Below are 144,179 nucleotides of genomic sequence, written 5' to 3' on the forward strand. Positions count from 1 at the left end.
CAGCCTCTTGAGTAACTGGGATGACAGGCACATGACACCATGCCTGGCTAATTTTTTAAAATTATTTTTAGTGATGAGGTCTCACCATGTTGCCCAGGCTGGCCTTGAACTCCATGACTCAAGCAATTCTCCCGCCTCGGCCTCCCAAGGTGCTGCGATTACAAGTGTGAGCCACTGTGCCTGGCCTCATGAAATGTTTTCTTGGAATGGTTGTTCTGCTATGGCAACCACCCTCCAAATGCCTTCAGATGTTGCAGAGGGCAGTAGGCATATTGCTCACAAATTTCCTCTGCATTCCACTTTAAAATAGTATTTATAGAATTAGTCAATTCTATTCCATCCTATCCTCCCTGGTCCTCCACAACATTTATTGTATCACCAGGTTTTGAGTCCCATTTTGATACACTGTTAGCATTTCAACATTTCAGTATAGTCCCATACCCATGTAAATGCCCAAGGGAGAAAGAAAACAGTGGTATCCAGGGAGATTTTTATCCTTTGAAGGAAGGACACCACTGTCTTAATTGAAATTAAGATCTGAAAGTATATTTGATTTAATTCACGTTCTACTTCTTATAATATGGGTAGTAATCTTTCCAGTGTTAATTTCTTTGGCTTTTGAAACTTCATGTGTCTATAGTATACCATCCCATGATCCCACTGGCAGTTAGTACAAATAATACTGTGATCTGATTCCCCATTGGTAGGCCTGCTGTTTTAATAGAGTCTATAACCAGGAACAGTATTCTGGAAAAACAACATAATGGTATGTTGTAACAGCTTAGACTTTGGCTACTCAAAATGTGGTCAGAGATTAGAGAAATGCAAATCAAACCCACAATGAGATACCATGTCATGCCAATCAGAATGATTATTATTAAAAAGTCAAAAAATAAACAACAGATGCTGGCAAGGTAGTGGAGAAAAAGGAATGCTTTTACACTATCGGTGGGAATGTAAATTAGTTAAACCATTGTGGAAGACAGTGTGGTGATTCCTCAAAGATCTAGAGGCAGAAATACCATTTGACCTAGAGATCCCATTACTAGGTATACACCCAAAGGAATATAAATCATTCTATTATAAAGACACGTGCATGTGTTATGTTCATTTCCGCACTATTCACAAAAGCAAAGACATGGAATCAACCTAAATGCCCATCATTGATAGACTGGATCTTACAAAGTATGATCAGAGAATCAGGAACATTTACATAACTTGGGAGCTTCTTAATTATGCAGACTCTCAGGCTCCACCCCAGACTTGATGAATAAAAATCTACGCTTTTATTTATTTTTGAGACAGAGTCTCACTCTGTCACCCAGGCTGGAGTGCAGTGGTGCCGTCTTGGCTCACTGCAGCCTCCGTCTCCCGGGTTCAAGCGATTCTCCCACCTCAGCCTCCCAAAGTAGCTGAGATTACAGGCCTGCACCACCACATCCAGCTAAATTTTTGTATTTTTAGTAGAGACGGGGTTTCACCATATTGACCAGGCTGGTCTCAAACTCCTATGCTGAAGTGATCTGCCTGACTTGGCCTCCCAAAGTGCTGGGAGTATAGGCATGAGCCACCGTGCCCAACCAGAATCTACATTCCTAACAAGTACTCTAGGTGAAGGATTTACACTCAAATTTGAGCAGCAATGGCCTACAGCTCTCTGCAGTTTACTTCAGCTGTGGACCTTATCATTGAGTATGGAAACTATAAAATTCTTATTAAATAGCTACCCTAGATAAGACCTTTATAGGCCCCTCTGCTGGCGAGCTCCTATGTAGTTTTCTTACCAAATTCTGCCTGTTTACATCTCTCTGATATAGTCCTTAAGTGTGACTTCTTTTGCTCGTAGTTGAAGTGATTTGCCACAACAGTATCTATGCAATCTCATTTCATAAACATGCCATCACTAGTGCTGTTTGTAAGTATTTGAGTTTCGTTCCATTTAAGGCACATTTCATGGCACCATTGTGGTTGGATGGGGCTATGCAACTAGTTCTGGTCAATATGTTTTCACTGCAGATGATGATGTTTTAAGCTTCTGAGATGCAAGATTTTATTTGTTATTGTAACATAATCTAGGCCATCCTTATTAACACATCATCCATCCTTGGTACTATTTCAAAACTATAATAGATAAAATGATGTTATAGCATCTACTTCAGGTTAAGTTGTACTCATCTGTATTTGGCCATGCCAAATTGGCATCATTATTTTCTATGCTTCCTATCCTTTATTTTTCAGGTATCCATCTATATGTGACACATGAATTTGAGTGAGATATGACAATGAGTCCAATTTTTGCCTGAACCAATTCCTAAAACTCCCAAATTTTCAGTTCTGACCACTTAGCTATAATATTAGCTATATTCCATAAATAGATAAGGATCCAGGATTCCTCATGGCACTCTCAATGGCACTCTCTATTGCTGTTTAATCTATGTCTACTTCAGCCTACTGGAGGGAATGAGTAGTTCTCTAATATCACATGGATATGTACAAATGAGGATACCTGTGGAATCCTTACTGTGCACTAAGGTAGCAAACACTCTGCGAAACTTAGTTACCATTTATATAATTTTGAATATTCCATTTCTATTTCCTGACAAAGTATTAGGCTCACTTATCTGTGAGAAGGAGGTGCTGATCATCCTCAGTTCATAATAGGCAGCTCAGGTCATTGTGTGATAGGGAAGTTGGCATTATATTGACCCATGCTGCATGCGTGTGTGTGCAGTTTGCCTAGAGATGATTCAAAAGATGGTAGAGGTTTTACAAATCATTTGGCTCTCTGGGTCATGGGGTCCATGAAGGGCTGCTTACTCTGCATCCTATCTTTTAATCCAAAATCTTGATTTAAAAGTACCTCAGATCAGGCATGGTGGCTCACACCTATAATCCCAGCACTCTAGGAGGCTGAGGCGGGTGGATCACCTGAGGTCAGGAGTTTGAAATCAGTCTGGCCAATCCGGTGAAACCACGTCTCTACTAAAAATACAAAAATTAGCCAGGCATGATGGCAGGCACCTGTAGTCCCAGCTACTCGGGAGGCTGAGACAGGAGAATTGCTTGAACCCAGGAGGCAGAGGTTGCAGTGAGCTGAGATCCCACCACCGCACTTCAGCCTGGGAAATAGAGCAAGACTCTGTCTAAATAAATAAATAAATAGAAGTATCTCAACTCCAAGTCCCTAGTCTTTCAGTTTATGTACTGTTATGTACTTATGTTTATGCATTTATTTTCCAGCTTGTGCACTAGTCTGCATACAACTCACCAAATTCCCAAAGTCAAGATATGTTCTCTCCAAGACTGCTGAGCTCCTTCAAGATTGAGATGTTATGGAAACAGTTTCCAGTTTAACATTCTGGAAGATAATTAGAAAAAAGTCTATTGCTGTCATCCCTTGGGGTCCCAGTATGGTCACTCACATGGCCAGACCCTGAGTTTTTTTGGGGATAACAGTTTAATCCCTTTCTTTTTTTGTTGAGGTATTAGAGGATAAAGAAAAGTTGCTAGCTTCCTTTATTAAACTCTATTAATATTAAATATTGTCAGTGGAATGGATAAAAGTAAATACCCGGCCAGGCATGATGGCTCCTTTCTATAATCCTAGCACTTTGGGAGGCTGAGGCAGGTGGCTCACTTGAGGTCAGGAGTTCAAGACCAGCCTGGCCAATATGGTGAAACCTCATCTCTACTAAAAATACAAAAATTATCCGGGCGTGGTGGCATGCACCTGTAATCCCAGCTGCTCAGGAGGCTGAGGCAGGAGAATCACTTGAACCCAGGAGGCGGAGGTTGCAGTGAGCGTAGATCACGCCACTGCGCCTCAGCCTGGGCAACAGAGTGCCCAAAGTAAATATTCTTAGGTTGATACCACCATTGCAAGTCCCAGTAAATAAATCTCTGACAAATAGTAGATGAATCCACATGTTCCAGGTGTAGCAGAGTAAAGATGCCAATATTGTGACTACTTAATTCAGTTGGTAGATTTTTATCGAGAAGTCTTGATATTCCATCTAATTTATGATTTATGAGATGATCATAAATAACTGGAGGATTCAAAAGAGATAGATTGGAACTCTAATGGTGATCCCTAATTATCTTCTTTATTTTTTAACTTCTTTTGGAGATATAGTATTGTTACTCCTTGATAACACTGGTGGAGAGAAGGAGAAAAAGGGATCTCACTTACTATGCCTAATCCTAAGGCTTGACTCGCAATTATGCACTCCGTGCAGTGGGGTGGATGTAACCATCATTTTTGTCCATGTGCCTCCTCTGGAGTTCATAGATCTAACAGTTGTTAGAGGGTCCCTAGAATCTGACTGTGTTCTTTCATTATGTCCCAGTCATGCTGTTATTCCCAACATTTATTGTCACAGCTTGGGATATAAGCCCCAGTCTGATCTAATTTCTTCCCAGCAGATAGCTCATACCGTATCTTTCCTAGAGTGCTTTACCAAATCTCTCACCCAGTTCTTACTTCCTGAAAGACCTGCTGGTTCAGGCATACAGGGATAGCCACCTACACAGCAAAACAAACACCTACTTATTAGAACTTATGAAACAAAGGCTAGAATCAAATATAAACACCCTGATCCTTGCCCCAGAGTCTTGTTGAGCATATGTTCAGGCTTTAAAGAGATGAAAATAATCCTTTCTGTAGCAGGCACCCTCTCTCTGGTTTACATACATACTGAGAATGAATTATAGGGGCATCAATCTGTGGTGTCTTATCTGAGGCTCACCCAACCAAAACATCCTTTTCCCATAGCAATACACTGTATCAGTTTCTTTCCACCAAGGGGTTGCTGTGCAGTTTTCCACTAGGGCTCCTACCAGGTTTCATAAAAGTGATATTTAGAAGAAAAGTCATTATATCTGCAATTAGACTAAATTTTGCCTTGTCTTCCTTCAAGGAATGTACCAACTGCAGTCATTATACACATAGATTAAGTAAGCATGTGATTTATAGGCGCAATTCAATTTTTCTCCATTTCTTTAAACTATTAGAATATCTTTTTATTTAAACCTAACGAAATAGTTGTTTCTACAACCTTGAGAATTTGGGAGTCTAGGTCCAATATTTTGAGAATCTTTGAAATCTTTCTAGGATTTCAATCACAGCCTGGCAATATTACCTCTAGTAGACAATTCTTTCAACATGCTTCATGGTTATGATTCCTTCTCTCCTACTCAGTCCCACCCTGCCATGGTCTGCTTTTATAGTGCCATGGTTTTTGTGTTAGTCTATTTTTGTTGCTGTAAAGGAATACCTGAGGCTGGAAAATTTATGAGGAAAAGAGGGCTATTTGGCTCATGATTCTACAGGCTGTATAATCATAGCTCCATCATTTGCTTCTAGTGAAGGTCTCAGGAGGCTGCTGGTCATGATGGAAGGCAAGAGGAGCCACTGTCTCACACAGCGATAGATGGAGCAAGACTGAGAGGAGGAAATTCCAGGCTCATTTAAATAACCAGCTTTTGAACTCAGAGTGAGAACTCACTCATTACCACTAGGACCACACCAAGACACTCATGAGGGACCTGCCCCCATGACCCTAACACCTCCCACCAGGCCCCATCTCCAACATTGGGGATCAGATTTCAACATGAGATTTAAACAGGACAAAACATCCAAACCATATCAGCTTTCAATGGATTATTTTATTTTTGTTAAATCATTTTTTGTTTTCATCTACATACTACTGTATTTGTTGGTAATGTATCTGTCTTGCTTTTAGATTCCGTTTTCTTAGGCTATGTCTCATTGAGAATAGGACATGGTGAGAGGCTTTGAGATCTGTCTATACCACTTCTTTCCGTTCTCTTTAAACCTTTGGTGGTCTGAGGAGGGGCTTCTTTGATCGTCAGATTTTTTTTTTCCTGAATAGTGGTGAAGAGAACATTGCTTTGTAACCTAAATCCTGGAAAGCCCCTCCTAATCTCAGTATTAACAATGTTGGCATGCATCACCTATTATTTTGTCAACATTACTGAACTTACAAAATCTGTGTGCTTGCTGTCTTTAGTGATGCAATCTTCATAAAGTTTTGCAAAAAGGTAGAGTAGTAGTCGCTAAATAAAACTTAAAATCTCTCTAGTGTATGAATTATATTTCTATGTATGCTTGAGTGTAATCTGCATTTCCTGTTTCTACTTATAGGGTACAAACTTCTGAAGACAAAGTCTATGCATTTTCTCTCATATTGTTGTACCAAGCATATCATGAGTGGGCAAAGAATATTGTTGTTTATCATAATAAAAGGATTCATAATCTTTGAAACATATATTTTTATTTTTCTTTAACCTAGAAAGTGCAGAAGATAGACGTTTGTATGTTGCAAGATTTTTTCTTTTTTTTTTTGACGGAGTTTCACTCTTGTTGTCCAGGCTGGAGTGCAGTGGTGCGATCTTGGCTCACTGCAACCTCTGCCTCCCAGGTTCAAGTGATTCTCCTGCTTCAGCCTCCCAAGTAGCTGGGATTACAGGCACATGCCAACACGCTTGGCTACTTTTTTGTATTTTTAGTAGAGACAGGATTTCACCATGTTGGTCAGGCTGGCCTCGAACTCCTGACCTCAGGTGATCCACCCACCTTGGCCTCCCAAAGTGCTGGGATCACAGGTGTGAGCCACTGTGCCTGGCCTGTATGTTTCAAAATTTTGAAAGGAAAAATGGAAAACCGTATTTTATTTTCACTAATTTAGATTACAAGAAGGAGGTATTAGGGTTGATGTAGCAACCTTTTGATGGAGATTTGTTAGCTCAAAGGGTATCTGAGAGTTTCAAGTTCCAACCATTCATGATCACCGAATGGGCTAATGCACTTAAAAAATCAGTCTGCATGGCAGGGTGTGGTGGCTCACGCCTGTAATCCCAGCACTTTAGCAGACCAGGGTGGTGGATCACCCGAGGTCAGGAGTTCGAAACCAGCCTGACCAACATGGCGAAACCCCGTCTCTACTAAAAAAAACAAAATTAGCTGGGCGTGGTGGCACATGCCTGTAATCCCAGCTACTAGGGAGGCTGAGGCAGGAGAGTCGCCTGAACCTGGGAAGCGGAGGTTGCAGTGAGCTGAGATCATGCCATTGTACTCCAGCTTGGACAAAAAGAGCAAAACTCCATCTCAAAAAAAAAAAAAAGAAAAAAAACCCGTCTGCCATCATCAATAAACAAAATTGTGTTGGATATTCTTAAATATTTAACTACCAGATTATGACAAAACTGTACATATTGTAAATTGATCCTGAATCTCTATAAAAATGGCATTTGTGAAATTCCACAAATGTTAGATACTATAAGTTTAAAGAGCTGTGGACTAATAAATAGTTCTGTCTATTTCAAAATATTTAAGCCTTCCCTCTTAGTCCTGAACTAGCTAAGGAGCTGCACTTCCAAAATGCATTTAAAAAAGAAAATTTAATCAGGGGCATATAAACAATATTATAATAGGTAATAGTATCTACCCAACTAATCAGCATAATTTGAATTTAATGAAGGATTACTGTCATGCATTTATTACCCTTACAGGTCAATGAAATTTAGTTTAGTTCAATTTTTTTTTTTTTTTAAGATAGATTCTCACTCTATCACCCAGGCTGGAGTGCAGTGGCAGGATCACAGGTCACTACATCCTTGACCTCTTGGGCTCAAGTGATCCTCTCACCTCAGCCTCTCGAGTGGCTGGGGCTACAAGTGTGCACTACCACACCCGGCTAATTTTTGTAGTTTTTGTAGAAATGGGTTTTTGCCATGTTGTCCAGGCTGGTCCTGAGCTCCTGGGCTCAAATGATCCTCCTCTCTCAGCCCTCCAAAGTGCTAGGATTATAAACAGTGAGTGCCCAGCCAGGCGTGAGCACCCAGCCAGTTTTGACTTTTGTTGGACATAATTTTTAAGCCTTTGTCAGAAGTGGCACTGATGTAGGACTTTACAGCCTTTTGAGAGTTATTTCCTTTATAGTCAAAAGGATACAGAAATAAAAGTTAGATTACAAAATTTAGATTTAAAACATGTTCTTAAAGGTTATTTGTATCATAACTTTTAAAAAATCATGTTTCTTAGTTTTTTTTTAAAAATAGAATTTTTAAAAACATTTAGCAATATTAAAAAAATTTTGCATTATCAATCTCTGTTCTTTGTCGATTTTTAGGAAAAATATATATTGCATTATTTTTCATTGTGCTATTTGGTGTTTCTCAAAGAGTGACTATGTTGTGCATTAGAATTATCTGAACTGTGAAAAATGTGGACTCACAGGTCATATTCTCATATCAAATGCTAATTTGATCCCTGGGGTTTGGATCCAAGCATCTACATTTTTAACAAACATTGTAGATGATTTTTCTTCCTAAGGTCTGGGAACCACTGGTATAAGCGATTTTTAGCTCTTCAGACAGACATAAGATTTTGAATGCTAATTAAAATTGCTGCTAATTTGTGAATAATTTCTAATTGAACCCCAGGGAATCTAAAGAGATGAAAAATTCATTGTGAAAAACACAAATAACAGTACAAAATAAATTTTTAATTGACCTTCTAGAATCACTAATAATTGCATTGTAGAAAACCTTTTAAAGCTGAAATTTAAAAAATATTGTTTTTAAAAATTACCAAGATAGCTACTATAAAATAGGATTACATGCCATGAACTGAACTATATCTCCCAAAAATTTGTATATTGAAACCCTAACCCTCAATGTGATGGTATTTGCAGGTGAAGCCTTTGGGAGGTGATTAGGTTTAGATGAAGTCATGAAGATTGAGCCCTCAGATGGAATTAGTGCCCTTATAAGACATCTGAGAGCTTGTGCTCTCTCTGTTCTGTCTCTCTCTCTCTGTCTGCCACATGAGGACACAATGAGAAAGCCACAATCCGACAGCCAAGAAGGGGGCCCTCACCACAGCCTGGCCACGGCAGCCTCCTGATCTTGGACTTGCAGCCTCCAGAACTGTGAGAAAATTAATTTCTGTTATTTAAGTCACCCGGTTTATGGTACTTTCTCAAACTAAGACACCATAGAAATGTAAGTTTTAAAAATATCAATAAATTTAGTTTTATTAATTCCTGTCCCTGCACATGTAACAGAATGTTCTGTTACAAAGTTAAAAACAAATTAGAATCTTCCTAATTCAGCATGTTCTAAGAAATACTATTTGACAATAATCAATAAATTTGCAAAACATGTCAAATCACATAGAGATAGCCTTTCTCAGATAGGTTGTTGGAAAATGGTTGCATCAACTGAATTTTTCATGTTTTACTTCAGATTTTCAATTTTAAGTTTATAGATGTATTTGATTAAAATAAAGGCTATCATGAATAGGTTATTAATAAAGGTTATAAAGTTCTGTGCCTATGATGTGTTATCAATGGTGTGTTCAGCTTTACTAGTTAATGCTGCTGTTGTATTTGATGCGACTTCAGTGACCTTTTTTGTTATTGTTATGTAAAATTTAGCAAAATCTTTCTTTGCATGAAATCTTCTTGATTAATTACTGCCATATGGAATCACCTTTCTTTTTTTTTTTTTTTTTAGACAGAGTCTCACTTTGTTGCCCAGGCTGAAGTGCAGTGGTGCCATCTTGGCTCACCACAACCTCTGCTTCTCGAGTTTAAGAGATTCTCCTGCCTCAGCCTCTGGAGTAGCTGGGACTATAGGCGGGCACCATCATGCCCGGCTAATTTTAATGTTTGTATTTTTAGTAGAGATGGGGTTTTACCATGTTGGCCAGGCTGGTCTCGAACCCCTGACCTCAAATGATCTGCCAGCCTCGGCCTCCCAAAGTGCTGGGATTACAGACGTAAGCCACTGCTACTGGTCTCATTCACCTAATCTTTATTGTCTACTATATTCAAAGTGTTCAGTGTGATACCAAGTCATTTAAAATTTAGTCTGGATTCTCAAGAGTTTGTAATATAATGAGGAAAAAATTCCCAACTTTCTTTTACTCATATCTCCGTGATGTCATTTGCCACCAACGGTTTGGAATATCACTGAAGTCCAAAGGCCTGTGGCTACCCAATATTCCAAATACAATATAATTTGGTTCAAATAAGATACTAAGAACTTTGGTCAAACACAGGAGATCTGGAATCTAACGGCATGTCTTTGGCAATTCACAACTTCTCTCTCTACGCGTTTCTCTATGTAGAAAGCAAAGGCCTTAGAAAGGACTCATGAAAACCAACCCTAACACTCCACGATGCCTTTTCCTGTACTCCGAATCTAAAAGGATGAGCTATGAAGTAAAACGTTGCACTTGGTCCAAGTCATTGAAGTATTTGCAAACGATGCTAGAGCTCGAAAAGAGCAAGATAGCAGAAACCGTCCAGAGAAAGTAAGTAACCGACTGCAGAAGCTCTGCAAACTGAGCAGTCAACCAACTTCACGGCTCAAAAACGTTTGGCCGCTGGGCGTTGTGACTTTCTGCCCAGATAAAAGTCTTTTTTCTTTTATTTCCTTTTTTTCTCCCTGCTTTGCCGCGAGATTACCATTCCTCGGGTCAGCTCGCGAACGCCAGGGAGGCGAGTGTGAAACACACGCGCCGACACCCCTCCTCCTCCTCGTGCGCTCCTCCTTCCTACAGAAAAATGTGTTTCTAGGCAACGGCGGGCGGCGGCGTCACTTCCTGCCATTTAAACTCAGGTCCCCACCCCTCGCAGCCCCTTCTCCTCGTTTCTACCCCCTCCCCCCACGGTCGTGGGCCTCATTCACGCTTCCCCGGGCTTGGGGAGGGGGCGGAGGCCCGGCGTGACAAGCGGCCCAGACTCCCGTGGGCGCCGCACACCTGTTGTTTGCAGCAGCCAGCGACCCGTACTGCCGCTCTCGACCGGCCAGGAAGCGGCCGCAGCGGAGCCGACCCGGCAGGTGGCCGCGGGCGGGGTCGGCGAGCGAAAGTGCGCGGGGGCCCGACCACCGAGGGGCCCGGACGCGATGGCGGCGGCAGAGCCCGCGAGCTCTGGCCAGCAGGCGCCGCCAGGGCAGGGGCAGGGCCAGCGGCCGCAGCCGCAGTCTCCGCAGGCGCAAGCCCCTCAGCCGCCGCCGCTGCAGCTTGGGGGCGCCGGGAGCGGCAGCAGCAGGCACGAGAAGAGCCTGGGGCTGCTCACTACCAAGTTCGTGTCGCTGCTGCAGGAGGCCAAGGACGGCGTTCTGGATCTCAAAGCGGTGAGCTCGGGAGGCGGGGACGGGGGCGGACTTCGGAACCCGTGGGTCCCGGGGAAGCCCAGCCCCTTGCCGCGTGGGTCTAGCGGCGTGGTGTAGACGCGCCTAGCGGGGACCCAGGACCGGACAGTCCGAGGACCATGTGGCCAGCGCCCAGGTCCTGGACGCCGGGATGGGGGAGGGACGAGGGACCAGGATGGCCCCGAGCGGACGCGTAACCAATAGGGCCCGGCGTGGCGCCGGGCCCTCGACAAAGAGCCCAGGACCTCGAGCGCGCCCGCGTGGCTTCTGTCTCCGGGCGCAGGGACCTGAGGGCAACCCTGTGTCTGTTGCTCGGCGTCCACCTGTGGCAGAGGCTCACGGGGTAACGGGCGCTTTGCCCGGAGACACCGTGGATATCGATTTTGCTGTTAAGAATGGATGGTTTTAATAGGCGATTCCAGTTGGAACCATGTTCCTGTAGTTTAAATAAAAAGGAGGAAAAACAAAACCCAGTCTGCCATCTCTACCAGATGAAAGGAAAAAAAAAAAAAAGACTACTTCTTTCCACGCCCCTCCCCGATAAAATAGTATTGTCTTCCTTATGCACTTCTTTCATCACCCTGTTAGGAGCGGTATTTGATTTGTGACTTCATGTGGCATGTGGCATGGGTTTCTAAAAATGAGATCTGCTGTCACACAAAAAGGGCATATTTTACAACTTTCACCCAAAGAGGTGGAAGTGCTCAGTAAACTTTCTCCCTGCGTCGTCCTTTACTGCGTTCAGATTTTTCAAACAGGAGCAGGCATCAAAAGCTGTTCTGTCATACAGAATGACTTAACCGATCTAGGAAGGATTTGGAAGAATTCAACAGCGCTCAGGATAAAGAGAATGTGGTCACTCTGTGCGCCAAGTTTAAGAACCAAAGTTTTAGAAACAAACAAAAAGTACTAACCGGTCAGTAATCACTGCAAATCCCCTTTGACTCCCTAAATGTGGCCTTACTTGGAGGATTGGGACCAGCACCCAGGGGAGTGCCTGGACCACCTTACCTGGCTAGAGAGTGTCACTGCATCCTCCAGGCTCTGCATAAAGCAGTGGCAGCTCCCTGAATGTAAGGGCCAAGACTTGCAGGGGCCAACTCTTTTGCTAGAGGCCCTCCTCCAGTGTAGCCCAAGGGGAAGTAGATCTTTCAGTCCCCTCTCCGTTCCCTGGATATAGTTGGTGTTCAGTCAGTGATTGTTGAACTGAATTATCTAAATTGTTCAACTTCATACAAGTGAGGCATGCTGCACATAATTTGCATTTTGGTAAGTAATTTCTACTATTTTCTTTTTGAAATGTTATTCCTGGAATTTTTTTTCCCACCTCTAGAAATTCCTCGTTCTCTTTTTTCCACCACAGCCCCTTTTTCCTTTCTCTCCCTGAAAGTGATGTATGGCATGGGTAGTATTTAAACTGTAGTGAATTAAAATGGATTCTGTTTAAAGAATTTCACAGGAAGTCATGACGTTATCAGAGAAAGCCAGGAATGTTACAAAGTACAGGTTGCAAACTGCTGTTCAAAATCTAGAAATTCAGTTGTAGCCTGTGATTTTATTGTAAGAAAATCAGGGAAGTTTGGAGTTTTCCGGATGAAACTGAACTCTGATGACCAGATTTTGAGGTCTTCTCCCTCAGCTTGCCTCAGGATATGGTGTAACTTTGCCCTTTCTTGACTTGAAATTCTTTAGCTTCCTCCTGTTTCATCTGTGGCCATATAATTGACCTACAGAAGTCACAGAGGCAGTGAGTGGGATATAAAGTATGATATTTCATAACAATAATTGCTTTATTCATTCTGGAACTCTCTTAAAAATTCGAAGGTTTCTACAATAACACTATGTCTCATATTAATGACTTTATACTCCTAGAAAAGAGTTTGAGTGTCATTAGTTTTTGTATATATGTATGAAAAACATACATTTTATGTATTTTACATCTTTTTCATTTATTTATATATACTTATATATGTAAAAATCTTACACTGAAATCTTTCTAATGATATTTCTTATTGTACACCATAGTAAAAGATCGTTAAGAGGTTTTTTTTTTTGGAGATGAAGCCTCACTCTGTCGCCCAGGCTGGAGTGCAGTGGTGTGATCCCTGCTCACTGCAGCTTTTGCCTCCTGGGTTCAAGCAGTTCTCCTGCCTCAGCCTCCCAAATAGCTGGGATTACAGGTGCCCACCACCATTCCCGGCTCATTTTTGTATTTTTAATAGAGATGGGGTTTCACTATGTTGGCCAGGCTGGTCTCGAACTCCCAACCTCAAATGATCCGCCCGCCTTAGCCTCTCAAAGTGCTGAGCCACCATACCCGGCCCATTAAGACATGTTTGATAATACATATTAAAGATGGACTCACACTGACAATTATAAATTTCCTCTAATTTGAAATGATAAAGACACATTTTCTTTTTCTTGTATTCTTACTTTGGTAAGACATGTTTGATAATACATATTAAAGATGGACTCACACTGACAATTATAAATTTCCTCTAATTTGAAATGATAAAGACATATTTTCTTTTTCTTGTATTCTTACTTTGGTGGGGGCATATATCAGCATAATTTTTTTGAAACTTTTAAGTTATACACTTGACTTTTTAAAAGCAGTTGAAGGAACTATGTATATATATGGTTTTTTGGTTGGTTTTGTTTGTTTGTTTTGAGACAGGGTCTCATTCTGTCGCCCATGCCAGAGTGCGGTGGTACAATCTCAGATCAATGCAACCTCCACTTCCTGGGCTCAAGCGATTCTTCTGCCTCAGCCTCCCAAGTAGCTGGCACTACAGGTGTACACCATTATGCCTGGCTAATTTTTGTATTTTTAGTAGAGACAGGGTTTTGCCATGTTGTCCAGGCTGGTCTCGAACTCCTGAGCTCAAATGTATTCGCCTACCTTGGTCTCCCAAAGTGCTGGGATTACAGGCATGAGCCACCTCACCCAGCTTTGAAGAAACAGTTTTTGAATATCCCAAATAATAAAAAAAGTATATCAGACTTCAAGTAAAATATTCAAATATTTTGGATATCATAAAGTAGCCTAGACCACATAGATGCTATTTCTTTTCTGTCTTATACTGCTGGAGAATAAGAATGTAAGGTTGTATATTAGTGACACATTTCTTCTTAATAGTATAATTAATTGAAAACATGGCTTGGCCAGGCGTGGTGGCTCACACCTGTAATCACAGCACTTTGAGAGGCTGAGGCGGGCGGATCACCTGAGGTCAGGCGTTCAAGGCCAGCCTGCCCACCATGGCGACACCCCTCTCTACTAGAAATACAAAAAAATTAGCCAGGTGTGGTGGTGGGTGCCTATAATCCCAGCTACTTGGGAGGCTGAGGCAGGAGAATTGCTTGAACCCAAGAGGCGGAGGTTGCAGTGAGCCGAGATCGCACCACTGCACTCCATCCTGGGCGACAAGCAAAACTGTGTCTCAAAAAAAAAAAAACATGGCTCAACACAGAAAATCAATTTTAATAAAGCTGTTATAGTGTAACTTAACAATTAGGAAGCAAAAGAAAGAAATTGAAAGTGATTTGAGGAAAGTTTATTCATTATCTCCGCAGCTTCACCCACACCATATAGTCTCATTTACAATAGTGGAGGTGGGATAGTTATTATTTCTTTATTCCAGTGAGATAAGAAATTATATCATGGTTATTTCAAGCTATGTGGTTTGCCAGTTCATGCTATTAATAGCTAATATATATCAAGAACTTACTATATGCAAAACATTTTACATGCCCTTAGCTAATGTTATCCTCTTAACAACAGTGAACATTTTGGCAGAATAGCCCCATTTCACAGCGTAAGAAACTTCTAGTTAAGTAGGCCAAGATAGGTTAGATAACTTGCCTGGAGTTATACAGTAGAAAGTGAGAGCTAAGATTCAAAACTAGACCATTTATTGTTATTCTCTGTTATACCATCTTTCAGTCATCTTCAAAAATAAATGTATGTAGGTAGGTTTCCATTTGTGTAAGGGCATGGAAAAATGCATGATTATTCTTATTCCTCTGCCCATTGTGGAAAAGAGGGAGGTACTGTGCTCCTGAAAATGAGGGTATTGGTGGCAAATTCTGTTATTGCATAAATTAAGCTAGGATTCCACTTGTTCACAGTTAAGAATTTGAATAACTGTTAAGATAGTCATGACTATGTATCTGTATGTTGTTTTGAAAATTCCTATTAAATGTAAGTTATAACTAAATTTGTACATCTTATTTGCCAGTTTGGTGTCACCTTGAGCTTTTTTATGCATGATGAAGATTGTTTATCTCCTTTATTATAATTCTTTAACTTACAAATTACCTGAATGATACCTGAGTTAATGTGATAAAGTATGGTGCGTCTTATCTGACAGGTCCCTGATGCATACCCGTTTATGATAGCCTGAGTTACATACATCCTGGGATAAATAAATAATTTAAGACCCTAGTTTGGCCGGGCACGGTGGCTCATGCCTGTAATCCCAGCACTTTGGGAGGCTGAGGCGGGCGGATCATGAGGTCAGGAGATCGAGACCGTCCTGGCTAACACGATGAAACCCCGTCTCTACTAAAAATACAAAAAAACATTAGCCGGGCATGGTGGCGGGCGCCTGTAATCCCAGCTACTCAGAAGTCTGAGGCAAGAGAATGGCATGAACCCGGGAGGCGAAGCTTGCAGTGAGCCAAGATCGCGCCTCTGCACTCCAGCCTGGGTGACAGAGCGAGACTCTCTCTCAAACAACAACAACAACAACAACAACAACAAAAGATCCTAGTTTATAATACCGGGCAAACATTTTAAGGTAGAATTAGCCTAAGGAGAGATATGTGGGTACTACAGCCACAACTTTAGTGTGTGCTTACAGATTCTCAGGACCCTTCAACTCCTGGGTGTATACCCAAAGAATTGAAAGCAGGGCCTCAAGAAGGTGTGTATACACCTGTGTTCATAACAGCAGCATTCATAATAGCCAAAATGTGGATGGAATCCCAATGTCCATCAATAGATGAGTAGCTTAACAAAAGATGGTATATATACAATGGAATATTCTTCAGCCTTAGAAAGGAAGAAAATGCTGACATATGCTGCAACATAATGAACTTTGAGGACATCACGCTAGGTGAAATCAGTCACAAAAAAAGATAAATACTGTGTGATTCCACTTATGTGAGGTACCTAGAGTAGTCAAATTCATAGAGGCAGAATGTAGAAGGGTGGTTACCAGGGGTTGAGGGAAGACAGAATGGAATTTGTTGCTTAATGGATGTTAGAGGCTGAAATGTGTCCCCCAAAATTCATATGTTGAAGACTTTACCTCCATACTTAACAATGTGATTGTATTTGGAGATAGGGCGTTTGAAGATAATTAAGCTAAAATTAAGCTGTGACCTGATCTAATCTGACTGGGGGCCTTATGAGAAAGGGGAAATTTGGATATACAAAGAGACGCCACGGACGCTCCCACCCAGAGGAAAGACCATGTGAGGACACAGCAGGAAGGTGATCATCTGTAAGCCAAGGAGCAAGGCCTCTGAAGAAACCAAGTGGGCCAATGAATGCCTTGATCTTGGACTTCTAGCTTCCAGAATTGTGAGAAAATAAATTTCTGTTGTTTAAGCCACCCAGCCTGTGGCACTTTGTTTTGGCAGCTCTAGCAAACAAATACAATGTGTATAGTTTCACGTTTGCAGGATGAAGTGTTCTGATGATTGGTTGCACAATACTGAGAATGTACTTAATACTACTGAACTGTACACTTAAAATGATTAAGATGATAAATTTGATGTTTTATGTATTTTGCCACAAACTATCAACAAGGGGATACCACTGCATATTTATTAGAATGGTGAAAAATCCAAAAGACTGACAACACTAAAAGCTAGCAAGGATGTGGAGCAACAGCAGCTCTCATTCATTGATGATGAAGATGCAAAATGGTATAGCTATTTGGGAATAAAACTTGGCAGTTTCTTAGAAAACTAAACATACTCTTACCATACAATCCAGTAATTGTGTTCCATGGTATTACCCAAAAGAGTTGAAAACTCATGACTACACAGAAACCTACACGTGGATATTCATAGCAGCTTAATTCATAATTGCTGAAACTTGGGAAGCAACCAAGATACTCTTCAGCAGGTAAAAGTATAAATGTTGTACATCCAGACAATATAGTATTATTCATGAAAAGATATGGAAGAACTTTAAATGCATATTACTAAGTGAAGGAAGCCAATCTGAAAAGACTGTGAACTCTATGATTCCAACTATATGACATTCAGAAAAAGGCAAAACTAAGGAGACAGTAAAATATCAGTGGTTGCCAGAGGCTAGAAGGTAGGGGGAATGAATAGATGGAGCACAGACTGTGTTTAGGGTAGTGAATCTATTCTGAATGGTACCATAATGATGAATACATGTCATTATGCATTTGTCAAAACTCATAGTGTAAAACAGCAAGAGTTAACCCTAATGTGAACTATGGATTTTGGATGATAATCATGTGTAGGTTCATCAACTATAAGAAATGTACTACTCTGGTGCAGGACATTGATAATGGGGGAGGTTGTGCATGAGCAGGGACGGGGGCATATAGGAGCTTTCTCTACATTTTGGTCAATTTTGATGTGAATTTAAAACTGCTTAAAAATACAAAGCCTTTGTTACCTGTAGAAATAGAACTAAAATAAAATATGAAGCCTATTAAAATACATAGATAAAGATACATCTATTCCAGGGTCTAATCATTAAACATCTATCAAATGCAAGGCATTTGGCTAAATGGAAGAAATAATTCTCAGGAGACAAAAGCTATATCATAGTGAAAAATATGATACTATTACTAAATGACTGGCACTATGCCAGGTACTTTCCTTGTGTTCATTTAATCCTCATAGCAAAAGTATAAAGGAGATACTACATCTCCATTTTCTGATTAGAAAATCAAGTCATAAAGAAGTTAAATGGCGTACCTGATATCCACAGTAAGTGAAATATAAACTCCAATAATCTAATGCCAGAATTGATGCCATGAATCAACATGCTAAGCAAATGGTATACCTACCTCTGAAGTTTTTGTTTGTTTGTTTGTTTTTTTATGAAATGGAGTCTTGCTCTGTCACCCAGGCTGGAGTGCAGTGGTGCCATCTCAGCTCTCTGCAACTTCCACCTCCTGGGTTCAAGCAATTCTCCCACCTCAGCCTCCTGAGTAGCTGGGATTACAGGCTCATGCCACCACACCTAGCTAATTTTTGTATTTTTTTTTTTTTTTTAGTACAGATGGGGTTTCACCATATTGGCCAGGCTGGTCTCAAACTCCCAACCTCAAATGATCCACCCACCTCAGCTTCCCAAAGTACTGGGATTACAGGTGTGAGCCACTGCTCCTGGCCCTGCAGTTTTGGCATGATTTGAAAAAACAACTTTAATAGATAAAAGAAGAAAGGGAGTCAGCCATCTCATTTTTCTAGTTCTGGACAAGATAAATTGACTTAAAACTTAAGACACCAGGTCTGAGTTTTTGGTCCTTATCCTGGCACTTCCCATCAGTAAACATGGCCACAAAATGTTTGGATGAGATACCTATCAATGTGCTTACACATATATTTGACTGGGTATGTATATTGTATTATGCCATTTCTTTAGTATGATAAATATTGGTATTTTAAAAAATATTTCTTTAGTTTTTCTGTTTGTATTTTTTAAATTGATAGATAAAATTGTATATGTTTATCATACTGTATGATGTGTTGTATATATACATTGGAGAATAACTAAATCTAGCTAATTAATATATGCATTGCCTCACATAGTTACGATTTTTGTGGTGAGAACACTTAACATCCAGCATTTTTTTTTGTTTTATTTTTTACTTTTTGGGAAGAGTGATTAAAAAACTTTATTACAGAAAATCAGTGCATCCAGCGTCCCCAGATACATTTGTGACAAGAACAGACACACACAGGAGACACAGACAGTAGTCACTACATCGTAGCCTTGTTCTTTCCAAAGGATAAAACATCAAGAATGGGGTGAGGTGGTTAGAGGGAGCAGGTACTATCCTTTTAAATGAAAAAAAAAAAAAAAAAAAAAAGGTTGACATCTTAAGAGCACATATGGTGGACCCAGAAATCAAACTAAGCCTAAGCATTAGGTAACATCATGCCACTTACAGCATCTCCGAGAAACTAGGGCATTACTCCATTAGAGGAGCAATCTTGTGGCAGTATGAAAATGTTGAGTAGTGGTCTTGCTGCACCAGCTAATGGACCAAGTGGCCTCAACTTGACAGCCTCTTTAAAACTCGGTGTTTGCCTAATCAAAGATCATTTGACAAAACTGCTTCCCCACTTCTGCTTAGCTACTTTGGAAGCACAAAAGTTACCCCTTTCCATACTTTGCCCTTCCCTGGTTGGTACGTCTAGTTACGAGATAGACAGGTACCACTTAACAAATCACTCCCTTTTGACTACAGGTTGTTTCTCTTCCATATTTGATGAGGCTAACATCCCGCATTTTTCTTAGCACAGTATAGGCTGGTGCAAAAGTAATTGTGGTTTTTGCAATTTAATCACAAAAACCACAATTACTTTTGCACTAACCTAGTACAATATGTTATGAGCTACACTCACCGTATTTTACAATAGATTGCTTGAACTTCTTTCTAATTGAAATTTGTATCCTTTGACCAATACCTCCCCAACCACTCCTCCCTGCCCCACACCAGGCCCAGGTAACCATCATGCTACTCTCTACTTCTATGAGATCAACATTTTTACATTCCACATTTGGGTGAGATCATGTGGTGTTTCTCTTTCTGCGCCTGATTTATTTTGTTTAACATAATGTTCTTTAGGTTTATCCATGTTGTTGCAAATGACAGAATTTTCAGATTTTTTTTAAAGGGCTTAATAGTATTCTATTGTGTATACAGGCATACCTTGGAGATACAGTGGGTTCAGTTCCAAGCCCCCACAATAAGATGAATATTGCAATAAAATGAGTCCCACAGATGTTTTTGTTTCCCAGTGCATAGGAAAGTTACATTTACACTATACTTTATTAAGTATGCAGTAGCATGTCTTAAAAAGAAGTGTACAGACCTTAATTAGAAAATCCTATATTGTTTAAAAATGTTAATGATCATCTGAGCCTGCATTAAGTCATAATCGTTTTGATGGTAGAGATCTTGCCTCAATGTTGATGGCTGCTGACTAATCGGGGTATGGTGGCTGGAGGTTGGGGTAGCTGTGGCAATTTTTTAAAAGAAGACAAAAATGAAGTTTGCAACATCAATTGACTCTTCCTTTCACAAAAGATTTCTCTGTAGCATGTGATGCTGTTTGATGGCATTTTACCCACATTAGAACTTCTTTCAAAATTGGAGTCAGCCCTCTCATACCTTCTTGTGCTTTATCAACTAAACTTGTGAAATATTTAAAATCCTCTGTTGTCATTTCAGCGGTGTTCACAGCATCTTCACTAGGAGTAAATCCATCTCAAGAAACCACTTCCTTTGCCCATCCATCATAGGCAGGTATTCATCTATTAAAGTTTCATCATAAGATTGCAGCAATTCAGTCACATCTTCAGGCTTCACTTCTAAATCTAGTTCTATTGCCTTTTTTTTTTTTTAACTGAGTCTTTAGTTTCTTCCTCCACTGAAGTCCTGAACACCTCAAAGTCATTCATGAGGGTTGCAATCAGCTTCTTCCAAACTTCTATTAATACGGATATTTTTGCCTCCTCTCATGAATTGTGGATGTTCATAATGGTATCTAGAATGGTGAATCCTTTCCAGAAAGCTATACTTTGTCCAGATCCATCAGAGGAATCAATATCTGTGGCAGCTATAGGTTTACAAAATGTGTTTCAAAAGAAAACTTGAAAATCAGAGTTACTCCTTCATTCATGGGCTGGAGAATGGAGGTTGTATTAGCAGTCATGAAAACAACATTAATCTCTTTGTTCATCTCCATCAGACCTCTTGGGTGATCAGGTGCATTGTCAAAGAGCAGAAATATTTTGAAAGGAATCTTGTTTTCTGAGTAGGTCTTAACAGCAGGCTGAAAATATTTAGTAAACCATGTTGTAAACAGATGTACTGTCATCCAGGATTTGTTGTTCCATTTATAGAGCACAGGCAGAGGAGATTTAATATCAATCTTAAGGGCCCCAGGACTTTTGGAATGCTAAATGAACATTGGCTTCAACTTAAAGTCACCAACTGCATTCAACCCTAACAAGAGAGTTGGCGTGTCCTTTGGAGCTTTGAAGCCATGCGTTGACTTCTGTAGCTATTAAAGTCCTATATGCCATCATCTTCCAATACAAGGCTTTTTTGTCTACATTGAAAATCTGTGGTTTAGTCTAGCCACTTCATCAGTTATCTTAGCTAGATCTTCTAGGTAACTTGCTACAGCTTCTGCATCAGCACTTGTTTCACTACATTAGCACTTGTGGTTTGCACATTTATGTTATGGAAATGGCTTCCTTAAACTTCATGAACAAACCTAGCTTCCAACTTCTCTTCTTCAGCTTTCTCATCTCTCTCAACCTTCATAGAATTGAAGAGAGTTAGAGTCTTCCTCTGGATTAGGCTTTGGCTTACAGGAATGTAGTGGCTAGTTTTATCTTCTATTCAGACCACTCAAACTTTCTCCATATCAGCAATAAGCCTTTTTCACGTTCTTATCATTATTGTGTTCACCTGGAGTAGCACTTTTAAGTTCGCTCAAGTACTTTTCCTTTGCATCTACAACTTGGTTAAGTGTTTACCTCAGTAGGTCTCGCTTTCAGCTTGTCTTGGATTCTGACATGGCTTCTTCACTAAACTTAATCATATCTAGCTTTTGATTTAAAATGGAAGACATATGACTCTTCCTTTTACTTGGACACTTAGAGGCCATTATAGGGTTATTAACTGGCTTAATTTCAATATTGTTTTGTCTGAGGTAATAGGGAGACCCATGGAGACAGACAGAGACAGGAGAATGGCCGGGAGTGGAGCAGTCAGAAGATATACAACATTTGTTGAATTAGTTCATAATCTTATATGGGTGCAGTTTCTGGTGCCCCAGAACAGTTACAATAGTAACATCAAAGATCACTAATCACAGATTCCAATAACAGATATAATAATAATGAAAAAGTTTGAAATATTATAAGAATTACCAAAATGTGATACTGAGACATGAAGTGAGCACATGCTGTTGGAAAAATGGTGCCAATAAACTTGCCTGATGCAGGGTTGCCACAAAACTCCAATTGGTAGAAAACACAGTATCTGTTAGCACAAAAAATAGTAGTGCAATGAAAGGAGGTATGTCTGCATATACCACATTTTCTTTCTCCATTCATTCACTGATGGATATTTTAAGTTGATTCCATATCTTGGCTACTCTGAATAATGCTGCAGTGAACACAGGAGTGCAGCTATCTCCTTGAAATACTGATTTCATTTTCCTTGGATATATATTCAGCAGTGGGATTGCTGGGTCATACGGTAGTTCTAATTTTAGTTTTTTTAAGAACCTCCATACTGTTTTTATAATGGCTCTGCTTATTTCCATTCCCATCTCCAATATGCAAGGGCTCCATTTTCTCCACATCCTTGTCAATACTGTTATCTTTTGTCTTTGATTATAGCCATTCTAACAGGTATGAGGTGATATCTCATTGTGGTTTTAATTTTCATTTCCCTAATTATTAGTGATATTAAGCATTTTTTCCATATACACATTGGCTTCTTTTGAGAAATGTGTAAAAAAAGTTCATAAACTCATAAAACAAATTCTTTCAACCTACAAAAAGACAAGCACACAATAATAGTGGCAGACTTCAACACCCCACTAGCAGTGTTAGATCACTGAAGAAGAAAAATTGAGGAGGAGAGGCTCCTCCCTAACTCATTCTATGAAACCAGCATCATCCTGATACCAAAATCTGGCAGAGACACAATGAAAAAAGAAAATTTCAGGCCAGTATCCCTGATGAACATAGATGCAAAAATTTTTAACAAAATACTAGCAAACCAAATCCAAAAGGACACCAAAAAGCTAATACACCATGATCAAGTAGGCTCTATTCCTAGGATGCGAGGTGGGTTCAACATATGCAAATCAGTAAATGTGATTCATCACATAAACAGATTTAAAAGCGAAAACTATGTGATCATCTCAATAGATACAGGAAAAAACTTTCCAGAAAATACAACATCTCCTTATGATAAAAACAACAACAACAACAAAAAACAGGTTAGGTGTCAAAGGAACATGCCTCAAAATAATAAGAACCATCTATGACAGACTCACAGCCAACATCATACTGAATGGGCAAAAGCTGGAACCATTCCCCTTGAGAGCCAGAACAAGACAATGATGCCCACTGTCACCCCTCCTTTTTAATATAGTAGTAGAAGTTCTAGCCAGAGAAATCAGGCAAGGGAAAGAAATACAGGGCATCCAAAAAGGAAAATAAGTCAAAGTATTTCTCTTTGCTGATGATATGATTCTATACCTAGAAAGCCCTAAGACTCTGCCAAAAGGCTCCTAACACTGATAAATGACTTCAGTAAAAGTTTCAGGATTCAATAATCAATGCAAAAAAAAATTAGTAGCATTTCTGAACACCAGTAACATTCAAGCTGAGACTCAAGAACACAATCCCGTTTACAATCAGCACAAAAAAATTCGATTACCTAGGAATACAGCTAATCAATAATGTGAAAGATCTCTTACAAGGATAACTAGAAAACACTGCTGAGAGACATCAGAAATGACAAAAGTGAATGGAAAAACATTCCATGCTCATAGACTGGAACAATCAGTATCTTTAAAATAGGTGTGCTACCTAAGGCAATTTACAGATTCAATGCTATTCTTACCAAACTACCAATGTCACAGAATTACCAACAACTACTCTAAGATTTATATGGAACCAAAAAGCCCAAATAGCAATCCTAAGCAAAAAGAACAAGGCTGAAAGCATCACATTACCTGACTTCAAACTACACTATAAGGCTACAGCAATCAAAACAGCATGGTACTGGTACAAAAACAGACACATAGACCAATGGAACAGAATAGAGAACCCAGAAATAAATCTGTACACCTACAACCATCTGATTTTTAACAAAGCCAACCAAAAAAAGCAATTGGGAAAGGATTCCCTATTTAATAAATAGTGCTGGAATAACTGACTAGCCGTATGCTAAATAATGAAACTGGACCCCTACCTTTCACCATGTAAAACAATTAAGATGGATAAAAGACTTAAATGTAAGATGTCAAACTATAAAAATTCTAGAAGAGGCCGGGTGCAGTGGCTCACGCCTGTAATCCCAGCACTTTGGGAGGCCGAGGCAGGCGGATCACGAGGTCAGGAGATCGAGACCATCCTGGCTAACACGGTGAAACCCTGTCTCTACTAGAAAAATACAAACAAAATTAGCCGGGCATGGTGGCAGGCACCTGTAGTCCCAGCTACTCGGGAGGCTGATGCAGGAGAATGGCGTGAACCCTGGAGGTAGAGCTTGCAGTGAGCCGAGATTGCGCCACTGCATACCAGCCTGGGCAACAGAGCGAGACTCTGTCTCAAAAAATATATATATATATTTCTAGAAGAAAACCTAGGAAATCCCCTTCTCAACACTGGTCTTGGCAAAGAATTTTTAGCTAAGTCCCCAAAAGCAATAGCAACACAAACAAAAATTGACAAGTGGGACCTAATTAAACTAAAGAGCTTCTGCACAGCAAAAGAAGCCATCAGCCTACAGAGTAAACAGACAACCTGCAGAATGGGAGAAAATATTTGCAAACTATGCATCTGACAAGGTGAGATCTATAAGGAATCTATAACGAACTGTATAAAGAATCTATAAGGAACTTAAATAAATCAGCAAGCATAAAACAACCCCATTAAAAAATGGGCAAAGGCGGGAGGCAGAGGTTGCAGTGAGCTGAAACTGCGCCACTGCACCCCAGCCTGGGCAACAGGGCGAGACCGTGTCTTTAAAAAAAATAAAAATAAAAAGGCAGCAAAGGATATTAACAGACACTTCTCAAAAGAAGATACACAAGTGGCCAACAAACATGAAAAAATGCTTATGATCACTAATCAGAGAGATGCAAGTCAAAACCATAGTGAGATACTGTCTCACACTAGTTAGAATGGCTATTATAAAGCCAGATAATAACACACACTGGCAAGACTGTGGAGAAAACGTAACGCTTATACTCTGTTGGTGGGAATGTAAATTAATTCAGCCACAGTGGAAGGCAGTTTGGAGATTTCTCAAGGAACTAAGAATTGAACTACCATTCGATCCAGCAATTCCATTACTGGATATATATCCAAAAGAAAACAAATCATTCTACCAAAAAGACACATGCACTCACAAGTTCATTGCAGCTCTTTTCACAGTAGCATAGACATGGAACCAACGTAGGTGCCCATCAAGGGTGGATTGGATAAAGAAAGTGTGGTACGTATATGGCATGGAATACTACATTAGCCATAAAAAGAATGAAACTATGTTCTTTGTAACAACATGGATGCAGCTAGAGGCCATAATCTTAACTAAATTAATGCAGGAACAGAAAACCAAATATGGCATGTTTTCACTTATAAATGTGAGCTAAACGTTGAGTACAGATGGACATAAAGATGGGGCCAATAGATACTGTATACTACTAGAGAGGAGAGGCAGGCAGGGGAGTATGGATTGAAAAGTCACCAATTGGTTATTGTGCTCACTGCATGGTTGACAGGATCTGTACCCCAAACCTCAGCATCATGTAGTATACCAGTGTAACAAACCTGCACATGTATCCCCTCTGTCTAAAGTAAAGGTTGAAATTCAAAACAAACAAACACAGAAAACAACTCAGTTTTGTTGATCTATATTTCTAGCTTCTATTTAATTTATTCCTGCCCTGATCATTATTATTTTCTTTTTTCTCTTAACTTTGAGCTTAGTTTGTTCTTGTCTTTCTAGTTCCTTGAAGTATGTTAGGTTATTTGAGATATTTTTTAACGTAGACATTTGTTGCTATGAAATTCCCTTAGTTTTCTCTAACAGTCCAAGTATTTTTTTTAATCCTGTTAGAACTGCTTTCGCTATATTCCATAGCTTTTGTTATGTTGTTTCCATTTTCATTTGTTAAGATACATTAGGTTATTTGATATATTTTTTGATGTAGACATTTGTTGCTATAAAATTCTCTCTTAGAATCCTCCCTAACTAATTTTATGACGCCAGCATCATCCTGATACCAAAACCTGGCAGAAACACAACAAAAGAGGAAAATTTCAGGCCCATATCCCTGATGAACATTGATGCAAAAATCCTCAATAAAATACTGCAAACCAAATCCAGCAGCACATCAAAAACCTTATCCACCACGATCAAGTTGGCTTCATCCCTGGGATGCAAGGCTGGTTCAACATACGCAAATCAATAAAAGAGATCCATCACATAAACAGAACCAATGACAAAAACCACATGATTATCTCAATAGATGCAGAAAAGGCCTTCAACAAAGTTCAACAGTCCTTCATGCTAAAAACTCTCAATAAACTGTAGGTATCAATGGAACGTATCTCAAAATAATAAGGGCAATTTATGACAAACCCACAGCCAATATTATACTGAATGGGCAAAAACTGGAAGCATTCCCTTTGAAAACTGGCAGAAGACAAGGATGCTGCCTCTCATCACTCCTGTTCAACATAGAATTGGAAGTTCTGGCTAGGGCAATCAGGCAAGAGAAAGCAATAAATGGTATTCAGATAGGAAGAGAGGAAGTCAAATGGTCTCTGTTTGCAGATGACATGATTATATATTTAGAAAACCCCATCATCTCAGCCCAAAATCTTCTTAAGCTGAGAAGCAACTTCAGCAGTCTCAGGATACAAAATCAATGTGCAAAAATCACAAGCATTCCTATACACCAATAACAGACAAACAGAGCACCAAATCATAAGTGAACTCCCATTCACAGTTGCTACTAAGAGAATAAAATACCTCAGAACACAACTTACAAGGGATGGGAAGGACCCCTTCAAGGAGAACTACAAACCACTGCTTAAGGAAATAAGAGAGGACACAAACAAATGGAAAAAACATTCCATGTTCATGGATAGGAAGAATCAGTATTGTAAAAATAGCCATACTGCCCAAGGTAATTTATAGATTGAATGCTATCTCCATCAAGCTACCAATGACTTTCTTCACAGAATTGGAAAAAAACTACTTTAAACTTCATATGGAACCAAAAAAGAGCCCACATAGCCAAGACAATCCTAAGCAAAAAGAACAAAGCTGGAGGCATCATGCTACCTGACTTCAAACTATACTATGGCTACAGTAACCAAAACAGCATGGTACTGGTACCAAAACGGATATATAGACAAATGGAACAGAACAGGGGCCTCAGAAATAACACCACACATCTACAACCATCTGATCTTTGACAAACCTGACACAAGCAATGGGGAAGATTCTCTATTTAATAAATGATGTTGGGAAAACTGGCTAGCCATACGCAGAAAACTAAAACTGGATCCCTTCCTTACACCTTATACAAAAATTAACTCAAGATGGATTAAAGACTTAAACATAAGATCTAAAACCAGAAAAATCCTAGAAGAAAACCTAGGCAATACCATTCAGGACATACGCATGAACAAAGATTTCGTGACTAAAACACCAAAAGCAATGGCAACAAAAGCCAAAATTGACAAATGAGATCTAACTAAAGAGCTTCTGCACAGCAAAAGAAACTGTCATCAGAGTGTACAAGCAGCCTACAGAATGGGAGAAAATTTTTGCAATCTATCCATCTGACAAAGGGCTAATACCCAGAATCTACAAAGAACTTAAACAAATTTACAAGAAAAAAAAATCCTATCAAAAAGTGCATAAAGGATATGAACAGACACTTCTCAAAAGAAGACATTTATGCAGCCAACAAACATATGAAAAAATGCTCATCATCGCTGGTCATTAGAGAAATGAAAATCAAAACCACAATGAGATACCATCTCACGCCAGTTACAATGGTGAACATTAAAAAGTCAGGAAACAACAGATGCTGGAGAGGATGCGGAGAAATAGGAATGCTTTTACACTGTTGGTGGGAGTGTAAATGAGTTCAACCACTGTGGAAGACAGTGTGGCGATTCCTCAAGGATCTAGAACTAGAAATACTGTTTGACCCAGCGATCCCATTACTGGGTATATACCCAAAGGAGTATAAATCATTCTACGATAAAGACACATGCACACGTATGTTTATTGCAGCACTATTCACAATAGCAAAGACTTGGAACCAACCCAAATGCTCATCAATGATAGACTGGATTAAGAAATGTGGCACATACACACCATGGAATGCTACACAGCCATAAAAAAGGATGAGTTGATGTCCTTTGCAGGGATGTGGATAAAGCTGGAAACCATCATTCTCAGCAAATTATCACAAGAACAGAAAACCAAACACAGCATGTTCTTACTCACGAGTGGGAGCTGAACAAGGAGAACACATGGACACAGGGAGGGGAACATTACACACTGGGGCCTGTTGGGGGATGGGGGGCTAGGGGAGGGATAGCATTAAGAGAAATACGTAATGTAGGTGCAGGTTGTTGGTTGCAGCACACCACCATGGCACGTGTATACCTATGTAACAAAACTGCACGTTCTTTACCCCAGAACTTAAAGTATATATGTATATATAAAACATTCCCTCTTAGTTTTCTCTGACAATCCAAGCATTAAAAAAAAAAAAAAAAAAAAAAAATCCCTGTTAGAACTGCTTTTGCTGTATTCCATAGATTTTGTTACATTGTTTCCATTTTCATTTGTTATTTTTCAATTTCCCTTTATATTTTTTCATTGACTCATTAGTTAAGAGCATGTTGTTTTTAAATTTCCATATATTTGTGAATATTCTGTAGTTTCTCTTGTTAATGATTGTGGTCAGAAAAGATACTTGTAATTATCTCAGTCTTTTAGAATTTGTTATGATTGGTTTTTTGGCCTCATATATAATCTAACCTGGAGAATGTTCCATGTGCAGTTGAGAAGAATGTGTATTCTACTACTGTTGGATGGATGTTAGGTTCATTTGATCTAGAGTATAGTTTAAGTTTGATATTTTCTTATTGACTTTCTCTTTGATCTTTCCATTATTGGAAGTGGGCTGTTGAAATCCCCTACTATTATTACTGTTTATTTCTCCATTCAGATTGATGCTTTCTTTATATATTTAGGTGCTGCAATATTGGGTTCACACATATTTACAATTGTTATATCTCCTGTTGCTGAATTGACCCTTTTATTATTAGATAGTGACCTTTGTATCTTTTTATAGTTTTTGACTTAAAATCTATTTAATCTGATATATGTATAGCCACACCTGCTTTCTTTTGGTTTCTATTTGCATGGAGTATATTTTTCCATTCCTTCATTTTCAGTCTGTGTCCTTACAGGTGTAACAAGCCTCTTATAGGCAGCATAAAGTTGAGTCTTTCTTTAAAAATCCATTTAACTACTTTGCCTTTTTATTGGAGAACTTAACACTTACATTCAAGGTTATCATTTATAGGTGAGGAGTTAATACTTTCATTTTGTTGTTTTATAGTTGTTTTGTAGACATTTTCTTCCTTTACCTCTATCTTCTTTTGTGGCTAAATTATGTTGTTGTCTAGTGGTATATTTTGATTCCTTGCCTTTTTATGTATCTGCTATAGGTTTTTGCTTTGTTGTTACCATGAGGCTTACAAAAAAATATCTTACGATGGGGTATTTTAAGCTGATAACAACTCTGATCACAAAAAAACAAAAACAAACACAAACTTAACAACAAAAAAGCCTCTACGCTCTTATTCCAGTCCCCTCCTCACATTTAGAATATTTGATGTCACAAGTGTTATCTTTTTATATTGTCTATTGCTTAACAAATTATTGCGGCTATTATGATTTCTAATAATTTTGTCTTTTAACTTTTATACAAAATCCAGAATACTTTAATTCTGTGATGATGCTGCATAAATTGTTTATATCTTTAGTCAGTGTACTTACTTTTAACAGTGAGTTTTAGACTTTGAGATTGTTTTGTGTTACTCCTTAGCATCCTTTTTTTTTTTTTTTTTTTTGAGCTTGAAGACCTCCCTTTACCATTTCTTATAAAACAGTTCTGGTAGTCATTAATTCCCTCTTCTGTTTTTCTGGAACAGGCTTTATCTCTTCTTCATTTCTGAAGGACTGCTTTGTTGGGTTTGGTATTCTTGGCTGGCACGGTTTCTTTCAGCACTTTGAGCACTGAGACAGGCCAGAAGCTTGGGGCAGATGTGGCCAGCATAGGAGTGGTACACATCTGAAGCCAAAGTTCACTGAGATATCCCTGGTGTTGTGAGATGTCCAGAGCCCTGGACTGCTGACATCAGCCTGGCATTGGTGCAGCCCAGAGATTGAGTTTGCCATGAAAGCCTGAAGCTATGTGATCCTGCTTGGCACCAGGCTGGGTCTAGAGCTTCAGTCCATGGGTACTAGCCTGGAACATGGGGTTGTGGTGGTCTCACCAGTGTTGGGTTTTACTTTGGCAGTCCTAGCATTGGAGCTAAAGGGATGGTGTTTCTCTTCTTGCCATGCTTCCTAGGGTTGAGGGAGGGATGACGGGGTAATATAAAACTTCCCTTCTTACCCTCTTCAATGTGACTTTTCTTAATATTGTGCTGCATCCAGATAGTATAATCTCTCACATGGCTTATTTAGCTCTTGTGAAGGTATGTTATAGCATGGATACTTGTTCAAATTGATGTTTCTGCTGGGGAAAGTTGCTGAAGAGTCCTACTCTGCCATCTTGCTCCATCTCTTCCTAAATAAATCATTGTTTTAATTTTGCCGGTGAAGACTGACTGTTCTCAATTAAGAGTCCATAAGTTTCTTTTACATATTAATATTTTTGTGAAAGTGAGGATATATTTCCTGATGTTCCTTTTCCAACCTTAAATACAATTACTGAAGTAACATAGAAATAGTAGAAAGCTTGGGAAAAGGTTAATATAGTCTAGAGTAAAACTTGCCCAGTATACAACCACTCACAGAGAACTACTGTCAACAATTTTTAGTATTTCCCATTTCTTACATCTTTTTATAGCTGAGATCAAATGTTTATTTTTCCTATTTATTAATATTATTATTTTTGAGGCAGAGTCTCTCTCTGTCACCCAGGCTGGAATGCAGTGATGAGATCTCGACTCACTGCAACCTCCACCACCCGGGCTCAAGCGATTCTCCTGCCTCAGCCACCCAAGTAGCTGGAATTACAGGCGTGCACCACCACACCTGGGTAATTTTTGTATTTGGGTAGAGACAGGGTTTCGTCATGTTGGCCAGGCTGGTTTTGAAGTCATGGCCCCAAGTGATCCGCCCACCTCAGTCTCTGAAAGTGCTGGGATTATAAGGCATGAGCCACTGCACTCAACCTGTTTTTCCAAATTATAAGCATGATTTATAATGTCTTCATAATTTTGATCTGTCATATTACCCAGAATTAGCCATTCTTATTAGTAGGTGTATACGTTTTTATGTTTTTTTCTATTTCATACAATAAATGTGTTCACAAATATGTGCCCCATTGTTCTTTATTTTAGTAGTTTCCAGATTATAGTTATCAGAAAAAGAGAAATGGGCAGTTCCACACTTTCACACTGTGAGAGGTGTTTGGAAGCACCTACCTGAGCCTTGAGGATTGGTGATACAAAAGCCATAAAAGGCTTCAGGGAGTAGCTGGGAACTGACCTAGGAATTCCGATGTCATCAATATATATCAAATTTAAGAATGTAAGGTTATATTACACCTCTACTTAGAACAACATTCAGACACCTACAAGATCCTGCCTAGTCTGGCCCTCCTTCCTCTCTCACCTGGTCTATGCACTCCCTCTTAGATGACTCCAGTCTCACTGACTGTTTCAGCACTCTCACATGCCTTCTCCCACCTCAGGCCTGCTGCACAGGTGTTTCCTGCTGTCTGAAATGGACTTCTGCACATGTGTAAACACACATGCACACACACCACCACCACTGTACTACACATATACAAACACACAACTGGCCACTTCTCTAAACCGTCTGATGTTTTTTTTTTTTTTTTCCCCCTTCTTTTAGATGTTTTTGTAGGCAGAACAGTGGTCCCTCGAAGATGTTCATGTCCTAATTCCCAGGACCTGTGAATATGTTCAGTTACATAGGAAAGGGGGACTAAGGTCAAAGTTGCTAATCAGCTGATTTTAAGATGGGGAGATTATTCTTTCTTTTTTTTTTCTTTTTTCTTTTTTTTTTTTTTGAGACGGAGTTGCCCAGGCTGAAGTGCAGTGGCATGATCTCGGCTCACTGCAACCTCCACCTCCTGGGTTCAAGCAATTCTCCTGTCTCAGCCTCCCAAGTAGCTGGGACTAAAGGTGCCCGCCACCATGCCTGGCTGATTTTTGTATTTTCAGTAGATACAGAGTTTTACCGTATTGGTCAGGCCGGTCTCGAACTCCTGACCTCAAGTGATCCTCCCACCTCGGCCTTCTAAAGTGCTGGGATTACAGGCGTGAGCCACCACGCCCGGCCAAGATGGGGAGATTTTTCCTGGAATATATGGCTGGGCCTGTTGTAATCAGAAAGTTCTTAAAAGTGGAAGAAGAGAGTGAGAACCAAAGAGGTAGAAGCTTGAAAATGACCTTTCTGCTGTTGGAAGACAGGGTCATGAGCCAGGAAGTGTGATAGCCTCTAGAAGCTGGAAAGGCAAAGAAATGGATTCTTCCTTAAAGCATCTAGGAGCACAGCCTTATCAATATTTTGATTTTAGATCAGTGAGATCCATTTTGGACTTCTGATTTATAGAACTATAAGATAATAAATTTGTGCTACTATTCAACCATAAAAAAAGAAGGAAATCCTGTCAGTTTTTGACATCATGGATGAACCTGGAGGATATTTTGCTAAGCATATAAGCCAGGCACAGAAAGACACATAATCTCACTTATATATAGAATCTAAAATAGTCAAATTCATAGAATCTAAGAATGGGATGGTGGTTACCACGAGCTTGGGGAGATGTTAGTCAAAGCATACAAAATTTCAGTTAGACAAGAATAAATTTGAGAGATCTAATGCGCATCATTGTGACTATCGTTAAAAACAATGTATTGCATTCTTGAAAATTGCTGAGAATAGAATTTGAGTGTTCTCACCACAAAAAAAAATGATCAGTATGTGAGATAATGCATGTTAACTGGCTTGATTTAGCCATTCTACAATGTATACATATTTCAAAACAACATTTTGTAAATTATAAATATATACAATTTTTAATTGCCAATTTTATTTTAAAAATTTGCATTGTCTTCAACAACTACATTTCTGGTCATTTGTGACAGTTAGCAATGGAAACTAAGGGAATACAGTGCATACAGATGCTTGTCCTGACTCTTTCCTTAATCTGAAGTGACTAAAGTAGATTCCTGCTTATTCTCCTTCTCAGCAACCTGGGTTTTTGCCTTACTATCCTTTATCACAATATGGAATTACTTATTCCTTTGTTTGCCCATGTTTCGCTGTATGCCAGGGACTGTCTTCTGTGTTACCAATGCTGACCCAATCAGTCCATTATAAGCTTTCAACAAATAGCTGTTAGTTTTTAGTTAAGTGAGAGGACATTCCTAGTCAGCAAGACAGTATATGACAGAATCAAGAGGCAGAGAAAGATGTGGGTACATTTGAGAGGCTATAAATCAGGTGACGGTTGCCTGAAGAGAATATTGGATTGCCGGCAGATTTACAGACCTAAACTAGGTTAGAGGCAGGGAGAATAAGAAATGGAGAGATTCTGGTGACTTCACGTTGTGGAAGTGACAGAACCTGGTGCTGAGTCTATGGGAATAGGAAAGTAGAAATGACAGAACCTGGTGCTGAGTCTATGGGGATAGGAAAAATTATCAATGACTGCCATATTGCTGGCTTGGTCAACGGAGTAGATAGTAGTGATTTTCACTCAGAAGTTATCAAAATGGTGAAAGAATTGAGAGGAATGGTAAATTCAATTCTGGACATGAATAAGATGCCTGTGGAACATCCTAGAGTAGGTCTCTGGCAGCCTATCGGAATTACAGATTTGGAACCCAAGGTAAAGTTGAGGGCTTCCTGTCTGACTTGGATATGGTTGATTTATGAAGTTTATGTAAGGAAAATGGTGTTTAGCAGAAAGAGGAACAAGAATGGAAATCTGAAACACTAGTAGTTCAGTAACAGAGGGCAGAAGAAATGGAAAATAAGATAAGAGAAAAGCCTGAGGGTATGGTAACACCAAGACCAGGGAATGATGTTTTAGGGATGAGGGAGTAGCCAGCCAGTGTCGAGTGCTACAGATGGTGCAATAGGACTTCACAGTGTCCACTGATTTTAGTAACAGAGGTAATTAATGTTCCAGAAAACATTTTGGGCTTTTAGACAGTTTATACTAAAGAATTACTGGAGCAGAGCATAATAACCGTTTTTAAGTCCTTTACTTAATGTTGTCAAATTACAAAAAGATGAAATTAGTTTTCAGTCCGATAGCAGCATATGATTGTGACCAGCCATCTCACAGCATCAGAAGTAGCATGGTATCTCTGAGTTTATGTCCTGACTTTATAATATTTAGTGCCTTTGGGCAAGTTACTCAGCCTTGGTTTCCTCATTTGCAAAAATGGGACAATAATATTACCTATCTCATGTGGTTATGATTAAAGAGGTTATCAGAATGAGTTTTTACTTTTAAAGTACTTAAACAGCATCTAGCACATAGTAAATGCTACCTTGAAGTGTTTGTTGGATAAATGATGGATATGTAGATGAATACATAAAATAAATGTTGGGTATTCTAATTTTCTCATATTTTGCAAATTTGAAAAGTAATGAATAGTACTTTTTTTCAGTCAACTTTATATATATAATTTACAGACATTAAAATGCTCCTGGCTGGGCGCAGTGGCTCACGCCTGTAATCCCAGCACTTTGGGAGGCCAAGCGGGCAGATCACTTGAAGTCAGGAGTTCGAGACCAGCCTGGCCAACATGGTAAAACCCCATCTCTACTAAAAATTAAAAAATTAGCTGGGCCTGGTGGTAGGTGCCTGTAATCCAGCTACTCGGGAGGCTTAGGCAGGAGAACTGCTTGGACCCAGGTGGCAAAGGTTGCAGTGAGTGGAGATCATGCCACTGCACTCCAGCCTGGGCAACAGAGAGAGACTCCATCTCAATCAATCAATAAAATGCTCCTATTTTAAGCGAACAGTTAAATGAGTTTTGATAAATACTTGTACCTGAATGACCATCACCTCAACCAGATGTGGAACATTCCCATCACCCCAAACAGTTCCCTTTTGTCTCCTCCCAGTCAGTCCTCAACTTCATCCTCAATCCCAAACAACCATTGCTCTGCTTTCTTTCCTGTGAATTAGAATACTCTTTTCTAGAGTTACATGTCAGTGAAATCGTACCATATGTACTCTGTGCTTAGCTTCTTTCACTTGGCATGTTTTTGGGATTCATTCACGTAGCATGTACCACTGGTTCATTCCTTCCACTCCCCGAGTGGTATTTTGTTTTACAGAGGTACCACATTTTGCTTATGAATACATTTACTCTACTAAATGTATAGTTTTGACTGTTATGAATACTGCTATGAATTCATGTATAAGCCTTCGTATACACTTTTATTGTTTTAATGTATATTCCTTTATTATTCCTTTATTAACTCATTGAAAGTCTGAAAACGTTTTCAAGAATACTAACTTTTTTTTTGTTTTTGTGAGTTCTGTATTTTGTCCATGTTTTATTTTGTGGTTTTTATATTTTCTTTTATATGTTTTAATTATTGAGATAGTCAAATCTTTTTTATTAATTCTATATATGTAACATAAGTTCCCATGAAGGAAATTTTTGACATTTTGCTGTATACGCATGTATGTTTGTGTATGTGTGTGCACAGTAATTTGGGGGGTTTTAATCAGTTTTGAGAATGGGCTGTTGGCAGTTATGAAGACAGCTAACATGAAAGTTGGGGTAAACTCAAATCATAGTTCATCTTCAATATAATTTCTTCAGGATTTTTTAGATTATTTAAAAATCCATGTACATTCTAGTAGATTCTGTCTAGTACATTTTTCTTGAATATGACAAGTCTAGGTTCCTGACACCATTTGTTATCCTTTAGGCAATGAGATTTTGTATATAACTTAGTTTTCTGATTAGCTTAGGTTTATCCCTGTTTTTTGTTTGTTTGTTTGTTTTTCTTTTCTTTTTGAGACAGAATCTCTGTCACCCAGGCTGGAGTGCAGTGGTGCGATCTCGCCTCACTGCAACCTCTGCTGCCCAGGTTCAAGCGATTTTCCTGCCTCAGCCTCCCAAGTAGCTGGGATTACAAACGCCTGCCATCGCACCTGGCTAATTTTTGTAGTTTTAGTAGAGACAGAGTTTCACCATCTTGGCTGGTCTTCAACTCCAGACCTCGCGATCCACCCGCCTCGGCCTCCCAAAGTGCTGGGATTACAGTCATGAGCCACCGTGCCTGACTCTCTTTGTTTTTTTTGTTTTTTTTTTAAATTTTTAAAATTTTTGTAGAATTTAATACCATGCCCGGCTATGCCAGACATTCTTCTGTTTCAAATATTATACTCATTTAATCCTCACAGCAATAATATCTTCATAGTTACCTTACAGATGAAGAATTTGAGGCTAAGTAGCTTGCCCAGGGCCATACAGTTAATAAGTGGGGTCAACCTCAGAGCCCATGTTCCTAAGCTTTATGCTGTGTTGCTGACAGGATAAGGTTAAATATGGAGGCCAGGCACGGTGGCTCACGTCTGTAATCCCAGCACTTTGGGAGGCCGAGGCAGGTGGATTATGAGGTCAGGAGTTCGAGACCAGCCTGGCCAACATAGTGAAACCCCGTCTGTACTAAAAATACAAAAATTAGCCAGGTATGGTGGCATGCGCCTGTAGTCCCAGCTATTCGGGAGGCTGAGGCAGGAGAATTGCTTTCACCCAGGAGGCGGAGGTTGCAGTGAGCCGAGATTGTGCCACTGCACTCCAGCTTGAACAACAGAGCAAGACTCTGTCTCAAAAACAACAACAACAACAACAAAAAAAAAAGGAGGGGCAAATCTCAGTAGTAGAATAGCAGATTCACACTTAATCTTTCTCCTATTTTAGGAAGTTAATACTTAAGAGAATTATTATTTATTTGTTCTTTTTTTCCTTTTTGAGACAGGGTCTCACAACCCAGGCTAGAGTGCAGTGGTGCAGTCATGGCTCACTGCAGCCTCAACCTCCTGGGTTCCAGTGATCCTCCGACTTTAGCCTCCCAAATAGCTGGGACTGCAGGCATGTACGAACTTGTCTGGCTAATTAAAAAAATTTTTTTGTAGAGACAGGGAGCTCCTCCCTCTGTTACCTAGGCTGGTCTCGAACTACTGGGCTCAAGCAGTCTTCACATCTCAGCCTCCCAAAGTGCTAGGATTACAGGCATGAGCCACTGCATCAGCCAAGAGAATTTTCAAAGTATGCAATTGAAAACGTAGGCAAGCAATCTCTAGATCTGAATAATTTATAGATTTCTGAGGTTCAGCAATATTTTACTAGTTAAATAGGCACTTTATCAAATATCTTGTTTTCATTTGAGTCATCTTCAATGATTTCTATTGGTAAGACAGACAATAGAAATGAATTTCCTTTTTTAAAAGTTTATGCAAAGTTTATTAAAAATTTTTTTAAAAAGATTTAAAGCTTATGCATTTCAGAAATATCAAGTACAGTAGCAGTTAGTTTGGAGTGACAAGACGACCCCTGAAGATTTTTTAAGGAGAGATTTCCTTATGGTAGGGTAGTGACTGGGAATTGAAACATGCAGCTTCTGGAGGGAGTGCTTTGCATCTTTATTTATTCTTTTATATTTAATTTCCTTATTGATTTGGTAGCCCCTACAGACCCATTGAAAACACATAGTGGCCTCCTCCAGGAACTATTTCCTGTTTGCTCCCACCTTAAGTAATCTCTCATTTTTCTATCTCTTATAACATTTTGTCTACTTTAGGTACTATTTCATTTTTTAAACCTCATTCTGTAAGGTGTTGGTCACAGTCCCAGAGCTTTAGACATGTATGCAATTTTTTGTTACTGTTTATTATTTTTCAGTAAGTGGAAATTAAGATCTTTCTGTTTTTTCAGGCCATTTAATACACTTTATATGAAACTTCCTGTAGACAGTTGTTATTTGAATTGCTTCTTCATTGCAGTTATATAACTTGGAAACTTTTGCCTGTGCACCAAATTTATTTAAAGTCATTTGAAATTATATAGGTCCATTTGAAAATGTTTTACCAAAAATGTATTTATGAATATGCAGTTAATGCCAAATTCCACCTTGATCATTCATTAGCTTTGTGAATCTGTTTCCAGTATAACAGGGAGAACACCAAAGCTGCCATCAGCATTAAATTAGATAATGTCTCTGTAAGATTCTGTTACACAATTATCCTGTTACTGGCTTATGAAAGGTTCCTCTTAATTGTGGATTGAAATCAAACATTCTGCATTAACATCTAAAGATATAAGTTATCTTTAACAGTGTTTAAAATTAGGTAATAATTAGTCCAAACCTCATCATGGAATAGATCAACATAAAGTACCATGTGGCTGAGTTGAAAGCAAGTTCTTTCAGTTTTTATTTTAATACTCATTAAAATACTCTACAGGCAGTTTTGGAGCATCACTTGGGGTCTTTCTCATCTTATTTTCAAGTGGAACTGACTGGTTTTATATAGTACTTCTGTTGTATATTTTCTATTTTGGGATTCTGGCCTGCTTCATTGTAGTGTTAGTTTCTGAATCACAGTAGCTAAACTATTGAGTGTACATGTATTGACTCTTATGATTTTGGAAGACAGCAAATAAAGTACCTGCTTTGCGGTGGAGAGCCTGAAAGACAGGGTGTTTCCTATTATTGTTTTGATATTAGCCTTTTTAATACAACATCGTGGTCCATCAGAAGAACAACCCTGAGCCAATGAGCCTCAGCTAACCCTAATGCAAATAAAGCTACCATATAATGTCTCTCCCTATCCAGAGTTAACACCCAGTCCTAGTGGACTCATTTGTTCAAATGAAGGGATGTAGCCTCATGATTATTAAAGCTGTTTTTAGCACTTATGGACTACCTGTCTCAGCTTTCCTGGTTCGTCTTGAGCAACTCTTAGAAGCATTGCAAGCTTTAATTTTATTCCACCTATAGACATTGCTTTGTTCACTTTTGGTTATATTTTTAGAACAGGATTTAATATTTGGAGGGGAGATCTAATTCTTTCAGAGGAATATTTTTGTTTGTTTTTCTGTAAACCGAGTTAATGTGATACAATTAGATGCTTCCTTTATGGCTGTATAGGTAAAATCATATGAGAGTAAATGTAGCCTTTTAAAGTAAATGTGATTAAGACATGCATATACGTATTCAACAGTTACAGTGGCAAGCATGGGATGGGAATGGTGACTTGCTTTGCTCTCCACCTACCCCTTGTCTGCACCCAGACAGCTGTCCAGGCTGGAGGAAAATGGAAAATAATGCTGATAGGTCTCATTTTAAATTCATGATCGCCAACTACAAAGGGGCCAGTAGTGCTGTCCAACATTCCTTCCATGCTACCTATTGTCTTGCTTTTTTATATGAGTATTTCGCACTTTCTCCTCTCCTCTCAACCATGAATAGCTCCTTTCCTTTCTCCCCCATCCCAATGCTGATGAGAGAATAAACATCAATCAGAAGGAAATGTCTAACCTTTCTCCCTACCTGGTCTACTAATGTACCTATATCTGTACCCAGGTACTCTGCTGGACTTCGGTTATTAATATACCCTGTTATTATCTAAGGTCAGTCCTCACTTATTGAATTCATATCCTGCCTTGCCTACTTATGGCCATCTCTAGCAGCTGTCCCTTCTCTCTTCTGTATTGTTAATGATTCCTCTTCCTTCTTTACCAGATCATTCATATCAGCACACTCACATGTTGAAATAGCTCCCATCTTTAAAAGGAAAAAAAAAACTTCCTGGAGACCCCATAGTTCCCTAAAAATAATGCCCCATTTCTCCTTTCCTCTTGGCAGCAGAACTCTTCAAGAGTTGTCTACTCTAGCTTTCTTTCCATTCTTTCTTGAAATTTCTCCATTAAGACTTTCAGCCCCACCTCTCTGCCAAAACAGCTCTGATCAAGGTCACCCGTGATCTTTCCAAAGGCAAATCACTGATCAGTTCTAACTTGCTCTGATAGCAGTACTTGACATGGTCACACTTTCTTACACTTTCTTTCCTTGGATTCCGAGACCCCACACTTTCTGATTTTCTTCTGATTTCAGTGGCAGGTTGCTCCCTCATTTCCTAGACCTTACATTTCCCGAGAGTTGGTTCTTAACCTTCCCTTCTATGCTCACCTCCTATATCAAACTAGTGTATTCCCTCTTGTGGTATAAAATGTCTATTTGCTGAAGACTACTGAATTTATATTTCTAGCTTGGATCTCTCCCCTAAGCCACACACTCTCATGTCCAGTGTTCTCCTTGATTTCTCCTCATGGACGTCAGAAGGTCCAAGGCCAGTTTCTTTATTTCCAATGCCCCAAACTGGTTCCTTCTGTAGTTTACCTTATCTGTAATTGCTCTTATCAAAAACTGAAGTAATTTCTGATTCCTCTCTAGAGACCTACTGCTTGCCATACCTTCAAAATGTATCCAGAATCTTAACATTTTTCACCATCTTCATAGCTACCCCTCCATTCAAGCCACTACCATCTCCTGCATGGATTACTGCCATCGCCTTCTTGTTGGTCTCCTTTCCTGTCTTTATCTCCTTTTTCCATTTTCCCTCTCATTATTCTGCCACACTGGCCTGCCTGCCTCTCCTTGAAGGAGCTAAGGACCCCACACACTTCAGAGCCTTTGTGCTTGCTGCTTCCTCTGCCCAGAATGTTCTGCCACCAAACATTCACAGGGGTCTCCTACTCCATTCAAATGTTCAAATGTCACCTTGTCAGAGAGCTCTTTCCTTGAAAATCCTATTTGATACAGCACCTTCCTCTTGCCTGCATTCTCTCCAAACATAATTATTTGTATATTATTAACTTCCCTCCCTTCTTTGAGGGCAGGGACTTTGTTCTGTCACAACTATATCTTTAAGACCCAGAACCAAGCCTGGAACATTTTGGTGTTAAATGAATGGAGGAAGGTAGTGGTGATGGTGGTGGTGGTGGTGATTCGTGGTATGATTCTGTTAGGTATTAAAGCCCCAAATTAGTTTTTAAAGAATTCACACACAACTTTTTCAAACACTATATAAAACAAGGTAAGTCTGTATACACACAAACTTTAACCAATCTAACCCGCAATCCATTTCAACCTATATTTGATGATGAGGCTGACTAGCCAATATTTAAGTAATCACTATGCAGTAGACCTTGTGCTAAGATTATCCAGTTTAACTCCCACAGTACTCCTTTCAGTATATGTTATACCATTTTATGAAAAAGGAAATGAGGCTTAGTGAGCATACGACGAGGCCAGCTGAAGATAGGAAGTGGCAGCCTTGGGATTGGATCTCAGTGTGTTTAGCTTCAGAATTTCTTAAGAATGATGGGACTGGCTGGGCACCATGGCTCACGCCTGTAATCCCAACACTTTGGGAGTTCGAGGCTGGTGGATCATCTGGGGTCAGGAGCTCGAGACCAGCCTGGCCAACATGGTGAAAGCCCATCTGTACTAAAAATACAAAAATTAACCAGGCATGGTGGTGCACACCTGTAGTCCCAGCTATTTGGGAGGCTGAGGCAGGAGAATCACTTGAACCCGGGTGGTGGAGGTTGCAGTGAGCCAAGATCACACCACTGCACTTTAGCCTGGGCAAGAGAGGGAGACTGTCTCAAAAAAAAAAAAAAAAAAAAAAAAATGGCACTTTCTAAAATAAAAGCCTCCTGGAGATTCTTTTACATATGATCTGTACATGTTAGTCGTTTATATGTTTACATACTTAAATAGTAAAGTATTTGAGAAATAATGTTTAGTTTTAGAAAATGGGCTTAAATGTTGTGATTGTTAAGCAGTAATAAATATAAATGATAAACAAGACAACTTTTTAAAACTTTGAGCTAAAAGTTAATCTCATGGCACTTTGCCTAATGACCTAGGCTAGCTCTTGTGGTCTGGTTCATACAAACATGTTCTGATACCAAAACCAGTGTGCTGTTGCTATGGCTGTGAACGCTTTTGTGAGTACATAGATACCAATAACACAGAGCCATGGCTTGGAGTTCTCTGAGTTACTTCTCTAGAGAGAGGAAAGTGAGAAATGAAACCTCAGCTTCAGATTTGTACCGTTAATTTTACAGTTGTCTATTGTTCTTCATAAAAACAGCCTTGAAGTTGAGAGTAAAAATTCTATGAAGGTAGATAAAACAAGAAGGGAATTGCTAAGTACAAGGGAAGAAAGTATCAATGAAACAAACCATGGCTAGTCCTACTGTTAATTTTCTGGTTCTCTAGAAGGGACAGTGCCAAGTTAGAGTTGGAGAACAAAGAGCCCCACTTTCCAGGTTTTCCTTCTTCTGCCACATCCTGCTTACTCTCCTGGTCCACTGAGGCATGAATCCCCTTCCTGAGGAAGACCTGAATGATGGGAAAGTAGTAACCTGGGGGTTTTGGTGGCACACACAAAAAAATGGGTTTGAAGAGAACTGACATTTCTCTTTAGATCCCAAATGTCTGTACAGTGAGTATAGCTGTCAGTGGCACCTGCTCCAGGGAAGGTCCAGATTGCAAACACTGTGCTGAGCTAGGTTTTTACATAATCAAGAAAGTAGTGATGCTCTCTGAGAGAGCTGTTAACCAATTATGTGAAACTAAATCCTGTTCATTTAGATATTTTAGATAATGTGCTGAAAATTGTCAGTAGAGATATAAATATTTGTAACTACCATGAATCTTAAAATGTGGCTCCACATTCAAAATAGGCTATTGTCTAATCCACTTTGAAAACTTCTTTGAGGTTCTCTTTGTTCTTCTGGGAACAAACATCAGAAATGTGAATTGGAACTAATCAGAAGAATTGTACAGTGTTGTTTAATTCATAACATGATAGTATATATTGTTTTCATTGATCTTACCTAATGTGAATGCAACTACCAAGTTTTTGTATAAGAGCTGCTAGTGCAATCTTGAGCTGTTGATTCTGATTTCTTGTTGATGGGCTTTGTGTTAGCATGGCATGATTCATTCCTCTGTTTTCATTATGAGTTTAAAAATGTAGATATTGACTTTAAGGTACTATGAGTGTACATATAGTTCAGAATTTCCAAGTGTCTTAATTACCAAAATAAATTGCTGGGATGTAATTCTTTAAAATTTAAAAAATAAGTAATGCATCTTTAGGTAAGACTGTTTATGAACAGAGAAATAAGATAGGAGGTGACATGGATAGGCAATTAGTAGCTCCTCCTCAGGATTAGTCCATAAGGTGACACAAAGTATTCTTATTGTGTTCTTTTATTTTTGCAGGCTTTGTGTCATGACCTTAATTTCTTTTTCTGTTCCAACATCTGCTAGCTTTTAAATGGAATACTTTCTTTGGTATTTGCAATGGTTGGGAGATGCTTTGAACATGCTCAGCTATTGTCCCCAAGCAACTGACTGGGTCAAATTTGAGATTGGACTTGCTGTGGACTTAATAATCAACCCTTTTTGGCTTTTAAAATGTGACTTGCCCTTTATTTCACTGTTCTCGTTGTCTTTCCTAAACAGGCTGCTGATACTTTGGCTGTGAGGCAAAAAAGGAGAATTTATGATATTACCAATGTCTTAGAGGGAATTGACTTGATTGAAAAAAAGTCAAAAAACAGTATCCAGTGGAAGTAAGTTGCAAACCAGCACCCTCTTCTGTAACCTTTATTTTTCTTCTCAGTGCTCTGTAAAATTTGACCTTCCCAATGTTTCTCTCTCTCAAATCTTCTGTTTCAGCTAGGCCCCTCAGCTTTCCCTGAACACACCTCTCTGGACCTCTTTGTCACTCCTGTGTTGGGGTGTTCCCTTGCTCTCTTGGATGCTGGATTTTCACTCTTAAAGTTCAAATCTTACTTTCTTCCTCGAGGTATTACTCATTTGGCACACATTGTATACTATCTTTTATTAACCTCTTCCTAAGTCTTTACCCATCCTTGAGAGCAAGAACTACTTTCATAGGAATTTGTACTTTGTAAATAGTAATTGATTGAAATGCATGTTGTCATTAATTGTGGCCTGGTTATATGTTTGAATGTAACAAACAATTTCTGTTCTTTTAATGTGTCCCCTTTGACTATCGTTTTTGTTTTGTTTTGTTTTGTTTTAGCCAAAATTCCAACAAAACATTAGAAGGTTGTAATTTATTTGACCAGCACCTCAGTCACATCCTGAGACTGCTAGGTGTGACCGCTGAGCACACTCTTTTGGCACCCAGTCACCAACCAGTCTGGCCTTCCAGATGACAAAAAAACATTGTAGGGAAGATTGAGAATTTTTATAATTTGGTTGTTCTTGTCAATAAATTTTCTAAGCAAGAGGTACGGTGTTTAAAATTTTTAACGTTTTTAGTGCTTGATTTTAAGAGTGTAAAGACTTCTATCTTGAATATATTACTAAGTAAGTCAGTTTTATTACAGTAAAAATTAAGTGATATTAACCTAGATCTGATACTGAGGATATTAATTCTCATATGTTTTTAAGAGGTGTAGGTGCTGGCTGTAATACTAAAGAAGTCATAGATAGATTAAGGTATCTTAAAGCTGAAATTGAAGATCTAGAACTGAAGGAAAGAGAACTTGATCAGCAGAAGTTGTGGCTACAGCAAAGCATCAAAAATGTGATGGACGATTCCATTAATAATAGATATCCTTTTAACTAAGTTATGCATATACATATAGCTTTGGAATATGTATGTATAAATTATTTCAGTCTGAAGATCATTCACTTTGTTTTTAGACAGTTAAGTTTTATAAGTAAATATAACATTTTAATTTTATGATATTCTTATAATATATACTAATATTTTTTAAATGTTACATTTTTAAGTTATATAGTACAGATCCATTAGCATTATTCCTGTGGTGCACCGAGGGAGAAAAAGAGATTAGTCGACTTTTGGTCTACCTATTGATAGAATGCGGTATGCTAGCCAGTGTGCTTAGGAGATCTGTGAGTATTAGAAGCCATTGTTAAGTATATATGTATTTTTAAATAATTATGTTCAGTGTTCTGAAGTATAAAATTCAGCAGCTCTCAAAGTTTTGAAAACTTTTCATTTAAAGATGAGATATCATGTGCCCACAATCAATCCTTGATACTTTCTACCTAATATGAACCTCAAAATAGTTCCTGCTGGAGAACAGGGGTCTAAGTCGTGTGTGCCTATCATATATTGGGGGAAAACATTATTGATCTATCCATGTGTTTCTTACAAACCACTGTCTTCTCTTAGATATCTGTGATTCTCTTAGTTTATAAACTTACCTGTACTCATAAGGAAACTAACCACATTTTACCTTGTAGCACCTCATGAAATTTTGACTAATGTATACAATATAATTTACTTTTCACGTTTTTATGTATTTGGTGAACAAGTCCATGATCTCATTTATTATTTCCTTTCTATGGATCAGAGCCCCTTAACAGTTGGAGAACAATGGGAGTTTTCAAGCTGTGTTCTGTGGAGCTCTGAAATTCAAAAGTCATTGATCTATTTTATCTTGGACTTTGCTGCCCTGCTTTACAAGATGGCCATTCCCAATGCACCAACCATGATTATGTGTGATACATATAAAATTTTCTGTATATTACGGTATTTTGATGTCTCAGTAAACCTTTCTGGCTGAGGAAAGACTGCCTATCCTGGGACTAGCCACTTCTTAGAAATAGCAAGGGCTCAGCCAGAAGCATCCCTTTGATATAAACTAACCAGTCCAGGTCCAGACCTCCTTTCTCCAGCCCATACACCCTGGTGGCAATATTCCTCTGCCTTAATCATCCCAGGGCCAGGTACCAGATAACTAGGGACTACCTGCATAGCTCAGAGCCCACCAAAATTATCCAAACTAGGCCAAGTGCAGTGGCTCATGCCTGTAATCCCAGCACTTTGGGAAGCCAAGGTCGGTGGATCACCTGAGGTCAGGAGTTCGAGACCAGCCTGGCCAACAGGGTGAAACCCCGTCCCTACTAAAAGTACAGAGATTAGCTGGGCATGGCAATGTGCACCTGTAATCCCAACTACCAGGGAGGCCATAGGAGAACTGCTTGAACCCAGGAGGCAGAGGCTGCAGTGAGCCAAGATCATAAATTATCCAAACTAGCTAATCGAAATGTCCTCCCCGCCCCGCATTTTTTTTTTTTTTTCCCTGAAATGGAGGCCTGCTCTGTTGCCCAGGCTGCAGTGCAGTGACGCGATCTCGGCTCACTGCAACCTTCGCCCCCTGGGTTTAAGCAGTTCTCCTGCCTCAGCCTCTGGAGTAGCTGTGATTACAGGTGCTTGCCACCATGCCCTGCTAAGTTTTGTATTTTAGTAGAGATGGGTTTCACTATTTATAGACTCGACTTCTTTTTTCATCTGTCGATGTGTGGCAGTCCCTCTGTGCATATGGTCAGGCTGGTCTTGAACTCCTGACCTCAAGTGATCCACCCGCCTCAGCCTCCCAAAGTCCTGGGTGGTGTGAGCCACCATGACTGGCCACCCTGCATTTCCTTTCCCAAGGAAACCCCAATAAAAGCTCTGGGCTAATGCTTTCCTCCCGCTCCTGTCTTCTGCCTCCTAACCACCCTGGTGTCTTAACCACGTGGCCCTGAGTAGCCTGCCTTGCCTCCTGTCACTAGGACCTGAGTATAATACTTTGCTTTTCTGAGCCTTTCCTTTCCTCTGTGTCCTCTTGTGGCCGTACCTGACCATTTAATACAAGAACAAAAACAATCACAGAAAATTCCTGATGTGGAAGCTGATATGGTTGCTGATGACCTTTTCCCCATCATTCCCTTCCCCCAGAAGCCCTTGCCTCCATGAAGAATGTGCACTGCTTTCCATCTCTCTCCTAAGGGTCCTCAAATGTCACAATCAGAATGGCTTCTTCTAAGAGCAAAGGATGGGAACTCCTTTGATTGTGATTGTCTTTACCTTGCTAGACTAGATTTCTTTTGTCTGTCCATGTGTGGCAGTCCCTCTGTGCATATGGTCATTTAGTTATTTTGACCTTCAGATGTATTACCTTAATTTAAATGCCTAGGGCTTGATATAAATGTTGTTCCTTAACTCCTACGACAGTACATTTTCCTATGTAACTCATGAAGACATCTGTAATTGCTTTAATGGTAAGTACCATTAGACTTTTCCTTGCATTCTTCCTGTCCTCAACCTATTTAGTGGAGAGTGATTCAGAATTCCCTGTGTCTTCATCCTGTCATTATTTTCAGAAGTTGTGGACATTGTGTCTCACTCCACCATGCTGTGTATTGATAGGCTGCTTTTGTTTCTGTTTTCATGAGAATAGCTGCTTTTCACAGCATTCACTTCATTAGCTCCACTGGTAGGGATCAACTATATGTGGAAGGGGAAGGAGGCAGGGGCAAAGGGCAAGCTAAATCAGAGTGGGATTAAGCAACTGTCATTGTCACACAGTCACAGAGTTAGTGACCAGACTTGAACTAGAACATGGTTCTCATCAGCACTGTTTATGAAACTATATGCAGTAAGTATGCTGGTCACAAATGAAACCCAAAGAAACCATGAGGAAAGAATTAGGTGAATCCATCTTATAACCAGGAAACCTATTCCTATGCAATTTGCTGCCCCTGTGTTTTCTCCTTAAAAATAACAATATCATTTTAGTAATTATAGTTATTAATATAACTAAAATGGGGGTGTGTGTTCCCAAAATTACAGCACAAGTAAAATGAAATTGTGCATATTTAAATTTGTGTTATTATCCACCTATTTAAAAAAGCCAAGTACCTCATCAAGCAGAATCTGACTTTCTATGTAAGACTACGTTGGAAATATATATGGGCCTATTGTTCTATTTTACCACTGTATTTCCTGAGTTTTTAAAGGAAGTTTGCTGAGAGTTCTGTTAATCTGCAACTCAACAGAGATTTGTTGTAGAATTTGGCTTCAAAAATAATAAATTCATTTAAGCTCAACATTCTCATACCTAATATCCAGTATCCTCAATCCAATGAACAGTGTTATTTAATTGAGGCTAAATGGTTTTAAGAATCTCAGACTTTACAGGAGTCTTAGTGAAAGCAAAATCAACTTGAGCTGAATTTGTTAATGAGAATCATACACCTAACCCATGTATAATACTTATACACCTATTATCTCATTTAATGCTCAAAATACATCTATGCAGGAGGTTGTGTGTCCCCCATTTTATAGAATTGAAAAACAAAGCTCGAAGTCACCTAGTTTGGGATGAACCAAACATTCTGATTCCAGAGCCCACATTCTTGCCATTGTATTCCATGATCAACAGTATTTTATGTAACTTTTTATATTTATTTTTTTGATCAGGTGATACACTCTTGGCCATTCAGGCACCTTCTGGTACACAACTGGAGGTACCCATTCCAGAAATGGTATGTAGGATAACTTTTATATAAGTGGGAAAAATGGATCTACTGTCTCAAGAAGGATAAATGCGTTTTCTTTAGCTGAATGTGAGCTAATTGTGTAAACACTTTTGAGTTACTCAAGTTTTTATCTGCAAGTATTGATACCTGAATTTGTATGTCTTTAATACCTTGGTAAAATTACAGAACTAAATCAATCATAAATGATTTTAAAGATTATTGACTATATCCTTAGTCATTTATTGATATCATTTAGCTCAAATAAAGTCAATTTTTAAAAAGTAATCAAAATGCCTTAACAAGTGATTTTTGTTTCATACAAAAAGTAAAACTATTGTATAAAATTATCTTCAGGCTATGTGAATAAGGTGTGTATGAAACAAATGAATATTGTGTTTAGACTTGGGTCCTATCCCTAAGGTATCTATCCCCAAGTAACCAAATTATTTAACATTTTGATTAAATTATTTTAAATTTGAATTTTTTAAGTTAGAAGATGTCAAGAAATGACTAATGATATGGCCAATAATCTATAAAAATCAGTTAAAATGACCACATTGGGCCGGGCACAGTGGCTCATGCCTGTAATCCCAGCACTTTGGGAGGCCGAGGCAGGTAGATCACTTGACGTCAGGAGTTTAAGACCAGCCTGACCAACGTGGTGACACCCCATCTCTACTAAAAATACAAAAGTAGCCGGGCGTGGTGGTGCACGCCTGTAATCTCAGCTACTTGGGAGGCTGAGGCAGGAGAATTGCGTCAACCTGGGAAGCAGCGGTTGCAGTGAGCCGAAATTGTACCATTGCACTCCAGCCTGGGCAACAAACAGCAAAACTCTGTCTCAAAACACCACCACCACATCTACAACTGATATAAAAATTGCCACTGAGGAAAAAGTTCAGTGTAAGTAAGGATCAACAATCAATCCCTTTCAATTAGGTCTTTTACAAAACATTGGCTTATTAAGTCAAAGACATTTATTGACTCTATAAATGAGTTTCATGATTTTTGTTTTCAGATTCAGATTTTTAAAAACAAACTAATTTGAAAGCAATAACCAAAAAAGGGAGTAGAAAAAGATTACTATATTCTCTGCCTCCTTCCCCGACCCCCTTATTCAAAAAGTTTACATTTAGGCATTTGTATTACTGGAGTCTGAAGCCTCAGGATACAGATTACTTTTTTCAGCTGGAAGAATGTTATATTTATTTCTTTATAGGAGAAATTAGTCGTCCTTGTGCTTGCAGATGGGCAAAAAAAGAGTTTGATCTGTGAAGCATGTTGAAATGATCACATCTGTGGTGGCCAACTCCAGGGGATAAAGTTCCTGTATATGGAGAATACCTGGAGCATTGCTGGGCCCTGACATGTTATGTAGTCACACATGGCAACAACAGATGGTTGCCAGAATTCTACAACAGAGTTTTTGATGATCAGTATTTGTGAAAAGCTTACTTTTCAGAAACTAATGGTTTAGAGCCCTCAAAATTACATTCTATTCTAGGTCTCTACTTTTGTGTTTTGACTTAATGACTTTATTGTGTTCTGTGAATTTAGTAAGTCCCTAATAGCTTTGCCTGTCTTATTTTACTGTTTTAAGTTAGCTAGAAATGTCAATAATTATACATTTGTTTACACCCAATAATTTCAAAGGGTCAGAATGGACAAAAGAAATACCAGATCAATCTAAAGAGTCATTCAGGACCTATCCATGTGCTGCTTATAAATAAAGAGTCGAGTTCATCTAAGCCCGTGGTTTTTCCTGTTCCCCCACCTGATGACCTCACACAGCCTTCCTCGCAGTCCTTCACTCCAGTGACTCCACAGAAATCCAGCATGGCAACTGAAAATCTGCCTGAGCAACATGTCTCTGAAAGAAGCCAGACTCTGCAGCAGACATCAGCTACAGAAATATCTTCAGGTGGGTTCAGAGCCTTTCTTTTGTAAGTCAGACAGGAAGAAATATAAAAACAGGTTGGGTATCTCTTATCCAAAGTGCTTGCGACCAGAAATGTCCCAAGCACTTTCAACATTTTGGAATATTTGCATATACATAATAAGATATCTTGTGGATAGGACCCAAGTCTAAACACAGTATTCATTTGTTTCATACACACCTTATTCACATAGCCTGAAAATAATTTTATACAATAGTTTTACTTTGTGGATGAAACAAAGTATTGACTGTGGCTTGACTACAACCTATCACAAGGTCAGGTGTGGAATTTTCCATTTGTGGCATATATAGATGTCAGCTTTTACCTGAAGTTTACTTGGTAAGGTTCTTTTATCTCTTACTAAGTCTAGGATACATTAGTGAAATATGTTCCAACTACCTTTAAGAAAAACTAGTATAAACCATAGTGACTTATGCCTCCTGTTTCTCCATATTCTTTGTTATACTTTTTATTTGGGAAGCTTAATTTTATAGAATTGATAAATGGTCTCAACTCCAGTTACGTAGGAAATCTTACTTTCCTCAGTTGTTTCATCTATGAAATTGTAAAAAGCTAAAACAATTCACACTGGGTGTCAGGAGTAGAGAGTGCAACTCTTAATTTGGCAGTACCTTAACTGATTCCAAATAAAGGGAGCATGGTAGGCAGTTTCTCAGTGACTAGGGAATGAATGAATGAATGAATTGTGCCAATATAGATATCATCTTGCAGATAATTTACAACTATATTGTATATAATCCAAATTGTTTATTTTACCTCTAGGATGTGTCTCATTGCTAAAATGGGAGTTCACGGGTTAAAAGTGACACTAACAAAATCTAACTGGACATGGAATGGTTTTTAGCTTTTTGCCCACATCTATTCCTTTCCTTCCCCTATAAATATGTCTATACTATAGGCCATTAGGATGCACAATAGAAAATGTAGTCCTGGCTGGGCGCAGTGGCTCACACCTATAATCCCAGCACTTAAGGAAGCCAAGGCAGGCAGATTCCTGAGGTCAGGGATTTGAGACCAGCCTGGCCAACATATAGTGAAGCCCTGTCTCTACTAAAAAATACAAAAATTAGCTGGGCATGGTGGTGCACACCTGTAGTCCCAGCTACTTGGAAAACTGAGGCAGGAGAAGTGCTTTAACCCAGGAGTTGGAGGTTGCAGTGAGCCAAGATCGTGCCACTGTACTCCATCCAGTCTGGGTGACAGAGTAAGACTCTGTCTTAAAAAAAAAAAAAGAAAAGAAAATGTAGTCCTTAAAAAGCGTACAATCTAGGATATAGAGCAGGCAAGCTTTACATGGGTTTTACGTGGGTTAGCTTAGGCACAATTAACACATTGGCTTCAACAAAGTATTTTTAAAAAGTGAGTATTCCGTTTTTATGGTTTCATATTTGGAAATCCTAACTAAGGAAAGTAATTTTGGGCCAAATTAGAGCAGGCCTTGAATTTCAGAGTAGTTAGGACATTTATCCAATAAACCAGTGAAGATGTGTGACCAAGGAAATAGCATAATTACCTCTAATGATGTGCACAGAATATGATTAGGAAAGATGCTTTTGGCCCTGGGAAGCAGAATTCAGAGGCGATGGAAACTGTAGATGTTTGCAGTTATACGGCTGAGAACATTAGGGCTAAAACAAGGGCCAAGTGTGGTAGGGCTCATGCCTGTAATCCCAGCACTTTGGGAGGTCAAGGCAGGTACGCTGCTTGAGCCCCAGAATTTGAGACCAACCTGAGCAATACAGTGAGACCCTATCTCTAAAAAAAAAAAAAAAAAATTAATTAGCTAGGCATCGTGACGTGTGCCTGTGGTCCACCTACTGGGGAGGGAGGCCAAGGTGGGAGGACTGCAAGCCTGGGAGGTCAAGGCTGCAGTGAACCATGATAGCACTTAATGTACTCCAGCCTGAGTGACAGAGCGAGACCCTGTCTCAAAATAAATAAATAAATAAAAAGGCTGAAATAGTGATTACAGTGAGATCAGGAAGAGACATAACGAACAGATTTGACAAACACTGTAGGCAAAATAACATTTGATGGGTGAGATCTGGAGATAAAGTTAACAGGAGGAATGGAAAGTGATGTTGAAGTTTTAAGGTTGAATAATTGGGAGAATTAGGAAACTACTGACTGTAAAACTGAGTCAGTTTTGGTAGAACGATGATGAGTTTTTTTTGACAGGGTTTCACTTTGTCAGCCAGGCTGGAGTGCAGTGGCACGATCTGAGCTCACTGCAGCCTCAACCTCTTGGGCTCAAGTGATCTTCCCACCACAGTCCCCCAAGTAGTTGGGATTATAGGCACGTGCTACCAACGCTTGGCTAATTTTAAAATATTTTTTGTAAAGACAGGTTTCGCCATGTTGCCCAGGCTGGTCTGGAATTCCTGAGCTCAAGCGATCCATCCGCCTCACTCAGCCTCCCAAAGTGCTAGAATTACAAGCATGAGCCACCACGCCTGGCAGATAATGAGTCTTTTGGTCTTCGTCTTGAGTTCGGGAGTTTAAAAGTAATGCCAGGCACAGAGTAGGTGCTCATGAAAACAGCTTGTCCACAAAGTACTAGTACTTTAAATAAATGTGCATGTCAAGCTGCTGCTGTGACTACTTTTGTTTAAATATAAGTATCTTTTACTGTTAACAGAAATGTAACAAAACTTTGATACTGTTTCCAGCAGGATCTATTAGTGGAGATATCATTGATGAGTTAATGTCTTCTGATGGTAAGTAGGTTAAAAATTTTACTAACTCATATATCAGTAATGCTTTTGTGGAATTTATAAGTAAAACAAACATGATTTAAAAGAAATGAACATATATTTGCTAACTGCTTTTCTATGAAGATTGATGAAAGTTCTCCCTTAATACTTACAGTAAGTAATAGGCATCCTTCAGAATTTATTTTTCTTTACTTGCATTTTGAGGGAAAGGAATCCATATGGGGATACTTCTCACCTTCATTGAAAATAAACTGTTAGCCCTTTCCACTCCTGAAGGATCTGGCCCAAGAAGAGTAAAATAACTTGTCTAAATCAGCAAATGATCTGAACACTTGCTTTTGTAAATACCCCTACCCTGGCCAATTTCAAGCTGCCAATATGAAGTCACTGAATTAGTATTAACATTAACCACGTTGTCATCTAATCTGAAAAATTATTAAATATCAGTTAGCTACAATATGCTAATTACTTTAATAATTTCTCTCCTGTAAGTTCTTGGATCTGAGTCCTAGTTCCTAACAATATAGTAGAAACCTACGAAGTGGTAGCAGTTAAGTTAGCAAATGTTATGGTAACTAAAGATGTACTAAACATATATGTAGACGCAGAGAACATCAGCAAACTTTGTAAGCCCAGTTCATTCTTCTGTTTGCAAAGTGGCAAACAAAGCACTTTTATTAGTGTTTTGTTGTGTGTTTTTTGTTTTAGATGGAGTCTCCCTCAGTCACCCAGGCTGGAGTGCGGTGGCACGATCTCAGCTCACTGCAACCTCTACCTCCTGAGTTCAAGTGATTCTCTTGTTTCAGCCTCCTGAGTAGCTGGGATGACAGGCGCCTGCCACCACACCTGGCTACTTTTTATATTTTTAGTAGAGAAGGGGTTTCACCATGTTTGTTGGCCAGGCTGACCTCGAACTCCTGGCCTCTAGTGATCCACCTGCCTCAGCCTCCCAAAATGTTGGGATTATAGGCATAAGCAGTGGCTTATGCCTATAAGCACCTGGACTCATTAGTGCCTTTTAGTCATATTATCTTAGTGGTAAGTTCAACCAATAAAAAATTTAACTTCTAGGCTGGGCACAGTGGCTCACGCCTGTAATCCCAGCACTTTGGGAGGCCAAGGTGGGCAAATCATGAGGTCAGGAGATCAAGACCATCCTGGCTAACACGGTGAAACCCCATCTCTATTAAAAAATACAAAAACTTAGCCAGGCGTGTTGGCAGGTGCCTGTGGTCCCAGCTACTCAGGAGGCTGAGGCAGGAGAATGGCATGAACCTGGGAGGCAGAGTTTGCAATGAGCGAAGATTGCGTCACTGCACTCCCGCCTGGGCGACAGAGCAAGACTCCGTCTAAAAAAAAAAAAACAAAAAAAAAATTATATTTCTCAATCTAATATCAATTGTATAAATTGTTACCAAATGAGAATCTTTCAAAATACACATTACACAAGTCTTTAATCTGGAATGATGTATTTGAGAGTATTTTGTTAAAGATCATTAACCGTATGTAGAAACCATCTTTAACACCGACTTTGTTTTTTGTTTGCAGTGTTTCCTCTCTTAAGGCTTTCTCCTACCCCGGCAGATGACTACAACTTTAATTTAGATGATAATGAAGGAGTTTGTGATCTGTTTGATGTCCAGATACTAAATTATTAGATTCCATGGAAACTTGGGACTGTTATCTACCTCTAACTGTGTAACATTTTAGACTTCTTAATAACCTAAGTATTTAAAATAATGAATGTAACACCTTTTTTAGTTCACTGATTCTGAAGTGTTCTTCCCTAATACTTTCTTTACTTCACAAAACTTCAACCATAAAAACAAAGGGCTCTGACTGCCTTAGGGGATAAGTGATTTAATATCCACAAACCTCCCCACTCCCAAAAGTAACTACATTCTGGATTTCAACTTTTCTTCTAATTGTGAATCCTTCTGTTTTTTCTTCTTATAAGAGGAAAGTTAAAGGACACTAGAGGTCATCAAAAACAAGTTGGCCAAGGGCTCATTACTTGTTTGTCTTATATTTTTACTGCCACGAAACTGCCTGTATTTCTCTGTGTCCTTCTATCCAAACAGACATTCACTGCCACTTGTAAAGTGAAGGATGTAAACGAGGATATATAACTGTTTCAGTGAACAGATTTTGTGAAGTGCCTTCTGTTTTAGCACTTTAAGTTTATCACATTTCGTTGACTTCTGACATTCCACTTTCCTAGGTTATAGGAAAGATCTGTTTATGTAGTTTGTTTTTAAAATGTGCCAATGCCTGTACATTAACAAGATTTTTAAAAATAAAATTGTATAAAACATTTAATTTATTGGTCTTTGTGGAGAATTTGATGCATCGCCACTATATTACAACAGAGCCATTAATTTTGTAGCTTCATCAACATTAACTGGTTTGCTTTCATGACGCTGCTGAGGAATCTGAAAGGAGAAAGTATTATATTTAAAAATGTAGACAACAATAGCAGACTAATGACTTACATAATCTGTTACTCAATTTTTCTAGTCATATCTTTGGAAGTAGAACAATAAATCTGCATATTCAGACAATGTTTTAGAGTCTGAATATGCTATTAATACTATAGAGCCTAGTACTAGAGAGCCACGTACTAAAACTTACACTCAACTTACAGGCTTTGAAAACTTGGAGTTTAATTTATTAGCCTCAATTTGTTAGCCATAAAAAAAAAGCAAATGATTTCTGCTTACCAATTCTTTCTGCAGAGGTTCAACTGAAGGGCCTTTTGAGAAATGTGCAAGTTCCTTTTGTACATTTACAAAAGCTTTATTTACTCTGTTAACTTTTTCATCATTCATAATGTTTATCTTTGAAAAAAAAAAAAAGCATTAATCTATGATCTCATAACCACTAAAGATAAGATATATTCAACCTTAACCTGTTAAATCTAAAATCTAAAAACTCTTACCAACAAATTAGGGTTAATTCACTCAAAAATTCTTACAGTCTTATTGGGAAATTTTAGACAAAGGTTTTGGTTTTTAAAAAATGGAATTTATGGCCTTGCGCAGTGGCTCAAACCTGTAATCCCAGCACTTTGGGAGGCCAAGACGGGTGGATCACAAGGTCAGGAGATCGAGACCATCCTGGCTAACACGGTGAAACCCCGTCTCTACTAAAAAATACAAGAAACTAGCCGGGCGAGGTGGCGGGTGCCTGTAGTCCCAGCTACTCAGGAGGCTGAGGCAGGAGAATGGCGTGAACCTGGGAGGCGGAGCTTGCAGTGAGCTGAGATCCGGCCACTGCACTCCAGCCTGGGCGACAGAGCGAGACTCTGTCTCAAAAAAAAAAAAAAATTAAATAAAAAAATAAAAATAAAAAATGGAATTTATGTGGATATGCCTCAGACTTACTGGTACAGAAGGCCAAAAATATGTGGCTGTGATATTGAGATTCATAATAAGATATACATATTTGGTCTTTGTCCTCATTTCCTGTCATACAGCTTTTTAAAGCATTGTATCAAGAGGGATGAGTGTCTTTTGAATGCTGATGAGATGGCTGGTAGCTGGGAGTCTCTAGATAACTTCAGGAAGACGGCTGGTCAGATAAAAAACACAGGGTTAGAAGATTAGGACTTTCTGCTCTAGGGAGAGGAGTGGGGATAAACGTTAAGCCCATCACTAATGGCCAATGAGTTAATGAATTATGCCTACATAATGAAGCCTCCGTAAATCTACAAAAGACCTGGGTTCAAAGAGCTTCTGGATAGTTGAACACATGGGGGCTCCTAGAGAGTGGCATGCCCAGAGAGAGCAGGGAAGCTCCTTGCGCCTTCCCACATACCTTGCCCTCTGTACCTCTTTCATCTGGCTACTCATCTGTCTCCTCTGTAATATCTTTTATAATAAACTGGTTAAAGTATTTTCCTGGGTTCTGTGAGCTGCTCTAGCAAATTAATCGAACCCAAGGAGGTGGTCATGGGAACCCTTATTTATAGCTGGTTGGTGAAAAGCACAGGTAAAACATCTGGGGCTTGCGATTGTCACTAGAAGCTGGAGAGAGACTTAGACCTCAACCTGTGGAATCTGATGCTATCTCCAGGTCAGAAGTGTCGGATTTGAATTAAAAGACACCTACTTGCTGCCTGCTGAAGATTCATCTGCAGAATTGTTAGGTGTGGGGGAAACCACCCCACAAATACAGTATTGGAAGTGACTGTATGAGAGTGAGAATAAGAGAAACTGAGTTTGTTTTTTCCTGTATCCTTACAGTGACCAAAATCTTTCTAGACTACAGTGCTGTTACCCCTCATCTATACAAGAAACCTGGATCAAATACTTTTAGTCCCTTCTAACATAATAGTACATCTCTGAATCCTTCCTTGACCTTCTTGTCTTAATGGAAGACCCCTGACGACAGCTTCCCTTGGAGTCCTCCTCAGAAATTCTGAGTGTAAGAGAGGTAGGGGTGGTGCTCTTGTTCTTCACTGCTGCTGCCAAACAGTTTCTCCTTCAAAACCCTTACCTCCTTTGCACCTTATGCTACCTACCCATAGATCTCTCTCTTAGATCCTACCTGGTGGCATATATAAAAGTTCTAGTACCTCCTGTCCAAATAAAATAATCTTCCTCAAATACACCAAGCTTTTCCCTAGCTCAGGGCCTCTGCACTTGCTATTTCTCTGCCTCAAACCCACCACTCCCAATGATTCCTAGCTCTTTATCATTCTAGTCTTGGTTTCAACGTGTCAACTATGAAGATCATCCTATGTAAACTGTTATCCCCAAAACCCCCATCATCTGCTTAATTTCATTCTTAGCATTTATAAAATCATAAAACTATTCAACCAAAAAGCTTAACTCAGCTACCTCATGCAAGTTGAAAGATGAAATGTTAGATTTCTATGGACTATTATAATTAAACTGAGTCCTGGAGAGCTGACTCCACCTACTACTGAAACTTGAAAACATTTTTTTAAAAATGTTTCTTAAAAGAATCTAGTTAATCTTGATGAAGAAATTTCTCAGGTATTTTGAAATATAAACAAAAGAAAACCCCTTTCAAATTGTGCATTTCAATAAATATTTTTTATCTTCATTTTACAGGTTTTTGTTTGAATTGCAGATGTCTTCAAAGAGATAATTACTGAGGAGAAAAAGAATGGGTGCTCACTGACATCCCAAGTCTTGCCTCTATTAATACATTCTTGTATTTGAGTTCAGAGATAAGAACTGTCTCCCATACTATGGTTTTTAAATGAGTTCTATGCTTCAGTAAAACTATTAAATTGAAGCTTCACACATTTGTAGTTAAAATATTTTTTTCTTTTCAACATTTGTTTTCAAGAAAGGGAGGTTATTTTTCTTTTTTTTTTTTTAGACAAATGCATGAAACCATCCTTACCTTTCTAGGAAAAACTAAGAACCTTTTTAAAAAGTAATAGCATACAGTTGTTCAGTAGCTTACAATGACACTTTGCTTGTAAACAATAACTAATACTTACCTTCTTAAGATTAGTGGTAACTGGTTTTGCTTTGTTTTTAGCCTTAAAGTTTTTTTGGCTGGCTATGTGAAATACATTCCTGGACTTTGGCCCTCTTAATTTGTTCTTGCCCATTGTCTAGAAAAGAAAACAAATTCAATTAAATTGCCCACATTTATGAACCGTAAGTCAATTTTAAGCTTTTAAAGGTACCAATTAAATCTAAGAAATTCCATCTTACTCTTATTTTTAAAGTTGGTGCATATATTATTTCCATGTCTCTCACTCCTAGATTTTCTGCTGTTTGAGTACAGAGTATGTATCTAATTCTTTCCTGTATCCCCAGTACTGGGCCCATAGGAGGCATCCAATTAATATCTGCTGGTTGAATTCATTAATATCATCAACACAATAACTGTTATTCTCAGCAGTACCCATCCTTCTGTTAGTCCATATACTACTATGCTATTCTGGTTCCTATCATACTTTAGAGACTGATTCTGCCTCCTTCTTGACTTCTTTTTTATTCCTCTTTACTCTCCCTACTTTCTCACCTGTGCATCCCATCAAAATCAGTCCTTAATCCTCCACTTCCTACCTCCCTCTCTCTCTTAAATTACTTTTATGACTTCCATATTTCCTCTATGTGAATGGCCCTTGCCTTGAAATGTTAGATACTGTCTTTCCTCCGTAGCTAGAGATGTATTAAGCCAGTAGATTCTACCTTAAAACATCTCTCAGATCTGCCTTTAATTATGTATATGAGGAATAATTTTTAAAATATTAGGTTAACATGTATTGAGCTTTTATTATATGTACAAGCACACTAATGTGCTTTAATTCATTTACTCCTTACAACAACCCTTTTTAAGAAGTACTATTATTCCCATTTTAAAGATTAAAATTAAAACACTGATGCAAAGAGAAGTTAATCTGCCCAATGTCACACTGTCAATAACCAGGAGATGCCAGGACTTACAGCCAGGCAGACTAGATCAGAGCTAACGTTATGTGGTATTGCACTTCATGTATAAATATAAAAGCTATACAAAAACATGATATAGTATTGCTTAGCTCAGGACTGGGTTACTGTTGAAGTCCGTAGGTCCATTTGTTCAAACCACTGTTTGTCAAACTATGCCCATGGACCAAATCAGGCCAAGCACCTGTCCTTGTAAGTAAAGTTTCATTGGAGGCCAAGTGCAGGCGCCGTGGTTCACACCTGTAATCCCAGCACTTTGGGAGGCAAAGGCAGAGATCAGCCTCGCCATGGCGAAACCTTGTCTCTACTAAAAATAGAAAAATTAGCTGGGTGTGGTGGCACATGCCTGTGATCCCAGCTACTTAGGAGACTGAGGAAGGAGAATCGCTTGAATCCGGAAGGTGGAGGTTGCAGTGAGCCAAGATTGCACCACTGCACTCCAGCCTGAGTGACAGAGCAAGACTCTGTCTCAAAAATATTAATAAAAAATAAAGTTTAATTGGAATACAGTTATATCCATTCAATTGTGCTGCTATGGCTGCTTTCCTGCTAAAACTATGACCCACAAAGTCCAAAATATTTAGTGTCTGACCTTTTACAGAAAGTCTGCCAACCCCTGGCTTAAGTCATCTGCACAGTGGCTATCTGGCACCAAGCTATGCGATCGACCTTTTCCCAATGTTAAAAACCTTCAACAGCTCTCCCAATGTATGAGGGGCAATGTGCCTTGGCTTGGCACATTACTGGCACGCTGAATCTACCCTAAATCTGCCACACATATCTCCTGCTACGTCTCTACAAACCCTGCTCTAGCCAGCCTGGTCTAACTGTTCTCTTGCACAGACATCTTGAACATTCTTCCTTTTTTTCCTTTGCTCACTCGTAGCCTTGGCTGAAATTATATCTTCCTTCAATGTAGCCTTACTACATTGTAAGTAATCAAGGAACTACTTAACTAAAACAGCAATGCTTTTGAACCCCAACAGTATTCCTCCTACTTAAAAAAGAATGCCATAGAAAATACATGGTTACTACAGAAGATGCAAAAAATAAAATACACATAATAAAACCCGTCAAATGAAGTAATCTAAAATCATTCCAGGCCGGGCGCGGTGGCTCATGCCTGTAATCCCAGCACTTTGGGAGGCCGAGGCGGGCGGATCACTTGAGGTCAGCAGTTCGAGACTAACCTGGCCAACATGATGAAACCCCGTTTCCACTAAAAAAATAAAAATTAGCCCTGCGTGGTGACGCGCGCCTGTAATCCTAGCTACTCGGGAGGCTGAGGCACGAGGAGGCGGAGGTTTCAGTGAGCCGAGATATCGCACTGCACACCAGCCTGGGCGACAGAGTGAGACTCAGTCTCAAAAATAAATAAATAAAAATTTTAAAAAATCATTACAATAGTAACCAAAATCCAATCATTCATCTAGTATATATTAATCAATTGCTATATGCCAGGTGTGGTAGAGAACTTATATTTCATACACAAAAAATATATATAGAACATACATAATGACAGGACATATACGGAACATACACAGACATGATAGGTATTAGATTGCACATGACACTACCTATAATATACACATGGACCATGCATAGACAGCACACAAGTGGAGGAGAGGTTTACTAGAGCTGCAGACCTGAGCAAGGTTCGTGGAGAAAGTAATACACTAGTGGGGGTGTGCGAGTGGAGGGACATTCTCTGACAACCACGTGGAAACTGATAATGAAAGACACAGGCCCAAAACTGGGATCCTGTCAGGAGATGAAAGCCCAACAAGCACCGGGGTTTCGGGCCTGCTACCCAGTACGGCTGCCTGAGGCAGAGCTCGACGGAACCGAGTCTCCAGGCCACAGAGGTACGAAATCGGCCCAATCCAACCCCGACCCCTGCAAACTTCACGCCAGCCCTCCAGAAAACTTAATTTATTAAACTCTCACCAGAAATGTAATACTTGCGTGCAGCTTCCTAAGCTCCAGGAGACACCATCTGGCACGTACAGCGCCTAGGAAGTTCCGGGGAGAATGAACCAGTCAGGATTCCGCTCACGAGCCGTAGCTCCGCCCGCCGAACGGAGCCCCGCCCACAGGCGGAAGTCCCGCCCATAGAGCGGGTTCCCACCCACCTGGCGTAGTCCCGCCCATAGAGCCAACTCGACGGAGCAAGGTTTACTGAAAGAGTGAAGCCCCACCCATAAAGCGAGGTTCGGAAGTGCAGTCTCATTAGCGTCCCTTGTCTTCCGCGGTGTTGCAGACTTTTCCTCAGCTCAAGCGAGCTTGGGGCATTATAGAGCCAGCCAAGTCTCCCCTTCCTGGCGTCGGTACTTGTGCAGAAACTTCCCGAGGTGCTTCTGAGACTGCACAGTGAAGACCGCCGCACTGGAGGTCAGCGCTCCGCCTCGAACTCCCGGCTGACTCTGCCACGCTCCCAGGAGGAGGCGCTGTGCACTTCTGGGTGGTTTCCAGGGCGCTGCTGACGTTGGAGGGAATCTTGAGGTTGGAAAAGATCTAGAGCTATAATCTCCGAAAGGAAGATTTGTAATGCACTGCCAGTTAGAAATGCTTTTCTCATTGCAACTTCCTTGTTTCAAAAAGAAAATTTTTGGCAGCACTGCAGAGGCACAAGAAACCAGGCACAATATAAAATATACAAGTAAAGCAGGTACCAAGGAACTTAAAACATTCAACCCATAACGTCGTCTAGGTTTTTCTGTTTTAAGCAAATTGACTCAGTTCTTCCAAGAGAATAACCCTATTAAAGCTAACTTTTCACATGTGCCTCTATTTATTTTGTTGAGGTCATAGGAAAAGCTGGATTTCAAACAAATGTAGATGTAAGAAATAAAGAGGAGAGAAGCACGAAGGGTGACTTTATAGTCAACAGGGACAGTTTTATTTTAAATAAACCTGAGAGTGGCGGCTGGCCAAGTTAGGTCAGAGCCACACTCTCTTACAGACTAAGAGTTTTTAAGGATTCGGGGTTGGAGAGTTTATCAGAGGCTTGGACTGCTTCTGTGTCTCTTTGTTGTGCTTATCTGGGAGGGAGAGTTGTGTGTCTGTTCCCATACATCTTTCTACAGATGCAGGCATACTGGCAGCTAAAAGTCTGCTTTTAGCTTCCCTATCTTAGTGCACCTGAAGGGAAAGGAATGTGCTTATTAAGGCCTGCTGTTTCACTGGGGTTTGGTAGTTACCCAAGAGACTTTCCCCTTACTTCACTCTGTGCCTGAGCTGTCTTATCTGTGTTTTACTGACTGCTCTTTGTATCTGCTTGTAGTTAGAAGAGAAGTGATTTCCTTGAAATGCACGGGGCTAGAAAGGGAGCTGGAACTTAAAAGTGGCGGTGTTTGTCCGAGATGACGGTGCTCCTGCTCTGTCAGTAAAACTGACATTTATATGCCATTTTGTAGCTTACAAAAGATTTCAGCCTAGTCTATGCTCAAAATAAGGTGATAAAACCACTCCTCTTTTGCAAGTGATGATACTACTAAGGTTCAGAGTTTAAGCCGTTTGCTGGCAGCCATACAACTAACTAGTAAATGACAAAGCCAGATGGTTTTGTAAAACTAAGCATTTTTTTAAAACAATTTTTTAGAAGTTTTTGTAAATTTAGTAATTCGCAAATCCACATTGGTTAGCACTTGGTCGAGTCCTCTTTCCAACAAACCAGGCACTTGCCTACTTACAGAAAGATAAGCAATTTTTGTGATAAATCATTTAATTATGTTTATGCCCATCACACAAAAAAATTGAGGAATAGAATATACTAAGGGGAGAGGAATAATTGCTTGCCAATATATGTTTATTCAAACTTTTGTGTTCTTTCTGAAGATCCACCTGTTAAAAACACCTAAAAATGCTGGTATAAAATGCCCATAAAGTGTAAGTGCAAAACAAATACAAAACCATTAGACTTTTTATAAGGCCAGAGTTATTCACAAATACTGAGGCGAATAAGTTGGGTATAATTATTTGGTTCTTTGAATGTGAAGCTATTGATGTATATACAGAAGGCAAAGAAATAGATGTAATAGAACGACATTACAGTGTTTTATGGACACTGGTAGGTCTCACTTTTATTTTGAAGTGGCAAAATAACATAGTTATTCAGGCAAGAGCAGAGATCTAAGTGAGGAGGCCTGGGTTTTTGATTTTCCTCTCCCACCAACCAACAGTGTGACCTTGGAAAAGTTACTTCATTTCTCTGTGCCTCCCTTTCCCATATGCATGTAAACGGTCATTATACCCACTTCAGAGAACATTGATTATCTGCTCAGCATCCCTTTCTGGATAACCATTCTTCTCTGATCAAGGGGTCCTGGGTGGGCTGATAGCTACAGTCCTTCTCTAAGGATTTTCCAGCTAGAGCTGGTGGGAAATGCTGTCTCTTGCATTTGGTGTCTTTGTGCTGGGATGATATAAAATGGAGGCTACTAGTGGCCATCTCCTCCAGCAACTTGGAAGAAGTCTTCCTACAATGAGAGCAACACACACAAGAAGACAGAACAGAACAGAGCCGAGGACTCTAATGCGATCATTTGAGTCCTTGGATTCAGCCATATATGGAAGAAAGATCTATCCCTCTATTTCTCAAGTACCTGAACTAAAATATTACCTTCTTTGAGCTTAAACTACTTTGGGTTGTTTTTGTTTTATTTTATTTTTTAGTCACTTTTACCTGAAAGAGTCTTGACTCCACCGTCTTACCTACTTCACAGGATTATTGTGCAGTTAGTGACATATAAAACCTGAAAGCATAAAGTATTACTAAAACAAAAGAAAGGATCATGTTAATTTTCTAAGAGCCATATTTACCCATGTTCCAAATGAACCATACATAAAGAAAATAGCTTAAAGATTTTTCATCTTTAAAAATATATGCAAAAATTAAATTTCCAGTTTTTCTAACAATCTTAAAGATGAATAAAATCATAAATAGAAAAATAATCTTTCAGAAACTTTACTTTTCTTGGGATAGACTCAGCAGTGCCGAGTTCTTTATACAGACCTGAAGCTCAAATAATTGTCTTGGAAGCAATTCAACAAGTAAACAAAGATAATTAAGGAGAAGAACAAAATGAGAACACCACATAAAATTATAAACCATCTATAACAAAACTCATAGTCCTCTAAGGGAACAGAGCCAGCCTTGTATATATGATACTCCATAATAAATTTGTCTCACTTATTCAACCTCCATCTCTTCTCTCCAACACACAGTTTCATTAAGTCAAAATAGTTTGAACACCTAGGCTCTGTGGGTGCTCAAAGGAAGAACATAACACATTTCTATCTCTCAGGGCACAATTGTCTGGATTGTAAATACACAGGGAACAATGATGCTTGACAAAGTGATAAGAACTATGATATATGCACAAAATATGCTATTTATGAGTGGAGATAATTCTGAATTCTGGAAATACTTATGTTAAAGCTCTCATTTGATTGTCTCAGAGCAGAAATAGGCAGACTTCAGCCCAAAGGCCAGATCCAGCCCACTACTTATTTTTGTATAGCCTGGGAGCTAAGAATGAAGTTACATCTTAAGATGAGGAGGAACTCGGCATAAGAATGATACATAGTGACACATGCATATTCTTTTAAATTCATGTTTCAGTGTCCACAAAGAGTCATTGCAGCACAGCCATGCTCATTTGTTTACATCTTATCTGGCTGTTGTCATGCTATAATGGTAATGCTGAGTACTTGCGACAGAAACCCCATAGCCTGCAAAGTCTGAAACGTTTATTATCTGGTCCTTTACCAATTTATTTATTTATTTATTTTTTGAGACAGAGTTTTGCTCTTTTTGCCCAGGCTGGGGTGCAGTGGCACAATCTCAGCTTACCACAACCTCTGCCTCCTGGCTTCAAGCGATTCTCCTGCCTCAGCCTCCTGAGTAGCTGGGGTTACAGGCATGCGCCACCATGCCGGGCTAATTTTGTATTTTTAGTAGAGATGGGGTTTCTCCATGTTGGTCAGGCTGGTCTCAAACTCCCCACCTCAGGTGATCCACCAGCCTCAGCCTCCCAAAGTTCTGGGATTACAGGCACGAGTCACCACGCCCGGCCCTAATTTTTTTTTTTTTTTTTTTTTTAACAGGGTCTCACTCTGTTACCTGTGCTGGAGTGCTCACTGCAGCCTCCACTTCCCAGACTCAAGCGATCCTCCCACCTCAACCCCCCAAGTAGCTGGGACTACAGGTGCACACCACCATGCTTGGCTAATTTTTGTATTTTTTGCAGAGACATGGTTTCGCCATGTTGCCCAGGCTGGCCTTGCATTCCTAAGCTCATGTGATCCACCCTCCTTGGCATCCCAGATTCTGTGGTTACAGGTGTAAGCCACTGCACCCAGTCACCATTTAAAACTTTAAAACATTGCCAATCCCTACATTAGAGTTGAGCAGCATGGTGGTGTTATTCAGAATATTGCTGTTTTATACTCAAATACACAGGCAGCTTAAAAGAATTTTTCCTCCCAGCATTTCAAGAAGGTAGAAAAACCCATGAGTTTGGGTTCCCTTTCATCTGATGGTTATCAATAATTTTCATTCTTCTGGGCTAAAAATGGAAGCTCCCAGTTATGTAGAAGATATTTCCACATGGATCTATCTTAGAAAGTGGAAACAGGAAATGGCTTAATCCTAGAGGAGAAGATAAGACTGAAGAAATGATTGGGGAAAGGGTGGTTAAGGGCTTTCTGCAAGTGCATGAGACTATCCCTGTGGCACCCCCTACCACAGCCCTAGGAACAGTAGCATAAGATCCTTGCACCAATAAACGTCACAGAAGGGATGGAGCTTTCTGCCTTTAAATGTAACCTGGACTTTGGCATTGAGCAACTCAGCAGCCACTGTGATGAATTGAAGACCAGAGAAAGTTTCCTATTTTCTGGGCATTGGGTAAACCACCCACTTCCATATATTTGAGACTGAGATCACATTTTTATGCCAAATTAAAAAGGGAAAGTCGGAGTCAGATTTAATTTTATCTAAAATTTTAAGTTTTATGATGTTTCTAACACACTTATATACTCAAGTATTGAAGTGTTTTGATGATCCTCGTTTTGGAGACAGGGTCACACAGGCTTACTGCAACCTCTGCTTCCTGGGCTCAGGCGATCCTCCCGCCCCTCCTCCTGAGTAGTTCGGATTATAGGCGCATGCCACCATGCCCAGCTAATTTTATTTTTTGTAGAGATGAGGTCTTACTATGTTGCTTAGGCTGTCCTGGAACGCCTGGGCTCAAGCAATCCTCCTGCCTTCATCTCCCAAAGTGCTGGGATTACAAGCGCAAATCATCATACCCTACCATGAAGTTTCTTAAACTCAAGCGTTTTAACTGGCAAAAATGGAGTTGTAAGGCCTTGTAGATATACATACATATGGCCAGGCGCGGTGGCTCATGCCTGTAATCCCAGCATCTTGGGAGGCCGAGGCCGAGGCAGGTGGATCACCTGAGGTCAGGAGTTTAAGACCAGCCTGACCAACATGGAGAAACCCCATCTCTACTAAAAGTACAAAATTAGCCGGGCGTGGTGGCACATGCCTGTAATCCCAGCTACTCGGGAGGTTGAGGCAGAATAATTGCTTGAACTCGGGAGGCTGCGGTGAGCTGAGATCATGCCATTACACACCAGCCTGGGCAACAAGAGCAAAACTCTGTCTCAAAAAATAAATAAATAAATAAAAATTAAAACGATATATATACATATATCTGTATACATACACATATACATACAGCATAACATGAGCAAGCCCTAGACCCAGAGATGGACATGCTATGATTGTGGGAAAGGTCTAATATGGGCAGAGGATGGGGTTGTGGAGATACTGCTGAAGATGAGACTGGTAAGATAAACTAATGAAGGGCCTTAACAACCAGGAAGGGTTCATTTCACTTTAGTATTTTAAAATACTTTAGTATTTCCAAAAAATAAGGATATTCTCCCTCATAATCACAATGCAGCCATCAAAACTCAAAAAATGGATACTGACATATTACTGCTATCTATTCCATAATTGTCATTCAGATTCCATCAGTTATCCCAATAACATCTTTTATAGCAAAAGAATCCTATTCAGGATAAAGTGTTGCATCAAGTTGTCATGTCTCTTTAGGTACCTCTTACCTGAATAGAACCTCAGTCTTTCCTTGGCTTTCCTGGCTTGATGCTTTTGAAAATAACCATTCAATCATTTTTTTGAAATGTTCTAGAATGTTTCTTTTTCTATTGTTTTCTCATGATTAGATTTAGTATATACTGTTTTGGGTGATGGGGGAGAAAGAGAGACAAAAATACCAGAAAAGTAGTGCTGTGATCTTTCATTACATCCTATTACTTGGTACATGATTTTATTTGTCCCTTTACAGGGAAATGTGAATTTTGATCACTTCATTAAGACAGTATCTATCAGGTTTCTCTCCCATGAAGTTGTCCCTTCTCAGGCCAGGCTCAGTGGCTCACACCTGTAATACTAGCACTTTGTAAGGCTGAGGCAGGTGGATCACCTGAGGTCGGGAGTTTGAGACCAGCCTGGCTAACATGGTGAAACCCCATCTCTACTAAAAACAATACAAAAATTAGCCAGGCATGGTGGTGCATGCCTTAGTCCCTAATACTCAGGAGGCTGAGGCAGGAGAATCACTTGAACCCAGGAGGCAGAGGTTACAGTGAGCAGAGGTCACGCCACTGCACTCTAGCCTAGGCAACAAGAGCGAGACTCCATTTCCAAAAAAAAAAAAACAAAACCAGAAAGTTATCCCTTTTTTAATCAGTAAGTATTTTTTTAAGGAGACAATTTAAACTATGTGAATATCCCATTATTCATCAAACTCTTGTCTTTGGTACACATTGATGTTTCTTGGCTGAATTGTTACTATGATGATTGCCAAATTTTAATTTTTGTATTTCCATCTTTTCTGCAGTCATCAGTTGACATTTTATTGCTAGTAAAAGCTTTCTCCTCCACTTATGTATTTATTGAGATCAGTATGAGCTCATAGGTTGCTATCTTATTCAACAGATTGTAGTCTTTTTTTTTTTTTTTTTTTTTTTTGAGACAGAGTTTACCTCTGTCACCTAGGCTGGAATGCAGTGGCTCAATCCCTGCTTACTGCAATCTCTGCCTCCCAGGCTCAAACGATTCTCCTGCCTCAGCCTCCCAAGTAGCTGGGACTATAGTCATGTGCCACCATGCCTGCTAATTTTTGTATTTTTAGCAGAGACAGGGGTTCACCATATTGGCCAGGTTGGTCTCAAACTCCTGACCTCAAGTGATCTGCCCACCTTAGACTCCCAAAGTGCTGGGATTACAGAGGTAAGCCACCACACCTGGCCTCAGACTATAGTCTTTTATTATAATTTATTTTGATGTTCACATTTGGACAGTGTGGACCCACATGTGGACCCAGATTGGGACAGTGAGTGCTGCTTCACCTGCCCCACTATTCTGGTCCATCCCTACCTTTCTTCGACCACTTCCTTATTTTCTGGCACAACAAAGCATTCCAGGCTCATTTTGGACCTATGCTTTGCCAATCTTAGAATCAGTCATTTCTCCACAGAGCCCTGGTTCTTTTAGGTGACGAATGATACTTAGAAACCGAGATCTGGGGCCAGGTGTGGTGGCTCATGCCTGTAATCCCAGCACTTTTTGGGAGGCCAAGGCAGGTGTTGTATTGCTTGAGGCCAGGAGTTCAAGATCAGCCTGGCCAACATGGCAAAACCCTAAAAACATTAAAATTAGCCAGGTGTGGTGGTGCACACTTGTAATCCCAGCTACTTGGGAAGCTGAGGCATGGGAATCACTTGAACCCAGGAAGCAGAGGTTGCAGTGAACAGAAATCACACCACTGCACTCCAGCATGAGTGAGAGAGTGAGACTCAGTCTCGAAAAAAAAAAAAGAAAAAAGAGAAGAAAAGAACCCAAAATCTGGGCCAGGTATAGTGGTTCATGTCTGTAATCCCAGCACTTTGGGATCCAAGGTGGGCGGATCATCTGAGGTTTAGAGTTCCAGACCAGCCTGGCCAACATGGTGAAACCCTGTCTCTACTAAAATACAAAAAAAATTAGCCAGGCATGGTGGCAGGTGCCTGTAATCCCAGCTATTCGGGAGGCTGAGGCAGGAGAATCACCTAAACCTGGGAGGCAGAGGTTGCAGTGAGCTGAGATCGTGCCATTGCACTCCAGCCTGGGCAACAAGAGTGAAACTTCATCTCAAAAAAAAAAAAAAAAAGAAGAAGAAATAAAGAAAAGAAACCAAGATCTGGGAAGCTGATGCTTCCATGTCTTTGCAGTGAGCATGGCTAGGAAATACATGCATGTATGTACATACTATTTGTCTATCTACCTATCAATATTTACACACCAACTGTATTTCTGTATGTACACAACATGAGTTCATGCTGATATCCCTAATTTTATTTGAATACCACAGGTTTTAGTTTTCTACCTTTCCATGTTTGTCATTGTTTCCTGGCTCCCTGATTTGAAATATAGGTACCCATTTGGTTTATCTTTCTGTATGTAACCAGTCTTCTTTCACTGTTGCCACCTACTTCCCCTACCTCCATGCCATGCAGGTGTCCTCCACACCACCCATGGACTCTCATCATCCACCTGGGCTGCTGCCATCTTCATGTGCCGCCACCTGAATAGGTGGTTTCCCCATCCTGTTCAGGCTCTGACTTTCTGTGGGCTGATGCCATCTCTCTCCTCCTTATAAGACCTAATGTCTTTTAGACTGAAGAAGGAAGGAAGGAAAGAAGGAAGGAAGGAAGGAAGAAAGGAAGGAAGGAAAAGAAATCTACATTTCTTATGAGGAACCAATCAGACGAACATTTTCATGATTGTGGAAATGGGGAATCTTTTTTTAACCCCCTAATGACAGGAGCATTTATTTCTAGACTATAAATGAAAATTTATAACACGGCCTATATAAGAAAATGCAGCAGAATAAACAGGATCCACCACCTTTCTATCTAGGTCAAATTCCTGGAAATATCTGGAGGGTAAGAACCAGTTAATGAAAAGAGATGTTAATGCTTTGCACTGAAGGAAAAGTGACTCCCATCAGTGGATTACTATGAAGCTGCAAGAGGTGAATCACAGGGTTTAGCTTTTCATGGTATGGTTTCTGTATTCAAATACCATGTTACTTTTATGCATGCTTTTCTCTCGTGCTCTTTTCAGGGCCCAGAAAAAAAAAGTCACCTTGGATTTCCATTCATGAACACATACTTCTGTGACATAGGAGGTGTGAAAGAAGCATTTGCTGAATGAAATAAAACTTCCTGAAATGTAAAAAGTAGGCAAGGGTTTGTAGCCATACAGTAAAAATGATTGTAAAGCACTATCACTGTTAACACGGCCAAGATATACCTAGAAGAACACTATTTTTCTTCTTGTAGCACTGCTTCTTGGATGTGATAGGTGCTCCACAAATATACTATTAATTTAATTAAGCAAATTTGATTTAGAATCATCTCCTGGCCAAATGCCTAGGGATCTTGAACCTGAACTAATTACAGTCACAAAGAAGGACTTGCATTTGAATTATTCAAGGGTTAAGAATGGTCAAATACACATCACAAAGACAATAAAAATATTCCAAGGGCATGCCTCATCCTTTTTCACTATGATACTTGGTTAAAATGTGAGTAATGGTTAAAAATTAGAGGAACTGTGAAATATTTAGCAGGTGCATATTTAAGACTCAGAAAGTTGGCAAAGGCAAAGAAGGCAGTGTGCTATTAAATTTAAAAAAATGAAAGGATGTAGTGCTTTTTAATTATCAAGTTTGATAATGTAAATTCTCAGCTAAGTCTCAACTATGATTTTGTGTTTCAGTTGAAAGTATGATTTTCAGAGTTTACATAAACCAAAGCAGACAGTCAAAAACTGAGAGAATACTGGAAAGAGGAGAAGGAGTGGGTCTTGCAGATATTTAGGGGGAGGGTGCTCTAGGCAGAAAGGCCAAGAGCCGGAGAGAGCCTGGCATGATTAATGAACAGAGAGCAGCATGGCTGAAGGCGGTCACATAGTCACATAGGGTTCTGCAGGTCATTGCAAGTACTTTGCTTTCATTAATTCATTCTTCTTCTTTCTTTTTTTTTTTTTTTTGAGATGGAGTCTCGCTCTGTCGCCCAGGCTGGAGTGCAGTGGTGCGATCTAGGCCCACTGCAATCTCCGCCTCCCGGGTTCAAGTGATTCTCCTGCCTCAGCCTCCTGTGTAGCTGGGACTACAGGCATGCACCACCACGTCCCACTAACTTTTGTATTTTTAGTAGAGACAGACTTTCTTCATGTTGGCCAGGCTGGTCTCAAGCTCCTGACCTCAGGTGATCCACCTGCCTTGGCCTCCCAAAGTGCTGGGATTACAGGTGTGAGCCACTGCACCCAGCTTTTTTGATATATTTCTTTACAATCGTTTCTTTCTAGGCATACATACTATATTGCTTATTAAAAATAAAATTTCTGTGTAGATAAAATTTTATAATCTATGTATCTATATATACACATTAATAAGTAGTTTAGAAATACGGTATTTAATGTCTTTCAAAAATTGTATCATTTTGATATACATAAGGTGTTTCAACCCTTTTCTTATCATTATCACTTCTGTTGTTTCTAGATCTTTTTTCTGTTATAAATACAATATAATTAACATCCTTTTGCATAATCTTTGACAGAATCTCTTAATATTTTCTCAGGCAGCATGTTTATCAATAGGATCTAGTTATGAATACACTTAAAATTCCTGATTTAAATTACCAATTTTTCTCCAAAAGATCATATATTCTACTTTTCTACCAATAGTGTATGAGCATTCCTGTTTCACCATATTCTCATTAACACAAATTGTTTATAGGTTTTTGGTGGTTTTTTTTTTTTTTTTTTGAGATGGAGTCTTGCTCTGTCACCCAGTCTGCAGTGCAGTGGTACAATCTCAGCCTACTGCAACCTCCGCCTCCCGGGTTCAAGCTATTCTCCTGCCTCAGCCTCCCGAGTAACTGGGACTACAGGCACGTACCAGCACACCCAGCTAATTTTTGTATTTTTAGTAGAGATGGGGTTTCTCCTTGTTGGCCAGGCAGGCTGGTCTCGAATGCCTGACCTCAGGTAATCCACTTGGCTCGACCTCCCAAAGTGCTGGGATTTACAGACGTGAACAACCGCACTTGGCCACTCTTTTTTTTCTTTTTCTTTCTTTTTTTTTTTTTGAGACAGGATCTTGCTCGTTTTGTTGCCCAGGCTGGAGTGCACTGGTGAGATCACTGCTTACTGAAGCCTCCATCTCCTGGGCTCAAGCGATCCTCATGCCTCAGTGAGTAGCTGGGGCCACAGATTGTGCCATCACACTCAACTAATTTTTGTTTTTTCTTTCTTTTTTTGTAGAGACAGGGTTTCACCATGCTGCCCAGGCTGTTGTCAAATTCCTAGGCTCAAGTGATCCACCTGCCTCGGCCTCCCAAAGTGCTGGGATTACAGGCATGAGCCACCGTGCCCAGCCCGATACTTTTTTAGAAGCAGAAAAAATTTGATTAGGAAGAAAGGGCAAACAGATTGTTTTAAAATTATACATCTTTTGAATTTTGTTTTAGGCTTATAGTATAGTGGGGTGTTTTTGGTGTGTGTATGAAATTAACTGATTGCTTAGGAGTTAAAATAGACAAAATTTAGAGGTGAGGAGAAAAAGAGAAAATCAGAAATTAATGTGACTATGAAGTTTCTGGTTTGTGCATCTGGTGGATGGTGGTACCATTGGATGAGATAGAAATGTGACAGAGAAATTGGGACAGGGAAAAAGTATATAATTCCATGTGAACAATTTAAGTTGAAGTCATTGGATATAATTCAGTAGATCTAGAGCTGTGCCACCAGCATAGTAGCTACTAGCCTCATGTGGCTATTAAGCTGTTGTAATGTGGCTACCCTGAATTGACATGTGCTGTCAGAATAAAATATACACCTTATTTGGAACTCTTTGTAAGTAAAAAGAAGGTAAAAGATATGATAGTATCAGTTAAGATCCAATCAGAAGACAAATCACACAGTAATTTGAACAGGGAAAGTTTACTGTAAAGAATTATTAAGTATAATGGGGCAACTGTAAAGATGTAAAAGAGAACTCTAAAGAATATCTTGAGGCTAAGGAAGTTTCTAATGAGGGACAAACTTGGATGCCAGCCTCCACTCCAAAGGGATTCAGATCACTGGAAAAGATACGGTTGTAACCCAGTGGATGACAGAGAATTTTGCTGGGTTGTCCAGGTCTGAGCTGGTCCACAGTTACTAGACAAGCAAGAAACAGGGTACAGGTGGGCTAAGACTGGTGTGCAAGAATGCAGGTGTACAGAGGGACTCAAAGCATTGGGAACAACTCTGGCTGACAGATGCATAGCCTAGAGTGCACAGCATCCGTGTGAGGAGGCCATGGGAAACACTCTTTGGGGTGCAGGCAGACTAAGGCTGGTGGGCAGGTATGCAGAGGGAGTTGGGGCATCTGCTTGCCAATAGGGTGGCATGAGGCCTGGAGTATGTGGGGTTTGTTTTGGGAGGGGCAGTGAGGTGGTCACTGGGTTGGGGCTAGGGTTGTCAGCTTGCTGAGAGACTGCATACTCTGGGTGTACTGCTGGGCCAGAGTGCCTGGATGTCTCTATACATGGCCACATGTGGCTGCTGAGAGCAGCCCAACAGGAGCAAGAATAAAACAAAAAATACAGCATTCAGGAACCAGGAAGACAAGTTCCTTTCTCTAGCAATGACCTTCCACTGAAGAAAGCTGAACATTATGCTTGCTGCAAAAAAGAAATGCTTAAAGCTTCATTATCACAGAGCTAGTAATGCAGGGTAAAATTAGATATGAAAGACAATAAATTGATAACTGAAACACTCATTTACTTGTTTTTTTGCTTTTTTTTTTTTTTTTTGAGACAGAGTCTCACTCTGTCACCCAGGCTGGAGTACAGTGGCGTGATCTCGGTTCACTGCAACCTTCACCTCCCGGGTTCAAGCGATTCTCCTGCCTCAGCTTCCCAAATAGCTGGGATTAGAGGCGCCCACCACCATGCCCAGCCAATTTTTTGTATTTTTAATAGAGACGGAGTTTCACCATGTTGCCCAGGCTGGTTTCAAACTTCTGAGCTCAGGCAATCCGCCCTCCTCGGCCTCCCAAAGTGCTGGGATTACAGTTGTGAGTTTATTAAATTTTTTTTTATATTGACTAATGTTGAAATGATATTTTGGATGTATTAGGTTAAATAATATATATCATTAAGAATAATTTCACTTTCCTTTTTAGTTTTTAAAGTGTACCTAGTCAAAAATTTAAGTAACATATATGCTTAGCACTTGGACAGTTCTGGAATAGATGTCTAAGCTAGGTCGATTCCTTCCATAAGAACTGACGGAAGGGCCTAGGAAGAGAGTGTAGAGAGAGGAGAGATTCTAGTAGAAAGCCCCAAACCCCCAAATTTAAAGGTTGGTGTGATGATTAATTGTATGTGTCAATTTGGGCCATGAGGTACTCGGATATTTGGTAAAACAGTATTCTGGATGTTTACATGAGGGCGTTTTTGGAGGAGATTAACATTTCGACCAGTAGACGGACTAAGGCGGACTGCCTCCCTGAGGAGCTGGGCCTCATCTAATCAGCTGAAAGTCTGGAGAGAAAAAAAAAAAAGCTGATCCTCTTCCAAGTAAGGGAAACTCCCTTCTGCCTGATTGTCTTTGGGATACGGCATTGGCTTTTTCCTACTCTAGAATTCAAACTGAAATAATGGCTTTACCTGGGGTCTTGGGCCTGCTGGACTCCGGACTGAAACTCCACCAGCAGCTCTCCTGGGTCTCCAGCCTCCAGCTCGCCTACTCACTCTGAGGATCTTGGGACTTGTCAGGCTTCATAATGAAGTGAACCATTTTTAGTAATAAATCTCATTTTCTCTCTCAATACATATACATGATTTTGAGAAACCCTAACTAACACATAATGCAGTTGAGTATAGAAAGAAGAACCCAAGGAATTCCAGAGAGGATGGGTGGGTATCAAGTGGAAAATGTAAATTCAGAAATAAATGTTCCTCCTAATGGGAAGAAATTCCAGAACATGTTTATATGCTGATGGCAATATTGAAGAAGAGTGAATGGAGTTGGCAATGGAGGCAATAAAGGATAAAACAGTATACATTCAGCAAGAGTGCAAAGTTTTGCTAGGCACATAGGGCTAGTGCAGCAAGCTTTCAGTAGTGAAATGGTGGCATCCAGGTCAGAACTTCTTGGAATGAGGGTAAATCACACCTTCACACCTTCCTCAGTGGTGAGAGGGGGATATGGGTACTGCTCTTCATAGAACAAACTGTTCAGCCAGGGGTGCGGTGGCTCACACCTGTAACTCCAGCACTTTGAGAGGCCAAGGCAGGCTGATCACCTGAGGTCAGGAGTTCAAGGCCAATGTGGTGAAACCCCGTCTCTACTGAAAATACAAAAATTAGCCAGGCGTGGTGGTCCATGCCTGTAGTCCCAGCTACTCAGGAGGCTGAGGCAGGAGAATCGCTTGAACCCAGGAGGCGGGGGTTGTGGTAAGCTGAGATTGTGCCACTGCACTCCAGCCTGGGCAACAGAGTGAGACTCTTTCTCAAAAAATAAATAAATAAATAAAAAGAACAAACTTTCCTTTTCTAGAGGACAGAAAGGAATAGATAAACCTCACAAGAGCTGATGACAGAATGCCTGCCACGCCCCTAATATCTCTCTGTGGTTATATTTCAAAGAGTTGACAGCAATAGAATGACATTGACTTATTCATTCTAGGCCAAGGAACCACTAAATTCTTTAACAGCTGAATTACTTTGGCATGAATTATCTGGACTTTTCAACACTGATCTGATGTGTATTTCCCTTTAAGTATTTTTACTTAAGGGTGTATTTCCCTTTAAGTAGTATTTTAAGTAGTATTTTACAAGTGTATTTCCCTTTAAGTAGTCTTGATGCTTCCTTTTTCTCTTTCACACTTCACCTTCTTTTGTAATATGCTCAAATAAGATATGAAACACTACAAAATAGGGTCTGGATAAATTTTGATTAGAAAACTGTATAAAATTAAAAAAAGAACAAAATTGTAGAAATTGGGTATTAGCAATGTGTTCTTATCTGACGACATACGACAAAGAAATGTTTGGCTCTAGTTTCTGAAAGCTATCATTGGAGAGGTGACTGGAGAAGAGTTTTACTGAAATTATCCTTTCAATTTTGGTCTGAAAATCCTTATCTTGGCATGAAACCTTGGTCACCTGAGTAAGTCCTTTAACCCTTTTGGGTCTCAAATTCCTCTTTGGGAGACTGCATTATGCAAGCCTAACCTTAGGAATAAGAAAATAAAGAAATCGAAACCCCATATAGTATCAGTTCCATAAAGTCAACAATCTCCACAAGATATCAAGTGATGACATTCTTGTGGTTAATAAGTCCTGGTTGTACAAATCACAGGACTCAATGAATAAAGGAAGCTGGGCACAAATTGGAAAGCACCTTGGACTTGGGACTCTGCAGACTGGGGCTATGTCCCTGACTGTGTGGCTTGCCTTTCCAGGGGACTGGGGAACCTTGCTCATCTAAGTTTCGTGCTTGATAAAAATCAGATGATAATAGCTACTTCGGTTCACATTTAGAGTTTTAAAAAGAATACCTTGGGGCTGGGCGCGGTGGCTCATGCCTGTAATCCCAGCACTTTGGGAGGCTACGGCAGGCAGATTACCTGAGGTCAGGAGTTTGAGATCAGCCTGGCTAACATGGTGAAACCCCGTCTCTACTAAAAATACAAAAATTAGCCAGGTGTGGTGGCACAGGCCTGTAATCCCAGCTACTCGGGAGGCTGAGGCAGGAGAATTGCTTGAGCCCAGGAGACAGAGGTTGCAGTGAGCCAAGAGGATGCACTCCAGCCTGGCCAACAGAGCAAGGCTGTCTAAAAAAAAAAAAAAAAAAGAATACCTGGAAAAATGTGCATCTCAGGATCTCAGAGAGAGTCTGTATACATGCCCTAATAAAACAATATGAACTTATACTTTGATTACTTTGATATTTCCTTAATATGTTACTGTTATTTTTATGGCTAGATTTGTAATCTACAAGTGCTGCTTTATTATGACACACAATGTCATTGAAGAGGAGAGTGGACTTAGCCACATTTTGTTCCTTAAGGGAGCTTAAATTGGATCTAACTGGTTCAAAAGTGAAGTGAAAAAAAAAAAAAAACCCACACCTCCACCCACCAAAAAAAAAGTGAGGTGGAGATGATGACCATATTGTGGGTCAGCATTTCTGGGTTATTTGGTTAGTGTTAGTCCTTTTTTTGTTTTCTGTTTGAGACAGTGTCTCACTCTGTCACCCAGGCTGAAGTGCAGTGGCATGATCACGGCTCCCTGCAACCTCCGTCTCCCAGGCTCAAGCAATTCACTGCAGCCTCCACCTTTCAGACTTAAGTGATTCTTCTACCTCAGCCTCCCAAGTAGCTGGGACTACAGATGGGTGCCACCATACTTGGCATATATATATATATATATTTTTTTTTTTTTTTTTGCAGAGACAGGGTCTCACTGTGTTGCCCAGGCCGGTCTGGACTCCTGGGCTCAAGCAATCCTCCTGCCTTAGCCTCTCAAAGTGCTGGGATTACAGGTGTGCCCAACCAGTGTTAGTCTTCTTTTACTTGATTACATTTAATAGTTGTGAGCCTGGAGACAGAGGCTCTTTGTTAAGGAGAAACCACACAAATAGTTATGAAAGGTTATTTGGTAAGTTAATGGATTCATTGATTTGATTTCTAGGCTCATCTTGGTCTTTCTCTGCTCTAGACCTGAAACCATTACATAGATGCAGCTGGCATCAGGAAAAGGCAGTCTCCTCCTCTTTTGTTTCCTCGGTTGTTGTTTTTTTTTTGAAAAAATTTCAAACCCACTGAAAAATAGTAAGAATAGTGTCATGAGCTCCCAAATATCCTTCAGCTAGATTAATCAATTATTTACTGAGACACTTGGAAGTCAGTTTCAGACATCAAGATATTCAGCGCCAGCACTTTAGGAGGCTGAAGCGGGTGGATCACCTAGGGTCAGGGTTTCAAGACCATCCTGACCAATATGGTGAAACCCGTCTCTACTAAAAATACAAAAATTAGCGGGGCGTGGTGGTGTGTGCCTGTAGTCTCAGCTACTCAGGAGGCTGTGACAGGAGAACTGCTTGAACCAGGGAGGCGGAGGTTGCAGTGAGCCGAGATTGCGCCACTGCATTCCAGCCAACGGAGAGACACTCAGTCTCAAAAAAAAAAAAAAGTACTTCAGCCCTGTAGCTTTAGTGTTGAACTCTTAAATCATTCTCAGTACCATTATCACACCTGAGAGAATTAGTATCAATTAATAATATCACATAGATGCTGTCCATATTTAAATTTATCCAAATAGCCCCCAAACATTTATTACAGTTTTTATGTAACCTAGAATCTAATTAAGTGTCATACATTGCATTTGGTTGTTACATATCTTTTGTCTCTTTTAATCCTAGACTGTATTCTATTCCCCAATAACCTTTCATCCAGAAGTTTCAGTACCCATTACTGATCCTTGCCTGAACCAGAGCTTATACAGAGATTATATAGGCCTTGCAAAAATGGTGGTTTTAAAATTTTGTCATTTCATCTGTATTTACTAGTGGACATAAAGAAGATCTCTCATTCTCTCTCAGCATCACTATGCATTGATGGATATTCGGTTGGTGGGGAGTTATAATCTATTACTATCATTATTTCTTTTGATGGTCAAATCATCCCAAATTTGTCAGTAGGTCCTCCTTTAAGCTAGCTTATTTGTGCATATCTGTGTGTGTGTGTGTGGTGTGTGTGTGTGTGTGTTTGAATGCTTTCTAGCTTTCTGGCATAAGAAATATATTCTAGGCTCATCTTGGTCTTTCTCTGCTCTAGACCTGAAACTGTTACATAGGTAGTCAGGCAGACATAAGCAAGGCAGGAGAGCCCCTACTGCCCCCCATCCAAGGATGTCAGACAACCATCAGGTGATGGTCAGGCGGTTATTAAACTGCTTCTCTAAAATAATAATTGGTTGCAGCTGGCATCAGGAAAAGGCCGTCTCCCAATAGATAGAAATACTTAAAGTTGGTGATCAGCAACTTCCTGATAGGATCTCAGGAGTTGGTTGAGTGGTCTCAAGCATGCACACTAAGAGGCAAATGGCAGAGTTTAACTGGTATATGATCTTCCACTAGGAACCCTCAACTGGTAAGGGAAAAAACCCTCAAGTGAGCATGTGCACAATTTTGGTAAACACACTGTGCATGCAGCCTCTTTCAAGTGCTGGCAGTTCACTATGCCTGTGGACAGCCCACCCCAAAGAATAATCAGGGAAGAAGGATTGCAAGACCCCAGAAGCATGCCGATGTATAAAACCCCAAGTCAAAGGTCAAACAGTGCACTTCAGTCTCTCAAGTTGCTGGCTTGGCCCTCTCCCAGGTGTACTTTACTTCCTTTTGTTCCCTCTATACTTGTTAGTAAACTTTCATCCCTGCTCTAAAACTTGCCTTGGTCTTTCATTCTGTCCCTGTGCCCCATGGTCAAATTCTTTCTTCTGAAGCGGCAAGAATTGAGGTTGCTTTAAACCTGTACAGATTCGCAGCTACTAACAAAACTAGTCACTTCTTCAAGTAGCTCTGGTTCCTTCGAATGGGGACTGGTGTTTAGGAAACGAGATCTGGGTGCTAGCATTTAAATCACCTTTGCAAAAATCGTAATAGTGAGAAAATTATAACAGTGAAAGAGGTCTGACCTAACCAACTTCTTCTTGCTTTTCACCTCCAAACTGCCCTTGATCATTTCTGAGTGTGAACCAAGCTAACTTTGGGAGAAATGTAGTTTATAATTTCAATGGTAATAACCCTTCCCAAAGCCATTTGTTCCGGAGCTCACGAAATTTGTAACTTCCCCAATTACTCCCATAAATAACATCACTATTATAGGACCCGAGATTGACCTTTTGAGATGTTTTTTCAGGCTTTTGCATTTATGATGACCATGTAGCCCTACCCCGACCAGCAACTCCTCTGTGGCCCCCACCCAAAATTGGACTCAGCTCATGAGGACCATTTCATACACCCCTATAATTGCATTTCCAACCAATCAGCATCACCCATTCCCTAGCCCCCTGCCTGCCAAACTGTTCTTAAAAAACCCTAACCTTGAAATTTGGTGGGAGGCTGATTTGTGTAATAATAAAACTGTGAGTAGGGCATGGTGGCTCATACCTGTAATTTCAGCACTTTGGGAGGAGGCCAAGGCAGGAGGATTGCTTGAGCCCAGGAGTTTGACACCAGCCAGGGCAATATAGTGAGACCCTGTCTCTTCCCCCTACAAAAAAAAAAAAAAGTTAGCCAGGCATGGTGGCACATGCCTGCAATCCCAGCTACGTGGGAGGCTGAGGCAGGAGGATGCTTGAGCCTGAGAGATGGAGGCTGCAGTGAGCCATGATTACACCACTCCACTCCAGCCTAGGTGACAGAATGAGACCCTGTCTCAAAAAACCAACCAAACAAAAAAGCTCCAGTCACTCATTTAGCTGGCTCTATTGCAATTCCCCTATCTTAATCAATAATTAATTCTGGGCCAGGTGCGGTGGCTCAAGCCTGTAATCCCAACACTTTGGGAAGCCAAGACGGGCGGATCACGAGGTCAGGAGATCGAGACCATCCTGGCTAACACGGTGAAACCCTGTCTCTACTAAAAAAATACAAAAAACTAGCCGGGTGAGGTGGCGGGTGCCTGTAGTTCCAGCTACTCTGGAGGCTGAGGCAGGAGAATGGCGTAAACCTGGGAGGCGGAGCTTGCAGTGAACTGAGATCCTGCCACTGCACTCCAGTCTCGGCGATTGAGGGAGACTCCGTCTCACCAAAAAAAAAAAAAAAAAAAAATTAATTCTGCCTAGGAAATGGGCAAGATGAACCCATTGGGCAGTTTCAGGGTCTCATAGCAAGGGGGAGATTCAAATTTGTAGACCCTGAAGCTACTGCAATTTTGGGACTTTTTTTTTTTTTTTTAAGAAAAGGAACGTAAAGTTACAAATATAAAATTAGTATGTGGCTTTAGAAGTGGTCCCTCAGTGAAGGGCTATAGATTTTAAGGTTTATTAGTTTCATTATTATTGGGATATTATTGTTTTTAGGATCGTTCAGTGAAGAGAATGTTCAAATGCAACACCACGAGTTTATTTCTTAGCTTCTGACATTTCCTATTTTTATATAAACCAGAATGAAAATCATGGTTCCAGAGATTATCAATATATTTGTTCATTTGCTCTATCTTACAATTTTCACACAAGTGGTTTCCAGCCAGGCGCAATGGCTCATGCCTGTAATCCCAGCACTTTGGGAGGCCGAAGCTGGTGGATCACTTGTCAGGAGTTCCAGACCAGCCTGGCCAACATGGTTAAACCCTGCCTCCACTAAAAACACAAAATGACCAGGGCCAGGGCATGGGGTTGGGGTGGGGGTGGGGGGCGCCTGTAATCCCAGTTACTTGGGAGGCTGAGGCAGGAGAATCGCTTGAACCCAGGAGGTGGAGGTTGCAGTGAGCCGAGATGGCACCACTGCACTCCAGCCTGGGTGGCAGAGCGAAACTCCATCTCAAAAAACAAACCAACCAACCAACCAATGAAAAATGGTTTCAGAAGCATAACACCAGTATCCTACCAAAAACAAACCTACTAGTAATGTTCAAGATTTTCTTGCATTTCTTCTTAATATGTTATATGTCCTACTAAGGATATATAGCCAAAGTACTATATTCGAATGCTATTTAACTTTTTCTTTATGGTTACATTGTCAATTCAATATACAATTAATTTTAATTGTTTCTGTTTGAATTCAATTTCAGGGTTTGCTTTTTTATTCTCTTTGATTTAATTTTATTTTTTAAAAATGCAGAACAATGTTAGAAGAAAAATCTTAGACAAATTAAATTGAACAGAGTTTAATTGTGCAAACAACAATTTGCAAATTGGGCAGCGTCTCTAATCAGAATAGGTTCAGGGAGACTCTGGCCCTTCTGTGTGGTTAGATTGATGGACAGGGAAAGGAAAATGATGGACAGAAAATGGAAGTCAGGTACAGAAACAGCTGGTTTTTTACAGCTGAAAGTTTACCTTAGTTGAACAGGGTTTGAATAGTTGGCTGCCTTTGATTGGCCACACTCAGTGATTGGCACAAGAGTGGGCTACAGTCTATTTACACATCTAGTTAGGTTAGAGTTCACTATATACAGAGAAAACTTTAAGCTGAACTAAAATATATAAGGAGGCAACTTTAGGCTGAAGTTAATTTAACGACATTTATGATTAAAAGTAAAAAAGATACACTGACAAGTTTTACTCATCCCTATCCCTCTGTTACTGGAAAGCGGTCCCAATCCAAACCCCAAGAGAGAGTTCTTGGATCTCATGCAAGAAAGAATTTGGGGTGAGTCCACAGAGTAAAGTAAGGCAGGTTTATTAGAGAAGTAAATAAACAAAAGGGGCCAGTGCGGTGGCTCACACCTGTAATCCCAGCATTTTGGGAGTCCGAGGCGGGCGGATCACGAGGTCAGGAGTTCAAGACCAGCCTGGCCAACATGGTGAAACTCCGTCTCTACTAAAAATACAAAAATTAGCCGGGCATGGTGGTGTGTGCCTATAGTCCCAGCTACTCGGGAGGCTGAGGCAGAAAAGTCGCTTGAACCTAGGAGTCAGAGGTTGGTTCCGTTGCCTCCGACACTTCCACCCCATTCACGCTCATCCTCTATAAGGAACCATTTTTATTGATTTATGGCTTATTCTCTACTTTTTTGGTAAAAATCAGAAAATATGTGTGCAGTTTCTTATTTCTATTTTTTTCTTAAGCATGTAGTCTATTATATACACTCTTTGCTCCTTTGCTTCCCCCGCCCCCGCATCCTCAATACATCCCAGGACTCACTTTACATCTGCTCTGCTCATGGAGATCTTCATTCTTTTTATAAATGGACAATAATACATTGAATGGCAGCTGGGCGTGGTGGCTCACATCCGTAATCCCAGCACTTTGGGAGACCGAGGCGGGTGGATCACCTGAGGTTAGGAGTTGGAGACCAGCCTGACCAACATGGTGAAACCCCATCTCTACTAAAAATACAAAAATTAGCCGGGTATAGTAGTGCATGCTTGTAATCCCAGCTACTCTGGAGGCTGAGGCAGGAGAATCACTTGAACTCAGAGGGCGGAGGTTGCAGTGAGCTGAAATCGCACCATTGCACTCCAGCCTGGGCAACAAGAGTGAAATTCCATCTCAAAAAAAAAAGTCCATTGAGTGATGGATGCTCTACAGATGATCTAACTAGTTTCCTATGAAAGGTAATTTGATTGTTGCCAATACTTAGGTTGCTGTTTTAGAAAATTATATGGACTGAGCTATGAATTTAAACAAGAAGGAACTTGAAACCACTACTGCAAAATTATAATTGAGACAGTGAAAGAGATCAGGCCTAACCAACTCCATCTTATTTCTAACTTCCAAGCTGTCCTTATTCATTCCTTGGCATAGACTGAACTAAGTTTGAGGAGGAACATAGTTTATAGTTTAGAACAAAGACAATAACAGCCCATTTCCCAAAACAAACCCTCTTCTTGCCTGGGGACTAGACCACCTTTGTAGGACTAACAAATTAGCCAAAAGATTAGAAATTATGGTTTAGGAGTCATACAGCTGGAGGCTACAAGATTCTGACCCTCCCCAAATTGCTTCTGGGAATAACATCACTATTGTAAAGCCTAAAACCAGTGCTTGAGATATGTTGCAGACCCTGCACTTGATGGATCAGCAGACACCACCCAGATCCATAAACTGGCTCAGCTGATCCCACGGCCTCCACCCAGGAACTGACTTACTGCAAGACAGCTTTGACTCCCTGTGATTTCACCTCTGACCAAATAATCAGGTCTCCTGACTTGCTGGCTGTCCCCCACCCACCAAATTGTCCTTAAAAACTTTGATCCCCCAATGCTTGGGGAGACTGATTTGTGTAATAATAAAACTCCAGTCTCCTGCACAGCCGGCTCTACATGAATTACCCTTTATGTATTGCAATTCCCCTGTCTTGATAAATCAGCTCTGTCTTGACAGCTGGCAAGGTAAACACATTGGGTGGTTACAAACTGTGTACCCAAGCAATAGAAGTAACAACTTGGGAAGTATTTGAAACCCACTGACGACCAAAATTTCTTTAACAATTTTGGTCTATTCAGTCATTCATCCATTCATGTAACCACTATTATTGGGTATCAGGAACTGATATTTACTTCGAACTTTAAGAACATTATTCATCTTGACATACCAAATCATCCAGTTACTGAAAATGGGTTTACTAGGTTCCTTACAAAGAGGTTCCTTGGATTTATAAAATATGAGGCAGTTGACCCGAGACAAGGAGGTAGAAAGTGGTTCGTGTACCCAATTTTTATTTTTCACTTTGAACCCAGAACACTCACGATTCCAGGCCAGAAATTCAAGTCTCTGCAGCTAGTTCTGACTCCAGTCCTAGGGTAATAAGCCCACCAAGCATCCAGGAAAGATGTCCTGAAAACCTTCTTTCTTGCAGGGTCAGGAGGGCAGCAGAATTTTGGAACCAAATCTCAACAGCTGGTTTTGGTTTCCTCACTCACCAAGCCACAAGTCTGTAGAGTGAGAGGAAGAGGTAAGGAAAGGATAAATAGGCAGTGGAGCCAGCCCAGGACGGGGAGCTGGTCCTCTCTAACAGCGACCCCACCAGCTTTAGCTGTGCGACCTGGGGCAGGTTACATCGTGTCTCCTAACCTGATCTCCTAATTAGGGGGCACACGTCTTTCTCGAGGAAATGCTGAGAGGATCTAATGGGAAAACGTGGGTAAACATCTTGGCTAAGACCCTTGCACACGGTAAGCCCTTATAAGTAGTTATTTTTTCAATGGTGGTGATTATCATCGTCATTATTGTTTTGTATTTGTAATCACCACTGCCGGGACCATCACCGACCTCTTTTACGCCTCCACGGGGATCCCCACCTCCCAGCCTGGCAGTTCCAGGCTCTGGTGACTCATTTATTTCCTGCAAGCCCTCTAGGCAAAACTTTCCTCTTCCAAGTGACTCCTTCTCAGAAGGCAGGAGTTCCCCCCCGGGAAACCTTTCTCTCTCCGTCTCTTTCTCTCTCTAACTCAACTCTCTCATTCCCGAGTCCAAACTAAGAGAGACTCGCGCCTTCCGGGACTCAGCCAGCGGCGCGGGCGCCTTCCCCGCACGCCTCTGCCGCCTGGAGGACGCGGGCGGGAGCGCCCCGGGCTGGGTTCACGGTTTCGCACTCCTGCCGCCGGCGCCCCGCGGTCCCGCCTTAGCAGGCTCCCTCCCGCGCCCCTCCCCGCCCGCTCCCTCCGCGCTCTCGCTGCCCAGCCACATCTTCCTCTGCCTTCCACCCCGAGGGACCATGTCGAGGCTCAGCTGGGGATACCGCGAGCACAACGGTGAGCGCCTTTTCCTGATCCGAGGGGGGCTTTGGGCTGGAGGCGAGAGGACTGGCGCGACGGCCCGGCGCTGGCAGACCACACACTCGGCTCGCACATTGAGAAACTTTTCGGTTCCTCTTAAAACCAAGCAACACTCCTCAGAGCCCAGTGCAGGAAGGGGAGAGCTGGCTTAGTCAGGGTAGACGGGTTGTTGGTAGTGGATGTGAGCGTTGGTGTGTATCTCTATCAGGATTCCCCAGACTCCCAAGTGTTCATACGTGTGCGTTCACCTTCATCTGAAAAGCCAAGGACTTTGCCTAGTAACAGCCACTTATCAATTAAAGGCTTGGAAATTAGAAGTCCGATGACACACTTTGATGAAATAAGGACAAGTCCGCTTTCAGTCTTTTAAGCTCACTATTCACTTAGGAGAAACAAATCATAGAAAATCTTTGAAAATATGTTTAGGAAATCTTAACTTGCATTGTGACATTGAAGATTAAGTTGGCTTCGTGGCAAACAAAAAGCTGTATGTTTCCTAATAGCTGTTACTGTAAATATTCCCACAGCAATTTGCAGCTGGTTGACTACTACTGGGGACTTTTGGTAAGGGTTCACGTTCTTGCTGGGAAATGAAGTTACATCTTCACTCTTCCTCTCTTTCCACGCTCATCCTTGCAGGGTGAGCAAAGGATTACTGAAATTATAGGATAAACAATAACGAGACATACACTTTTCGTCTTGTATATCCCACATTATCAAAAGTAAAACATTTTTTCTTGTTACTACGTTAAACTGAACTGATTGTTTCAAATAATAATTATTGAAATAATCGCAGTGACACCAAAAGCCTTATAGTAAATAACCGGCAAAATTAAGGCTTGATTTAGCCATTCCTCAATGTGCATATGTTTCAAAACATCATGTTGTACACATAAATATATACAATTTTTGTCGATTTAAGGAATAAATACGTAACAATAATTAAAGAAAAAATTAAGGCTGTGAATAATAATACTTTCCTTCTATTAGCCTGTACATTATTGAACAGTATAGAATGGTCAAATTTTATAGAAAGTTTAATTTCACAAACTAACAGAAAAATTCCGTTTCTAATTGTAGTCTGTTTAATTTCTAATTGTAGCCTGTTTTTAAACATGCTAGTTTAAAAATGGCAGCAGGTAAAATTTATAACTTTAATAATAAAAGGTGTATACACAGACTTCTTCTTGATTAAGGCAATAAGTATAATCTTACATTTTGCTAATTTCCAGTGAATGTTTAGGGGGAAAATATGACAAATCTATTTTCATTTCCCTCTCTGCTGAAGTCGTTTTTATTAGAGTTATTTAATAGTCATTGAATCCCAACTGCACCCTTATGGTAGTTAGGAAGAAGAAGGGTATTTCAATCAATGGGTATTGATTACTCTTTAGTAGGTTAGAAATTATTGGCCCAAATGAAGCTTATTTCAGGAATTTAAAAAATTCATCTTAGCAAAGCCATTAATAAGGAGTGGTTTTGTATTTCTGTTAGGAATTGTTCTGTTAGGAGTTAGCCATTCCCTTCTTTTAGATGCAATCTCTCTCTGAAGACCACATCCTTACTTAACGGTGTGGTCTTCAGAGAAAGATTGGGAAAATCTTATTGGAAATGTATTATATACTAACTAGGCAAGGTTTTTGTTTGTTTGTTTGTTTGTTTTTTGTTTTTGAGATGAGTCTTGCTCTGTTGCCCAGGCTGGAGTGCAGTGGCACTATCTTGGCTCACTGCCACCTCTATCTCCCGGGTTCAAGCGATTCTCCAGCCTCAGCCCCACCAAGCAGCTGGGATTACAGGCACGCACCACCATGCCTGGCTAATTTTTGTATTTTTAGTAGAGACGAGGTTTCGTTATGTTGGCCAGGCTGGTCTAGAACTCCAGACCTCAAGTGATCCGCCTGCCTTGGCCTCCCAAAGTACTGGAATTACAGGCGTGAGCCACCGCTCTGGGCTTAACTAGGCAAGTTTTATTGTTGTTTTTTTTTTTCTGTTTAAACATTGGTAAAACCAGTGACTGAGCAGATAAAAGGAAACTTAAGCTGGGGATAGCAACACTGATGAAATGAAACATCAAGACTTGAAGCCCTGAATGGGTACTGCCTTGACAAATAACTTAAGATGTCTTCCCCTAACTTTTGACTACTTTATTAGTTTAGTTTAGGGAATGTGACATCACTGAAAAGTGTGTATCACTGTAGATATTTAAAAGTTCCTAAATCAATTGAGCAACCACCACATATCTCTAATTAAGAATTCTGCTGGCCGGGCTTGGTGGCTCACGCCTGTAATCCCAGCACTTTGGGAGGCCATGGCCGGTGGATCACCTGAGATCGGGAGCTCAAGACCAGCCTGACCAACATGGAGAAATCTCGTTTCTACTAAAAATACAAAATTAGCTGGGCGTGGTGGCGTGCGCCTGTAATCCCAGCTATTCGAGAGGCTGAGGCAGGAGAATTGCTTGAACCTGGGAGGCAGAGGTTGCAGTGAGCCGAGATCATGCCATTGGACTCCAGTCTGGGCAACAAGAGTGAAACTCCGTCTAAAAAAAAAAAAAAAGAATGTGTTTAGGCCGATTATGGTGGCTTGCACCTGTAATCCTAGCTACTCAAAAGACTGAGATGGGAGGATAGCCTGAGGCCAGGAGTTCCAGACTAGCCTGCAGGGTCATGGAGGGGACAAGGAGGAGAAGGAGGAGGAGGAGGAGGAGGAGGAAATTTTTTCTGGAAAAATTGAAAAAGGGGACATCTTTAAGAGGCAGAGTGCTGAACTGACTATGGTAGTTAGTAGATAATATTGGAAATGTGATACAAAGTATTATTACTTTTATTTCATTTTGATTTGACATTTTAGAAAAATAGTTCTGTTTATAAATGACTGGAAATAGGAGAGCAAAGCAATTAGGAGAAGAAAGCAACTCTTTAGTGATTGGAAGAATGTCACCTGCATGTTGTGAAACACACATTGCGTATTTGAAATTGAATTTTCATTAGGTTAACTCTTACTTGGTGGCAGTGAAATAGAAGGCTTTTTCTGAATTAAGGGGGAAAAAAGGTCTCGTTATATATAGAAAAAGTTCTCAGAAAGATGGTAAAATTATTGAATAAACAAGACTTTTTCTGTAATACATTCTAAGCAAGGACTTTTGATGCTCAAGTGGCTTTGAAGTCCAGTTTGTCAGATGACACCTTTTAAGCTGAGTGTATAGTTATATATATATGCTATGACTTTTTGTGCCTGAAGGATATATGAAAGAAAAAATGTGTGTATGTGTGCATTCTCTTTTGCAAGAATGAAGCATAGTAAGCGGTATTTTTTTTTTTTTTGAGACGGAGTCTCGCAGTCGCCCAGGCTGGAGTGCAGTGGCCGGATCTCAGCTCACTGCAAGCTCCGCCTCCCGGGTTTATGCCATTCTCCTGCCTCAGCCTCCCGAGTAGCTGGGACTACAGGCGCCCGCCAACTCGCCCGGCTAGTTTTTTCTATTTTTTAGTAGAGACGGGGTTTCGCCGTGTTAGCCAGGATGGTCTCGATCTCCTGACCTCGCGATCCACCCGTCTCGGCCTCCCAAAGTGCTGGGATTACAGGCTTGAGCCACCGCGCCCGGCCTATAAGCGGTATTTTATTTAGAATTTGGGCCAGGCGTGGTGGCCCGTGCCTGTAATCCCAACACTTCGAGAAGCTGAGACATGCGGATCACCTGAGCTCATGAGTTTGAGACCAGCCTATAGTGAGACTTTCTTTCAACAAAAAAACAGTTTTTATAAAAGTAGCTGGGTGTGGTGGTACACACCTGTATTCTTAGCTACTTGGGAAGCTGAGGAAGAAGAATTCTTTGAGTTTGGGAAGTTGAGGCTGCAGTGAGCTGAGATTACACCTCTGCATTCCAGCCTGGGCAACAGGGCAAGACCATGTCTCAAAAAAAAAAAAAAAAAAAAAGGATTTAGAGTTTTACACTTTAGAGTTTTTTGATGATTGTGATATATTGCATTTCTTTAAATATCATGCTAAATTTTATCATTTAAAAATGTTTTTTGGTTGTTGTTAGTAATATGTTTAATGAATTGTCATGCTATGATGTTTTAATTAGTACTTGATTTTTAGTGAAAGATTGGTTAGCAAAGTAGGTAAACCTTAGTCAGTAGCCCAGTGTAGGTGGTGATAGCTGTATACATTTCAGGAATAGTAGCGAGAAGAGAATAAGAACCTATAACCTATAAAGTGACTCACATTTGTAGAATGATGTGGAGCTTACATGAAACTACAGCTTTGCTGCTGATTTTGAGAGGCAAGACTTTATAGAGTCTTCCAAAGAAGTAAAGAGGATTGAAAAAGGGAACTGTCAGCTGATTGGCTCGTTTCAGTTTCCCTAATGTGTCTGATTTGTGAACTGGATACGATTTTGACGTTTTGAATAGAGGACCGGGATGACACTTGTCTCTTGTGTTGAAATTCAAATGTAACATTGGCAAAATAACCACAGAAGAACCTTCTGAAATGAAGAAAGAGAGAAATAAATTACAACCTGACTCCACTGCAGATAATCAACAATATTACATTTCCTGATATGGTGCAGCCATTTTATTTGGATTATCCTAGGTGAAAAATTTGTATGTTTTCTTGATATGCCTGTTGCACATCACAAGTAATTGAGTGGAGGCCTGAGTGACACTAGAAGATAGCACTGAGTGATAGAAGGAAGAATAAAGAAGTAAGCACAGCATCTTTTTTTTTTTTTTTTTTGAGACGGAGTCTGGCTCTGTCACCCAGGCTGGGGTGCAGTGGCGCGATCTCGGCTCACTGCAAGCTCCGCCTCCCGGGTTCACGCCATTCTGCTGCCTCAGCCTCCTGAATAGCTGGGACTACAGGCGCCCGCCACCGCGCCCAGCTAATTTTTTGTATTTTTAGTAGAGACGGGGTTTCACCGTGGTCTCCATCTCCTGACCTTGTGATCCGCCCGCCTTGGCCTCCCAAAGTGCTGGAATTACAGGCGTGAGCCACCGCGCCCGGCCAAAGCATCTTTAAGAATGACACCCTTTCTTTGCTTCATGGCTTTTTCAGCTTTTTTGACTCTCCCAATCTGCAAACTTGACCTCTGGAGCAACAGCTCATTCTTAGAGCTGAGACTGAATGTCATTGTTTTCAATGATGAATTGTATTATTGTTTTTGGTTCGGTAGAAGGTTACCTTTGGAGAGTACTTTATAAAATTTACAGACTCCTTTGTCTACAAGGGTTAGTTTAATTCTGAAAATGACTTAAGGCACACCAAGAGTTTCCCACATCTATAATAAAAACAACTCATCTTGTAAAAAGAACACTTAGATGTCAAGGACCTGAGGATGAGAATCTCATTGTATTAATCTTTGCGTTTTCTTCCATTTCAAGCACAGTGCCTTATACTCAATGTATGTTTGTTGAAAGAAAGAACTTATTTAATCCTTTTCTTTTGGTCCTATGTATTTAAGGTCCTATTCACTGGAAGGAATTTTTCCCTATTGCTGATGGTGATCAGCAATCTCCGATTGAGATTAAAACCCAAGAAGTGAAATATGACTCTTCCCTCCGACCACTTAGTATCAAGTATGACCCAAGCTCAGCTAAAATCATCAGCAACAGCGGCCATTCCTTCAATGTTGACTTTGATGACACAGAGGACAAATCAGGTTGCCTTTTCTTTTTGTGTGTGTGTGGTGGTGGGTGAAGGGTTTGAATAATTAGACTACACTCTTTTTTTTTTTTTGAGACGGAGTCTTGCTCTGTTGCCAGTATAATGGCGCAATCTCGGCTCATTGCAACCTCCTCCTCCTGAGTTCAAACGATTCTCCTGCCTCAGCCTCCCAAGTAGCTGGGATTACAGGCATGTACCGCTATACCCAGCTATTTTTTTTGTATTTTTAGTAGAGTCAGGGTTTCACCATATTGGCCAGGATGGTCTTGATCTCCTGACCTTGTGATCCGCCTGCCTCGACCTCCCAAAGTGCTGGGATTACCTTCGTGAGCCACGAATACACTCTCTAATCTTTCATGTTTTGTTTTTGCTAGACCTGGAATTTGTCAAATTGAAGCATATTTTTTCTTCATGTGAATTGAGATATCTTGTTATATATTTGAACCTTCAGATAATCTTACCTTAAAATAATAGAGTATTTAGAAAAGGATATGTTGCATGATAATTTAAAATTGACCTTAACTTGTTATTATAACTTAAAATTTACCATTATAAAAATGTTGAAGTTTAATAGCTTTTATAAATATTTCATGATTTGTTTCTGCAAAGTATTAGCCATAATTATTTTAGCATCATTTGCAAACCTATAATGCCACTTAGTACATGCTTTAATAGAAAAAGTTTAGTTCTTAAAAAAACTTATTCCCTTATTTTAATTGCCAAAGTAATATCTACTCATAGTAAATAAAACAATATGGAAACATATGACAAATATTAATGTCTCTTTCTTCCCACAGTCTCTACTGAAGTAACTATTTCTTCCATAATATTTCAGTGCTTAGTTATGTATACATACATGTGTATCGTCCTTGTTTTGCATTTTCTTATTAAAAATACATTTGGAATAATGCTATATAACTCTGAAATTTTTTTCCCATTTACAAATATTTTATAGACATCTTTCCAGATTAAAATATATCTTGTTTAAAAAGCTAAACTGCAGCCAGGTGTGGTGGCTCACACGTGTAATCCCAGCACTTTGGGAGACTGAGGTGGGAGGATTGCTTATGTCCAGGAGTTTAAGACCAGCTTGGGCAACATAGTGAGACCTCATCTCTACAAAAAATAAAAAATTAATCAGGCATGATGGGGTGTGCCTGTAGTCCCAGCTACTGTGGAGGTTGAGGCAGGAGGACTGCATGAGTCCAGGAGGTCAAGGCTGCAGTGAGCCATGATAGTGCCACTGTACTTAGCCTGGGTGACAGAGCAAGATCCATTCTCAAAAAATAAAAATAAAATAATTTTAAAAGTTGAATTGTATTATCTATGCTCGTATCGTAATTTATGTACCATTCTCCTAATAATGAACATTGAAGGGAGGGAAAGTAGAAGTTTAATTTAAAAAATACATAAATATTGGAAACTTTCTGTATATTCCCTATTAATACTTTTTTTCTAGGACATGTAATCATTTCATTTAATGATTAGTTCTTGGGATAGTGTCTTTACACCGTGAATAAATAATGGACTCACAGATTATTTGTTAATTTATTAAGTGATGAAAAAAACATTTTCTTGAAATGAATGTTTAATCCCTCTTCAGACTATCTACTGCCCAAGCAGAGTTTCTGCCCAAAGTGTCAAGTTTAAGTGTCAGATGAGATAAAATATTAGAGAGAATCATACTGGGAAACACTTTTTAGGGTCTCTGACAGATTGTTTTTATTTTTAGTCTAAGATCAGGATGGAGCTATATTAGCTATATTAATGAAAAAATATAGTTAATTTTTAAAAATCCTTAATCGAAAGAAAGTTTTTACTTATTAATTGAGCCCTGATTTAGATTACTAGTAATATCTTATATTTATATAAAGCTTTATTGTTAGCAAAAATTATAAGCCCACACACATTTCTTCCTCATATTTGTCAAATTCATAAAAGTGGTAAGTTTTTATTTATTTATTTATCTGTTTTTTTGAGACAAGGTCTTGCTGTGTTGCCTAGGCTGGAGTGCAGTGGTGTGATCATGGCTCACTGCAGCCTTGACCTCCTGGGCTCAAGCAATCCTCCTGCCTCAGCCTCCTGGGTAGCTGGTACCACAGGCATGTGCTCCCATGCCCAGCTAAGTTTTGTATTTTTTGTGGAGACAAGGTTTTGCCATATTGCCCAGGCTGATCTTGAACTTCTGGGCTCAAGGGATCCGCCCGCCTCGGTCTCCCAAAGTGCTGGGAGCCACCACACTGGCCTAAGTAGTACATTTTCATCAGAGCATTCTAAAAAATACATAAAGACAAATAAATACATGGTATTTTCAACTTTTTGGAAGAAATGCAAGTAAGGAGGGACCTGGCCTTTTGTATACATGTTCAACTATGTTTCTTTCAACCCCTCAGTTTCGTGAATCTATGTTAATAAGAATGGTTAAGCCAGGCCTGCTGGCACACACTGGTAGACCATGCTGCTAGGGAAGGAGGATGATTAGTTAGGCCCAAGAGTTCGAGGGCAGCTGGGTAACATAGGAAGACCCCATCTCTTGTGGTTAATGTAATTGTAAAAGTGTCCAAGTCTTCTAAATACAAAGTTTATACCACCCATAATTGTAGTTTGTTACTGTTTATAATATCTCAAACATTTAAAAAGTGAAACTGTCTCAGAAAATAAAAAGATAAATAAATAAAAAAATAAGGCTGGGTGTGGTGGCTCACATCTGTAATCCCAGCACTTTGGGAACCCGAAGTGGGCAGATCACCTGAGGTCAAGAGTTCGAGATCAGCCTGGCCAATATGGTGAAACCTCGTCTCTACTAAAATACAAAAATTAGCCAGGCGTGGTGACACACGTCTGTAATTCCAGCTACTCAGGAGGCTGAGGCAGGAGAATGGCTTGAACCTGGGAAGCGCAGGTTGCAGTGAGCCAAGATCGTGCCACTGCACTCCAGCCTGGGTAACAGAGCAGACTCTATCTAAAAAAAAAAAAAAAAAAAGTAAAGCTACTCATTCCTCATTTTAGAATGAGAAAAGATTACATTTTACTTCATTTAAAACTTTGAGTATTTTCTTTATAAATGTAGACGTTCATAAGGTAAAAAAATTATACTCTGATTTGCTGTATGATAATCCAGGTTTCTCTCTCTCTCTTCTGTTTTTCTCTTCCTTTCATTTTTGTCTACTTCGGGTTAATCAGTGAAATCAATTTATGTTTCCAGATTTGACACTTTGTCATCAGTAGTGTGTGTTCTTTCTTTTAAATGAAGATCCTTTTCCTATCTAGTTCACAATAAAATTACCAGGATTAATTGAAAATATCCATAAAGTACTTTGTAGTCCTCTGAGACAGTAACTATGTAAATATGGGTCATGTCATATTTTTATTGTAAAAAATACATAAAGACAAATAAATACATGGTATTTTCAACTTTTTGGAAGAAATGCAAGTAAGGAGGGACCTGGCTTGATTCTTATTCTTTTTTTCTTATTCTTCTTTTTTCTTATTCTTTTTTTCTCAAGATAAACCTACCACCCACCAAGGAGATTGTTTCATGGTGATTTGGGAGATTAAGTCAATTAAAAAGAAGAAACCACCATAGTTAAACGAAATAAATTTTTGCTGTTTTTTTTTTTAAATTTTTGCTAAACTGTAAAAAACACAAAGATACTTTCTGTAGCAAACCACATTAATTTGAATAAAACAGTTTCCATTTTGTAAAGAAGCCATTTTTGACCAGGATTAACCCTGAATCCCACCTCAGGCATGTCAATAAACCACAGGCATGAAATCTTCCTCATAGTCCTTGGAGGGTTTGTTTGGCTGGACACATCCATGCTCCATAGTTAAACCTTTAGAGAACTACTCAGAAATCCTTGCAAAAGGGAGCAAAAGGGAGCGGGTGGATGTGAAATTTTTCCCTTCCTCCCTCCCTCCCTTCCTCCCTCCCTCCCTCCCTCCCTCCTTCCTTCCTTCCTTCCTTCCTTCCTTCCTTCCTTCCTTCCTTCCTTCCTTCCTTCCTTCTTCCTCTCTCCCTCCCTCCCTCTCTCTTTCTCTCTTTCTCTCTTTCTTTTCTTTCTTTTCTTGACTTGCTTTGTTCCCAGGCTAGAATGCAGCGGCCCAGCCATAACTCAGTGAAGTCCCAAACTCCTGGGCTCAAGTGCTTCTCCCCTCTCAGATGCATACTACCATGCCTGGCTCATGAAGTTTTTTTTTTTTTTTTTTTTTTTTTTTTAAAGACAAGGTCTCACTGTGTCACCCAGGCTGGAGTGCAGTGGTACAATCTCAGCTCACTACAACCTTTGCCTCCTGGGTTCAAGTGATTCTCCCACCTCAGCCTCCTGAGTGGCTGGAATTACAGGTGCACGTCACCATGCCCAGCTAATTTTTTGTATTTTTAATAGAGACAGGGTTTTGCCATGTTGGTCAAGCTGGTCTTGAACTCCTGGCATTTATAGTAGAGACATGGTTTCGCCATGTTTTTCAAGCTGGTCTTGAACTCCTGGCCTCAAGTAATCCACCCACCTTGGCTTCCCAAAGTGCTGGGATTATAGGCATGAGTCACTGTGCCATGCCTGGCTCATGAAATTCTTTAGGAAGACTTCTGGTTGGCTGTAATATACAGGGGAAATAGTAGTCTGATGAAGAAAGACAAGGCTGTTCTCACCTGAGCTCCTGGTCTTTCTGGACTCAAACAGTATCTCGCTTCTTTGGGAAGCTCACCTGAGGCCCTATCACCCTTGCTGTGGCTCCCAGGGCATCCTGGAATTTTCCTAACACAGAACTCTCCACATTATGTTGTAACTGCTAGTTGGCTTCTCTGTCTTTCCGTTTAGCTAAAGCTCTCTATGAGCAACAACTATGTCTTATTTACCTACCTAGGATGCTGCGTGGCACGTGGTAGGCACTCAATACATGTGTATTTAAGTTACAAAAAAAAAAAAACCTTTTTGTATGACGGAAAGACCTGGAAAATACCATGACATAGCATTAGGGTGCCTTAGCATACATAGGTTAACTCTCAATAGAATTAAAAACGACCAGAAATCCATTAATATTTACCATTTAACACTTAAATACTTAAACATTATTCATGCTGGAACCTTTATTTTTAAAAAATATGTGGTATTAATTTTTGTATTTTATAAATGAAATAGTTCTTGGATTATAGTAGGCACTCAATAACAATTAGTAACTACTACTATAACAATAATGGTGTGTCTTATTTTTGTGGATAAAATATGTGTGCTGAAATTTTAAAAAGATATCAAAAATAAAGTTGTCTTCTGATTAAGAAAGTCCTGCTAGGAAGAGCAGTAACTTGATGAATTCAGTGATTGTTCTTTAATTTTCATCTCTGGAAAATGCCAATTTTTCAGTTATGCTTCCATTATCTGGTTCTAGGTAACTGCCTGAAGTCAAACAAATTATTCACAAGATCTTACACTATATGTTCTTAAAAACAAAAACAAACAACAAACAGAAAAAGATTTAGTAGGTGGACATACCATAGGTGTATAATCCTCCCAGGAGCCAAGATAGCTAGGAAATGAATTGGTAGTCTATGACAAAGTGATAATTATATAAAGCTCTATTATGATTATTTGTTTCCTTCAATAGACTAAGTTTCTTAAGGATAAGAACAAACTTGTTTATCATTGCATAATTAGTATTGAATAGTTGCTAGCCCATTGTAAGCTCTTAATAATTGTTGAATGAGAGAGTAGCTTGGTGTGTATACGCTCTGAGAAAAGTAAGTCAGATTTAACGAAGGTTCTTCTGGCTCCCTAAATAATACAAGGTCCTACTGAGTGGGAACATCTATGTTCTTTGGTCTCTCTCTCTCTCTGTCTCTCTGTCTCTCTGTCTCTCTGTCTCTCTGTCTCTCTCTCTCTCTCTCTCTCTCTCTCTCTCTCTCTCTCTCTCTCTGTCTTTCTCTCGGCATAATCCTGGCAGATTTGTGCTCTTGCTTCTTGTTTCTCTAGATTCCAAGCAAATTGCAGATGTGCTGTTCATGTAGCTTTACTTCAGAGAACAAGATTACCATAAAGTGATTATTCTCAGGTTTACTAGTCCTAAGAACTTAGCTTTTAGTGATTCCTAGGTAACTTCAGTAGCATCCCTACAAACTAAAGTTTGTGGAGGAGTGCCTTAACAGGTGAGGTCTCTTATTTTATCTTGGTAATGTTAATTGATTCAAGTACTTTCTAGGCACTGGAGATACAGGGAACCAAAACAGTTTCTGCCTCAAAGGAATTTGCATCCTAATTGGCAGAGAGTAAATGTGTGAGCAAACAGATCCTGTTGCCAGCTTGCTTGTCATTCAAGACAGCTGACTACAGTGTAGTTTAGGAAAATGGCTAGGGTTAGAAAATTACCAACAATTTTTAAAAAGTCAAATTTAAGGCTGGTATGGTGGCTCACACCTGTAATCCCAGCAATTTGCGAGGCTGAGGCAGGAGGATCACTTGAGCCCAGGAGTTTGAGACCAGCCTGGGCAATATGGTGAAACCCCATCACTACAAAAAAATACAACTAGCTGGGCATAGCTGTGTGCGCCTATAGTCCCAGACACTAGGGAGGCTGATGTGGGAGGATTGATTGAGGCTGCGAGTTTGGGCCCCACTGTACTCCAGCCTGGGCAACAAGAGAGACCTTGTTTCAAAAAAAAAAAAAAAAAAACCCAAAACACTGCAACCTCTGCTTCCTGGGTTAAAAGAGCGCTTTTGGCTAATTTTTGTTTTTTTGTTTGTTTGTTTTTGTAGATACAGGGTTTCACCATGTTGGCCAGGCTGGTCTCAAACTCCTGACCTCAAGTGATCTACCTGCCTCAGCCTTCCAAAGTGCTGGGGTTACAGGTGTGAACCGCCACACCCAGCCAAAAAAAAATGTGTATATATATATATATATATATATATATAAAATATCTCTATATACAGATATTAAATATCAACTATATAGCATATATTTATATTAAATATATACATATTAAATTTATATAAATATATATTTAAATAATAAGATGGGGGTCTTGCTATGTTGCCCAGGCTGGTCTTGAACTCCTGGCTTCAAGCAATCCTCCCTCCTTGGCTTCCCAAATTACTGGGATTATAGGTGTGAGCCACCATGTAAGGACTGTTCATGGAAATTTAATAATGCTTATGGTATATTTAGCATCCAGTGCTTCCTGATTCTCTCATATGCTTTAAACATGCCCAATAAAGATTAATTAGGATGAGACAATTTAGGACTATGTTTTCTATTAAGAAATTTTTCTATATACTTAAGATATGATTTATTGTCACAGTTTTAGAGATCATATTTACTGAGGAAAAGTACTCAAATGTACTTTGTCAAAGTGACAAAGATATGACAGGTTTTTGAAAAATTATTTTTGTCCTGTATTTCACATTTCCCCAAGAATATAGAATTTAAGGACAAAAGGTATGATTGCTTTGCCTGTTTTTATAGTAAAAAACTGTGTTGATTGTGTTGACTGTGTGTCAGGTAGTAATAAGTGCTTTGTTTTCAATTTTTCTTCTGTTTTAATGACAGCATTAGGAGGAGGTACCATTACTATCTTGTTTTTACACGTGGAAGATAAAGTTTAGAAGTTAGGGTTTGTGGCCAGGTGTGGTAGCTCATACCTGTAATCCTAGCACTTTGGGAGGATCGCTTGAGGCCAGGAGTTTGAGACCAGCCTGGATAACATAGTGAGTCTAGCTACTCGGGAGGCTGAAGTGGGAGGATGACTTGAGCCCAGAATTTAGAGGTTGCAGTGAGCCATGATAGCGTCAGCTTGGGCAACAGAGCGAGACCTTGTCTCAAGAAAAAAAAAAGAAAAGAGAAGTTAGAGTTTGTTCAAGGTCACATAATTAGGAAAGGACAGCATGAGTGTAGGCCTTCTAATTGCTGAAGCCTGCGCCCTAACCACAATGCTGCACTGCTCTACCAAGCTCAAACTGGACCTCTCTGCATGTCACAGCCTTATTCAGATAGGCTGACTTATCCTCAGGTAAACACAACCATTCCTTACCTTTCAAAGTCCTAATTTCTGTAGCTTTCTAACCAGATGATTTCTCAGGTGTTCCATAAAAATCTGTATTGTGGACGCTTTAAGCTTTTAAAATGTTCTGTTTTCACTCTACACGTATTTAAAAGTGGTATTCTTGTCAGCAAAGCAAATGACACATTTGTAAAAAATTCCTTGGAGGACATGGATGTACAGAATAATTCAGGGAGATGTTGTGGTTTGAGCAGTTTATATAAATATTTTTTTCTTGCTAACAATATAAAACATGTTGGTGTTTAGTTCTGCGTGGTGGTCCTCTCACTGGAAGCTACAGGTTACGGCAGTTTCACCTTCACTGGGGGTCTGCTGATGACCACGGCTCCGAGCACATAGTAGATGGAGTGAGCTATGCTGCAGAGGTAAGCCCTCAGATATATCTTTGTGATTCATGGTTTTCCTACATGGTGGGATTTAAGGGGTACAGAGACAACTTTACTGATTCCAACTAGATCCTGAGCCAATTAGGTATCTTAGTGTCTGAAATTGCTTTATTCATTCAACATGAGAGTTTATCAATATGAGAGCTTCAAATGTTGCCCTCCTAAGCCTTAAACCAACCCTGAGAGCTTAGGGTTATGTGTTCCCATTTTAGAAATGAGTAAACTGGTTGCTGGAGAGATTAAGTAATTTATCCAGCTAGGAAGCATTGAGACAAGTTTAAATCTAGATCTGTCTGATATCAAATTACGAAGTGTTTCTATCTACTGAAAGGCCAGTGAGTAGAGAGAGAAACATTTGTCTTATGTCCAAATGTGGTCATATTTCATCCAGATACAAATATCCACTAATATGTAAAGACCACATTAAATAAGTGATATTTAAATAGGTAAATGGCAAAGTTTCACTGAGAAAAAAAAAAGACAAACTCTTCTGAACTCTACTTTATTTCTATAATTACAGGTATAAAAAATAAAAATCTGTTAATTATTCAGCTTATTGGTAAATCATAACACAAGAAAGCATTTATTGAGTTGTTTCTACTCCTTTTTTCTTATAATTATATTCACTAATAATACTCTGTGCAGGATCTGGATTTAAAAAAAAATACTCTACTTTTTTTAATCCTCTGGTTAAAGAACAAAGCATAATAAGCTTCAGATTTAATCTGATTAAATATTACTAACACCCAACTTTACCATGAGATGAAAATGAATTATATGACTCAATCAATACTATTCACATGGAAATAATTTAGTTTCTGAGTCGCCTAGGCAAGACAGAGCTAAGTTATCAGACAAGTGAAGTTTTTCTTCATGTTCTCACGGTTACTGAGCTGTAGAGTTTAGATACCCCGTACAGCCCTGCTGTTCAGAGAAATCTGACAATCGAACTTTTTTCCAGTTTCACTCTTCCATTGACATGTACCTCTGCCCTTTTAAGGTTGTCATCCAAAATGTTTGCTTTGCCACTAAATCACTTGTGTTTGAGGCTAAGTAGCTTTAGGGTATGGAACCTGCTCTGTCCTCAGGGTAGAGAAATAAAATGTATATACAAAGTTTTTAATGATGATGGACAAACTATGTCAAGAAGGTAGAAAGTGGGCTCCTGAGTTTGTCTGGTGTCTCAATTTGGATCATTTACCAAATAGTTTTCATGTTTTCTTTCTAAAGTTTTATGTTCTGAATATAACATGTTGTACGAAATGTCCAAAGCACCCTCGGGACTAATTACTGGTTGCTTTGGATCACTGGTCTCTCATTTTCCTTAGCAACTCAGGAAAATTGGTCAAAATGCTTTGTGTGGTTACACCTTGTACTTTAATAAACTTGAAAGTACTACATACTCAGAGAAGCTTAGGTTTTCTGCCAGCTGGCAAGTAGTTTCCTGAAAAGGGTCCTCCTGACACATGTCAGAGCCTTAGAGTCCTTACCTGCAGATCAAGGGCCATTTTTGTAGATAAAGACTTTTTGTTGTTAGTGTTCTGCAATAAATCATTTATTTATTTTTTTATTTATTTAAGGCAAACCAGTGAAAGAAAGGACCAAAACCTTTGGTTCATATATGTATTTATGAATGGAAAAAATTTGTAATGCAAATTTCACTTATTCAAAAACTTAGGTACAACTTACAACATTACAGATAATTCTTTTCCCTTCTTTTGTTTCACATGGAGACCTTGGAGACTCAATTCATGTTAAGACACCTAAGTATGAGTCCTCCAGGTAAATATTACACAAATTGGAAGCATCTTGGAATTTTTAAGTATATTTTAAGACATACATTTTTATGCATGCTTTAAACAAACAGTTTTTTTTTTTTTTTTGAGACAGAGTTTTGCTCTTGTTGCCCAGGCTAGAGTGCAATGGTGTGATCTCGGCTTACTGCAACCTCCGCCTCCTAGGTTCAAGTGCTTCTCCTGCCTCAGCCTACTGAGTAGCTGGGATTACAGGCATGCACCACCATGCCTGACTAATTTTGTATTTTTACTAGAGACAGGGTTTCTCCATGTTGGTCAGGCTGGTCTCAAACTCCCAACCTCAGGTGATCTGTCTGCCTCAAGACTCCCAAAGTGCTGGGATTACAGGCGTGAACCACCGCGCCCAGCCAGTATTTTTTTTTTTTTTTTAATGAGAGAATCTAACAAAAAATCTATGACCAGCACCAGCATTTAAAGATAAAGCTTTGTGGATAAAGCTTGGAATAGATTTTCTGTTTTCTTTCTTTCTTTTTCTTTGAGATAGGCTCTTGATCTGTTGCCCAGGCTAGAATGCCATGGTACAAACATGGCTCACTGTAGCTTTGACCTCCTGGGTTCAAGGGATCCTCCCACCTTAGCCTCCAGAGCAACTGGGACCACAAGTGGGCACCACCACATCTAGCTAATTATTTTTTATTTTTTGTAGAGACAGAGTCTGGACATCTTGCCCAGGCTGGTCTGAAACTCCTGGGCTCAAGCAGTCCTCCCTCCTTGGCCTCCCAAAGTGCTGGGATTACAGGCCTGAGCCACTGCACCCACCCTTGGAATTGTATACTGTTCTTTAATATGCATTCAAGGCTATTTCTTATTTCATTGGCTTATATATTCATTCATTCTTTCACTCAGTAAGAATTCATTGAGAATCAAACCCGCTCCTAATCTTTACACAGCTTACTGATGCTTACCCTGAAGGGAGTGCAGCCTCACACATATTTGAGGTCAGAAAATGCTGCCCTATGGGATGGGCAACCGTTTTAAGTTAAACCAGGTTTAACCTAAACCTAAACCTGGTTTAACTTAAAACCTGATGGATGAAGGGGAGGGAACCAGGTCAACTGGGGAGATAGCAGTGGTTTTGCATAAAATCATGTATGAGGATGTGGGTTGGGAAGGAGGCTTACACATTTGAAAAACAGTATGGCCTTCAACAGTGTAGTTAGAGCATGGAGAATGAAGGGGAGAGTTGTCAGAGGCCAAGTTGGAGAGGCTGGGAAGGGCCCAATCTAACTGAGGTACGTCCTGGTAAGGATTATGAAGGTGATTCTGAGCACAATGGGAAGCCACTGAATGGTTTTGAATTGGGAAGTGGTGATATTTGCATTTCAAAAATAATTTAACTATTGTTTGAGAATAGATTGGATGGAAGCAGGAGTGGCTAAGGGGAGCTTTGGAGGAAACTTTTGGGGAAAGTTCCAGGCAATAAATGAGAGTGCAGGTGGAAGCTGGCTGGCAGTGGCAACTTTAGTGGGATTTGTCGATTGGCGGGTTTGAGAGTGAGGAAGGGCAGGATCCATGTTTCTGGGTTGAGATAGGAAATGCAGATAGAGAAAGTCTGGGTCAAACCTCAGAGTTGGTGGGGTGGGAGAGGTAGACAATAAACAAATAAATGGTGCATGGTAAGTTCTTTGATGGGAACAATACCGTGTGATCTAGTAGAGTGGCTGAGGGCTTAGGAAAAGCCTCTTTGAGGTGATACATGAATTGAGACTGAATGATAAGAAGAAAGCACTGTGAGAAAAATCTAGAGAGAGCTTTCCAGGAAGTGGGAGCAGCAAGCACAAGTGCTCTAAGGCAGGAGTGTGGCTGGCGTGTTCAAGAGGAGAAAGTCATTGGCCTATAGGATTGGAATTAATGAGAAAGGAACAGTTATGTGCTCTGTCCCAGAGAGGCAGGCAGGGACCATGCCACATCGGGTGCCATTGGGCATGGTAAACAGTCTAAAGTTTATCTGTAACGCAGTGGGAAGAAGACAATGGAAGGTTTTGATCAGGGGAATGACATGTTCTGCTTTATATTTTATAAAATATAACTAGCTGCTGGGTGGAGAGGAGGCTGCTGTCAGACAAATGTTGAAGTAGGGAGAAGAACTAGAAGGCTGTGGAAGTCATTCAAGTGAGCAGTGACAGTAAGTTGGACTATGGGAGTGGTGGAGACGAAGAGAGCTGGACAAATCTATGATGTTTGGGAGATAAAGTCAATAGGGTTTGCTGATGAAAAGGATGTCATGATTGAAGGAAGGAAAAAGAGGAGTTTAGAAACACTCTAGGGCCGGGCGCGGTGGCTCAAGCCTGTAATCCCAGTACTTTGGGAGGCCGAGACGGGCGGATCACGAGGTCAGGAGATCGAGACCATCCTGGCTAATACGGTGAAACCCCGTCTCTACTTAAAAATACAAAAAACTAGCCGGGCGACGAGGCGGGCGCCTGTAGTCCCAGCTACTCGGGAGGCTGAGGCAGGAGAATGGCATAAACCCGGGAGGCGGAGCTTGCAGTGAGCTGAGATCCGGCCACTGCACTCCAGCCTGGGTGCAGAGCAAGACTCCGTCTCAAAAAAAAAAAAAAAAAAAAAAAATAGAAACACTCTAAAGGTTTCGGTGTAAGCATATCGGAGGCTAGTGGTGCCATTTACTGAAATGTGCAAGTCTGGGAAGGAGCAGGATGCAGAGAGGAATTCACTCTTTGTTTTAGACAGGTTGTTTGAGATGCTTGTTAGGCATTCTACGCTCATGTTCAAGTAGGCTGTTGGATAAAAACTTCGAGTTTAAGAAGAAGTCAAGGCTGGAGATGGGGGCATTTGGGAGTCCTTGCATTTGGTTTCACATTCAAAAGAACCCCTTTGTGCTCAGCTCCATGATTCCAAGGAGTTGATTAGTTTTTCCAGCCACTTTTGTACTAAGTTCATGACCATCATCAAGTTATGTTCCCTTGTGAGCAAAAAGAAGAAGTGAAAGAAAGAAAAAGACATTTAAAGTTGCAACATATACAACTTTAATTTTAGGGCTAATATGATGGTTTGTGATATTACAGAGAGATTAAAGCGATCTAAATCAAGAAACATTTTATCCCAAAAGTTAGGCATCTACAAAACTAGGCTACTTGTCCATTCTGTGTTTGGAACTTTATCTAATGAAAGTTTAGGCAGAATATATAGCAAGCATTTTAAATATGTAGTTAATAATAAAACTGATTTCAACATTCATCATGGATTTTTGGCATAGTATTTGGCAGTATATTTTGCATACCACTAATATGCATTTAAAACTGCTAAATTTTAATATTATTATCTAGAAATTAGTTGCCAGTAGGGAAGAATCTAATTTTCATTTTTGTAGTGGCTACAATTTCTTGTCATTCAGCTCAAATCACTGCTGTTGTCAATGTTAGTCAGGAAATGTGAGTTTGCTTTTTTTTTTTATGTTTTAATTCAAATATAAATGCTAATAGAAGTGGTATCAGTTTCTCTGGGAAGTTATTGCTGCCAGTTAAGTAAGATGTGTAGGAGAGAAAGAAAAAGATTTTCTTGGCCTAGTTTCCCAGCATAGTTTAAATAGTTGTATTTTTAGCTAGCAGAAGGATGGTTATATATAGGATATATATATGTCCATTCATCTCTCTTTAGTTACACATTCATATTTTAATCAGTTCTGGTTGTGACCCTAAAGAAGTCATTTTATATCTTCCTCTCTTTGGTCTCATCTCTTACTAAGAGAACTGGTGCACTGGCACGGAGCCACTTAAAACAATTTTAACATCCTTATCAGCCCTTCCCTGACAGTGAATGTCATCTGTCTCACGTGAGCCAAATGAATTCTGTTTCATCATCCAGTGTTTTCAGGTTTCTTTCCTCCCCCAACTATCTCACACCAACCTGGAACATGGCACTATAGGAATCTACTTTTATATTACTTGCCTGATATCGCACAGTCTTCCTTGATTGTTTGTGAATGGTACACTGTTTTATAGTTTTTTGTTTTTGTTTTTGTTTTTGTTTTTTTTTTGAGACGGAGTCTCGCTCTGTCGCCCAGGCTGGAGTGCAGTGGCCGGTTCTCAGCTCACTGCAAGCTCCGCCTCCCGGGTTTACCCCATTCTCCTGCCTCAGCCTCCCAAGTAGCTGGGACTACAGGCGCCCGCCACCTCGCCCGGCTAGTTTTTTGTATTTTTTAGTAGAGACGGGGTTTCACCGTGTTAGCCAGGATGGTCTTGATCTCCTGACCTTGTGATCCGCCCGTCTCGGCCTCCCAAAGTGCTGGGATTACAGGCTTGAGCCACTGCGCCCGGCCGTTTTATAGTTTTATAGTTGACTGTTTATGATAATTGTTATCTATTCAGAAATTATCTCCTATAAATTGCCTGTAAGACATAGAGTTATATTTAAAGGATGGGATAAAAATGTATTTGAAAATGCTAAATCCTCTCTGTAACAGTCAGCTAGAAAGATGATTTGGGCATGAAGGCTCACAAAAGTATTTTCTTCCTGATAAACAAAAGGGATTCGTTAGAAGGAGATCTTGTCTGAAGTCAGTCCCTCATGTCAGGTCCTTGGACACCATGGCTTGATCACCATTTATGATCGTAGCTAAATCTTTTGGGCATGTTGCATTGCCCTTTGGCTTCTGTCTCAGTTTGTCCTTTTGGGGAAGACTGCCCCAAAGTGGTTTTCTCCTTTATCGTTATTCTGAAATCTTTCACACTGGTGGGTGTGTTAGAGATACTGTATTGCTTGCAATGGTAAAACATTTAGGATACCTTTAGGTGTTGCATAAGGCTGCTTGCATATGAGTAGAGTTGTGAGGTGGGTGAAGTCTGTTTTCCAGAGTTCCAGGCCCTCCACCTCCTTCCCTTCCCCGTTGTCTATTTATCCCCCTCCTTAGTAGCACCAGCTACCCTCCCATTTTCTACCTCTTTTTCCCCCATTGAAACTTGCTTTCAGCAAAGTATCTAAACATATTCATAGAACATGGTAAGTGTATCAAAATGATAAGCATTTTTATGTGTGAGATGACAAATATGTTAATCAGTTTGACTTAATCATTCCACATTTATACACATATTAAAACATTACATTGTGCCCCATAAATGTAACACTTATGATTTGCCAATTAAAAATGCTCTTAATAATAAAAAAGTTTGAATGCTACTTAACATGATTACTCATAAGGAGACTTTGTGTTTTCAAGCCATAAAAAGTGTTAAAATGACAGGTAGTAAATATTTAACTGGGCAGTTTTAGAAGCAGCCTCACTATCCTTGGTAGCGGGATTGTCCTGGAAAACCTACTATGTAGGAGGTTGACTTCTCCACCCACCTGTGAGCTCAGGGCCCTTCCATGGACTTTACTGCCAGCCAGGATCTGATCTGAGGCTGCTCCATTGCAGTCTCATCTGTGGAAGACATGGAGGAGCCTCCAGTTACTTGGGAACAATGACTGGAGTTTGTTAGGGCTGGAGGGGCTGTGAAGGATGTTCAAAGCTTTTTTTTTTTTTTTTCTGAGATGAAGTCTTGCTCTGTTGCTCAGGCTGGAGTGCAGTGGCGCAATCTCAGCTCACTGCAACATCCACCTCCTGGGTTCAAGCAATTCTCCTGCCTCAGCCTCCCGAGTAGCTGGGACTATAGTCATGCACCACCATATCCAGCTAGGATGCTCGAGGCATTCTATATAGTCTTTAATATAGTGCACCACAGGCTAGTTAAGTGACTGTGATCCTTCACTTCATGAACTTTCACTTTTGGACAAAAATAAATAAGAGGATTCTGCCCAAGATTCTTGTGGTAAATACATTATACATAAGTGTACAGCACTAGAAAATTTGTAAATGTTTTATTTGCATTTATGTTTTTCAGGATGTCTAACAAAACATTCCTACTATGTTGTGTATCTCCCTTTCAGCTCCATGTTGTTCACTGGAATTCAGACAAATACCCCAGCTTTGTTGAGGCAGCTCATGAACCAGATGGACTGGCTGTCTTGGGAGTGTTTTTACAGGTGAGAATCTACTGATTTCATTTTAAATGATCAGCCTTGTTGAAGAAAGAGCTTCAGTCACGAAGTAGACATTTAACCATCTTGTTTAATAGTAAACTCAATTTAGGTGTAGCATTTTCCTTTTGCAATGAATATTTAAAAATTATATATTCATTTAGGAGCATTGTCTTATAAGTCTTCTTATTGTCCATTGGTCATTTTTATGTGAATAACAATAGCAGCATCAACATCAAGAATAGCAGCAGAAATCATAACTGAGATACTGGAAGAAAACATTTATTCTGGGCTCTTCCTAATTATATACTATTTAGGACAGAATAAAGTTCAAGCTCCTGATTCTTCAAACACTGGTCTCACCACAATGACATATTGTCCCAATGTGCTCACTGGTTTTTAAAAAAAATTTATTGTATTTCCTTTAATCTAATATTCACATGTGGTTAGACAATTATTGTCATCATACCTGGGAACAGGTTGAGCTTCTCACCTCCCTCTGCCTCCACATTCTTGTAGGCGTGCCTCTTTGTCACACCCCATACTCTCCATGTGTTGTAACTCATGAACAGGGAATACCATGGATGGCAACAGTTCCTTGCCTTTGGACACCAAGTAGGGGTGGTTGCGGCAGGATCCAGGTGCTTTAAAACCTTCAGGTAGATTCAGAACACCTGTAATAATGAAAAGAGGATCCTTTATGAATCTATAATTTATGATGAGTTTGCTTATGATGATATATTCTCTTGATTTGGGACCTCAAATCATTTTAGGCTGCAAATGTGAGATGTTTGCATCTAGTATTTTAATGCCACCATTGTCCGTTTGAATTGAGGGGCTGTCACATCTAGCTAAGTAGTGCAGGTTATTTGTTAGATTGTCTTATACAAAGTTTCTCTCAAGTTAACCTACATCTTAAACACTGATAAAACTGAACAAAGATTAAGCTGTTACTATTAGTTTTGGGACTAAGCTGCAAGTTCAGTACAGGAACCCTGTAATATTATCTTGTTCAGATCCTTCTGGCATGATAAGACCGGCAGGTAAAAGAGAAGCTTTGTTATAGAACAATCACTGTATGTTATGTGCTGGCTGAGGTTTTTTAAAAAATAATTTTAAAATAGTGGCTGAAATTGAGTGATTCAGACCTGATCTGCTACAGTAACCATTTCTTTTGAAATTTTATGTTTTTAGATTGGTGAACCTAATTCCCAACTGCAAAAGATTACTGACATTTTGGATTCCATTAAAGAAAAGGTAAAATGAATTACTATTTGTTAATAATTAACGTATTTTTTGTTCTCTCCCACATTTTCTTATCTTCCTTTAAAGACTTAGACATCTGCTGCCTGCTTTGAAGTTTGCAACATACTTGATAAAAAGAAGCAGAAGTAACCTATTATCACTTATCTTTTGAATGTAAAGGTCTTAAATTACCTAAAATCAATATGAATACATATACTTATGGATAATTAGTCTCTGGTATTATATTACAGAGTAAGCCTTTAATTGTAACACATTTAAGGGACCCACTTATATTAAAACAAACTTTATGCTTCTTAAATAAATCTATATGATATGTTACTTTATCTAAAAGTTTTAAGATGAAGATAGATGCTTTTTAAAAGATACTAAAAGAAGATATTAGATAACTCTGGATGCAGATATTCTGTATTTACGGAATTATAATGGATGTGCACGGATGTATGTTTTTTGAGGTCTATGTAAAGCTATCCCATTGTAATTTGTGGGAATTCTTTTTGTTCCCCCAGGGTAAACAAACTCGATTCACAAATTTTGACCCATTATCTCTGCTTCCACCATCCTGGGACTACTGGACATATCCCGGTTCTCTTACAGTTCCACCTCTTCTTGAGAGTGTCACATGGATTGTTTTAAAGCAACCGATAAACGTCAGCTCTCAACAGGTACATAATCTCTTCCAGGTTGGTACTGATTCCCTCAGAGGAAAGTGGGCTTTTTTTTTTTTTTTCCAACCCCGCCCTTAATTTCTGCTGTGTTTTGAAGTCTGTGTTTTCTCTTTATTCATCAGATGCGTGATTGGGCTAGATGAGATCTGTGTCCCTTTCATATTTGACCTTCTGTGATGAGACGATTTATTTGCCACTTCTTAGAAATGTACATAGCGACACTGATGAAAGTGAAGCATCATTGTGAGCACTATAATAATTTGCTTTTGTTTTGTTGCTGTTTGATATGAGGATATAAACAGGCCGAGATACAAACAAAAAAATCAGAGACAGGCTTATGGAAGGTGACATTTTTCTTTCTGACCTTAGTCTCCACACCTGCTTCTACAAATTTCCAAGTGAAACTTGAGGACAGTGATTCGTGCAGTGCCTTAAGAAATGTGTGCCTGCAAAGTGTAAGAAGTCGTTGTTTTGTACACTTAAAAATTAGTTAAGTGGGTAGGCTGGGCACAGTGGATCCTGCCTGTAATCTCAGCACTTTGGGAGGCTGAGATGGGTGGATCGCTTGAGCCCTGGAGTTTGAGACCAGCCTGGGCAACATGGTAAAACCCTGTCTCTACAAAAAATACAAAAATTAGCCAGGTGTGGTGGTGCGTGCCTGTAGTCCCAGCTACTCGAGGGGTTGAGGTAGGAGGATTGCTTGAACCCAAGAGGCAGATACTGCAGGGAGTCACGATCATGCCGCTGCATTCCAGAGCAAGACTTTTGTCTCAAAATTTCTTTTGTTAAGAGGGTAGATCTCATTTAAGTGTTCTTACTATACTGTAAGAAGAGAAAAGAGAGAGAAAGGGGAGGGGAGTGAGAGGGAGAGGAGGAAATGTTGATCTTTTGGCATTTGTTGACAAAAACCTTTGTTGGGCTGTCTGAGGGGCTTAATGCTTAAAACATTTATAGAGAGGCTGTGGGAAGGCTCTTTTTGTGTAGACATCTAGTCACTCATTCTTCTGTTAAATGCTTATGGAGCTTCCCCTGTAAGCCAAGAGTCTGCTAGACTCAGGATATCCAGTTTGTCACCCAGGCTGGTGTGGAGTGGATGCAACCATACCTCACTCCAACCTTGAACTCCTGGGCTCAAGCCATTCATCTTCCTGCCTCAGCCTCCCATGTAGCTGGAACTACAGTGGCATGCCACCATGCCTGGCTTATTATTTTGAAAAATTTTATGTAGACAGGGTCTTGCGTTATTTCCCTGGCTGGTCTTGAAGTGATCCACTTCTGGTCTCAAATGATCCTTCTGCTTCGGCCTCCCGAAGTGCTAAGATTACAGGCATGAGCCACTGTGCCCAGCCAGGATATCCAGTCTTTAATGTTCAAAAACTGTGCTTGGAGCGCTGAACCATGGGGCTGGCCAATCTGATGGGTGGATGCTGTGTGTTCTTGGATGCTGTGGTTCTTTGTTGGTTTTGTTTTTGTTGTTCTTTTTGAATTAGGTGCAATATCTTATCATGAACATAGTCTAGTAATTTTTTTTTTTTTTTTTTTGAGACAGAGTCTCACTCTGTTGCCCAGGCTGGAGTGCAGTGGCGTGATCTCGGCTCACTGCAAGCTCCGCCTCCTGGGTTCACGACGTTCTCCTGCCTCAGCCTCCCGAGTAGCTGGGACTACAGGCGCCCACCACCGCGCCCGGCTAATTTTTTGTATTTTAAGTAGAGACGGGGTTTCATCGTGTTAGCCAGGATGGTCTCGATCTCCTGACCTTGTGATCCGCCCACCTCAGCCTCCCAAAGTGCTGGGATTACAGACGGGATAGTCTAGTAATTTTTGCAGCTAATAAAGTACACATGTACTGGGCTTGCCCACCTGCCTACCTCTTTATTTTTCCTCCTACTGATACCAGAGCTGGCCCACCTTTACCGAGATCATTTCAGGCAGCATTTCCCCTTGGAGCATTGAACACATCCTTCTTTCTGTTGGGTGTTTCTCCTTGTTGACCTTGTCTTTAGGATTAAAGGCAAATAATAACCTAGTGTGTATACTTTTTAAAACATTTTACAAAGGTCTGTGTAGAAATCCAGAGCTTGACTGACGTGAAAACTCCTGTGAATTTTTCTATCATTGTATCATGAGAAAAATGACCTGTTACTGATTCAGAGTCCTTAATAAGGGAATTCATTTTTCTCCCTGTCACATGCTAAATGGTTTACTTTTATATTTCTTTATTAAATTTGAACTGAATGATATTAAGAATGAATAAACTATAACATCAAGGTGGTTAATAAGGGAATCATGCTTTCCATCATATTTCAAGGACACTGTTATTTCTTAAAGCCACTTGGAAAATAACTTTTTGTTTAGTTTTATTTTTTGCTTTCAATCCACCAGTGATCTGGAGGAGAATATATCAAAATATATAGTTTAGTTCCTTAAAAATAATAAAGTTAACCTTATTAAAAATATCTACCTGCAAGTTTAGGAATTATGACTACTTAGCTGTGGATTCACTACTTTGTCTTATTTGAGGCTCAATGGATTACTATTATTAATGTGGTTTTTATGCAGAACAGTATGTAAAATAATAGCTGTGTTTTAGAGCTCTGAAGTGATTGTTAATTCACTTTGGAGGATTCACGTAAATCTCCTCTAGTAGGAACACTTTCACATATTTTAGTTTTTAACCAAATTGACAAAGTTATTTGAGTAGCAATTCAATTTGTTAAAATCTGATATTGTGGTGGTTTTAAAAGTTAAAGAATAAAGCAAAAGAAAAAAAATTCAGTCCCAGTCTAACCATGAAAAAATATCAGGCAAAATCCAATCAGGGGACATTCTATAAAATAGTCAGTATTCTCAAGGTCATTAAAACTGCCAACGTCATCAAAAACAAGGTAAGTCTGAGACACTGTCACAATCAAGAAATGCCCAAGGAGATATGAATACTAAGTGTAGTGTTGTCCAGATTTTTTCCTCCACAGTTTCCTGTCAAGTCACAGTTTGACCTAAGGGGCAAATCAGATGTTTTTCATTTTCTTTTTCTTGATTTAAGTCCATTTTTCTCTCTCAGAGTCACTCATTGAGGACTAAATTCTTAACTGCCATGCCAGTGAGCAGATAAATGTACTATTTTCTGATCCTTTTGAAGACAAATCTGTCATTTTCTCTGGAGGGCCAACTTCTCTTGCCAAGTCTCTTTGGGTTATCTTAAATCATCAATATTGGGTTACTTAGCTGAAATTCAATATGCAAAATACTTGGCTTTGTTTCTACTCTCCTTTTAAAGAAAAATAACTCTTTTTTATTATGATATTATTTGCATGCAGTGAAACTCATGAATTTTAAGTGTGTGGTTGCTGATTTTGGTAACTGTATATAGACATGCTACATCTACTGCAATCAAGATGTAGTTCTCAACCACCACTGTGGCTCACACCACTAATCCTAGCATTTTGGGAGGCCAAAGCGGGTGAATCTCCTAAGGCCTGGAGTTCGAGACCAGCCTGGTCAATATGGTAAAACCCTGTCTCTACTAAAAATACAAAAATTAGCCATGTGTGGTGGTGCACGCCTGTAATCCCAGCTACTCAGGAGGCTGAGGCAGGAGAATCGCTTGAACCCGGGAGGCAAGGTTGCAGTGAGCCCAGATTGCGCCACTGCACTCCAGCCTGGGTGACAGAGCAAGACTCCATCTCAAAATAAATAAATAAAAGATAGAGATCTCAGCCAAAAATTTTCTGGTGCTCTCTTGCAGTCCTTCACCTTCTTCACTATAGTCCTAGGCAACAACTGATGTGCTGTCGCTAGAATTTTACTTTTTCTAGAATTTTATTTAAATGAGTCATACAGTAGATTTTTGTGTTTGGATTCTTTTACTGGTATAATATTTTCAAGATTCATCCATTTTATTTTATTTTACTTTATTTTATTTTATTTTATTTTATTTTATTTTTTTCCCTGAGACAGAGTCTGGCCCTGTTGCCCAGGCTGGAGTGGAGTGGCATGATATTGGCTCACTGCAACCTCCACCTCCCAGATTCAAGTGATTCTGCTGTCTCAGCCTCCTGAGTAACTGGAACTACAGGCACTCACCACCACGCCCAGCCAATTTTTGTATTTTTAGTAGAGATGGGGTTTCACAATGTTGGCCAGGCTGGTCTTGAACTCCTGGCCTCAAGTGATCTACCCATCTTGGACTCCCAAAGTGTTGGGATTATAGGTGTGACCCATGCATGGTACCTGACCCATTTCATTAATTTTTATTACTGTGTAATATTCCATGGTATGGATATATTGTATTTTAAAAATATATTTCACAGTTGATGGACATTTCGTTTGCTTTTAATTTTAGGTCATTATGAATAATGGCAATCCATATATGGATATTAGGAGTAATTTGCACACTTTTGTGTGCACACATTTTTATGTGTCTTGTGTCAATACCTAGGACTGGAATTACTAGGTCATGTTTGTTTAATTTTGTAAAGTACTATTATATTGTTTTCTTTTCTTTTTTTTTTTTCTGAGAGAATCTTGCTTTGTTGCCCAGGCTGGAGTGCAGTGGTGTGATCTTGGTTCACTGCAACCACCACCTCCCAGGTTCAAGCAATTCTCCTGCCTCAGCCTCCTGAGTAGCTGTGATTACAGGCACTCGCCACCACACCCAGCTAATTTTTGTATTTTTAGTAGAGACAGTGTTTCACCATGTTAGCCAGGCTGGTCTCGAACTCCTGACCTCAAGTGATTTGCCCGCCTCAGCCTCCCAAAGTGCTGGGATTACAGGCATGAGCCACTGTGCCCGGCTGAGTAAAGTACTACTATATTGTTTTCTTTTTTTTTTTTTTTTTTTTTTGAGACGGAGTCTCGCTCTGTCGCCCGGACTGGAGTGCAGTGGCCAGATCTCAGCTCACTGCAAGCTCTGCCTCCTGGGTTCACGCCATTCTCCTGCCTCAGCCTCCCGAGTAGCTGGGACTACAGGCGCCAGCCACCTCGCCCGGCTAGTTTTTTGTATTTTTAGTAGAGACGGGGTTTCACCGTGTTAGCCAGGATGGTCTCGATCTCCTGACCTCGTGATCCGCCCGTCTCGGCCTCCCAAAGTGCTGGGATTACAGGCTTGAGCCACCGCGCCCGGCCTACTATATTGTTTTCTAAAGTGGCTGTGTCATATTAAATTCCCACTAGCAATGTATGAGATTTCCGGTTGCTTCATACCCCTGCAAGCATTTGGCATTGTCAATTTTTCTAACTTTAGGTATTCTAGTGGGTATGTGTGATTTTAATTTGCGTTTATCTAATGACCACTGATTTTGAAAATTTTTTATATGCTTAATGGCTATGTATGTATTTCCTTTTGTTAAGTATCTGTTCAAATCATATGTCCATTTTTACATTGACTTGTTTGCAAGAGTCCTTTATATAGTCTGGATAACAGCTCTTTCTCAGGCTGGGTGCAGTGGCTCAGCCCTGTAATCCCAGTGAAAGATTCTCCCGAGGGCCTGAAAGTTTAAAGGAATGAATAACTCCTACCTCCTCAGGCCCGGTCCCAGGGTTCAAGGGCATTTGCACCAGCAGCATGCATCAGCAAGATACCAGAAGCAGGAATAGAGCTGGCTGGAAGACACATACCCCCTGAAGACCGAGAGGGAGGCCATCTGGGTACTATGTAGCAGTTATTCCAGACTGGGACACTTCCTGTTTACAGAGGATTATAAAACCCCTGCCCCGTCCTCACTTGGGGCTGAAGCCATAGGCCTCAACCTGTCTGCACCCGGGGATGTAAGGCTCTTGTATTGGTTTGAACTCCGAGAGCAGGCCAACAGACAACACGAGGCGGTGTGGAGCAACACGCTGTTTTAATGAGTGCCTGGGTGCAGACGGGCTGAGGCCTAAAATGGCGTCAGTCCCAAGTGAGGACAGGGCAGGCAGGGGTTTTATAGTGTCCTGTAAACAGGAAGTATCTCAGTCTGATGTAACTGCTATGTGGTACCCGGACGGCCTCTCTCTTGGTCTTCGGGGGATATGTGTCTTCCAGCCAGCTCTCTTCCTGCTTCTGCTATCTTGCTGACACATGCTGCTGGCGTCAGTGGCCTTGTGCCTTGGGACTCAGCCTGAGGAGGGAGGAGTTATTCACCCCCTGCCCAGCTTTCAGGTCCCCGGGAGAATCTTTCATTCCTGTCTGTTTGGTTATAGAAAAGGGAAAAGGGATGACTTTCTCAATAACTACTTGAGTGACATAGGGGGAGCGTGGGCACCTTGGAAAAAGAAAAACTTAATTTGGGGGTATTCTTGAGAGACGAGTTGGTATCCATTGTGTCGTTATAGCAGGAGCATCGTCTGGATTGTCTTCCATAAGAAGCTCGGAGGGGCTGCCGTGGACAGTAGGGCAGGTACTGATACCAGATGCAAGGCTTGTGTATCGGTTTGAACCCTGAGAGCGCACCGACAGACAGACAACACGAGGCGGTGTGGAACAACACGATGTTGTAATGAGCGCCTGGGTGCAGAGTAGGGGAGGCCTAAAATGGCGTCATCCCCACGTGAGGATGGGGCAGGGACTCTCTAGTCCTCTGTAAACAGGAAGTGTCCCAGTCTGACGTGACTGCTGCATAGTACCCGTACGGCCTCCCTCTCAGGGGGTATGTGTCTTCCGGCCAGCTCTCTTCCTGCTTCTGCTATCTTGCTGACACACACTGCTGGAGCAAGTAGCCTTGCGCCTTGGGACTGGGCCTGAGGAGGGAGGAATTATTCATTCCCTTAAGCTTTCAGGCCCTGGGGAGAATCTTTCTTCCAGCACTTTGAAAGGCTGAGGCGGGAGGATCACTTGAGACCAGGAGTTCAAGACCAGCCTGGCCAACATGGCAAAACCCTGTCTCCACTTAAAAAAAAAAAAAAAAAGTTGGCGTGGTAGCGCCTGCCTGTAACCCCAGCTACTGCGGAGGCTGAGGCATGAGAATTGCTTGAACCCAGGTGGTGGAGGTTGCAGTGAGTCGAGATTATGCCACTGCAATCCAGCCTGGGTGACAGAGCGAGACTCTGTCTTAAAAAAAAAGAAAAAAAAAGTGAATCCTTGGACCTTATTAGAAATTCCAATTCACAAGTTTGGGGTAGGGTCCAGGGATCTGAATTTTTAAGAATTAACTCAAAGTATTTTCATTCAGATGCTTTGGGACCACCCCTCCCAAAACTGGCTTAGAGTGAGACATGCATGTGGATATAATAGATCTATCTAGGAAGGTTAGTTAGAACTGGGTGGTCAAGGGGCTTGGAAGTCATGCTGACACGTTTGTTTTGGGTACCTATAAAAATGTTAGAAATGTGACGTGTTATAGGGATGTATTTGGAAATGTTTACACTAAAATGATATGATGTTTGGAATTTGCTTAAAAATAGCCTAGTTTGGGTAGGATGGCAAGTGCAAAGAGAGCTTTAGTGGGAGAATGGATGGAAAAATTGGCTGTGTGTTGATGATTGTTGAAGCTAAGTCATGGATTCCTGGTGATTTATGATGTTGCTTTTTCTACCTTTGTGTCCTTTTGAATATTTACATAATAAAATGTAAATTAAAAGGATAGGGGAAAATGGGGAAACAGAAAACAAGTTTCTCTGTGGTTTGTGCATGGTTTGTCAAGATGGCTTATTTACTGAAACTTCTCAGCTACCCCTCAAGTTTCTCATCTGTAAAATGGAATAATTATATATTATTGATAGGGATATTTTGGAGATTAACTGAGGTAATGTAAAGCACTTAACACAGTGCCTAGTCCATCATTTTCCATAACAGAACTTATTTTTATTATTACTCAATTTTGGCAGGCAGTCGAGTGCTATCAAAGAGGTTTGAGCATAAGAATGACAGAAAGCTGTTTACAGAACCATAGAAGAAGAGTATTTCAGCTTATTGGAGTTGCTACACAATGAAATTAGAATTTCAGTATTAGAGTCAAGGAAACCAGCAAAACAGGTCATACCTGCTTCAGCCTCAAGGCTGAACTGGGAACATTTCTACTGGGAACCTGTAGGTACTGAGTCAGCCTTAGTGACAGAGGGGCAGCTTTGCTGCCTGCCTGGATAAAGCCTGGAACCACGTATAGGGATAAGACCGGTGGGAACCAGCCAGGGATGTGCATTTTAAGGCCAGGGCAGTAGTGGAGGACACCTAGAGTCAAGAGAAGCAAATCTGAATGGGGACTGGCAAATACGGGTTTGACCCAGCTGGGCCAAATGACTGTGAGACCCAGTTATAAGGGGAAGGGGTTTGGCGAGACAACAGAACAGGTCTAGGAACTCTTACCAAAATACACAGGCTGGTCAGAGAAGGAGCTGAAGTCGGATCCAATTCTAGACTGGTGAGCTGAAAGTGCTGCTGGGGCAGGGAACCATGATCAACTTCCAGAGGGATTGAACAGGGGCGGGAGCTGGGGTTGTGGGAGAAAAATAAAGCCAACGTCTTTGGAAAAGTTAGCGGTATCACTGTGGAGGCGGGTTGCTTGATGAAGCCTGTGGACCCATGCTTTAATTCAGGACTCAGAATTCCTGCACAGCCACCTGGAATGACCACTCAAGACAGACCTGGATTGTCATGATCTACAGAAGACTAGGTGTCTTTCCTGTGGTCTCAGAGGTTAGCCTCTGCTATTAGCCTCTGCTACTTGACCAGAGATTCTCTTAAGCCTCGTGTGGTTTTAGCTATAATGATCTGGTCTAATGAAACATGAATAATAGTATGTTGTAAACATTTTTCTCTTTCCCATATCTGTACTTAAAAAAAAAAAAAAAAACTCAAAATGGCTGGGTGTGGTGGCTGCTGCCTGTAATCCCAGCACTTTGGGAGGCTGAGGAGGGCAGATCATGAGGTCAAGAAATCGAAACCATCCTGGCCAACGTGGTGAAACCCCATCTCCACTAAAACTACAAAAATCAGCTGGGCGTGGTGGCACGGGCCTGTAGTCCCGGCTACATGGGAGGCTGAGGCAGGAGAATTGCCTGAACCTGGGAGGCGGAGGTTGCAGTGAGCTGAGATTGTGCCATTGCACTCCAGCCTGGGCGACAGAGCAAGACTCTGTCTCAAAAAACAAGCAAACAAACAAATAAAACCCTCAAAATACCACATGTGGAAAACATGGTTGCTTGTATATATGATGGTTGATCCTATTGCCATAGAGCATAGTTATAAACTGTTGCCTATTTCTTATAAAGGACCTCCCTCCCCTCTGCCCCCCATCCTGGTTAGTACTATATAAGAAACATTTTAGGCATCGGGTATTTGATGAAAACCTAAAGGATGTGTCCTAGTCTGAATTTGCTTGACTCTGAGATTAGATGGTTAACAAAGTTTAGAGAATGTAGGTTCTCATTCCTAATTTGTCTTCATCAAAATAAAACAAACACCAAAGATTTATTTTATTCATTGACAATATAATTTTGGTGCATATTTTTGAGAAGATAAAATTAGTTTTTTTTTTTTTGAGAAGGAGTCTCGCTCTGCCGCCCGGGCTGGAGTGCAGTGGCCGGATCTCAGCTCACTGCAAGCTCCGCCTCCCGGGTTCACGCCATTCTCCTGCCTCAGCCTCCCGAGTAGCTGGGACTACAGGCGCCCGCCACCTCGCCCGGCTAGTTTTTTGTATTTTTTAGTAGAGACGGGGTTTCACCGTGTTAGCCAGGATGGTCTCGATCTCCTGACCTCGTGATCCGCCCATCTCGGCCTCCCAAAGTGCTGGGATTACAGGCTTGAGCCACCGCGCCCGGCCGATAAAATTAGTTTTAATTTTTCCAACTTCACTTTAGGCCTGTACTAAATTTTAATAAATAATATTAAACCATCAAGGAATTGTTAAAAAATGTATAAAACATATTTATAATAGAAAAGTTTTCAGCAATAAAAAATAGTGATGTAGGTTGATATTTATTGTTATGCAAAGATGGCTAGGATATATACTAAGTGAAAAAATTAGGTTTCTTTTTTTTTTTTTTTTTTTTTTGAGACGGAGTCTCGCTCTGCCGCCCGGGCTGGAGTGCAGTGGCCGGATCTCAGCTCACTGCAAGCTCCGCCTCCCGGGTTCACGCCATTCTCCTGCCTCAGCCTCCCGAGTAGCTGGGACTACAGGCGTCCGCCACCTCGCCCGGCTAGTTTTTTGTATTTTTTAGTAGAGATGGGGTTTCACCATGTTAGCCAGGATGGTCTCGATCTTCTGACCTCGTGATCCGCCCGTCTCGGCCTCCCAAAGTGCTGGGATTACAGGCTTGAGCCACCGCGCCCGGCCAAAAATTAGGTTTCAAAACAGCATATATAGTTGAGTTCATTTTTGTCATAAAATGTGTGTGTGTGTGTTTGTAGATTGAAAAACATTGAAAAACGTTCTCTGATTTCTAGATATTTACTCTTTAAACCACACTCTAGATGTTTCCTCTTGTTACTTTGATCAACTTAAAAATGCTTATACATTTAATTTTGGAACCTGTAGGTATTTGTAGAGCAATGAGAATTTAGCAAAAGAGTTTCTTTATTGTATATGATGTGTAACAGAAAAATTTCATTGCAATATTTTTTGTTCCTGGTTATAAATATATCTTAATTCTTTACGCAGGGTAATTCATTAATATTGGTGGGAATTTCTATGCTGAAGCTAACTCTTTTCTTCTTCTACAGCTGGCCAAATTCCGCAGTCTCCTGTGCACAGCGGAGGGTGAAGCAGCAGCTTTTCTGGTGAGCAACCACCGCCCACCACAGCCTCTGAAGGGCCGCAAAGTGAGAGCCTCTTTCCGTTAAAAATTGTCACCAATTAACTCCCCCAAACATGGCTGTGGAGAGACAATGAAACAAAACAAAACACAACACAAAAGTCTCTGCCAACAACTCCTTTGTAGAATTCTAATTTATAGGAACCATTTTACTATGAGCTTCAGTGTCACAAAGAACACCAGATCTCTCTCTCTCTCTCTTTTTGTAATTTTTTTAGTGATAGAGTCTTACTCTGTCACCCAGGCTGGAGTGCAGTGTTACCATCTTGGCTAATTGCAGCCTAAAACTGCTGGACTCAAGTGACCCTCCCACCTCAGCCTCCAGAGTATGAACCTGGCTAATTTTTTTTAATTTTTTTTTTTAGAAATGGGGTCTTGCTATGTTGCCCAGGCTGGTAGGCTGGTCTCAAACTCCTGGCCTCGGGTGAGCCTCCTGCCTTGGCCTCTCAAAGTGCTAGGATTTCAGGCCTGGGCCATCAAGCCCAGCTGGCTTAGATCTCTTTACTAACTTACTGTCTCATATTTGCACTCATGGATATTCACAGTAAGCATTGTTTGACATATATTAAAACCCATGAAATATGTCTACTTCAACCTGTGTGAAAATATGGTTAACATTGCAGACTTCAGAATGTATTAAAAATTACCTTGCCATAGAGACTGAATTAGTCACAGCTTTCAGTGATGTTAGGTGGAAACTTATATCTCAAATGGTAGGATTGTGATACTTTTTTTGAAACAAGTGATTTTGCTTAATATTTTGTTGTTATTCCACTTCATAAAAAGTAGATTATGTTTTCCTATAAGGATAATTTTTGCAGTGATTATGTTGCTAACTCTCATTGCATGATACCTTTAATAAAATGCACAATATAAGAGTTAAGGGCAATGGGATAAAGCTACTTAATGTGTCTCCTCCACTGATCAAAAATATTCCTTACAGTCTTGGTGAGGAATTCCTCAGGATATAAATGGCTATTTACACTGTAATGAATTATACCATATATAATATTCACTCAGTAATGTTAATAATAAACTAGCTAATAGTTGACAAAATGCAATGCCTGCCAGTTTATGACATTAACATTGTTTGAAACTAACATATAACATAGTACCAGTGCAGTCACAGCTGCCCTCAGGCATGATGAACACGTTGCCCATTTTTGCCTGGTGTTTTGGCAGCAAAGCAGGACGCAATCTTGTGTGGGTCATTATTCTATCAATTTGTGGAAAAAATTACTTCAGTCTCATATAAATATATAATGGGTCCATAAGCCCTTCAACCCATTTCCATGGCAAAACTCACTTTTCCTTTTATGCATGTCTCTCTGTCTCTTAATTTTGTCAGGTGGAGCTTGATCTTAATTTTAACCTATTATCTTTTTTTTGTTTGTTTTTGGTGGGGGATAAGAGTAGTGTTTCTTTTGCTCTTTCTGGTACAAACGGAGGGACACTAAGCATTAACTTAATAACTACATTTAAGACTTGAACACATGCTATACTTTTGTCATCTTCTAACATAAGTTTACCTGAGTTCCCTTGATTTTGATGATTTGTTTCTTATATCTCTCTTCCTCTGGATGTAGTTTTTTTGTTTTTTTTTTTTAACTGAGTCTTACTCTGTCACCGAGGCTGGAGTACAGTGGCATGACCTTGGCTCACTGCAACCTCCACCTCCCGGGTTCAAATAATTCTCCTGCCTCAGCCTCTTTAGTGGGTGGGATGACAGGCACATGCCACCACACCTGGCTAATTTTTGTATTTTTAGTAGAGATGGGGTTTTGCAGTGTTGGCCAGGTTGGTCTCAACCTCCTGACCTCAAGTGATCTGCCTGCGTCGGCCTCTTAAATTGCTGGAATTACAAGCGTGAGCCACCACGCCTGGCTTGAATGTAGATTTTAATAATTGACCTTATCCTGCAATGTTGATAGAGTAACTGAATATCAGTAAATTGTGTAACAGTGATGGATACTGTTGCATAAGGTGAGCTCCCGAAGAGTGAAGCTAATACTTTGGTCAATGTTCTTTTCCCCTCGGTATCTAGTTTAAGGCTTTTAGAAGATTGATCTGTAGCAATTATTTAATGAATCAAATATTTTTAAAAATCTTATTTACTGTCTTTGGTAATTATCTCTCTGCTTGAAATCAAATGTACTGTAAGTTAATATAACAAGTAAAATACATTATCTTTTGAAAATAGTTTCTTTTTAAAGGAATACTAATTAATTGTAACCTATAAAACTGAAAGTTCTAATGGTTTCTAAAAGCCAGTGTTGAGTGGAAAAGTGTTTCTTTTTTTTTTTTTTTTTTGAGGCGGTGTCTCGCTCTGTCGCCCGGACTGGAGTGCAGTGGCCGGATCTCAGCTCACTGCAAGCTCCGCCTCCCGGGTTCACGCCATTCTCCTGCCTCAGCCTCCCGAGCAGCTGGGACTACAGGCGCCCGCCACCTCGCCCAGCTAGTTTTTTGTATTTTTAGTAGAGACGGGGTTTCACCGTGTTAGCCAGGATGGTCTCGATCTCCTGACCTCGTGATCCGCCCGTCTCAGCCTCCCAAAGTGCTGGGATTACAGGCTTGAGCCACCGCGCCCGGCCATGGAAAAGTGTTTCTTTAGTTTGGAAAGACCTGTGAAGTATCCAGTCAGAGAAAGAACCTGTTTTCTCGAAGAATGTAAGTTGCTATATCTGGAGGGGCATGTAGGACAGGGGTTCTAATTACTGTCTGTGAGAGTTACTACTTTGTAACTTAGGTTTCTGCTGCAATGTTGTGTTGGTTCTGTATTATAAATAGCACCTTAATAGACCAAAAATATTTATACAGCACTGATTTCCTTGAATATTGTGTCTTAACTGATACTCCTAGAGGCAAAAGTTTTAAATGTGTGTTAAAATGGTTATATTGCTTCCTTTTTAAACAAATTAAAAAGTTGTAAATACTAGTGTAGATCTTTTTTGTTTACCACAGCAAATATTGATTTTATGATTGTTAAGCATTTCATATTTTAATTTAAATTGGATTCAACCACAATAAAGAAAATGAGACAAGCTTTCATTTTCACAAACTTGCTTTATTATTAACCACTCAATCCATTCAAGAATAACTTGTCCATTTAGTTTTCATGTTTCCTTCATGTGTCTTTCAATTACCTGAGACTGGGTAATTTATAAAGAAAAAAAGGTTTAATGGACTCACAGTTCCACATGGTTGGAGAGACCTCACAATCATGGCAGAAGGCAAAAGGCACATCTTACATAGTGGCAGGCAAGAGAGAGAATGAAAATCAAGCAAAAGCGGTTTCCCCTTATAAAACCATCAGACCTCCTGAGACTTATTCACTACCATGAGAACAGTATGGGGGAAGCCACCCTCATGATTCAATGACCTCCCATTGGGTCCCTCCCATAACATATGGGAATTATGGGAGCTACAATTCAAGATGAGATTTGGGTGGGGACACAGCCAAACTATATCAGATGGTGTCTGCTAGATGTCTTTGTTGTAAAGTTATTATGTCCTTTGTAAATATTTGTTGGGAAGGGGTTCTTTTAAGAGTATGTAAATATTCTGTTCCTCATTAAACCTGTAATTGATTCATTTACTTCCAGCATAGATTTAGAGATACCTGTGTTATTTAATAGGCTGTAATCTGTTATTTTCATTGTTTATTCTGACGCTCACATTTTTTGTTTAGCCCAGCAGGAGCGCCTTCAGGCTGACTTGTGTGTCCTTTTGTCGTGTCCCCATGTACTTACTTTCTGGCAGCTATGCTATGTTCCTGGCTCATTTTATACTTTTCTTTCCCCAGCTGTAGAACCAAGGAGCCCTGATTTCTTTTAGTAGAAGATAGTATTGAGAAAACCAAGATTTGGGTGAGCTCATTGCTATTGGAATGTTGCTACTCTGAGGCCCTCTTGATAAACAGTGGTTGAGAATGTATATGCACAGATAAACATCTACTTGTCTATACTTATTTACATTAAAACATGATTTCACACTCATATCTGCAATTCTAATCCAGCACTACAGTGTTCATTCTAGTTTTCTCCATTTCTATATTTGTAATTTCCTTCTCCAACAGTGAGAAACCTGGCTTCCATTATCCCCAACATAGTTTCTGATTTGGCTCATTCTTCTGTGTGTAGGAAATACCCCATTACTGCTTCACCTCTCACCCTCACACCACAGATGCCTGTCTCACTCAGCTTGGGTTCTGGCATCCTGGGCTAGGCTGCATTGTCCCTCCTGTCATCATGCAGTGTCCACCTTGCTTGGCTCTATCTTATAGACACTGGACTAAATTTTCGGGAAGGGAACAGAAAGGAAGGGGAGGAGAGGGGGAGGGGAGGACAGGAGGGGAGGGGGAGGGGGAGGGGAGAGGAGGGGAGGTTGGGGTAAGAGTAAGATTATGCTTTGAAATATTTGCTGAGCTGTTCATAGGGAAGTCCTTTTTTGTTTTTCTAACATAAAGTTAGTAGCTTTACTTATACACATTCTATCGAAAATGGTATGGGAATGGGATATTTTTTGAAAGGCTTTCAGTACCTTCTGAGTGGGGCTGCAGAAAATGTAGGTCAAGAAATAGTGGTCTTATTTGAGAGGATGGGAAGGCATCCTGGCCCTCAGATAACTACCTCACCAAGCTCTTTCACATTTTACTGAAGAAGACTAAATCCTTTATGTTAAGGTTTCAATACCCATTGAAATACAAACTCCACTCAGGATAATTTTCCAAGTTACCAGCAGTGATATGCACTTGAGTGTAACTGATCTTCATATATCAAGTTTTGGTAGGACCAAAGACTCTGACAGAAGGGAAGTTAGCTTGATACAAGAGTTAATGATCTGAGTGTTTGGATAACCAAGGTGGACTTGAACCACTTCACAGTTTTGCCTGTATGCTTACTGTACCCTAACACCTTGCACCATGACTGATGTATAGTAAATACTCAATTTTGGTGAATAGAAATCACTCGGCCGGGCGCGGTGGCTCAAGCCTGTAATCCCAGCACTTTGGGAGGCCGAGACGGGCGGATCATGAGGTCAGGAGATCGAGACCCTCCTGGCTAATACAGTGAAACCCCGTCTCTACTAAAAATACAAAAACTAGCCGGGCGAGGTGGCGGGCGCCTGTAGTCCCAGCTACTCGGGAGGCTGAGGCAGGAGAATGGCGTAAACCCGGGAGGCGGAGCTTGCAGTGAGCTGAGATCCGGCCACTGCACTCCAGCCTGGGCGACAGAGCGAGACTCCGCCTCAAAAAAAAAAAAAAAAAAAAAAAAAAGAAATCACTCTTTCTTGAGTCGAATTAATTGGCGATTTTTCTGGTGTGGCTAGAAACCTGCCTTTCCCTTCCTAAAGAGAAGTTATACCAATCAAGGACCCCCGTCTCTGTCATGGGCTGACAGCAGTCTTTCTGCCTGAAGGTCTTCAGCATTTTCTTACTTCACCACTCCTGCCAGAATAAGTTACCCAGCAGAAGAAAGTGGGTACATTAAACTTCCTTGTTTCAAATGAGTTTGCTTCCAATATAGCTCTTCTGGGTGAAGAGAATGGTCAGTTTATCTTAGCTGTACTCAGAGAGTGAGAGTTGCAGAAACTGTGTGGGTTTGTGTCTCAATGAGATCAGATGAACCATAACTTAGCCCTAAGTTATTTATGGAAGATATGACTTAGGAAAAATATGTTACACAAAGATTTTGTATTTTAACAAGGACTCCTGGAAATAATCGTGTTATGGAGGAGATATATAATTGTATTATGTGTCTAAAGGCTCCAGACACAAACACATAATTAAATAATACTGGCATTAAAAAAAATAGATGGCATAGTATCAGTCAGGTTCAAAAAGGAAGACAGAAACCATTCAGTATTCCAAACAGAAGGTGTAAATACTTGGGATTAATTATACAAGTGATGAAAGATGCTGAGAAACCAAACAGAGGACAGTGAGGCAACCAAGAGATTAGCAAGAGCAGGAGGCTCCCACCTTCCACAGGAGGAGGCAGTGTTCCTGGAGCCCAGGAGCTCTGGAACAGCTGAGTTGAAATGAAAGTATGCCTGAGTGGTAGGATCTGGTTATTTTTTTAAAAAACACAGTTATTATCTAAGATCTTACTTGAGGCGGAGAGGAGGGGAGAAATACTCTGGGTTCTCCCTTTGTTGTATCCACTAAATTTCCACTAGTACCCATAGATGGAACCTCGCCAGAAACCAGATACATGAAAGGCCATCCACTTTGTGATACAGAGATTAGTGGAAAGGTCTAGGATTGAATCTGAGAACATATGGGCTTAAGACCAGCCAAGACACCAGCGCTGAGAACCTCCATTATTAGGTCAGACAAAAGACTATGATGCAATTGTGGAAGTCTCCAGAGAGAGAAAACCAATGTTATACTTCTCTCCCACTCTGTAAATTTAATTTGACCACCATTTATTGGACATGTTAGATGCTAAATGTAATGCTAGGGATTAGAGATATAAAGATGATTAAGATGTTATTCCTGCTCTTAAACAGCTCAAACTTCCACGGCACATATAAAAACAAAATGCCTCAATACAAAATATTACTTTTCTTAATTTTAGGCATCTATAGAGTGCTGTGGGAATGTGGAGAAAATGAAGAAATTATTAGTTCTGGAAAAATTAACAAAAAGCATGAAGATTTCCAAGTGTGGTATATTTGGAAATTGAGTTCTTTGGTTCCCTGTATGGTTTGGTACCTAGTGTCTGGTGACGGGGAGATGTATCAGTGAGGACTCTTTTGTTTAAGAATAATAGGAACTCAGCTCAAAATAGCCAAAACAAATAATATAATTTATTTATTTATTCATTTAGAGAAGGGTCTTGCTCTGCCACCCAGGCTGGAGTGCAGTGACTCAAACATGGCTCCCTGCAGCCTCAAATTCCTGGGCTCAAGTGATCCTCCCTCTCAGCCTCCGAAGTAGCTGGGACTACAGATGTATACCACCATGCCTGGCTAATTTTTTTCTGATAGAGATGGGGTCTTGCTATGTTATCCAGACTGGTCTTGAACTCCTGGCCTCAAGCAGTCTTCCTAAATTGGCCTCCCAAAATGCTGGGATTACAGGTATGAGCCACCACGCCCGACCAGTAATGGAATTTATTGATTCACACAATCGAAAAGTCCAGAGCTAAAGCTGGCTTTCATCATGGCAAAGCCAGGACCTGCAATCAGGCCTCAGTCTCTCTACTTCTTGGCTGCCCCCCAACTTCTGTGGGCTCTGTTAGCAGTGAGACTTTCCCCTCATGTTGGCAGATGAATGCCTACACCTCTGTACCTATACCACCTTCTATAAGACACCTTCTAGAAGGTAAAGGAGGGCTTTTATGTCCAAAGACTTCAAAAAATGTCTGACTTGATTTCTGACTGACCTGGATGGAGTCACATGCCCATTCTTCATCAAGTCCTCATGGCAAATGGAGAGAACATTGGCTCAGGGCAGCAGGGGGAGTCAGCTTCTTTCATAACTGAGCAGACTAAGAGTGGTGGGGTTCAGAGGGACACTGCAGTGAAAGAAAATGGGGGCTAGGACCCAAAGGTTGGGAAAATATTCTGCACAGCAAAAGCAACAAATATCTATTTAGACCTCAAAAAGTGGCTCAAAATAGGACAGAAGAGAATAAAATTCATAAGGTAATTCAGAGTTTCCAGGAAATAACTGTCATTCAATTAAGAGATGTTTCTCAAGCCAAAATTAGAGTCAGCATTTCAGTAAGGCATAAGATTTAAATTTTTTTTCTTACTAATGCTTTGGTAAAGTGATTAACTGGCATGAGGAAGAATAGGGGCTGTCAGACCTGGGAACTAAACCTGGAATTGCAAACTTGGCATTTCAGCGGGACAGAGCTACTGGGTGACCCAATCTTGTTGGTGTCCCATGTGGGACTCACATGTGGACACTGGGTTCTGAGCATTGTGGCCTGTCTCTTGCTGGCCTCTCTGAAGTTCCAAGAAGGCAGAGACGCGTCTGTTAGATTTCATCCTCATCTCTCTTAGCCTTCTTTGAACTTGTCTAGCAACCAGCACAGAATGATCATGCCTGCTATTCACAGTGCCTTGTCCTGACAGGTGGTTCAAGAAGTACTTGTTGAAAACCCTGATGAATGAACACATGGATAAGCACTCTGATCACATGTAAAATTAGCATATCCTGCAACCTATTCTGCCTCAATAAATAGCAAGTGTCCATAGATTATTCACCTAAAAACTCAAGCAATTCATTCCCCCAGGACATGCCAGTTTATCATTTGTGAAATTACTCCAAGATGTGGTGGGGTAGACTGCATTGTGACAAAATAGGTAACCTTTCTCCCCAGGATGATCTCGGTTTTTCTTTTTTTCTTTTCCTTTTCTTTTTTTTTTTTTTTTTTTTGAGAAAGGGTGTCACTCTGTCACTCAGGCTGGAGGACAATGCCACAATTCAGCTCACAGCAACCTCTGCCCCACAGGTTCAATTCTCTGGGACTACACGCATGCATCACCACACCCAGCTCATTTTTGTATTTTTAGTAGAGATGGGGTTTCACCATGTTGGCAAGGCTGGTCTCGAACTCCTGACCTCAGGTAATCCACCTACCTCAGCCTCCTAAAGTGTTGGGATTACAGGAGTGAGGCACGGCACCCATCCTCCCCAGGATTTCTAACCAAGTGTTGCCCTTTTTTGTTCTGGCTAAGGTTCTCACATCTCTCCTCTGAGTAAAATCTGCTGCCATCATCTGGACAACTAGGACAATTTCTTTCACAGCCAGTGCAGTAGACCAGCAGATTGGCAAGCCCCTAGGGGTCCTTGAGAAATTTTCATGGAGTCATGGAGGTCAGACTATTTTATAATAGTACCAAGTGTTATTTGCATTTTTTTAATAACTGTTTTGGCATTTGCACTGCTGTTACAAAAGGGTTGATGGACAAAACCTCTGGTTTCTTACATAAATCAAGGCTGTGGCAGTAAACAATACTAGGAGTCATTATTGTCTTCACCACTGTCCAATCGCTGTTTTAAAATGTTATTTCTTTCAAGAATGTTCTTGTTCCTAAGTAAAAATTGCTGATTTTATTAAATCCCCACCCCGAATCTACATTCTTTTAATATTTGGAGTCAAGAAATGGAAAACCCGAATGAAGAATTTCTGCTGCATATTGAAGTATGACGATTACCTTTAGGGAAGCACTTCTGTGATCGCCTGAATGGTAAACTGAATTAGACATTTTTTTTTGTTTTTTGTAGAGCACCATTTTTATTTGATAGAAAAACTGACAAACTGTGGATATTCAGACTTGGGTAACTGGCAAATATTTTCTTGGAAATGAACAAAGTGAGCTTGTCACTTCAAGAAAAACAAGCTAAAGTATTTGTGGGCAATAGTAAAATAAGATTTTTCAAGAGAAAATTTGGATTTTGGAAAGTTTGTATTTGCCTCTGTTTGCTTGCCTGCTTTTCAAGGGATAGAGACATTTCTAATTAGACCACTGGTTATTTGAATAAATGTGATTGGGGGGGATATTTTATAATGAATTGTGTCAATATTTTGAAGATATGCCTAACTCAATGGACTGATATTTTCTAAATGACCAGTGTATGATGTTACAGTCATGCACAGAAAAAATCTATCTATTCAAAATTCAATATAGAGCAATAGATTTTACTGGAACAAAGCATGAAAAGTTTATTTGTATGGTTTATTCATAAAATTTATTCATATGATTTTAAGAAACCACCACTTGTGGCCGGACGTAGTGGCTCACACCTGTAATCCCAGCACTTCGGGAGGCCAAGGCAGGGGGATCACCTGACGTCAGGAGTTTGAGACCAGCCTGGCTAACATGGTGAAACCTGTCATGAAAAATTCAAAAATTAGCCAGGTGTAGTGGTGGACACCTGTAATCCCAGCTACTTGGGAGGCTGAGGTAGGAGAATCGCTTGAACCCAAGAGGCGGAGGTTGCAGTGAGCCAAGATCACGCCATTGCACTCCAGCCTGGGTGACAAGAGCAAGACTCCATCTCAAAAAAAATAAACCACCACTTGTTAGGTTTTGGTGTAGTACTGAAGACAAATATACACAATTTTCTGAAAAAGCTGCTAACTTCCTCCTCCATTTTTCAAGCTACATATCTGTGTGAGTCTGGATTTCCTTCAAGCAGTTCAAACAAAACAGCCTATCACAGCAGATTGAATGCAGAAACAGCTGTAAAAATCCAGCTGTCTTCTATTTATCCAGACATTAAGGGATTTATAAAAAAGAATGTAAATATCTCTTTTTTGTACCTTTTTTGGTAAAATATTATTCACACAAAATTTGTTATTTATGCTAATTTATTGTTATATGAATTTATTACCTTTAAATGAATTAGTAAAGAAATACTTTAAATCTTCTGTTTAAATTTCTAATTCAGTAAATATCAACAGATATAATCCACATAAACAAAAGCTCTTTGGGATCTTCAGTAACTCTTAAGAGTGAAAAGGTTCCTGAGACCAGAAGGATTAAGAACTATTCCCGTGGCCAGGCACTGTGGCTCACACCTGTAATCCCAGCACTCTGAGAGGTCAAGGCAGCTGGATCACTTGAGGTCAGGAGTTCAAGACCAGTCTGGCCAACATCGTGAAACTCCATCTCTACTAAAAATACAACAACAACAACAACAACAAAAATTAGCTGGGTGTGGTGGTACATGTCTATAATCCCAGCTACTTTTGAGGCTGAGACAGGAGAATCACTTAAATCTGGGAGGCAGAAGTTGCATTGAGCCAAGATTGCAACGCTGCACTCCAGCCTGGATGACAGAACAAGACTCCATCTCAAAAAAAAAAAAAAGAAGAAGCACTCCTGTAAAGCACACCCCATGATTCAGTATCCCACCACTTGTTCTTCCCAGCACTCCTTTCCTCTAAAGTAGTGCTACTGAGCAGAGTGGAATATGCTGTAATCAAACCATATGCACATACACAAATATATTACCCAGATACCAAAAGATAATAGTGTTCACACTATTAGGCACAGCACTGGTCACTCTATTCCAGGCACTTCTAGGTTCCCTCTTCCTTTATGGCCCTTCCTCACTTTTACTGTTATCTCTTCCTTGCCACTTTACTTCCTCCCATCAAGTCCAAGGCCAAGGGATCTGTGTTAATTCCTATTTAGAAGCTGAAGGGACAATATAATTTTCATTGTGTTTGAGTTAATTTCTTGAATTCAAGTCTCAACAACTTGTTGTATAGTCTCTTAAGGCCCTGGCCAAGCAGTTCCCTGGGTTCAATGCACAAAAATTCCCTACCTAGTTTTGCTGCTAGCAAATTGCCACCCCTCTTGTTCTAAGCATTCGGTTTTTGAAAACCTCTCCCTAGTGTCTTCATTTTCTTGTGCATTTCTAAATGATTCTGACCATGAGCTTCAAGTTTCTTTGCCATGCTCTTTCCCAGTCTCAACTTTTACATGTATTGGCCTCCCACTTTTTCTCATGCCTTCTCTTCTACCTGTAGGCATTTACATCTCCAAGGCCCTACCTTGCAATTCTTTCCTCTTCTCTTGGAAAAGAGCAGTAATCTATCTTGACAGATTTGTTACGCTGTGGGTTTTTTTTGTTTGTTTGTTTTTTGCTGGATTATAGCAATGCAATAGGCATGTGTGGCCAGGAGTAGACCAGATGGCTATTTTCCTAGAGAGTATCAGGAGTGAATGAACCTTGATGAAGTCCTCTAGGTCTAGAGTCAAGCCCTCAGCTCTGCAAGATCAGAAACCTAATTTGTCAGCACGATGTCCCTTTCTCATGAGCAGACTTACCATAAGTGAGTTCACAAGTCTGAAATATAAGATAAAAATCAAGTTATTAATTTATAATGAGTGATATGAGTCTTACATTAACTGGAACACTAATCAAACATGAACGTTCATTCAAGGAATATTTCCTGAGCACCACTAGGAAGTCCACCATACACAGGAAACCAAATTATATAAGATGTTTACTTGGTGAGTATGGATCTCAGAAAAAATAAGACAAATAGGAGAAATAAATTGTCTGAAACATCCAACTCATCTAAAGAGTGATTTTCAAAGTGGGACATAATAATAGAATTTTGTTGGCTGTACTTCCCAGCATTTTCTTCAAAATATGTATAGTTTTGCCAAAAGGACTAAAATACTTGGCCTGTTGACTAATGTTTTCTTAAACACTGGATTATATTTGGATAAACTAGCAATATGTGCTTCTGTCATTTTCAGTTTTCTATTCTATGATAAATCCACCATTTCCCTAGTTGGCACATCCTTATATTGGACATATTAACACATGCACTCAAGTAAGATTTTCAAATGTGAAGCTACTGTGCCCTTTAAGGAGTGTTTTCATATTTTGGTTCTTATTCATAAGGTATATATTGCAAAGTCCAACTCTGAGAGAGCAAACATATAATATTAAGCTCACTTTACTTATTCTCAAGTTCTTGTGGGAAAGTCTGAGTATAGCCCCCAAGGACTATACAGTATTGTTTAAAACTACTTATTGAATATATCAAAAGAAAGCAAAGTGTTGTAATTCAAGACAATGAGACAGCATAACCCCCAAAACTCAATATAACCTGTTTCTTTATTTTATTATTTATTTATTTAATTTATGTTTTATTTTCATAGGAATTTTCTTCCAGGAAACCTGTGTTAGCATTTGATACAGGTAGATGCAATGTTTTCTCAGCCAGCTAGGATGAGATGCAAGAAGAGAAATACAGGGATGCAGGCAGAAGGAACTGACTGAGATAAATATAAGTAAGACTAATCATAGCTCTGTGACTATGTAGAGGTTTTACAGGTATAACGACTTTTAAAGGCAATTTTCAGGGTTATTGTATAATAAAAATCTTTGGGATCTATGAAACTCCTGCAGCCCTGGTCCCAAGGGACTACCCAAATATCGTGTATCTAGCAATGCCCCTTTCTCTTGGCATAAAGACTATGCTGTGCTGGGTTTTTCCATCTGTCACTCAGACATCCTGAGATCAAGTAAAACAATAATTCCTACACCCTCATCTATTTCCTTCTCTTATTTCCTGTATAGTGGATATACTTTCTGTGTTTTTCCCCTTAGAAATTGGAGCCTGGACAAACACAAGCTTGAAATGCTCCTTCCTCAAATAATGAAAGGTTCTGTTGTGCTTTGCAGCCACCCAGAAGTATGCTTTCAGCTGAGCCTGCTCCCTCATCACAAGAATTTGAAATGTGAGCTCCAAATGTTCTTTTATATAAATGACTTTATTAAGAAAAAGCAAAGCCAAATCTGGCTTCTCAACCAATATTAAGGAAGAGAAGAAAAAGAGAGCTCTGTTTGTTTTCTTTGTTATGAGAATACACTTCATTTGTATTCAAGCAAAGATTTTTTTGTCATACATAATGAAAGTGTACACTTGTTAAAAATCAGTAAGATTGAAAAGGCTAGGAGGACATATTCCATTTTAATCTTTTTTTTTTTTTAGATAAAAGAAAGATCTCAGCTATATCTATTTCAGTATGCTTGAATGAGTCTCTATAGACGGTTCATATTTCTTGTGAATGTGTCAGCTTATCATTAGATCAGGTAGCATCTTTCAAATGACTTGGTGAAACTTAATTACCTACTCTTGTTCTGTAATAATTTCATGTAGGTAAGCTTACATATGAAATACTTTGTAACTAAGTTGTAAATCAAAACCAAAATTTATCTATGCTTTTTCACCCTTGCCCACTTATTCCTCTTCAATGCTTGACACAGAATCAGAGAATTAGTGAATGCCTAATCCTGAATTTAATTATTTACTAGATATGGGTATATGTCATGTTTCTATCTCTTCACTTGCCTTCTGAGCTGAATGTCCTGGTTTCCTCCCTCGTCACCAGCTGTTGCTTTCCAGTCTGTTCTCTCTCTACTTCACTCAATTCCTAGGTAATTTTTGTTTTCTAGCCACATGATTTTAAAAAACATGGTTGAGATATATATATGTGTGTGTACATGTATATCATATATATGTGTGTATATATGTCATATATGTATATATTCAGATATATATACTATATATCATATATGTATATGTATTCAGATATATATACTATATATCATATATATGTATATGTATTCAGATATATATACTATATATATGTGTGTGTATAGCAGCATATGTCAGAGATATATATCCATTCCCAGTCTTTCCCCTGAACTTGGAACTCATATACCCAACTGCCTATAAGACTGCTCCATGGAATGTCTGACAGACACCTCAACATTAGCATGTCCAGATCCCTCAGTTCTGCTTCCCATCCCCTTGTTGTGCCTGCAACCTTCCCTTCCCCAGGATGCTCCATCTCAGTAAATAGCACCACTAGCTACACAAAACTCAGTCATTTCTTTACTCTCACTCACACGCAGGTTGAATCTGCTAACAAGTCCTATGGATGCTACTCTTAAAATATGGCTCTCAGCTGGTCTCTCTGCCCCACTCTTTACCCCCTTCATTGTTCACACAGGGGCCAGAGTGATTCTTTGAAAAAGCAGGTCAGAGTGCTTCACTCCATTGAGCTCCACACTGCAGTGACTTCCTATCGCTCAGAACAAAATCTGCTGTGCCTATGATGGCATATAGAGTACTGTGTGATCTGTGCTCTTGCAGCTCCTGCCCCCATTCTCTCCCCCTGTCCCACCCACCACACTTCAGTCTTGACACCCTCCTTGTTTTTCCTCTGCCAGGCCTTTTCAGTCTTTACAGTGGATATTCTCTTTGCCTGCAATGCTCTTCCCCAGGTACTCATATGAATCACTTCCTCGTTCATTCAAATGTCACCTCTTCAAAGAGGCCTTCCCTGACCACACTTTCTAAGTAGCAGCCCTGTTACTTTCTTTCTCCTTACTCTGATTTATTAGTTTTCATAGCATTTACAATATTATTAATGTAATATTATTTATTTTTAAACATCAGTCTCTCTTACAAGAATGTAACCTCCTTAAGGATGTGGTTTTCATTTTGTTAATCAGAGTTTCTTTCTTTTTTTCCCCAGAGTTTCTAGCACCTAAACTGTGTTTGACTCATGATAGACATCAATAGGTGTTTATTTAATTAACCAATAAATATTGGTTAATTAAAATAAATATTTTTTCATGCACATTTGAACTAACATATACATTGACAATATAATCCTTAGTTTTCTGGATTAGTTGTGTGCATCTATAGAAGATCAGGTATAAATCTATAATTATATGTCAGCTTTTATGTTATATTGAGTGCATGGGTGTTCCTTAAAAAAAAACCCTTAAAAGATATTGCAGTTTTTAAGACGTTAATGCACCTATGCACCTGCACGTATTCACAAAGTGTTTTCGGTAGTACTTCAGTACTTTGAAATCCCTGTTGTGGGAAGTCAGGGACCCTGAATGGAGGGACTGGCTGAAGCCATGGCAGAAGAATATAAATTGTGAAGATGTGATGGACATTTATTATTTCCCCAAATTAATACTTTTATAATTTCTTATGCCTGTCTTTACTGCAATCTCTGAACATAAACTGTGAATATTTATTTCATGGACATTTATCACTTCCCCAATCAATGCTCTTATAATTTCCTATGCCTGTCTTTACTTTAATCTCTTAATCCTGTCATCTTCATAAGTTGAGGATGTATGTCACCTCAGGACCCTGTGATGATTGCATTATCTGCACAAATTGTTTGTAGAGTGTGTGTGTTGCAACAATATGAAATCTGGGCATCCAAAAGGAACAGGATGGCTGCGATTTTCAGGGAACAAGGGAGATAACCATTGGGCCTGACTGTCTGAGGGGCCGGAGAGAACAGTCGTATTTCTCTTCTTACAAAAGTGAATAGGAGAAATATCGCTGAATTCTTTTGCTCAGCAAGGAACAGCCCTGAGAAAGAGAATGTATTCCTAGGAGGAGGTTTCTAAAATGGCCACTCTGGGAATGTCTGTCTTATACGGTTACAGATAAGGGATGAAATAAGACCTGGTCTCCTCTAGTGCCCTCAGACTTATTAGAATTAGGAAATTCCTGCCTAGTAAATTTTAGTCAGACCGGTTGTCTGCTCTCAAACCGTGTCCCCTGATAAGATGTTATCAATGACAATGCGTGCCCAGTGGGACGTGAAACTTCATCAGCAATTCTAATTTTGCCCTGGTCCTGTGGTCTCGCTCTGCCCCCATTTGCCTTGTGATACTTTATTGCCCTTGAAGTATGTGATCTCTGTGACCCACACCCTATTTTACACCCCTCCTCTTTTGAAATCCATAATAAAAACTTGCTGGTTTTACGGCTCAGGGGGCATTACAGAACCTGCCGACATGTGATGTCTGCCCCGGACACCCAGCTTTAAAATTTCTCTCTTTTGTACTCTTTCCCTTTATTTCTCAGACTGGCCAACACTTAGGGAAAATAGAAAAGAACCTACGTTGAAATATTGGGAGCTGGTTCCCCTGATAAATCCCCCTAAAAGTTTTCATGCAATGTTCAACAATATAAATCTTATTTCAAGTAGCTGATTCATACTGAAGATGCTTACTCACAATATAATAGATGCCATATTATCCAATACTCAGGTGGTCACTTCACTATGGGCCCCTTATCTTCCAGAACAACACTGCTAGGGTGAGAAAGAGAGAAAGGGAGTGAGGGAGAGGATGGAGAGAATAAAATAAAATGTTCTAACAGTAACTGGTCAGTACTTGAAAGGGAGAATATGCAGTAAAGGAAAAGGAGTATTTAACAGGAATTAAGCCTTAAGAGGAAACAATTATGTGAGCATAATCTCCTCTAAAGAGGAAAAAGGAAGGTGCAGAGACAGCAGTGACTTGTTCCTTATCTTAACCACCAGGTGGTGGTGTCGCATCAGAAAAGCTGATTTGCACTGCCTGGGCGTGCGTGAGCCTACGGGGCACCATGGCCATTACTTTACTCCCACCTGCTAGTGCAAGAGTTTAGCCCCTTCCAAAGTCTCCCTCTCCTAATTATTTCTAAATATTCCCAAAGAGTGTCTCATTTGTGGTCATGAGTGAGTCAAGTCAGCTTGCACTTGGTGTCTCATAATTTCTTCTCTTTTGTCTTCACCTCCCTCTCTCCTCCTCCTACCTTCTAGGTGCATCACTTGGCCACCATTCCCTGTGGGAGCAGCTCTGCCACCTGCTCTGGGCATTGTTAATCCTCTGGGTCCCAAACTGATTCCACTGGGCCTTGCTTTTGCTGCTGCTAGGGAAGAGACGGCAGAGAAGTATTCATTAACAGTAAACATTTGATGTGCTCAGCCCTCCGTGATCTACCTCTACTAAGCACAAAATAAGGAGAACTGGCTTTGGGTAAAAGCAGATTTGGATTAAAATTTCCTAATGCCAAGGCTGCTTGAATGTTGGATTACTCTTCACCTATACTTCTATAAATGTGTAATCTTGTTCTAAGTTTTCCATAAGTGGCATAGAGTCTCATCTGTGAACACTGTTCTTCTCTGCAGGTGGGATGGACTAGATCAAGGGTCTTCAGCAGCTTTGATCAACCAGTGGATTTCAAAGACCCATTAGTTAAAAGCTTTTTAATAAAAATCTTTCTTACAAAGGGCCCCGTGTTTGTCTTATCTCCCTGCCCTTCTCTTTGGCATGCTCCATTCTTGTCGAGATTCCCTGTGAGTTGGGATTCTTTGAAGGTTAGCTACTGTTCTTTCTCCATTCCTTATTCAATTCCAGGTTTTCTGCTGGGTCAAGACCACATCCCTGCCTTCAAGGCTCAGCAATTTCATTAAAAGCAATCTACAACCTTGCCCAGTCTAGCTTTTTTCTCTGTGGTACCTTGTCTACCCAGTTATCCATACACAAGACTCCATTCTTCAGAGGACATTCCTAGCATTAGAGCAAGCAAAGCACTTATTTGTTCATGAAAAGTTATGGGAATGTGATTAGAATTTTCTAGCCTTGAGTTTCTAGAGAACTCAGAGACTACTTTTTCATATAAGAAAAAATTTGGAGAAGCCTTTGGCATTGCTGGCCCTACCCACCCCCAACTGAATCACCTAAGGCCCAATATGAGCATGACTTTCTGCATATTTTTAGATTTAGATTAAGGGCAGTGGCCATGAGGGAAGTACTACTTCTCACCTGAAGGACAGAGGATAAAGTGCGATGGTTTGTTAGAATGGACAAGTTTCTTCTTTTTCTTTCTTTCCTTTTTTTTTTTTTTTTTTGTGAGGTAAGGTCTTGCTCTGTCACCCAGGCTGGAGTGCAGTGGCACAATCTTGGCTCATTGCAGCCTCGACCTGCTGGGCTCAATTGATCCTCCCACATCAGCCTCCCAAGCAGCTAGGACCACAGGTGCCCACCACTACACTAGACTAATTGGTGTATTTTTTGAAGTGACAAGGTTTCGCCATTTTGCCCAGCCTGGAGGGCAAGTTTCTTAACATCTCCAGGTCTTGCTTATCTAATTCATAAAAATGAAAATAGTAACAGTATCCATATAATAAGTTTGATGTGCATCTTATACAGGATGAGGCACATAAAGGAATTACTGCAGTGCCTGGAACACTCAATAAATGTTAGCTGCTATTTGTTTGAATGTGCACAATCTGTCAACACGGGAGATTTAAGAACAATCTAGTATTTCCAGATTCCTTTTTTAGCTCCAGACACTAGGTGTCACTGCTGATGTTTAGTACTTTTCAAACAGAGGGTAAAAAAAGTTTTAGCAGTTGCAACAAAAGCAAAATTGACAAATGGGATCTAACTAAACTAAAGAGCTTCTGCACAGCAAAAGAAACTATCATCAGAGTGAACAGGCAGCCTACAGAATGGGAGAAAATTTTCGCAATCTATCCATCTTACAAAGGTTGAATATCCAGAGTCTACAAGAAACTTAAACAAATTTACAAGGAAAAAACAACTCCCTTAAAAGGGGGCAAAAGACATGAACAGATACTTCTCAAAAGAAGACATTTATGCGGCCAACAAACATATGAGAAAAAGCTCAACATCACTGATCATTAGAGAAATGCAAATCAAAACTACAATGAGATACCATCTCACACCAGTCAGAATGGTGATTATTAAAAAGTTAAGAAACAACAGACGCTTGTGAGGTTGTGGAGAAGTAGGAAGGCTTCTACACTGTTGGTGGGAATGTAAATTAGTTCAACCACTGAGGAAGACGGTGTGGTGATTCCTTAAAGACTTAGAACCAGAAATACCATTTGACCCATCAATCCCATTACTAGATATATAGGCAAAAGAATATAAATCATTCTGTTACAAAGATACATGCATGCGTATGTTCATTGTAGCACTATTCACAATATCAAAGACGTGAAATCAACCCAAATGCCCATCAATGATACACTGGATAAAGAAAATATGGTGCATATACATCATGGAATAATATGCAGCCATAAAAAGGAACGAGATCCTGTCCTTTGGAAGGACATGGATGGAGCTCTAAGCCATCATCCTCAGCAAACTAATACAGGAACAGAAAACCAAACACTGCATGTTCTCATTTACAAGTGGGAGCTGAATGATGAGAACACATGGACACAGGGAGGGGAATGACATACACTGGGGCCTGTGAGTGGGAGGTGGGGTAGGAGGAGGGAGAACATTAGGAAAAATAGCTGATGCAAGCTGGGCTTAATAGCTAGGTGATGGGTTGACTGGTGCAGCAAACCACCATGGCACACATTTACCTATGCAACAAACCTGCACATCCTGCACATGTACCCTGGAACTTAAAATAAAAATTAAAATTACAAAAACGTTCTAATAAAAACAAGGTGCTGGGAGTGGAAGAAGAAGGGAAAGTAGAGATTGCCCTCTTAAGAACACAAACCTTGATGCATTTCTTTAAATGTTATATTAAAAGTGAGTTAGCCTTAGAAAAATTGTAAGGCTTAAATCAATGTACTTAGACATCAATTAAGTCAGTATGGTTTGCTGATTTAACCAATTAAAGTTGACACAAAAATAAATAGTGCTATTATATTTAAAAAGATGCTGCTTCTGCTGAAAGGCTGAAACAATGGAATCAGCCTCAAAAATTAGAGGCATGGAGGAAGAGATGGAAAAGGGATGTTAACCAACAGCTGAATAGTAGAAGGAAGAAAAACAGTAAGAGACAAAACAGCCTACAGATCTTGTGTTTACGTGATGGGTAACATTCGATAAATATGGGCCGGGCGCGGTGGCTCAAGCCTGTAATCCCAGCACTTTGGGAGGCCGAGACGGGCGGATCACGAGGTCAGGAGATCAAGACCATCCTGGCTAACACAGTGAAACCCCGTCTGTATTAAAAAAATACAAAAAACTAGTCGGGCGAGGTGGTGGGGGCCTGTAGTCACAGCTACTCGGGAGACTGAGGCAGGAGAATGGCGTAAACCCGGGAGGCGGAGCTTGCAGTGAGCTGAGATCCGGCCACTGCACTCCAGCCTGGGTGACAGAGCGAGACTCCGTCTGAAAAACAAAACAAACAAATATTAGATAAATATGGATCTTTCCTTCCCATTAAATATTTAGTCAATTTATTCAAATGTTGAAGCCTTCTTTGAAATATTTTCCTCAGTCTGTATATGTATAGAACATCAGATTAATAAAAATATATAGCTAAAAGTAAAAATTCCCATATTCAGCATATATATAAGAGAAATGGAATTTCAAGCTGTACTGATTTTGTTAATTGCATTTAGGAAATACTACTTTTTAGCAAATATTGAGAAAAGAGGTGGTGGCGGGGATTTAGAAGCACACCTACTCGCCATTCACCATAGTTGATTGACTGCTGCGGAGAGTCTTAGCCCAGGAGGAGGGCAGGCATTTACTTGCAGAGGAAAAAGAGTAAGAGATGGGCAGCTAAATAAATCTAAATTTTTCTCTAAGCACTGTTCACAAATCAGTTCATTTGAGGCTCACTATAACCCCATGATACAGGTACTATAATTATTCCCATTTTACAGATGAGAATGCTGAGGAAGGCCAGGTTAATTACCTAAAGCATTTGGGCTAGTTAGTAGGTTTGATAAAACAAGGTTTCATTAAGTTGAGTTACATGTTTCTAAAAAATATTGTAAGATAAAGTCAATCATGTTCATCTATCCACCATCTTTCTGATCTTTTTTTTTTTTTTTTTGAGACGGAGTCTCGCTCTGTCGCCCAGGCTGGAGTGCAGTGGCCGGATCTCAGCTCACTGCAAGCTCCGCCTCCCGGGTTCACGCCATTCTCCTGCCTCAGCCTCCCGAGTAGCTGGGACTACAGGCGCCCGCCACCTTGCCCGGCTAGTTTTTTTGTATTTTTTTAGTAGAGACGGGGTTTCACCGTGTTAGCCAGGATGGTCTCGATCTCCTGACCTCGTGATCCGCCCGTCTCGGCCTCCCAAAGTGCTGGGATTACAGGCTTGAGCCACCGCGCCCGGCCCTGATCTTCTTAATTAAACATTTTGTATAGTTTTAAGTACGTATAGTACACATTTGTTCCACTCTTCTCATTTAGCATAACTTTATAAGTGTTGTCTTGTAAATACTTTTTTAATGTGGTGAACACTTATTTTTAGTGACAATAGGAATTACGGTGTGCTCCAGAGTGCCCTTAAAATTCTCAGAGTTGGTTTGGGGCCAGGAGTGGAGATAGGTCAGGAGCACAAACAGGCCGGTCTTGGTTCTTACCCCTACCCACTTGCTTCCTCTAGAGCTATTGCTCTTTAAAAAATGAAGTGTTTAAAATCAACTTGCATATTTAGTGCATACTATTCATTAAAGAAAGGATGCCATAGTCAAAATAGTTTAAATATCATGAGTTAGCCTGTAATTTAGAATTCCTCTAATGAACAGTTAGGTTCGTTCCATTTTTTGTTGTTACACAAAATATCGCTATGAGCAGCTTCGTACACATGCTATTTTTGCTTTTCCTCTTAACCGTTTCCTTACTTTAAATTTCCAGGCACTAATTTAGGCCTAGAGGATATGAACATTTATAAGCATGTTAAGCAGCATTGACAAATTGCCCTGGCTAAGGCAATTTACAATTGCAATGCACATGTACTTGCTGTTTATTTGCAACCCAACAGTGACGGCTTTGAAAAACAAACCAAAAAACCCTACATATATAAAAGACAAAAAATAAAACAATATAAAACCTAGCAGTGTAAATTAGTGTATTTGGATCATCCTAATTTAAAGGTAGCTTGTCTACCATGTTCCAAGTGAGGCTAACTGGCCAAGCTCGATTGGTGCCACCAAATTTTAGCTCACAGAATGTGCTGTAGTAGGTGGCTGGAAAAATAGTGAGAAAAAAGGTTAGCTGTGAATAAGAAGCCTGTCAAGATTAAAAAAACAAAACACAAAAATCTTCAAGAGCCAATTTAAAAAGCTATTCAGGAATCACAGAAAAGGGAAGACACACTGGTCCTTTTGGAATCTTGAGAGCCATCATTGAGGGGCTGCAATTTGGGCAACTGAACTTTTCCAGAAGATTTCTTCACTCTGATATTTAAATGGGGCAGAATGTAATTAGTGCTGCTTATTCACAAGGCTGCGTTGGAGGAAATGTTAATGTATTTATTTTCTACAGGTAGTGGTTTTTAAATATCACATTACCAAGGACAAAGAAAAATGGAAAGAGAAAAAAAATCACTCATATTTTCACCCCTTACCAGTGATAACTCTTACTATTTTGCCTTTTGGAAATTAAAATAAATGAGTCGTTAATGTATCTTGCTCTAATACAATTTTGGTAATTAGCATCACTTTTTATAAGCCGGATAATGCATTGGTAAATTGTTCTTATAAATCTCAGTTTTGCATAAATTTTTTTTTTTTTTTTTTTGAGATGGAGTCTTGCTCTGTCACCCAGGCTGGAGTACAGTGGCACGATCTCGGCTCACCACAACCTCTGCCGCCCAGGTTCAAGTGATTCTTCTGCTCAGCCTCCCAAGCAGCTGGGATTACAGGCGCCTGCCACCGTGCCTGGCTAACTTTTGCAGTTTTAGTCGAGATAGGGTTTCACCATCTTGGCCAGGCTGGTCTCAAACTCC

General features: G+C 40.1%; 3 protein-coding genes and 1 long non-coding RNA gene across 6 annotated transcripts; 2 read left to right on the forward strand and 2 right to left on the reverse strand.

The window, feature by feature from the left end:
• Positions 1-5,644: 5,644 nt before the first annotated feature.
• LOC117078799 lies at positions 5,645-10,571 on the reverse strand. The gene is made up of 3 exons (XR_004435164.1): positions 10,353-10,571; positions 6,004-6,038; positions 5,645-5,883 (listed from the first exon to the last, which is right to left on the reverse strand). It is a non-coding gene; the product is annotated as an uncharacterized LOC117078799 (long non-coding RNA).
• E2F5 (E2F transcription factor 5) lies at positions 10,571-55,887 on the forward strand. Of its 3 annotated transcripts, none has more exons than XM_033202288.1 (8): positions 10,571-11,166; positions 44,055-44,164; positions 45,015-45,176; positions 47,596-47,639; positions 48,841-48,905; positions 50,553-50,820; positions 53,527-53,574; positions 55,120-55,887. In XM_033202288.1, exons 1-8 carry the CDS (start codon positions 10,936-10,938, stop codon positions 55,227-55,229), a joined length of 1,038 nt encoding a protein of 345 aa, XP_033058179.1. In that variant the 5' UTR covers positions 10,571-10,935; the 3' UTR covers positions 55,230-55,887. The 3 variants fall into 3 exon arrangements, with proteins under 3 accessions (XP_033058179.1, XP_033058180.1, XP_033058181.1); XM_033202289.1 differs by having other exon boundaries at positions 53,530-53,574; XM_033202290.1 differs by having other exon boundaries at positions 50,691-50,820.
• On the reverse strand, positions 55,874-62,101 carry RBIS (ribosomal biogenesis factor). The gene is made up of 4 exons (XM_033202291.1): positions 61,956-62,101; positions 59,048-59,164; positions 56,292-56,408; positions 55,874-56,003 (listed from the first exon to the last, which is right to left on the reverse strand). The coding sequence occupies exons 2-4, from the start codon at positions 59,159-59,161 to the stop codon at positions 55,932-55,934; spliced, it is 303 nt and encodes a 100-aa protein (XP_033058182.1). The 5' UTR covers positions 59,162-59,164; positions 61,956-62,101; the 3' UTR covers positions 55,874-55,931.
• Positions 62,102-86,180: 24,079 nt separating this feature from the next.
• Positions 86,181-122,650, forward strand: CA13 (carbonic anhydrase 13). Its single transcript, XM_033203086.1, has 7 exons — positions 86,181-86,570; positions 92,056-92,253; positions 100,555-100,673; positions 108,398-108,493; positions 109,682-109,744; positions 110,260-110,415; positions 121,055-122,650. The coding sequence occupies exons 1-7, from the start codon at positions 86,534-86,536 to the stop codon at positions 121,172-121,174; spliced, it is 789 nt and encodes a 262-aa protein (XP_033058977.1). The 5' UTR covers positions 86,181-86,533; the 3' UTR covers positions 121,175-122,650.
• Positions 122,651-144,179: the final 21,529 nt, after the last annotated feature.

The sequence above is a fragment of the Trachypithecus francoisi genome, unplaced genomic scaffold, assembly GCF_009764315.1.
Source record: "Trachypithecus francoisi isolate TF-2019V2 unplaced genomic scaffold, Tfra_2.0 Lachesis_group7, whole genome shotgun sequence".
NCBI lineage: Eukaryota > Metazoa > Chordata > Mammalia > Primates > Cercopithecidae > Trachypithecus > Trachypithecus francoisi.

Bases quoted from the DNA above. Each gene is read 5' to 3' on its own strand.
- E2F5 (XM_033202288.1), top strand. From the start codon at position 10,936: ATGGCGGCGGCAGAGCCCGCGAGCTCTGGCCAGCAGGCGCCGCCAGGG. The intron at 11,167-44,054 runs GTGAGCTCGGGA...TTTCCTAAACAG, and splicing joins GCGTTCTGGATCTCAAAGCG to GCTGCTGATACTTTGGCTGT. The intron at 44,165-45,014 runs GTAAGTTGCAAA...TATGTTTTTAAG, and splicing joins AAAAACAGTATCCAGTGGAA to AGGTGTAGGTGCTGGCTGTA.
- RBIS (XM_033202291.1), bottom strand. From the start codon at position 59,161: ATGGGCAAGAACAAATTAAGAGGGCCAAAGTCCAGGAATGTATTTCAC. The intron at 56,409-59,047 runs GTAAGTATTAGT...TTTTTTTCAAAG, and splicing joins TTACCACTAATCTTAAGAAG to ATAAACATTATGAATGATGA. The intron at 56,004-56,291 runs GTAAGCAGAAAT...TTCTCCTTTCAG, and splicing joins AACCTCTGCAGAAAGAATTG to ATTCCTCAGCAGCGTCATGA.
- CA13 (XM_033203086.1), top strand. From the start codon at position 86,534: ATGTCGAGGCTCAGCTGGGGATACCGCGAGCACAACG. The intron at 92,254-100,554 runs GTTGCCTTTTCT...GTTGGTGTTTAG, and splicing joins TGACACAGAGGACAAATCAG to TTCTGCGTGGTGGTCCTCTC. The intron at 100,674-108,397 runs GTAAGCCCTCAG...TCTCCCTTTCAG, and splicing joins GAGTGAGCTATGCTGCAGAG to CTCCATGTTGTTCACTGGAA.